This window comes from Macaca fascicularis, chromosome 2, assembly GCF_037993035.2.
Source record: "Macaca fascicularis isolate 582-1 chromosome 2, T2T-MFA8v1.1".
Taxonomy (NCBI): Eukaryota; Metazoa; Chordata; class Mammalia; order Primates; family Cercopithecidae; genus Macaca; species Macaca fascicularis.
Window position 1 is genome coordinate 7,299,628 of NC_088376.1, and position 144,179 is coordinate 7,443,806.

A 144,179-nucleotide genomic window follows, 5' to 3' on the forward strand; every position below is an offset into this window, starting at 1 on the left:
CCGAAAGACTTTGACTTAAAAGGAAAACCAGCAAAATTAAAGCAAGTATTAAAGAGAGTAACTGATGGGACATTTGCCAGATTCGAATTAATTAAATTCAGCCTTAATTTTTAAAAGTGCTGCTTGCAGCAAAATGAAGCCATCCTTTTCTAATACAGTGAGACAGTAATGTGATCCCATTATGATTCATTTCAAATTTGAGGTTTTCGCCAGTTTATTCAGTTGGTTAAGAATAAAGTGATAGTTGGCCGGGCGCGGTGGCTCACGCCTGTAATCCCAGCACTTTGGGAGGCCGAGACGGGCGGATCACGAGGTCAGGAGATCAAGACCATCCTGGCAAACATGGTGGAACCCCGTCTCTACTAAAAATACAAAAAACTAGCCGGGCGTGGTGGCGGCGCCTGTAGTCCCAGCTACTCGGGAGGCTGAGGCAGGAGAATGGCGGGAATCCGGGAGGCGGAGCTTGCAGTGAGCGGAGATCCCGCCACTGCACTCCAGCCTGGGCGACAGAGCGAGACTCCGTCTCAAAAAAAAAAAAAAAAAAAAAGGATAAAGTGATAGTTGCAAATAACATCACTATCAGGAAGACTACCACCTAGCTCAAAAGTAGTCAAATGAAAGACATTGTTCCCATTTTCACCTGCCCTCTATGCTCTCAGCTTTAGTATTAATAAGATTTGAGGTTAATTAATCCTGGAATCAGGAAATTAAACCATAAGTTATGAAAATCCAACAGTTTTTTATTTCAAGAGATTTTGCTTCATCCTTGTGCATCTATTTGAATGTGTGGGCATGCCTAGAAACGCCTGCTTTTAGTGAAATGGGCGGGTATGAGATGTATTGATTGGGTTCTTCCTGCCATTGACTCTCTAACGAACCTGTCACTTCTCCAAGTAGTGAATCATGTGGACAAGGTGCATTGCATTTTATTGGTTTCTTTTCTTTCTTTCTTTTTCCTTTATCCAGAGCATTCGTAACCGAGGCACATTTGCCTTTTGCAACTAAGCTGTACTGAATTCCAAAGCCATAGAAATATCCATTTTAACCTGGAAAGTCCTTTTCTTTGCTAGTCCAGAAGATTTTTTAACATGAACAAGATCCTCTCAAGCACTCTTTGCTTTGGACTCCTAACGTTGTCATCTGTGTTGATCTTTTTACAATCTGTGCGTGGACGGCCATATTTTACCCAAGGTACGTGCACATCAATTTAAAATCCTGCAGGCGGGTAAATAATTCTTCTATTTCTACTTGAACAACTTTGATTTTTCTGCCATTGTTGAAATAATGTTGTAAGAAATAAATATTAGTTAACAGCCAAACCTTCCTTAAGTAGTTGCTGGTCAGAATTAAATGTCATCTTCAATGCTGTTCTTTTCAAGTAGATTAATTTTACCCAAATTAATTTTATCCAATATTGCACTAAATTCACTTCAACTATACTTTAAATATTGGGGTGCTTGTTTCTCATTTGTAGTCCATGACCAAAGATTGGGAATGTATCAATAGTATTATATTCTTCATATTTCAGAACTCTCTCTTGGGGAAAGGAAAAGGAGATTTTCATCTTACAAGACTATTAGTAAGTTCTTTCTGAAAAGAGAGTAAAACAAAGAAACATACATCAAAATAGAAACTTGTATTTGCAGAGATTTGCAGAAAATAAAGCATTGGGGGAAATCATAGCAGTTTCAGGAGGGCAATGCTAACACCTACATTACACATTTTTTATCACATTTCCAACATACTTAGGATACTTATGTGAAATGAAATAATTCCATCTATGACAGCTAGAAAATATACACCGTGATAAAATTAGTGAAAATAAGTTTCTGCTCTTAATATTATAATGTATATAATTTTTATTTAAAATTTTTGGTTCTTCTATAGAAAAGGTAGCTCTTAAACTGAGAATTCATAGAGCGAGATTTAGTAGTGATTTATTAGGCAAACAACCTAGCCTCATTGAAACTTTAATACATTTCTTTATGTTTCCAAAATAGTGACTTAAAGTAATGTTCTCTAATATCTTTTCCAGCCTGAAATTCTTGCTGTTTCTCTCATCTAACTGACTTCCTTGTCAGGAAGAGGGAGATAACCTTTTACTCTCAGCTTACTTAAGGGGAACTAAGACAGAATGTAATAAATTTTGTTTACATGACATTAGATTGAGAAAAGAGATCAAGTTTCCAATTTCTGATTCTAATTCCATTTTACTAGACCTTGTAACCTCAGTCAATAAAAAGTAGAGTAGTTCTGTTGGCAGAGGAAATAAAATTGCATAATCCCTTATTTATTTATGAGGATTTTACCCATTGAAAAACAAGTAGTCTCAGGGACCTAAATACAAGCCTGGGAATCAAAGATTCTGGATTTTATCCATGACACTCACATTCTGTCTTTTGCCAGCCACAATCATTGCATTTGATCGGTCTCCATTGCTCTTTCTAGGAAATAATGAAATTTCCAATGTTTCTAACATAATGTAAACATGAGAGGAAAAATGTGGTTATTTGCTGAAGACTTTGCAAAATTAGGATTAGGTAACTGTAATTTCTAATTTCATGTGTATATGAAATAGAGAAAAATCTGCCTCTAAAAAGCATTTGCTAGATTACAGTTAAATAACACCTGTGACCTCAGAATGCCACACAGTTATATGCATATATCACAGGCAGCAACAGTGCAACTATTTCTCTCAGAGACCTCTTTGATCTCAGTTTTACTATATCTAAATGAGGAAGATTAAATTATTAATAAGGTTATTTTCTATCTAGATAGTCCACGATTAGAGTGAGCTCTTCTCCATGTATACCTTTTTTAAATTCGCTATTTGACTTCTTTTAGTCTTTTAATATAATTTTAAAATAAGCATTTATCTGCTGACACAGACTACAAAGTTGGGCTTATCAGCTTTTTTCTGTGTGTTAGAACTCTCCAAGACAAATGGCACAGTCCTCCCAGCTTACATCTGGTAGGGACCGTCTAAAAGTGTGCCTGAGGGAATGAGCCTGACATGGGGAAAGCTGCCTAACACAGCGGAGGAAGAGAGAGTATCATGACCACGAAGATTATGGGAAATTTCTTTTTGGGAATATAGTCGTTTTGGGAGTTTCCAGATTTCTTTCTGGTAACATTTCTTGTCTCTATGCAGTCAAAACCCTCCCACGTAAATGGAAAGCAAAGAGACAACTAAATTTTTTAAGATTCAGTATCTCGAGTAGTAACGAATCACCATTTTCTGTGTAATATTTGCAAAAACGGTCTCTCATGTTGGAACAGCTTTGCCATCTCTTGTGTCAAATGTGTGTCTACACTCAGATATTTTATATTCAAATATTTCCTTTATTAATGTTAACTCTGTTCAAAGAAACATTAGGAACATCATTTTTTGTTTTAAATCTGTTTTAAAACTAAGTATGAAAACAAAAAACAAAAGACTCATTTTCTGTTGCTTTTTTTTTTTTTAGCCAGTATCTTAACTTCAGAAATCAACTTTTTAAAATTCCTTGAGAAAAGTTTTTCTTCAGAGACTCCCATAAAAGAGGTGTTTTTTCTTAAGAGATAGTGATGAGGAATTTCTGAAGACAAAGAGTTATAGAGGTATAATTATTGGAAGCAAAACTAATAAAGAAAGGCAAATCTATCAGTTTTGTTTTTTGAAAAATGTTTCACTTAACTATGCAGAGGAATGGACTGTGAATTAAGGGGAAAAAAGCTTTAGATCCATACTCTTCTAGTTAGATTACTCTTAGTCACATACATTTTCTAAATTGAAGGTAATGAATCTGTTTCTCTTATCACAGTTGTCTTTCTGAAACAAGTAATTATTATTATCTGGCTCTGAAATATCCCGTCTTTTTTTCAATGAAAACATTTCGAAGATTACAATTTAACATTTTTAATGAATGATTAAAATAAAAATTACATTATTTCATAATAATGTCTTTCTTTTAAACCGAACTATCTCTGAGAGTCTTTGTATAGTTGATGCTGAGCAAAATTTGATATTCTTTTGGTATTTTAAATACTCAAAAGAAAATTTTACCAATAATTTTTATGTTTATGAAGCAAAGAAAATTGAAGAATTGAGCAACAATTAAGTGTCTTTGGTTAATGTAGAAAATTGTGATTCTGTCACCTACCCCAAATTATTCATTTTCTTCTTTTTAATTCGCCATTTAACTGTTTGAATTTATCAACTAACATTTTGTAGAGACAGGAAAGACAGGTGATTTTAAGAAATAGTCTAATCAACTTATAAGTCGTTTCTCTAGCTGAAACCATGTACTCACTCCTAAACTTAAATCTTATTAATATTGATTCTACTCACACTCTAACAGTACAAGAAGGCAGCGAGAAGAAAAAATGATCTTACAGAAATTATGTGATAAAGGTTTGATTTTTCAGGCCATTTCACTAAAGTTCATTGTAATATACTAATTATTATTTCAATTGAATTATTTGTCAATGGATATTTTTTGAATCTTCATGTTTTATAGCTTGTTAGAAGTCTCTTGTCTCAATTTCTACTCCAGAATGAAGATAATGATAGTACTGAGACATTTAGGCAGCTGAGGAATGAATGACTGTGAGGTCAATTGACAAAGATGAAAACATGTCAATTCGGAAGAGGTTGACAACATCCTAGCTCTGCCACGATCTTCCTTGGATGTTTTAAAGGAAATTCATGGAACATGAACTGGCTTATACATAAATGTGTATATCAAATAAAATCACAAAATAAAATGTTATTTTTTTCTTTTGAAAACTACTTTTAGTTTATACTTATGTTAAATAAAATAGTAGAACATTCTAGAAACAGAGATTAAAAAGAAGAAAGTAAAATTCACCTCCAATTCTCCTACCCAGAAGTAATCACAGGAAAAACTGCAACCCTCCAGGTATATGCATATATTCTGTCTTTCTGTGTCTGTCTCTCTTTGTCCGTATGCATTCAACATATATTCAATCCTTTTTTTTTAATGACCTATCCCTTTGGATTATACACTCTCTCTACATTTCTTTTGTTGTTAAATATACAAATTGATAGTTGCCTGCAAGACCAATTTAATTAGAAATATTTTCGGTGACTCAGATTGAAAATGGTGGTTTTTGATCATTACAGGAAACGAAATACTTCCAGACAAAAATTATCCAAATCGTGAGGAACTGTTGCTGGCTCTACTGAATAAAAATTTTGATTTCCAAAGACCTTTCAACACTGGTGAGTTAAGGATAAAGTCAAGCTCTATTTATTAAAAAATAACAGAATCTATTTTGTCTTGAGACTTGCTGTTTCTAAATGTTAATTGATATTAAATGAAATAATTACTCCTTTGTATGTTACACTAAAGATTTAAGTGTTTTTTTTTGTTTTATATTTATGTTAAATCCATGGAGTTATTAACAAATATTAAAAGCCTATTTTGGTCAATTCGAGGGTCCTAATGTGATTGGTAACCATATAGTTAAAAAAAAATGGTTACCTTTATTCATGTTTTCTTCTCATCTGTGCAATTCTCCACTAGTACCCCCAGTATTTTCTTTTATTAAATGTTTCAAAAATGTTATATTCATAGGTTTCTTCTAGAAATTTCACAAATTAACTGCAGCTTTGTTGTAGTTAATTTAGCATTATTTTAATCAAAATCTTTCAATTTTAGGAAATGATTAGAGTATAGATGATGAACGAAAAATTTAGGCTACACCAATTGAGATTATTTTTATTTGAAGAACAGAATAATCTGACTTACAAATATCCATCAGATTGTCTTCCAAGAAATGACTGAGATTTTGTCAGAAATTTAGCAAGTCTAGCCTAAGAGAAAATGTGACCAAATGATACTGTGCTACGTCCCATACAACATCTGAAGTAGTCTAAAAATGTCTGTATTCATACAGCAAAATGCCAGTTAAAAGAATAACTTCATAAATACTTTTAAAATTCAGGGTTTTTAAACTAAAAGTAATATATTCCTATTGAAAAATAAGTGAAATTTATAAAAACAAAAAATTTGTACCCAAATTTTAAGACCTGTAGCAAGTTAGCATTAGTATTTTGGAGAATTTTCTTCTTGATTGAATTATGCATAGGATACATGGCCTGCTTTTCTTCTTCCCATTTAATGTTTTATGAGAATTTCCACATGCCAGCAAAAATGGTTTATTTCTAAATCATAGGTCATGTTAGAACTATGGTCTACTTTAGAAAAACTTTGTACTTATTGTTGAAAGTTAGATATTTCAGATGTCATAACTGATTGCATTTCAATACTATGGGCATTGAAAAAATATACTGGAGATTTTGTATTAGGAATGGGTGGATGATGTCAAATCATACGAAAAAGACCTGTGCTTTCTACATAAGATCCTAAACGTATGTACTGAAGCAAATTAAATATCACTTGCGATATACGTTTTTTCACATGACAAATGTGTCGTGCAGATCTAGCATTGCCTAACAAACTGGAAGAACTTAACCAGGTGAGAATGTGAAATACTTAAATGATCAATTTTAATAACAATTATAAGGAAATTTCTTCTTGGCATAAAGTTTTTTAAAAGAAATTATTAATACTACCATGTAAAACTTCTATTCCTGCTAAACAAAGGGTGAAGCTATTTTACAGGAAAAGAAAAATCAAATTATACTAACACAAAACAGAACAAAACTATGGCTGAAGTGATCTTTCTATATAATGTCTAGAAATCTGGATTCTAATTTTAGCTTTGCAATTACCAAACTATGAAAACTGGGGCAAACAAATTCTCTAGACTGAAATCTCCTCATCTGTAAAATGGGAGGCTATAAATAGATGGATGTTTTTGAAGTTATTGTTTTTAAACAGTGGGAATCTTTTCTCCCCCAAATGTTGTGTTTTTCCAGCAAATGAAACATGTAAAAGCAGAGCTGTTTGGCTTGAAGCAGCTGGTTTGAAGAGCCTGAAGTGCTGCCCTCTTGATGGGGGCCACTAGCAACACCATTTTCTCTGTGCAATTCCATTATTCTGCAAACCGTATGGCCGTTTGGGAGAGAGAATTATTCTCATCATTCTCTTCTGAGTAGCACCAACATGGAGATAAACAGTGGTTCAGGCTGAACCCTACTTTTGTAGTTAGCTCTTCAGGGCTTAAGGCAATTCATAACCTTGTTAAAAATTAAAATAAGTAGAATTCTAGATAGAAATCTTAGGGCCTCAAAATACTTTTTCCTTCCAACTAGAAAAGACAAAAAAATTCAGGAAATCCAAGCATTGACATAATAGTTTGTAGCTCCTTGAAAAGACCTGCTCATTATAGGTGACACAAAATAAAGTCCAAGTACACAGGCTGTATCTACAGGTTCCCCATTAACAGCTAGAGGTGACTTCCTTTTGCCCAAAACCTATTTCTTTCTGATCTTTTGTTGAGTCATGTACCTTTCCTAGTCAGCCCCTAAATGAATGCTTCCTGTTTTTCTTCTCTTTTTTGTTTCTTTCTTCCTTTGTTTCCATTTCCTCCTTTTTCTCTCTTCCTTTCTTTTGTCCATTTTTTCTCCTTTTTTCTTTCTTTCATCTTTCTTCTTCTTTAATAAAGAGCAGCTTTTTTTTTTTTTTTTTTTTTTTTCTGAGACAGAGTCTTGCTCTGTTGCCCAGGTTGGAGTACAGTGGTACGATCTCAGCTCATTGCAACCTCCACCTCCTGGGTTCACACCATTCTCCTGCCTTAGCCTCCCAAGTAGCTGGGACCACAGGCGCCCACTACCACACCCAGCTAATTTTTTGTATTTTTTGTAGAGGCAGAGTTTCACTGTGTTAGCCATGGTGGTCTCGATCTCCTGACCTTGTGACCTGCCTACCTTGGCCTCCCAAAGTGCTGGGATTACAGGCATGAGCCACCACGCCCGGCCAACAGCATGGCTTTATAGAAGACTAATTAATTATCATTTTACAGTTTTATCAGCTGGAAAAGCTAAAAGAACAGCTAGTGGAGAAGGATTCTGACATGTCCTATGCCATAGATGGTCTATTCTCTTCTCATCCTAGCAAACGAGGTAAGCTTTTATTTCAAGGTTTTAATATTGACTTCCAAAAGATGATTTTTGCAGTTATTTCTGAGAGGAAGATGATTCAGTGGGCATTTCTTAATCTTATGTTGGTGATCAATAAAAAGGTTCATATTAAAAAAAAAATTCCGATAAAAATGATACCATATAAACGTATTTGAGCTTTCTGGTATTTGCAACAGGGGGCAAGTTCGCACTTCTCAGGTTTAAATAAAATAGGTCCTTATTGTATAAACTCTGGCTTACCCTTGCTATTTTGGCTTAAACACTGAAGCAGAAAAGACCACAAATAGAAATAATCCATTTTAAGTCAATTTGAAATTTCACAGAATCTATTCTGACATAAGGGGAAACTTCATTGCTATAACACTTGTTCCAAGGTTCGATTCATAGCATTTTATTTTAGAAAGATTACTTTTTTGGATTATGCTTTTGGATAACTTTTCCTAGGAAATTATTGTTTCTTACTGTCTTTGTTTTTATTTTTGAAAATTATCGTATTACTGTTTCTTTATTCATGTAGTGATGAGAGATTTCCTAAGGCATATTTATTTTTACTTGTCCCCTATACCAGATTTGTCTTTAACTTCTGTAAAATCATATTTTCACAATATTACTGAGGGAAGAAGGTCGACCAGTGTCAAGCCCTGAACATATACCAGACATTTTATATTTTAATGTCTCAAAATATAGTTATTAAGCATTCAGACTCTAGAGCTAGACTGCCTGGGTTCAGATTTTAACTTTGACTACCTACGCAACCTTGGAGAGTTATCTAATTTCTTCTGCCTCATTTTCTTTGCCTAAAAATGTGGATAATGATAATAATTTTCATGGGATTGTTGAGAGGAGTACATGAGTTAATTTAATTTAAAATAATCCCTGGTATGTAGTAAGTACTATGCAAGCTTAACTTAAAAAAATTATTTTGATCATTATTACTACAATTATTTTCTACACGAATCCCATACGATGGCTATTAATATGACTTTTTTTATAGATGAGAAAACTGCATCTCAGAAGGGTTAAATTTCATGCTGAAAATAACCCAACTGCTAAGTGACTTAGCTAGTAAGGCTGAAGGATAAAGTGGCAGAAGATGAAGTGGAGGGTAGGAGGGAGGGAATTTAGTGACTTTTTTTTTTTTTTTGAGATGGAGTTTCACTGCCCAGGCTGGAGTGCAATGGCAGAATCTCAGCTCACTGCAAACCTCTGCCTCTGGGGTTCAAGCAATTCTCCTGCCTCAGTTTCCCAAGTAGCTGGGATTACTGGTATACACCATCACGCCCAGCTAATTTTTGTATCTTTAGTAGAGATGGGTTTCACCATATTGGTCAGGCTGATCTGATTCGGGATATATTTTGAATAAAAGTCAACCAATTTTGCTGAAGAATTACACATGAAGTATAAAAAATAGGCAGGTGTCAAAAATTACTCCAAGGTTTTTGTTTTGAGCAACGAGGAACAAAGGACAGTTTCTGTTTATTGAGCCAAGGATAACTTGAGGAGAAGAAAGTACAAGAGAAAGGTTGAAATAGAGATTTGTTGGACCTTTCCTGAATCAGTATAGCTTAGGCTATTATGTGTTAACAGTTTTAATCTAAATCTCAGAGACATAGTGTAATAAATCGAGAATCAAGTCCAATGCTTGTAGCACAGCACCGCTCTATTCTGTAGCCCTGTCATCTAGAATGTTGATACAGCTTAACTGCCTCCAACATTGCAAAACAGAAGAGGATAAAGGATACATCCCAGCTTTCAATTGCCTCAGTTCAGAAGGGGCACACATCATTTCTACTGAAGTCCATTGGCCGGGATTAGTCACAGACTACCACCAACATAAGGCAAGGAAGGTTAGTAAACATAAGGAAGTGTTTATAGTACTTGGTGAGCACTGCCTCTATCATAGTCTATCCTTCGATCTCTTCTTAAAAACATAGACTATTCTCAACTCATTCTCGTCAGAGACAACCCAAAATCTCTACTAGTAACTGCACTCAGCACAAAGAACAGGCTTTGCAGGATACATTTACTAGTCTTCATCAGATATAATGTGGCCACTCTTTTTTTTTTTGAGACGGAGTTTCACTGTGTAGCCCAGGCTGGAGTGCAGTGGCATGATCTTGGCTCACTGCAACCTCTGCCTCCCGGGTTCCAGCTATTCTCCTGCCTCAGACTCCCGAGTAGATGGGACTGCAGGTGCTGCCACCAAACCTGGCTAGTTTTTTTGAATTTTTAGTAGAGATGGGGGTTTCATCATATTGGCCAGTCTGGTCTCAAACTCCCAACCTCAAGTAATCCACCTGCCTTGGCCTCTTAAAGTGCTGGAATTACAGGCCTGAGGCACCATGCCCAGCCAAGCTACTCTTCATTCACAGACCTATTAACTGAAAAGAAGAGTTATTATTCACCCCGTACAAATCCAACAGTTAGCAGAGCAACAGAGAAAGGATAATTGCAATCAGTGGCAACCTGAACATACTACCTGCCAATCTGCTCTTTTCCAGGCTTTCTTCTAGGAGCTCTAGGCACATGGTCGGAATCCCAAGCTGTTGCAGATGCCAGTTTTACCACTTATTTTGTCATTTAATAAAATACCTCTTAATTTTTCAAACCTATGATATCAGTTTCCATATCTGCCATTAATGAGTTGCTGATACTGTGTCAGATTTTAGGTATGTTTTAGAGCAGCACCCTCACTTCACATTATCAAACTGTATATTGGGATATGCTAAGCAAGCTAACAAAATAGCCTTTAAATCTCAAATTTTGATCGAGTTTACATGAAGTCTTACATATGCTGATCATTTTTCCTTCACTTCATGCATACACTATGTGGAACACATGGTCTCCATGTACCTATAGTAGGACAGGAGACAGATGAAGCAGGTAAATGTGCTTTTAACTGCCAGAGCTATGTATATGATCCCAATTTAACTTAATGGGGATGTGGGATCCCTAGGAAATATAGAGAAGTTTTAGGAATAGTTGAAGAGTTGTATTCCTACCACATATTTTGGGTTTGTTATGCCATAGATAATAAAATCTTCCAGTAGTAAATTGAGTAGGAGATTAAATGTATGTATGAATTTGAAGTTAGTGAATATGAATTTATATCTCCAATCAGCCCAGATTAAAGATACACATTTGACAGTTGTCCGCATAGAAATATTGTTTGGCATTGTGAAGAGACCATCTAGGGAGTGACTCCAAATACAAAGAAAAGATATCTAAAGACTGAGGCCCAGATCATTCCAAGGGCAGAAACTGAGCAGATGAGGCAGAATCAACAAAAGAGGCTGAGTAGGAGTAGGTACAAGGAAGGAGGCAAGAAAGCAACACCCAGAAGTCAAGTAAAAAAACTGTTTCTGAGCAAGACTCCATCTCAAAAAAAAAAAAAAAAAAAAAAAAAAACTGTTTCCAGGAAAAAGGCGTTCAAGTCTATCCAAAGCTATTGTTACCAAAACACCAGGTGTTCAGTCTAGGTCCTGCAGCTCACTCACTGCACAGAAAGCTGATCACTGAGACAAGTATTGCCAAGAAAGAAGGCTTTAATTGGGTGCTGCAGCCAAGGAGATGGAAGCTCAGTGTCAATCCATCTCTCTAACTCACTAAAACTAGGGTTTATATAGCAGGGAAGAAATGTAACTATGTGTCAGAAAGGCAAGGAAGCAATCATGATGAATGAGGGGTCCAATATCTCATTGTCTGGATGTGGTGATCTCGTGAATTTCAGTTCTTTGATACTTTTTTTTTTTTTTTTAAATACAGAGTCTTGCTCTGTCACCAGGCTGGAGTGCAGTGGTGCGATCTCTGCTCACTGCAACTTCTGCCTCCTGTGTTCAAGCGATTCTCCTACCTCAGCCACCCAAGTAGCTGGGACTACAGGCATGCAGCCACCACCCCCAGCTAATTTTTGTATTTTTAGTAGAGACGGGATTTCACCATGTTGGTCAGAATGGTCTCGATCTCCTGACCTCGTATCTGCCCACCTCGGCCTCCCAAAGTGCTGGGATTACAGGCGTGAGCTGCTGCACCCTGCCCTTTGACACTTTGTTTGAGAGGCCTAAAGGTCGTTTCCTGAGGAAGAAACTCAGCTAAAACAAATACAAGCTTTAAGCTTTAACAGCAGAAGGGTCAATTTCTGATTATCCAGAAACAACTGTCTATGGGACTATTGGGCTGGTTTCACTATGATAGATCCAGTAAAATGACGACTGAGAACTTCCAGTCGAATTCAGTGGAGGAAAGGTCATTAATGGCCTTGCCAAGGATTGTTTGGTGAACTTTTTGTTAAAGAAAACATGACTACAGAACTGGAACCACTGGTGATAGAAAATTATCTTAAAGAATTTTGTGCTAAGGAATAGAAAAAAATTTGGTACATCAGCTAGAATGATTTGAAAGCATCCAAAAAAAACCCAAAAACACAAAACCCTTTTTGTTTATTTTTAAGCAAGTAGATACTGCAACATGTTTGTAGGCCAGGTACCAGTGGCTCACACTTGCAATCCCACTACTTTGGGAGGCCAAGGCAAGAGAATCACTTGTGCCCAGTTGTTTGAGACCAGCCTGGCCAATATAGGGAGGCTGTGTCTCTACAAAAACATTAAAAAATTAGCCTGGTGTGGTAACCCACGTTAGTAGTCCCAGATACTCATGAGATTGAGACCGGAGGGTCCCTTGAGCCCAGGATTTCAAGGTTGTAGTGAGCTATGGTTGTGCCACTGCACTCCAGCTTGGGTGACAAAGCTGAACATAACCCACAATGCACATGAAGTGTTCTAATGTTGCCATAACTAGAGACTAACCACTGTGAATAACAACATATGAAGATGAAATAGACCCAGAAATCCAGCTTAAGAAAGTAAAAACTTACGCTTACTATGAAATATTGTACCTTTCTTTAATCTTTTAATATATTGTCGATAGAGATCTGCTACAAATATAGCTATTCAACTCCTAGCTTCATGCTAAAAACAGAGAATACAAGAGTTAACAAGACAGCCATTAAGTGACACGAGAAAGTTGTTCGGGGTTTTACTTTATGTAAATGATAACTGGTGCACGCTATAAACATTGGGGAATTGGCTCTACCACCAATATGACTCATGACAGTTCCCTTTGACCACATCCAAAAAGTTCTCCAAACTATATTCCATTGTATATTTAATCGAACTGTTCATGTGGTATAAGTCTTGGCTAAGTGTAAGTTTATGTTCTTCTGCCAGACTCAGATATTCAAAGGCATCTGAAAGGACAGAAAGAACAGTGATGATAACTTTCCAAAGCATACTATAAGAAGAAGATTGGCCAGACATGGTGGCATGCACCTGTAGTCCCAGCTACTCAGGAGGCTGAGGTTAGAGAATCACTTGAGTCTGTAGCACTCTATAATCATGCCTATGAATAGCCACTGTGGTTCAGGCTGGGGAACATAGTGAGAGGCCTCATCTGAAAAAAAAAAAAAAAAAACTGAGAAAAAAGAAGAAGGTTAGATTAGTGGGTGAGGTGCCTCACTTCAATGTCTGAAAATAGACTTCTGCTTTTGCAGGGTTTGAATGTGGCTTCTAAGGGAAACTGTGGCTCTTGAAGAAATGAAAAATAGGCTCTGAGTGATATCATAACACTGTTTATATGTGGTGATAAACACAGGGGCTACAGTGTATTTGGGGAGGAAAACCTGGGCAAGCAGATAGAAATTTATCATTCATTTCAATGAGAGATTATATCTTTTTCAAGTCTTTTTCACTGTAAATACTGCTGATCAACAATGAATCAAAGACCCTTCTCCCAAGGGACTTAGTTTTATAAGGTCGTTAAGTAAAAGGAAATTAGAGAAGCTGATAATTAGCCAGATGCAACTTCTCTGTCAAGTGATCGGTAACAACCTACAGAAGGTTTAAAATGATTCACTTATATATTTGAAGATTGAAATGCCAATATATTTGGTTTGATTTCTCTGAAGAATCATTTTATGATCAGAGTGGGAAGGCTAAATGTGATGATAAATGAAGTTATTAAATATCATTTTATGGTCTGCAAAGTGACCTTCAAACTGTCTTCCTTCCTTTTCACTCAATAAATAGACTGTCATTAGCACTGCTTTTTTACTTATGTGACTTTCTTTTTGGTATTTCAGTTACCTCAAGTGTAAAATAGAGGGATGAATCTCATAGGGCAGTCCATCGAATTCTCTAGACTGTATTATATGTATTATAATGTACAATAGTGCTGTCCAGTAGAATTTTCTGTGATGGGAACATTCTCTAGTTTGTACTGCCCATTATGGTAATCACTGGCTACAAGTGCTATTGAGCACTTGAAACATGACTAGTATGATGGAGATGCTGAATTTTTAATTTATTTAATTGTAATTAACTTAAAGATCCACATAAGGCTAGTAGCTACCACATTGACTGTCCCTTTTAAAAACTTCACTTTCTCATCGAGCCACACATAAGCTATTGATTCAAGAGAAAGTTTTATCAAATATTCTTCTAATAAAAAAGGTATTTTGTTTTCTTCTTTAGCTTGCTTTTGGAAATACTGTGTTTAAAGCTTTTTCTCAGGATGCAAAGAAAGATGAAAATATCAGGAAAAGATATGTATCTACCCACTCTACTGTTTAAAATTGTAGCTGTTTCAATCACAAAGAAACTGGCATTTATTCTGCATATGATGTTTTCACCTTGTTCTTGTTACTAAGTCAATTGTAATAAGCTTAAGGTTTATGTTGTGAATAATCACTAATTAGTTGCACTTTTGAATGGCACGTCATTATCAAAATGGGTTTGTAGAGCTAGAGTTGAAAATGCTGTATCTATTGTATGCTTTCTATAAATTCATTGCTCATGTAAAGTTTTGTCCTGTTGTGACTATGCTGAACTATTAATTAAAACATTTTGAAAAGCATCTTGGAAGGTTAAATTATGTTGTCTCATGTTACATGGCAAATATGCATTATTGTTCTTTCTCATTTTTATGACTGTGTTGGCCACCTCTCTTTTCTATGAATTTGAACAATGGTCATTGAGACTACCCCAACAAATGAATACATTACTAAAGGAGAAACAGATTTATTAAACTCTGGGGGAAAAGTACTAGATGTCTTAAAGATAGAACGTTAAGAAAATTTTCTTAAAATAATGATTTGCCTTTTGTTTTCTTAATTTTCATGTCTGCCTTCTCCACAACATGAGAAATTATTTGAGACTCTCAGCATGCTTGTAAGAGTTTAGACACAATGTGGTTAAAAAAAACCAAAAACCAAAAAACAAACAAAAACAAAAACAAAAAAACAAAAACCACAAAAACTCGTTGGCTTTCTCTTGATTAGTTTTTGTTTCACGTCTATACATCATACTGCCCTTGCTTACATCTAAACAAATTTATTTAGTCAATTAAAAGTTGGATAGTCAACCTCAATTTTGTTTACAATCTGTGCTGGCACAAATATATGGCCAAAGTAACTTTACAATGAAAGAATATTAATGGCTAGCTTACTCTGTGATAGCTGACCAGATCAGTCTACGTACCACCCTTTACAATATGGGGAGGAGAAGATACAGTTTAATCTACGTAACATTGTGTGGTGCTTAAGATATAGCTGTCTTATAAGATAAAATGAATAATATTGCTTAATCTATTAAAAAAAATTAAGGGGCTGGGCATGGTGGCTCACGCCTGTGATCCCAATAATTTGGGAGGCCGAGGCGGGCAGATCACCTGAGGTCAGTAGTTTGAGACCAGCCTGACCAACATGGAGAAACCCTGTCTCTATTCAAAATACAAAATTAGCTGGGTGTGGTGGCACATGTCTGTAATCCCAGCTACTCCGGAGGCTGAGGCAGGAGAATCACTTGAACCCAGGAGGCAGAGGTTGCCATGAGCCGAGATCGCCCCACTGCACTCCAGCCCGGCAACAAGAGTGAAACTCGGTCTAAAAAAAAAAATAATCAAAGGCTAGGCCCAAAGGCTCACACCTGTAATCCCACCACTTTGGAATGCGGAGGTGGCAGTGGAGGGCATCAGGCTTAAGCTCAGGAGTTTTGAGACCAGCCTGAGCAACATGGTGAAACCCCATCTCTACAAAAAATACAAAGATTAGCCAGGAGTCGTCACATGTGTTTGCAGTCCCAGCTACCTGGGAGACTGAGGTGGGAGGACTGCTTGAGCCAGGGAGATGGAGGCTTCCGTGAGCTGCGATCGCACCACTCCATTCCAGTCTGGAGCAAGACCATTTTTCAAACGACAAATGTGTTATAATAAATAAAGATGAAAACTCCTGCTTTCATCATCTCATGTTTATTAACTTTGGAAAAGTTGAACCATATTGAAGCATCTTGAGCCTTTCGGCATAAAGGGTAATATCATTCAGAAAGCTTTTCATACTTTTTCCTTTTAGAAGACTCTATTAAGTTATTTTTTCATAATTTGGTTGAAGAAACTTAATTCCCTAAAGCTATGAACAGATTAAAGGTACAATTTGACAGACATTTTGTAGTGTGTGTAAATTTTAGGACAACATAGCCAGGAACTAACATCCTCTTTTGAAATTTGATTATGTAATTGACACTAGAACCCAGAATTCCGTATACATATATTCATTTGCTGTATAAAGCTTCATGCAGAAACAAAGAGAAAAAAGGTAATACATTATTTTGAAACGAAACAAAAGAGTCCCTTCAAGTTGAAATACAGTTGGATTAGTAATACCTAATGCATTGGATAAATAAGTGAGATGATTTGTCATATTCTTAACAAAAATTATGTCTTAATTTACTGCTAAGTTAAAAGAATAGCCCCATTATTTAGTATATCGCTGACTTATTTTCTATTCTGAATGAAGTAATACTAAAAATTAAAATATGAAATAAAATGAGTTATAAGTGGAGAAAACATTTTCTTCCCTTCATGGAAATTGTGTATATATTATATTAGGAGAAAACATATTACACATGAAACTATAGCATAAATCAATATATTGTGACTTCTTGTTTTAATTAAATTGGATGCCATAATCTAATTTTGAATTAAAAAATAAAGAATGTAGGAAATAGATTTGCATAATCCAACTTCCAATATTTACCATGAGAAAGTTTTAGGCTAAAGTAGGTTTTAATACCTTTTGTCAAAGCACGAAGCAGAATCCAGTTGGATTAGAAGCTACAGATACCCAAATGTGAATACAAGGAAAGAAAGAGCTTGTAAGCAATAGGAGCATTTCTATAGTTCATCACAAGGTTGGGGAAAGGCAGCCAAGGATATCATCACTTCTTAAATAATTCTTTCAAATCATGAGTCCTCCAGGATGCTTCCCTATGTGCTATTGCTAGCTTTCTAACACACATTTATGAAAAACAGAATTGGTTAGTTTTCCCAAAATTCACTTCTCTTTGCTACAGCCCTCTACCATAATTTGAAAAAAAATTTTATTTACTATTTTTCCTAAATTAATTTTGAAGACTTTCAATTTGAAAACTGTCCAGAAAAACTAAGAAGTTACATACAAAACCAATATATATTCTAAGTACACATGTTCATTTCTTTCACCTCTTTTTGCCTCTTTTAAACTTTATCTTTAAAAAGCACATTGGATAACTGAAAAATTCGTTGTTTATAAAGGTCAATTTCTTAGTTTAACTCTTTATCTAATTTTTTTTGTCATGTTTCTTTGAGTTTATTTTATTCTTTGGATCACAGAAGTCCATTGATTTTTAGTTAAGATTAGCAATTGCCCATTTCTCTCTTTTTCCTTTCATATGAAGACACCTTCTCACAGTACTCTCTTTTTATGCTAAAACAAGCCTTTGCTCTACTGGCCAATCCTTTTTTCATCCCACATATCAGACAGTGATTTTCAGGGTTTACAGAGGAAGTGTTTTTCAGATGCTTTATAAACTTCTGCTAAGTAACTTATGATGAATCTCTGTTCCATAGAAAGTTTTTTTTGTGTGAAAAATACTTCACTTGAGTATAGTTTTGTGTGTTTTCAAAGTATATCCAATGCACAATGGGCCTATGTGTCCAAGCTACAATAACATCATAGTTATTACTGAGATTTGAGCTTTCTACAATACCAAAACTTACATTTTAATAAGCCATTCAAAAATAATCTGAATCATTTTAAAGAAATCATTCTCAAAATCATTATGCTCGTCAATTGACTTAAGGATAAAAAGGCAATTGAAGCCAAATAAGCCAATATATGAAACAGAGTAAACAGGTTCTTAGATGAGTCCAAGATATCAAAAAAATCACATTGTACTATGCTGAAATGTACTGAGCTAAAATGATGTGTGCTTAGCTGGCCCTAACCTGTTATGGTGGTTTACTACTTGGTGGTAATTCTTTGACTTCCCTCCTACTTTCATTTTTACTTCTGCGTGTACTTACTCCACTCCTAATGAGACACTGCTTCTCTTAACTATCAGAATTTAGAAAAATGGAAAGTTTTTAGGGGACAAGGGATATCTACGTTTGACAAATGAGTAATGTCCTTCACCTTCTTAATTCTAAGGCAATATGCTCATTAGGGCTGTGTTTTATTTTTCTGAACATGATTGAAAATTGAATATGAAAAGAGAAGCCTAATTTCATAACTGTTACCAATCAGGCTATTGGAAAAATGGAATACAGGGAAGTGAAAGTACTTAACAGAAAATATACAGCACTGCCTTTCCTTATTCCCCAATAACAAACAGATTATATCTGAATTTTACAGAAGCAAATCTGTCTTTTGTTATTATTCTTTGACTACAAACATGTGCATGGCAAATCCATACAGACGGCATTTCACTGTGTTGTGTTTTCAATTATTATTTTTAAAAGTAAGGTTTAAGGGGAAGTTAACCATTCTTGAATAATTAAGATATATAATTTTTAAATGAACGTGTATCAAAATGATTTACACAATTTAATTGAAGCTGTAACAATGCTGTAATGTGATGGACTGAAGTTCAAGCTTTGGAAAGGATTTGCAGAAGGTCAGTTCCTTGAAAATGTAATCATTAAGAAGTGTGAATAACTTCAGTGAAGCATCTTCCACATTTCTGTGACATTTCACCAGGGAAGTTGCATCTGCAAAAATGAAAGTTGAGATTGTTAAAGCTAATGAGAACTCTGTAGATCAGGTGGAAGTCCATCAACTTCACGTGAGAAGAGTGAAATATTTAATTACATGCTGTTCCATTATAGCCTTTATTTACATGGCACATTTTTATTTTGAAGATCATAATGTAAAATAACAATTTCAGTTCAAAATGCATTTAAAAGAATATTTTAAACATATAAGCTAAGTGCTTATGCTCGTTTTAATAAAAATTATAAAAAGTCTTTTTCACAACTCCTTTCTTCAAGTACCAACTATATTCTATTTTGCTTGAGTTTTTAATCTTTGTTCAAAGGATACTGCCATGACAAACAAAAGAAGAACAAAGAAAACCTGAATACTACTTTCTGTTTATTGTAACACATTGAAAATTGTATATTTTGCACATTCTACCAAGAATCCCACAATATACTGCCATTTAAACAAGATTTCTGCTGTGTTTGAGTTATATTAATTTATTTGAACAATGGTATGTCAATATATGTCAACGTAAATCTAAAATAAAAATTGTCAGTATAATTCACAACATGTGTCTCACCTTATTGGAAGAAAAGCCTTAATGGATGTGCCAGCAAGTGGTAGCACAATTAATGGTCACGTTTCTTTTCTTTTTTCTTTTTTTTGAGATGGAGTTTGCCCAGGCTGAAGTGCAATGATGCGCGACCTCGGCTGGTTGCAACTTCTGCCTTCCGGGTTCAAGTGATTCTCCTGTCTCAGCCTCTGGAGTAGCTGGGATTACAGGTACATGCTACCACGCCAGGCTAAATTTTTGTATTTAGTAGAGATGAGGTTTCACCATGTTTGCCAGGCTGGTCTCAAACTCCTGACCTCAGGAGATCCACCCACCTCGGCCTCCCAAAGTGCTGGGATGACAGGTGTGAGCCACCGCGTCCGGCCAATAGTCACATTTCTAATTTTACCAGGTTGACATTCTGATTTCAGTGGCACAGACCTAGAACTTGCTAATTTCACCTAGAGAAGCTAGGAAAATTTAGACAAAATATTTCTTTGAATTTGAGTTGCTTAGAGCTAAAGTCTACTAAAAACTCGAAACTTTGGTACAATGTATTAATGATTTCAGAAAGCCATTGCATAAATACCAAATTATCGTCCTTTTGAAAATACGTATCAGAGAAGAAATTAGCGTTTGGTCTTGGAACCAGCGATGGAAATCAAAATATTTTACCCAAAATATACTTCTTTGACTTATTTTGAAGTGGCTCCACAAAGCTGTTTTCTGTGGGGGAAATTTGCATCTGTGGAGAATTTGCGTTAATGCAGCCAGCCCTCCTCTTGTCTAGATCTAGCGAAGATTAACTGAGAGTCTAATACTTTTAGAGGTCAGAAAAGAACATTTGCCATCTATTCTCTCTGAGGGCTGCTGGGTTTTATCTACATAACAAGACTACCTTTGCTAGCCAAACCTCTTTCCTTTCTCTCTCCCATAACCTCTCTTGCCACTAAAACCTGTTTTTGGCCATGCTCTGAGCCTGCATTCTTTCTGTAACCTCAAGATAATATAATACTTTTTTGTACACCATTGGTAGATTGGCTCTTCATTCTGAAGGCTCCCCTGCATACACATTAAATAAAGTTGTATCCTTTTCTCCTTCTAATCTTAGATCTGCCGCATGTCAGTGATTTTCAGCAAACTTTCCAAGGGACAAAGGTTAAAGTCAGCCCTTGGCACCTTCCGTTTGGTGCAGTGAGCAGGGAGATTAAAACTTCACCCTGCCGGAAGTCACAGTTATGAGAACCCAAGACCTAATCTGCTGGCAAAAAGAGTAAGAATTTCTTACCAGAAAAGCTCTTGGCCTCTGTCTCTCTGTGTAATCTGGTCAGGGAATGGTAAAAATCACTGTTTCCTCTGCACAATTTTGAGTAACGTGAGACAAAGATTTATGTGATTTACCTTGGGGTATAGTATCTCTGGTGTACTTTTTGGTACTTTGTGGTATGAATATTCATATTGTGTGATCTCTTTCCTCCCAGAAATAGTCTTTTCCTTTGTCTCTGTCTTTCTGTGTTGTTCATAAAGAGGGATATCAAATAAAGCTCCCTCTTGTTCAATTTTATGTCCTGGAGAGCCTGACATCTCACTAAGTGGGAGCATTCTTTCCTGGTCTCCACCACCCGAAGGGCATGATTTTTGGGTCACATCAGGTGGTCATCCTAAAAATGCCTGGGAACCCGACTTTTTTTGTGACTAATCTCCCAAGCTCTTGGGGGCGGGGGTTTGTCATAAGAAGTCCCGTCCATAAGGGGCTTTTGTTTTCTCAGCCCTTGTTGCCTGGTTAATGCTGGGAAAGTCCAATCCCAGGAGGGGACACCCGGTGTCACAGATTAACATATCTGTGACTGGCACCCCCCTCACAAATCTGTGGGTTTCTTAATATCTGTGGCAACAAGAGTCTTTTGCTATCTTAGCCCGTTTCTGGGAGTGAGATTTTGCTGGGGGAATCTTTGGCATTGTTTCTTCTATGCCCTAACATTACATTCTGGGCTTTACATGAAGAGGCTTTTGGATTGAGTTGTTACTGGAATAAGTACACCACTGGAAATCTTAATTGTCAGTGGCCAGAAGACGGATCCTTTAAGTTAGACTAAAATTCCTAAATTAAAAAAAAAAAAAAAAAAAAATTTAGAGATGTCTTATACCAAACAACGGACGAGAAGATTAAATTAAAAGAAGGATACATAGGCTGGGCATGGTGGCTCACACCTGTTATCTCAGCACTTTGGGAGGCTGTGGTGGCAGATCATGAGGTCAAGAGATCGAGACCATCCTGGCTTACATGGTGAAACCCCGTCTCTACTAAAAATACAAATGTTATCCGGGCATGGTGGCGTGTGCCTGTAGTCCCAGCTACCCGGGAGGCTGAGACAGGAGAATCACTTGAACCCGGGAGGTGGAGGTTGCAGTGAGCCAAGATTGTGCCACTGCACTCCAGCCTGGTGACAGAGGACACTGTCTCAAGGAAAAAAAAAAAAGAAAGAAAGAAAGAAGGATACATAATAGGGTCATGGCTAGCCTTTAAAATTCTCTTGACTAAATTAAAGAGCAAAAATTCGACCTAAAACTTTTAAAGTCCTTTGTAAGAGATCGCCTGAGGGAATAACAATAAAAGCCATCCTGCCTTGTGGTCTATTAGTTAAAATTCCATGCTTTCAGCATCAAGGCCTGGGTTTGATACCCAGTCAGGGAGCCCTATTGGTTTGACATTTGTGTGACTTTTGACTTTTTGGGAGTGGTCATTCACTTCTTTGGAGACACCTCATACATCCTTGGTTAAGTCAGAACCTTGGTTAAGGCCTATTAATTTTACCAGGGAGTGTACTTTTGGTTAAAAAAAAAAAATCGGAAGTCCAGGCTTGGTGGCTCACGCCTGTAATCCCAGCACTTGAGAGGCTAAGGTGGGTGGATCATGAGGTCATGAGTTCAGGACCAGCCTGGCCAATATGGTGAAACCCTGTCTCTACTAAAAATATAAAAATTAGCCAGGGATGGTGGTGCACACCTGTAATCCTAGCTACTTGGGAGGCTGAGGCAGAAGAATCTCTTGAACCCGGGAGGCGGAGGTTGCAGTGAGCCGAGATTGTGCTCCTGCACTCCAGTCCGGGTGACAAAGCAAGAGTCTGTCTCAAACAAACAAACAAACAAAAAATCAAAGCCAGAAATATTAAGATCAGCTATTTGTCCCAGTTAAAATCTGATAATAAAAACTAAAGGGATTTTTAAAAAGCTCTATGGTTAAAGATCAGCTTAATTAAAAGTTGATATCTGAGCTGTGTATGTGTATGTGTGTGTGTGTTTGTGTGTGTCTTTCTGCTTTTTCTCTTTGGATCCTGTTTTTGGACATTGTTTTTCAGTGGACTAAAACTTTTTTTGTTTTTTTAATGTGCATGTCTCTCTGTTCCCTTCTTTTCTTAAAAATTGTTCTCCTATGCTGGGTGCCGTGGCTCACGCCTGTAAATCCCAGCACTTTGGGAGGCCAAGGCAGATGGAACACCTGAGGTCAGGAGTTCGAGACCAGCCTGACCAACATGGTGAAACCCCATCTCTGCTAAATGCAAAAAAATTAGTGGGGCGTGGTGACGCATGCTTGTAATCCCAGCTACTTGGGAGGCTGAGGCAGGAGAATCGCTTGAACCTGGGAGGTGGAGGTTGCAGTGAGCTGAGATTGTGACATTGCACTCCAGCTTGGGCAACAAGAGTTTTTTGAAACTCCATCTCAAACAAAAAAGATTGTTTTCCCATTTACTTTCACTTCTCCCTACTTCTCCTTCCTCTCTGCCATTTTTGGTACCACAGGAAATGATCTAGAGAAGACTTCTAACAGATCACACTCCTTCAGGAACTCAGCAGAAGTTTACTCTGAGTCCTCTGACTGCTTTCTGGGAGTCTTCTTTCCTTGCAGTTTCAAGCGTCGTAGGCAACCTCCTCTCAGGTCTAAAACTCTGCTCTCTTCTGTGTTGTGTTACCTGATCGCTTTGGCTTTTGACTAGAAATTATTTGATACTGTGAGAGAACTTGACTTTGGTGTATGTAATAGCGAGGCAAGAGAAACAGTGTTAGACATGGCCAACTATAGTTGTTTCCAATAAATGGTTGTTACTAAAGGGGGCTATTCATTTATTTGCACATTAGACAAGCAACGGTGCGGTTTAAACACCTAGAAAAATGTATTTGCAGCAAAGTGCCCAAAGTGTGTGGCCTGGTCTCCATGGTGCTTTCCTCTTTTGGGGGGGACCTGGGATTCAGTGAAAGCCTTGATTTTTTTTTTTTTTTTTATTATACTTCAAGTCCTGGGATGCATGTACAGAACGTGCAGGCTTGTTACATAGCTGTACATGTGCCACGGTGGTTTGCTGCATCCATCAACCCGTCATCTAGGTTTTGAGCCCCGCATACATTTGGTATTTCTCTTAATGCTATCCCTCCCCTTGCCCCCTATCCCCAGACAGGCCCTGGTATGTGATGTTCCCCTCCCTGTGTTCTCATTGTTCAACTCTCAGAAACCCTTGATTTTTAAACATCTAAATGCTTTGCCTTTTAACCGCGTCCACTTTTTTCATATTTAAATTATTAGGCCCTATAAACTAAACATACTTTGTTAGCCTTGTTCCTTAATGAGTTCTGTCCTGACCTCAGTGGTCTACTTGAAAAACACAGACTAAATTAAAAGCTACTTATCTAAATGAGATTGCTCTCTTTATGCAATCTTATGGTTAATTCCTAAGGAATCTTGGCATCCATTTTTAATCTTCCTTTGACACACCCAAGCTTCTTGAAAAATCAAGTTCTCTCTGTACTTTGAGATATAAATTTGCTACCTGTTTTCTCTGAAACTCAGAAAGGATTCTCCATATAAACCTTAAATTTTTCCATTTACAAAGGCATAGTTTGAATCTGTCTTTTTAGACTAGAGAGTTTTACCTGTCTTATGGCTAAAATTCTAAAATCAAAACAATGAAGTCTTTGTGTGCAGAGTGTATGCTATACCTTGTGTGTCTCTGTCCATACATGTATATGTATATATGCATTTCTAACTATACATGTTTAATACTGTCTACACATGGTACCACGATAATTTAAAAACAAATGAGTACTCATAAATTAAGGCCAAACGCTTTTCAAGTTCATGTGAATTTAGCAATCTTGGAGAAATAAAGATAGTTTTAGAATTATTGGTAAAATAAGATTGAAATGTCTTCAGAATTTTAATTTAGACATTTTTGTCTGAGTCTATTGATCAGGCAGGCTTACGGCCAAAAAGCTATTGCTTGAGATTTTTGATACTTCATTACTTTGTTTCTGAGTCTGTGTATCTTGATTTGAATCTTTCGATTCAGAGGTCTAGACAGATGCCCATGATGAGGCTCGGGGATGACACCTGGTCCATCTCTCCTATCCCAGGTATGCCTCCCCTGGTGGGAGATGCTGAGAGAAATTAGATTCTCCAGGCATTGTCTTTTGTCCTGGGCTCTGCATCTGATATGTAATTAAAATTACCTACTTCCTAGGTTTTTTACTAAGATAAAAGTTACTAATTATTAACACTATAATAACCACATGTAGTCAAAACTACTAGGTATAAGAGAAAAAATATGCAAAGTGTGTAAGGAAGTAGAGTATGTTTTTGGTAAGAAGGATTATAAAAAGGCATGTAAATTTGTGTGTCTGTGGTCTTTTTCTTTTCTTTTCTTTTCTTTTTTTTAGAGAGGGTGTTGCTTTGTCACCCAGGCTAGAGTATAGTGGTGTGATCACGGCTCATTGCAACCTTCACCTCTCAGGGTCAAGTGATCCTTCCAACTCAGCCTCCCAAGTAGCTGGGACTACAGGCTTGCCCCACCAAACTTGACTAATTAAAAAAATTTTTTTTGTACAGATGGGGTGCCCCTTTGTTGCCAAGGCTGGTTTCAAATTTCTGGGCTCAAAGTGGTCCCCTTGCCTTGGCCTCCAAAAGTGCTAGGATTACAGGCTTGAGCCACCACACCCAGCCTTGGTTTTTGTTAAAGTTATTTTGTCTAGTTTAGAGGTTTTAAGGATTGTTTTAAATTGAAGAAATTTTAAAAGTTGTAAGAGATTATAAAACTGATTGAAATTGTATGGATTTGTTTATAAACTTGTATTAAAATTAGCTTTAGCATTAATAATACATGAATACAAAGGTAAAATTTGGTTTTCTCCTTTGAATAATCTTTTAATGTAGTATTAATAAGAGGTAGTAAAAATTTTATTTACTTTTTGAGTAAGCTGCAAAAAAAAAAAAAAAAAAAAGAAGGGGAGAGGGGGGAGAGATGGATTCAGTTTGCCTCATGCTGTCCTTATTAGACCTTATGATTGTTTAAGAAACTGAGTCTCCTCTCTATGCTTTTTGAAATCTCTGAATTATTATTTTAGCTAAATGAATGTCTTATTTTACAGAGACCTGTGATCTTATTTTGTGATATCAAGTATTTTAAACTTTTGATGTTTGATAAACTTTCCAAAATCAAAATTCAAATGCTAAATTCAGTCTTTTTTACCTCAAACTACCTTTTGGAATATTAGAGCCCGTGGAAGTCCAATAAAAACATATACAGTTTATTTGGCATGTTCAAATCATACAGGAAGCATTGTCAAGTCTGAAATGTGTTTTACTTTGCAATATATTTATATAAATGTGGTATTAAGATGTGTTCTAAAATTGTATGAGATTCCTAAAATTCTGATATGTTTTAGCATATGTTATCAGTAGTATTTCATTATAATTATTATGTTAAATTGTTGTATGCTATAGAAATAACTGATTTTTCTTGTCAATTTTCTTTAACCATGCCAGTCTAAGACTTTTGTCATATACAGACAATCATTATTTCACTCTGACTCTTCTTAAAATGTGGTTTATAATCAGCTATAATCCAAAATTTGCTTCTTTATGGAAATTCATGGAAAGTACTTTTATAAGTACTCTTAAGTACAGGTTTCTAATAACTTTGGAGATTATACAATTTGATTAGGTAAAAATCCCAAAATTTTTAGGACTCTAATTAAAAAGCTGATGCATTCATGACAACTGGTAACCCAACATCAAGCAGAGCAAGAGTTAATTACATTGGTTAAAAGTAATAGAAAACTGAAATCATTTTAATGACTTTTTTTGTTTGAAACATTGCTGATTATTTTTCTTTTTTTTTTTTTTCAGAGTTAAAACACTTTTTTAGGGCTGTTTATATCTTACAACAGATTGAGTAAAGCATACTTTTGTGAACAAAATTTGAAGCATATTTCTACCTGCCTTCTTCAGAATTTAGAAACTATTTGTGAGCATTTTTAGTTTATAGGAATATAATGTTTTGTATAAGTTCAGGAAGAATATGTTTTCTTTTTTAACAGTACACAATTTCAGACACTGGTTATTTCATCAAGGGTTTGAGCGGAGTGGTATATTTTCAGAAATGTCCAGACTACTTTGAGGAATTGAGTTTGACTTTATAGAGCCAATAAAAAGCCTCTTGGAAAGGCTTGCCTGATACCTTGCCTGTGTGATTTCTTTACAAAGTTCCTGACCTGTGGTAAGTGAAGCAGCATTCCCGTCCTCTGGGTTGCAGACCAGCACGTGTCTGTCGTCTGTTAGGAACTGGGCCACATAGCAGGAGGCGAGCAGTGGGCAAGTGAGCATTACCACGTGAGCTCCACCTTCTGTCAGATCCGCAGTGGCATTAGATTCTCATAAGAACACGAATCCTATTGTGAACTGTTCAGGCAAGGGATCTAGGTTGTGTGTTCCTTATGAGAGGCTGACTAATGCCTGATGATCTGAGGAGGAGCAGCTTCATCCCAAAACCATTTCCCCCCCGTCCCCTGGTCCTTGGAAAAATTGTCTTCCAGGAAACCAGTCCCCGGTGCCGAAAAGGCTGGGGACTGCTTAAGTAAAGAATGTCACTTTCTGACAGGCCCAGGAATCTCAAGTTATTTTGGGACCCTGAGAAGAGAGAAATTCACCCAATTCATACAGGCATGTACAAGCACAAATAAATCTTTGATTTGGTTAACCTCAAGAAGCTTTTGAAAGTCTTATCTGAGATTCCTTATAAGGAAAGTCTCAGTAAAGCCAATTTCAAAAGACATTATATGGCCAATCACATTTTTGCTGTACTTTATGCAAATAATCAGACCAAGTATAATATATAATATGACTGAAACTTATTTTGCAAATAAATAAGGACTATGACTTGTCTTTGGTAGAAATGGGGAAGTGGAGAAAGAAAAATTATCTTTCAAAACAAAACTATACAGACACCTGTTGTTAGATTCTAACCTGATTCATTGTTTTTGAGTTTTTATTATTTGCCTATAGTTTGGACTGAATCTTGAATTCTTTCTTGGCTACAAGTCTCCTAGCTAAGGTTTTTATTTTTTTTCTTTCATTTTTTTCTGACCTGAAATCTCTAGAAATTAAAACTGTGCTTTTCATAAAGCCCTGCAGACTGAAGTTAGACAACTTAAATTTTGAGATAAATAACAGCCACTTACATGTAAACAACCTTCATGCCTGTTGATGTAGACTTCTCAAAGTTCACTTGAACCACAATTCAGAAGAATCTGTCATATTGCCATTGCATTCTGAAGATGCCTCAGAGACGCTAAAAAAATTAGTCTATAGACCGCTCTAGACATTTTTTAACCTTTGTTGTTTTTTTTTTCTATTTCCTTAGAAATACTTGATACCTAGTGTAGGGTATACTAGGTATAATACTTCTTATTAAAGATCTGTTTGTCTGCATCACCTATAGAGGCCTATTCCACCCTCAGTGTCACCTTCTGGAATGGGACACAGCGATTTAACTGAACCGATCTATTCTCAGGACTAAGAGACTGACTAAACAAGACGTGAGATAATATATTTAAATTACTTTTTTCTGTTTATCCCAATTTGTCTTTCCATTTTTTGTCTATTTCTATCTAACAACCTCTATTCCAAATCTCTCCAAAGCTATTAGTTTGGCTTTTAATATGTGAAATGCTTTTTAAGTTTCAAAGTGGGGATTGAAGTAAATAAAAAATATTTTACTCCAAAATATATTTCTTTAACATATTCTGAAGTGATCCCGAAAATGTGTCTTTCGTGGAGGAAATTTGCATCTGTAGATCTGTAGAGAATTTGCATTAATGTAGCCAGCCCTTCCCTTGTCCAGATCTAGGAAAGATTAACTGAGAGTTTGATACCTTTAAAGGACTGAAAATCAACATTCACCATCTAAATTCTCTGAGGGCTGCTGCCGATGAGGTTTCATGAACATAACAAGTCCACCTTTGCTAGCCAAGCCTCTTCCATTCTCTCTCCCATCACCTGCCTTGGAACGATTGATAAAACCTGGTTGTGGCCATGCTCTGAGTCTGCATTCTCTCTGTAACCTTAAGATGTTACATAAGCATCTGTACCTCCAGGGAGACTAGAGGTCTTCATTCTGAAGGTTCCCATGTGTAAATGTTAAATAAATTTGTGTGATTTTTCTCGTATTTATCAATCAGCCTCATGTCAGTGGCTGTTAGCAAAGCTCCAGGGGGCATTTGGCCCCTATACTAGGCAGCTGTGTCTAGACTTGACCTCAAATCAAGCAAAGCTTCCATAATTAGGTAGCAGTTTTACTTTTAACGTGAAGTGTTAACGTGAAACCCAGAAGATGAAAACCCACAAATAAACCTGCTCCAAAAGTAAATCCATCAACTACAAGCCCACTACAAGCATCTAATTTAATCTTCATAATACCTACAAGCATCTAATTTAATCTTCATAATACCTCTACATTATTACTGAAATGTACAAGCTGTAGAAAAATAAACTATCTTAACAGGAACAAGCTAATGAAGGAATGAAATAATCAGGATTTGGCTAAAGCATTTTGATTCCATAGCTAATGCTCTTTCTGCTGTGCATTTTCTCTCCTATGCTCCACGTTATCAGAATTCGAATAACGTACTTATTGCAAACAAAATGATGTGTATCACTTGAATGTGTCTTCGTCATAACACAGGGATTGTTATATATTTATGAAGGAGATTTAATATATTGACTAGGATTTTAACCCTTATCTGCATATTAATATTCAATGGTTAATTACATAGGAGTCTGAAAACAACTAAATCATTAATTTTGGAGAGTAAAGCAGAACTAGCACATTCTTTTGCTTTTTAACTATCATTTAAGTGATTTAACATTAATATACTATACTAATTGAATACATAGATGATTGAAAAAGTGAATTGATAAGCTAGGAAATCAAAAAGGGAACTTATAAGCAAGAATAGATTGATTACTCCATTGTGAAATGTTAATCAAATGCCTGCATATATTGTTACTTATTCAAATTGTACTCACAATTGGAATCAATTAGCCTCTGGAATTTGAAAGCCGGTTTCTACCAATCCGATCCATGGGGATACCAAATCGCCTTTTTGGATGATCTACTACTTTCCTGAAACAAACCAAGGAGGACATTGTTAAGCTAAAGTGCAAGTTATTGATCATTATTTTTGTTCTTTTATTTTATGGAGATCTGGGGGCTTTCTTTGGGACTTGGAATAAACATGATAGTTCTCACTCACCAGTACCCACTATATGCCAGACACTATCTCATATTTTCAACATCTGTGGGAGTAGATATTACTAGATATTATTAGCTCCATTTTACATATGAGGAAACTGAGGCTTAGAGAAGTTAACTTATCCAAATTCAAATAGACCAAACCAAAAGCCAGGTCTTATCAGCATACTAATCTGCCAACTAAGTGCTTTAGTTTGAGAAAATCCTTTCCCCCTTCAAATTGTATTTTCCTGTTATTTGGTGAAGATTAAACTGGAACAGTAGTTTTTCACAAACTTTGCTTCAGAATGGCTCATCTAAAGAAGGATGATGGTGGGAGAGGAAAGAGTATGATACTAAGACTGAATGTAGAGGTAAATGTGCCTCTCATGTCTTCCCTTAGACTTCACCCAGAGAAGCTTTGTATGTGGTAGTCGACATTTGCTTATATTCTCTTTGTTAAATACTGTTTGAAATAAATTAAACATCTTCATTATTAAAGCGAAGTATAAAAAATCCACACAGTACTACCAAAGGTCTAATATAACTTCCAGCTTATATTTTCTATAAATTACCCCTTTAAAAATAAGACGCATTTTAGAAACTTTTCAATTTGATTTGCTAATATTGTCATCACTTAGTTCTATCAAGCCAAAATCCTAACAAGAGAGGATCCAGAACTTTTGTTGTATAACCTTCACTGGCCGTGGGAATTAAGACCAGTGTGAATCTTTATGAAGAAAGAGACAGTGGGGAGAGTCTAAGAAGCCTATGTAAATCAGTGATTTATCTCATAGAAAAGGTAACTGGCTTAAAATAGTGTTAGGCTTACTGTTGACAAAATATACATGCAGAAAAGAGGGCAGAAAGGAGGGCATATTATAAAAGTATTAGACATGTACAGATTTTAAGTGTAGTAAATTCCCAGACCAAGAAACAGAACATTACCAGCAGACAAACACTTTTGTAATGAGAAATACACTTAAAAGGCTCTTCTCCCACCAAATGTAAGGAATTCTGCTGGAGTGCAGTGATGTGATCATGGCTTACTGCAGCCTCAAACTCCAGGGCTCAAGTGATCCTCTCACTTCAACCTCCTGAGTAGCTGGGACTATAAGTGTGTGCCACCATGTCTGATTAATTGTTTTGAATTCTTTGTAGAAATGGGAGTCTTGCCATGTTGCCCAGGCTCATCTCAAACTCCTGGGCACAAGGGATCCTTCATCTTGGCATCCTGAACTGCTGGAATTAAAGGTGTGAGCCACCGTGCCTGACCTGCTTCCATTTTTTGACCAATAGTGATATACTTCATTGCTTGAAAATCTCAGTGATGTAGGACATAGTGTCTCACAAGGAAACTTAATTTTCAGGAGTTTAAACAGTCAAGAAAATATTTGCTTCAGAACATTTTCAATAACTTTTTTAGTTCTTCTGTAATTCCTAGTATCATATTATTAAACTATGCTTATTTACCAATAATTACTTTATACTAGTTTAAACACTAAACATGAATGAAAACCTCAATGCCTTGGAGGCTTTTCTTATTATGATTTAATTGTTTTTTCTATTATAATTTACTGTGTATCTGCTATGTATAAGGTTCTTTTTGCGGCTATTCATGGGTGGAAGAAATGAGTCAGAAATAGCCTTTTCCCTCAAAAACCTATAACTGACTACTCTCAGATTGATGATGATTTAATGTAAATAGTAGAGGAAAATAATTATGCCAATTTTTTTCCTTAACTACATGGTCATATCAGTGCTCCTGATATTACTATGAAGTAAATAACTTAGTAAAGGTCTTGGAGGCCAGGCCGAGTGGCTCATGCCTATAATCCCAGCCTTGTGTGCATAGCACCAAGCACAGAATCTGGCACAGAGAAAGTATTAAGTAAATATTAATTGTCTTTAAGTACATTATTTTAATTAGAATTAATCAATGTTTATAGATATTTTTAACGTACAAGGTACAACAGTAAAAATCTCTCATGTGTTTCATACTTTCCAAGACTTTTTTTTTCCCCCTGAGTCAGAGTCTCATGCTGTCACCCAGGTTTGAGGGCAGTGGCACGATCTTGGCTCACTGCAACCTCAGCCTCTTGGATTCAAGCGATTCTCATGCCTCAGCCTCCCAAGTAGCTGGGATTACAGGAGCGTGCCACCACGCCCTGCTAATTTTTGTATTTTTAGTAGAGACAGGGTTTCATCATGTTGGCCAAGCTGATCTCAAACTCCTGACCTCAGGTGATCCACCCAGCTTGGCCTCCCAAAGTGCTGGGATTACCGGCCTGAGCCACCACACCCAGCCTACTAGTTCTTGAAAGCAAATGGGGATCTTGGTCCTGCCACTGTAAGGAACTGAGTTCTGCCAACAACGTGAAGGAGAGGAAGTGAAAAACCAATCCTCCCAGGTGTTTGAAGGACTTGTGAGAAAGGGAAGGAAACAGCAGCTGGGGAAAGCAGTCACATGATACCTGCACTGATTCCCCAAACTCCTTTTAGAAATAGACGTTGTCAGGAAAAAAATAATACATTTACTTTTTTTTTTTTTTTTTCTCTGAGACAGAGTTTCGCTCTTGTTGCCCAGGCTGGAGTGCAATGGCGCAATCTCGGTTCACTGCAACCTCTGCCTCCCGCGTTCAACCAATTCTCCTGCCTCAGCCTCCCGAGTAGCTAGGATTACAGGCACCTGCCACCACGCCCAGCTAATTTCTTGTATTTTTAGAAGAGATGGGGTTTCACTATGTTAGCCAGGCTGGTCTTGAACTCCTGACCTCAGGTGATCCACCCACCTTGGCCTCCCAAAGTCCTGGGATTACAGGTGTGAGCCACCACGCCTGGCCCCTTTTACTCTTTTAGAGATACATATGATTAAAACAACATCCTTTGGTCTCTCCTACCAAAATTTATTTTCTCAAAAATGAACCTAAATAAGTGAAAACGTGTTTTTCTTTTTTGCTTTACTGCAGTTGATCTTTCCCTGCTCAATCAAATAAGACGCAGCTACGGTATAGTGGAAAGCAAAATAAATTCTGTTTTACTTCCTTTCTTTCCCTTTTCCCCATTCTCTCCTCACCTTCTTTCCCCCAGATTTGATCCAAAATGTATTAGAAACCAGGAGATGGAGGATTTGGGTTCTACTTGATTCTTTTACTTACTGATAGTATGACCCTCTGCAAGTCTGTTATTCTAAGCTACTCTTTCCTTTTTGATAACATTCAGATAATACTTGCTATGCCCGTCTTCTGGAGCTGTTTATTCACTTAACAAACTTATTTGTTAAGTGATATTTGAATGTTTCATGCACTACCATGTGTTACACGGACTTAACCATGTGTTATGTGTTGTTCTCTGCATTGGTGTTACGATGGTGAACAAGACAAAGGTTACCTCTCAGGGTTCACATTTTACATTGAAAAGAGCTAATGAGGTAACACATGTAAAAACATTTCCTGCATTTCAACTGATACTAATTTTTCCTGCCAGGCTAGTCCAGTGGTTTTCAATTTGTAATTATTTCTGTAGATAAAAAGCTTTATAAAAGACAGCAATATCTGAAAAGTAAAGAATTGTCCCGGTAAAAAAGTATCCCTCTTACTCCATATATAGTGGCCACTGACAGACCTTCCAGAAACACTGTAGGTTCCTCAAAGCGAGTTTAAGTGAAAACTACTGGTCAACTGGATAAAATAGTAACTCATGGTTTTACTCTAGCAATAAATTCATAATTACTTCGATTCATCTTATCAAGTTGGAGATTGGTTGTAAATGCTTACAGATATCTGGAAATCAAATAAGAAGAATAAATACAACAAATATACATATATAAATCAATTCACTTTTAAATTTTTAGTACTAATACAAAATAAAAATAATTTTCATAAAGCACATAATCAGAAACTGTAACAGCCTGGTGAAATACTTTCTATACAATCTATTTCCATCAGAAGTGAGACAGCAAGCTAGTAGTAATTTTAACATTTTTGCTGATATGAAATATCTATGTATATATAACGGTACTATATTCTAAAACACATTCACTGGCATGAATATAGTGGATGAAAAATTAACGTTAGCTAGAAAATCTAATCTTAAAACCAAAAGGCAAAGTCGTACTTTTTGACTATCTAGTCCCTCTTGTGACAAAATGATGGTATGACATGGCTTATATGATATATGCATTTAAAACAACCCACGTTTTCCATTCTGAAATATTCTGTAAGTAAAGTAGTTTAAGGATATAGAATATTTATCAAACTAATATGATGAAAATGATTAGATTGTTTATTTTAAATGCAACTTTAATTTTCACATGAAAATCTAAACTTCCTATGTGAAACAAGATTTTCTTTAACATTTATAGTCTTGTTTAACTCCATTTCTAAAGGTATTTTACATTCTAAAAACCAGCAGTTGGAAAAATTGTATTTAAACTTTTTATTGAGAATCACTTCACACATAACAGAGTCTATACATGTATCTGTGTTCAATTTAAAGAGAGTAAAAATAGCCCTACTCCCAGCAGCAGCATAAGAGAGAGAGCATTACCAGTACTTGAGTAATTCCGGTATTCCTCCTCCCAAACTGCAACTGTTGCATGGCTCAGTCCCAGAGTAATCTATAGACTAAATTTTGGTCTAATAATTCCCTTGATTTTCCTCATAATCTCAGAATCTATATGTATTCTTCAAAAATCTGTTGTTTACTTGACAGTTCCAGAATTTCACTTAAAAGGAATTGAGTACTACAAACAACGTACATCATTGTGACTCTAGTTAATAACGTTGATATTAACATGCTAATAATGTAAATATTAATTATTATGTTGTTAATGAGGTTAATAATAATAATAATCACCAAAACAAAAAACGAAAAACGGTCACTGTCAGGTGATAGATATGTGATTGTGGTATCATTTCACAATGTGTACATGTAGCAAAACATCATGCTATACACCCTAAATATATACAGTTTATATGTCAATCATAGCTCCATCAAGCTGGGACAAAAATTATGTATGAATTCTTCTCTACTTCTTTCAGCAAATATTATGTGTTTTGAGATTTTTCCAAGCTGACATGTGGAGCTGTAGTTCCTTTGTTTTACTGCTATGTAATATTTCTTTTCTTTTCTTTTTTTTTTTTTTTTTTGAGACGGAGTCTTGCTCTGTCACCCAGGCTAGAGTTCAGTGGCGCGATCTCGGCTCACTGCCAACTCCACTTCCCAGGTTCACGCCATTCTCCTGCCTCAGCCTCCTGAGTAGCTGGGACTACAGGCGCCTGCCACAGGCCTGGCTAATTTTTTAGTAGAGATGGGGTTTCACCGTGTTAGTCAGGATGGTCTCCATCTCCTGACCTTGTGATCCGCCCATCTTGGCCTCCCAAAGTAATGGGATTACGGGCTTGAGCCACTGCACCCAGCCACTGCTGTATAATATTTCATTGCATGAATACACAACCATTTGTTTATCCATCCTACTGTAGATGGAAATTCGAGGTTTTTCCTCTATTTGTTGTTGTTATGTACTGTTCGGCTGTACATGCCTTTGGTGTTCATGTAAGGATTCCTCTACTGTATATTCCCAGTAGTAGAAATGACAGCTATGCCTATACTTAATTTTATTCCATAGTGTCATATTATTTTTCAAAGTTATTGTATGAATTTACGAACCCAAGAGCAGTGTATGATAGTTCCTATCATTTCAAATTTATGCCAATCCTTGTGTTCTGGGATTTTTAATTTTGCTAGCCTAATGCTTTGGTAATCATATATCATTGTGGTTTTAATTTACTTTCCCTGAATATTAGTGATGTTGCTCAGCTTTTCATTTGTTTATTGGCCACTTGGATTTCTTCTTTTGAAAGTGCCTGTTTGAATCTGCTTCCTGTTTTTCTATTTTTTTTTCTTTTCTTTTAAACATTTATCTGTAGGAGGGCTTTGAATACTCTGAATATTAGACTTTGAGAGTTATAAATTTCAAATATCTTCTCCCATCTGTGATTCATCTTCTTTATTGTGATTTTTAAAAAAATATTTGATGTTGTTTTAAAACATCAATATTTTTGCATCTCATGTAATAAATCACCTCTACCCTAATATTATGAAGATATTCTCCTATGTCATAAAATATTTTTGTAGGTTTGCCTCTCACATTTCAGTTTTTAATACGTTGAAATTAATTTGTGCAAGGCACAGTGGCTCATATCTGTACTATTAGCTACTTGGGAGATTGAGGAGGGAGTATCCCTTGAGTCCAGAAGTTCAGATCAGATTGAGCAATATAGCGAGACCCCATCTCAAAACAAAACAAACAAGAACAAATTTAATTTGTATTTATGGGGTGAGTGAAAATCATGTTTCTTTTTAAAAAAATCTATATTCATGCCTAATGATTCAGAAATTTTAGATTCAGCTTGTCAAGTTCCATAGAATATCCTATCGCTATTCTGACTAGAATTGTATTAAATCCAGGTATAATTCATTTAGGGGGGAATTGAAATCATTATGATATTGATTCTTACTATCCAAGATCATTTATTTAGAGTGTTTTTAACATCTTCAAATAAATTGTTAAAATTTTCTCCAGAGACCTTTTTGTTGTTGTAAGTGGCATCATTTAAGAATATATGTTGTAGGCATTTTTAACAGTGTCCCTTACTTGGTTAAAAAAAGTTTCCCTGTATTATTAATTTACTAGTGATTTCAATCATAGGTGGGGGTTTAGCTTTACTGAATGCTTTTTCTGAATCTATAGAGATGATGTGATTTATATCTTTAATTTGTTAACTCCACTAATTGATTTTCAAAGTAAATTAAGCTTATATTGTATTTTTGTGATAAACAACATGATAATGGCATTTTAAAAAATACATTGCTGGATTTGTTTTGCTATTTTTTTGGTAGGAATTTTCTATCTGTAGTCATTAATGAGGCTGTCCTACAGTTTTCTTTTCTTATTCTCTCCATATGTGGTTTTGGTGTTTAGATAATGTTATTCTCATTAAATGAGTTGAGAATTGCACCTTTTTTTTGGCTATCCTTCTGTCATTTAATTAATCACACTGTAGCTTGAGAACATGTTTTTTATGATAACTATGCCTTTAAATTTTGTAAGGCTTATTTTACAGACTAGCACTTCATTTAAAATTTCCATGTCTAAATGTTGTTTAACTGTTCTTAATAGGTGTTTCAGGTGTCATTAAAACTTTTTTTCCTTCCATTTGTTGGATACAACAACTTTTACTGATCCTGTTCATGGTTTCGAGATCCAAGGAAAGAAACTTCGAATCAGAGTGTGGAAAATGTTCCTTAAACTCGATAGTCTGATTTCACTACTACATCTTAAAGGGGCACTAAAATGCTAGTCCTCCTTTAAGAAAGGCACAGAGCTCCACCAACACTGAGTACTATCCAAAATGGGAGAAAACAGTAATCACTAAAAAAGAATGTTCCTTCAAATAGTTCAGTAATTTAGATTAGTAAAACAGGGAAATTAATGATTATAGTATAAACCTTACATGAGTGTACTAGCCAGGCTCCAAGGTGGACCCCAATAATTCTACCATTATGTAGTCTCCTTCCGCATTGAATAGGCTGACTTCTCCAGCCAATAGACTATTGTGGAAATGACACTGTTGGAAGTAATGAAAGCGATTGCAGCTTCTGCCTCACTTTGTTGGATCACTCCTTCTGGGGGAAGCTGGCTGCCATTTCCTAAGTGCATGCTAACAACCCTGTAGGGAGGTTTACATGGCAAAGAACTAAGCCCTCTTGCCAACAGCCAGTGAGGAACGGAGACTTCCTGCCTTCAGCCAAGTAAGTGGGCCATTCAGGAAGTGAATACTCCAGCCTCTGTATAACTTTCAGATGACTGAAGCCCTAGGCCAACATCTTCACTGGAACCTTGAGAGAGACCCTGAGCTGGAAAAAAATGAGTCAAGCTTTTCCTGGATTTCTGGTGCACAAAAAGTGTATGAGAACAAAAATGTGTATTGTTGTTCATTGTAGGTAATTGTTGCATAGCAATAGATATCTAATATCATGAGATTCACGGTGCTCTGAGATTCCAGGAGAGAAGAGACCACACCCAATTTGGGGGTTCTAGAAAAAACTTAGAAAACGTAGGAAAAACTTAAGGAGCATGTAGAAAAAATAAATGATCCTCCAAGAATCTTGCAATCTTGGTCACTGCAATTTAAATTACAATGCAAAGCTAAGAAATGTTTACATTAGGATAGATATCACTATATACAACCTTGGAAGGACTGACATGTGAGAAGAGCCCAAAATGCAGGTCTTGGCAAGAACCGGTGAAGGATGAGAAGGGAAAGAACCAAAGTGCCCAAAACCAAGTTAAAATTTAAATTCAAATTCCAGAATGATAGGATGAAGGAGCACATTACATCTGAATGGTGATATGGTTTTAAGGAACCAAAACATACTGCTTTTTTTTTTCTCAAGTCCACATTCAGAAACAGGAGAGAAATAAAATATGAGCGGTCAATGTATAGTAAACCAAATGTCATTTTTGTTACTGATCAACCTGAACATACTATGTGTCTTTACATCTGAATTTCATAGGGCTTCCTGTTGTTTTCTCCCTGTATTAGACAGACTTTTATAACTAGTCATTGTTTTCCAATAAAAAGAGGAAGCAAGCGGATAACCTGAACAGGCTCACCTACTCCTCCCAAACTGACCCATCAGAGAAGTGGCCATTCCTTCCCTGGGAAGGAGTGAATAAAGGACACGGCAAAAGCCAATTTTTTCCTAACAGGCCCTTCACATCCAGGACAGAAACAAATGGTAAATTGTTTCTCAACAATTTAGTAAATGGGGTAATTCCAGGAGAGAAGAGACCACACCCAATTTGGGGGTTCTAGAAAAAACTTAGAAAACGTAGGAAAAACTTAAGGAGCATGTAGAAAAAATAAATGATCCTCCAAGAATCTTGCAATCTTGGTCACTGCAATTTAAAATTACAATGCAAAACTAAGAAATGTTTACATTAGGATAGATATCACTATATACAACCTTGGAAGGACTGACATGTGAGAAGAGCCCAAGATGCAGGTCTTGGCAAGAACCAGTGAAGGATGAGAAGGAAAATAATTTATTAAGTGGGGTGTTACCCCACTTAATAAATGGGGTAGTTTTGAATAACAAAAGAAAGTGCTAATTCACTTAGCAGGAAGTTTACTTTTGACTTCTAGGATTCTGTGTCAAAAGTGATCATTCACTTTTCAACAGATTCTGCTCAATTTATGATGATGGAGCTGACTAGGCATAATGTCAGCTTCTGATGTATTATCTCAAGGGATTGGCCACATGGACAGGCATTCAGAAAGAAACCATGAGTACTGGAATCACATAATGAGATTTAAGTGACTGTATTGGCATGCTTAATTTGGAAATGGCTGTAGATGAGGCAGGAAAATAGGGTCTGGAGGCAGGGAACATAAGCCCGATGCACACTTCAGCTATGACAGAAAATATCCTCTCCATAGGGTGTGCCCAGTATGTGACTTTGTAACTTTATTTCATCCCTTCATTTACATAGGGCGTACACCAAGTAACCAATGGAATCCTCTAGAGGGTATGTAAAACTCCTCAAAATTCTATAACGGGGCCCTTGAGCCCCGCTCCCACCCTGTGGAGTGTACTTTCATTTTCAATAAATTTCTGCATTTGTCACTTCATTCTTTCCTTGTGTCATCCTTTCCTTGCTTTGTTTGTGTGTTTTGTTTAATTCTTTGTTCAAGACGCCGAGAACCTGGACACCCTCCACCGGAAATATGGAATTTATCATATAAAGCAGAGAGGGTCTCCATTTGCTTGGCTCATGAACCTTGAGGAGCTAATGAAACTTTTAAAACCTCTAAAACTTCTGTTTGGCGAATGGATTTAATACAAAAAATATCCTGTAGAATGCTCTTTTGGGGGTTAGGGTGTGTAATACATTGCAAAGCCTATATATGGAATAATCGAGTATTATCCCTTTGGGAGAAAGTTTTAAAGCTTCATACATAAGTTGGGTTGGGAGAAAAGGTAACAGGACTGTCTCATCCTGTGTTCTTGAGCTGAGCGGAGAAGAGGCATGCAGTAAGGAACAGTCACTGGCGACAATGGCCCGAGATCATTATGCTCAAAGGCATTTTCCATTGTGTAAGAAGGCAGCGCTTAAATGGGCAGCACACTCTCGTGAAAGAACATGGAATCTTCTCAAATCACTATGCCAAAGGGAAAGTTAAGTTAGGGAACTGAGTCAATACTACTGCCTTCCTTTTGTTTCTAAACTGAGCTATAATTCCACAACCCCATATCACAGCCCAATTTCCTCTATTCCCTCTTTTCACATGTTTACTTTATCATATGTAAACTGTAGATTTACTGAGCATGAGAGAATGCATAATTGACTTTTCCCTCTACTTGCTCTTGTCATATGTAAAATGTAGATTTACTGAGGCTAATCAGAGCCCCACAAGAATGGAAGCATCTGCCTCACTGCCTGCCCTTCCTGCCTTTTTCCCCCTCCTGTATGCTCTTTCCCCTTGAAAACACCCTTTGGAAAAAACACAGGTCACAGGTGCTCCTGTGACTTGGATTTTTTTCCCACGAGTATCTTCAACTTTGGCCAAATACACGTCTATTGATTGAGAAATGCCTTAGTCACATTTCGATTAATACTGAATCCCTTTTCTGTTTCTCACACCTGAAATGGAGCTCGTTTTCAACTACGTCCTCGGGAGATGACCAAATAAGAGCTAAAAAAGAAAAGCATAAACCTTGAGATGCCACGATTGGCCTAGTTCTGTGGCATTTCTTCACAACAAATTAGAAAGAAAAGAAAATGTTAGAATTTTTACCGTAATCTTTGGGATTTTTGTCAAGAAGGGCAATCATATCTGACAAATTGAATCTGGCATTGCTAGTCTCAACTTTAGCCTGAACCTATCGTTACAGTGCATAGAGCTGTACTGGGGCATGAACAGGAACGGAGCAGAAGAGGGCCTCACACCTCACCAGGAAAGCCAGTTAACCATAGGTGATGGTCAGGCATTTGTCACACGGTCTCTCTAAAGCAATAATTGGTCACAGCCAGTACAGAGAAAGGCAGTTTCCGTATAGATCAGAACTATCTGAAACTGGTGATCAGCAGCTTCCTGATAAGATCTCAGGAGTTGGGTGACTGGGCTCAAGCATGTGCTTTAAGAGGTTAAATGGTGGTGTTTAACTGGTACATGACCTAGGGGCATTCCACCGAAAGAGCGACGCCAGATGCCGGAAGTAGGTCAGCATATAAAACCCTAAGGCCAAGGTCAAACTGGAAGATGTCTGCTTGGCCTTCTTCCAAGTGTACCTTACTTTTCATTCCTGCTCTAAATCTTTTTAATAAACTTCCACCCCCACTCTAAAACTTGCCTAGGTCTCTTCTTCTGCTTTATGCCCCTCAGTCAAAGTCTTTCTTCTGAGGAGGCAAGAATTGAGATAGCTGCAGTCCCGGTAGGATAGAAATCCATATATCATGGATACAATAATTCTACAAGTATTCCTTTAATGCATATATTCTAAGTGAATCTTACTGTTCCTGGCCTTTGACAAATACCTTATTCACACAGAACTTTAATTTCTTTGTAGAAAGTCGCTTGAGGCAACACATAATTGACTTTTCCCTCTACTTCCTCATTTCACATGTAAAACCTAGATTTACTTAGGCTAATCAGAGCCTCACAAGAATGTAAGCATCTGCCTCACTGCCTGCCCTCGCTGCCATTTTTCCCTCCTGCTCGCTCTAGTAGCTTTGTAGAAAGCTACTTTCTGCAAAGAAATTAAGTGGAAAGTCATGGCCTTGGAGTTAAACAATCTGGCATGTAATTTATGTCAACATAATCTCAGGGAAATCATTTTGTCTCTCTGAAAACATAATAAAATGTGGATCCTAATGTCAGAGGCATTTGAACCAAAGAGACTCCATCTTGAATAGGGGCTGGGTAAAATGAGGCTAAGACTTGCTGGACAGCATTCCCAGAAGGTTAGGCATTTTAGTCAGAGGATGTTTACAGTTAAGAAAACATGTTAATGATGTTGATGGAAGAAATCCAGGACTTAGTAGGCCCAGGAAATGTCCTGATGTTACGATATCGTAAGAACAAAAGCATTCTTAGTTTAAAAATAAGTTTCACTTTAAATATAATAATATAAATTATTGTGGAAGACAGTAGTTACACAAACATTAACAGTCCTTTGTCACAAGCCCTTGTAGTAGTGCACATCTCCCCAAAGATTTTTTCTTCTTTTTTGCTTTGTTATCTTATATGTAAACAAGCATTATATCTAAAGTGGACACATTCCTTCTCTTGCTTTTGGGCCCTACTCTGTCTATGGAGTAGCCATTTTTTTGTTTCTTTATTTCTGTAATAAAATTGCTTTCACTTTACTCTGTGGACTTGCCTCAAATTCTTTCTTGTGTGAGATCCAAGGGCCCTCTCTTGGGGTCTGGTTTGGGACCCCTTTCTGGTAACAATACCTCCTTCTTAGTGTGTGATAGAGATTTTTAAAAAGCAGTGTGCCAGAATACTAAAATGGGATGCTTTCTCAGTTTTTTGCTGTGGCTTTAAAAGGCTGAATAAAAAAGAGAGAGAAAGGGAGAGAGAAAGTATGTGGGAAGTAGTTCGTTTTGCATTCCAAAGTGAGGTGCTAGACTTATGCAGTATTTCCAGAGGAGGTTGTTACAAACTAATTTTTTCCAACTTCAATCCAATAAAGGGATTCCTACTGAATAGCTCGCGAAAGGAGAATTTCTTGGGAGCAAGTTATTGAAAAACAATGGCATTTCCCCTCTTCCTTCTTATGGGGAAAGGGCTTTGAGAAAAACACTTCAAGTTTAAAATATGCCCATCGAAGCATGGTGAACCTAATCAAATAGTGTCTATGAAATCTAAAGGACAAGAAACTGTGAGAACTGGCTTGATACCAGGCTGAAGAGATGACTGCACCAAGAACAGCTTCACTTTCAGTAACCAGAGTCAAGGATGTGGGTTTTCTGTGGGCAGATGTAGAGCATGTGGAGAGAGTGAGCCTGGGTCAATTATAGAAGGGACCTTGCCCCAAGGGCTTTCTGCCAGGGCTGACAGGTGAAGCAAACCCAGCAGGATGCTGATGGTGGTGTCAAATGCAGGAGACGGGAGAATAGGATGAGGATGAGGGGCATAACAGACTTGGCAGAAGAAGAGTATTCTTGGAGGTAAGAACGTCTATGTTACTGTTCACACTAGGGTTTATGTGACTCCCAGAAACATTCCACAATGAGTCAGCTTTGAGCGTTCAGCAAAGTCGTGAGAGCACAAAGACAGGTCATGATATTAAGTCAAGTAAGACTTTGTTTTACTTCTCTGCATGCATCTCCACCCCCAGTTCTGGAGGAGACAAAAGGCAGCCTACTGTGGTAAGGGAGAGTGTGAATATAAAATGGACACAAGCTCCTTCCCACTGAAGCCTTCCAGGATGAATGGGGTCGGTCCAAGCTAGGGGAAAGAGAAGCTTTATTAATATTCATAGTTTGAGGTCACATATAAGAATGGTTATTTGAATGACTGTTATATGGTTATTTTTCTAGTACAAGTAACCAGAGGGATTCTTGTTATTTCGATGTGACCAGTAGAGCCATTAATACCTGCCTTTTGGTTTATTCAAGGGGTAGTGAACAACAACTCCCCCTGAGTGGGTTGGAATGCAGGGGATGGGAGGAAAAACTGTTTTCTCTGATTATGACCTATGGAGTTTTTCTCTTTCAATTAGGCGATATAATAACAATATTCTGGAGCAAAGTGTTTCTTGACCTAAATCTCCAGAATGTGTAGAATTTTGCTGGCTGTCTTCCCTCTGCTCTCAGATATACGCTGCCTTTTCTCACCCTACTTTTAGTCCTAGAAGGCTGAGCTTTTTGGAACACGTAAATGTTCCTGTGCCCTCTGGCTTTGGTGTGGATCAAGCAATAGATAATTTGGGGAAGAGAGAACAGAGGAAGAGCTGGAGACAGGTCAGGATACTTTTCTCCTGGCCATTCCTTGCATGACCTCTTCCAGGGAGGTATGCTCCTGAAAGTCACTACTTTTCTTTTCTTTTTTTTTTTTTTTCGGGATGACATCTCACTCTGTTGCCCAGGCTGGAGTACAGTGGTGCGATCTTGGCTCACTGCAACCTCTGCCTCCCGGGTTCAAGTGATTCTCCTGCCTCAGCTTCCCAAGGAGCTGGGATTACAGGTGCATGCCACCAACATCCGGCTAACTTCTATATTTTTAGTAGAGATGGGGTTTCACTTTGCTGGTCAGGCTGGTCTTGAACTCCCGACCTTAGGCAATCTGCCTGCCTCAGCCTCCCAAAGTGCTGGGATTACAGGCATGAGCCACCGCACCCGGCCAAGTCACTACTTTTCTCAAGGCATCTGAAACTCTATGACTCTCTGACTTTTGGAAACCTCTTCCTTTCTTGTCTTTTCCGGCCACCATGGGCTGCTGTGCCATCCATTATTATCTGCCTGTACCCAGAGTTTTGTAAATAGTCTTCCTTTGAAAAAACCCTCCTCAAATTTTCCTGTTTCAAAGGTGACACCTATTTCTTGTTGGAACCCTAACACAACGGCATTTCTTGCTTTACTGTCCTAAAATATTAAATGTGAGAATTAAAGCAATAAGAGTTGTAAAAATGTTTAATAGTAATTAAATTCAAATGTACAGCACTATTACTGTGACTATTTGCAAGACATTTTTAGTGTTGTGTGAAGGAGTGAGAGAAACCATTATTTAGAAAAATTCTAGGCCAATCATCAGTATCTTTTTTTTTTTTTTGAGACAGAGTTTTGCTTTTGTTGCCCAGGCTGGAGTGTAATGGCGTGATCTCGGCTAACTGCAACCTCTGCCTCCCGGGCTCAAGTGATTCTCCTGCCTCAGCCTCCCAAGTAGCTGGGATTACAGGCGTGCGCCACCACGCCCGGCAAAGTTCGTATTTTTAGTAGAGATGCGGTTTCATCATGTTGGTCATGCTGGTCTCAAATTCCCAGCCTCAGATGATCTGCCTGCCTCGGCCTCCCAAAGTGCTGAGATTAAAGGCATGAGCCACTGCGTCCAGCCATCAATATCTTCTAATGTTAAAGAGTCATTCAGATAGTAGATACTATTTTTTCCGGAAAAAAGACAGGGCTTGGTAGCTCACGTCTGTAATCCCAGCACTTTGGAAGGCCGAGGCAGGCAGATCACTTGAGATCAGGAGTCCCAGCTACTCGGTAGGCGGAGGCAGGAGAATCGCTAGAACCTGGGACGTGGAGCTTGCAGTGAGCTGAGATTCTGCCACTGCACTCCAGCCTGGGCGACAGAGCAAGACTCCGTCTCAAAAAAAGAAAAAAAGAAAACAGAAATAAAATGATAACTTCAGACTTTAAACAAGTGAATGGAAATAAGGAAAATATTTTGGGCTTCAAAGTATAGTTGAGTTAGTGTTGCCTGGAGAATTGAAGTAACTTGCACATGAATCAGAAAATGAAGCTAGTGTCCTATTCAGGTAAAAATATGTTAAGCAATACAACATAGGAACAACAGGTGGTTCTTTGTCTCAAGTTAATATGATCTGATATAGGGTTTTCCCTGTTTAGCTTTTTATATTTGTTTCTTTTCATCTTTGTTTTCCCTAGCTTTCATGAGTTTTTTTGTTTCCATCTCCTGGTGGACCTTTTTGAAAGTACAGTTAATTTTCTTTTTCTTTTCTGATATTCTGTAGTAATTTAGAATTAAATAATGCATTTTGTACCCTGGTGACTCAGAGTTTTAAAATCTGGCATTATGTAGCAATATAATTCTGGGGCCTATACATGTAGATGGGAAAGGGTTACATCTTTAGTTCCATTAACCCGTAAATGAAAGATAACATTTATGACCAAACACAGTGCTCATGCCAGTAATCCCAGCATTCTGAAAGGCAGAGGTGGGCGGATCACTTGAGGCCAGGAGATCGAGACCAGCCTGGCCAACATGGAGAAACACAGTCCCTACTAAAAATACAAAAATTAGCCAGGCATGGTGGCAGGCACCTATCATCCCATGCCTATAATCCCAGCTACTCGGGAGTCTGAGGCAGGAGAATCACTTGAACCTGGGAGGTGGAGGAGGCAGTGAGCCAAGATCTCACCATTGCACTCCAGTCTGGGCAATAAGAGCAAAACTGCATCTAAAAAAAAAAAAGATAAAAAAAAAAAAGATTAAGCCACTGCCCTCCAGACTAGGCAACAGAGTAAGACTCCATCTCAAAAAAATAAATACATAAAAATAATTTTTTTTTTTTTTTTGAGACGGAGTCTTGCTCTGTCACCCAGGCTGGAGTGCAGTGGCCAGATCTCGGCTCACTGCAAGCTCCGCCTCCCGGGTTCACGCCATTCTCCTGCCTCAGCCTCCCGAGTAGCTGGGACTACAGGCGCCCGCCACCTCGCCCGGCTAGTTTTTTGTATTTTTTAGTAGAGACGAGGTTTCACCGTGTTAGCCAGGATGGTCTCGATCTCCTGACCTCGTGATCTACCCGTCTCGGCCTCCCAAAGTGCTGGGATTACAGGCTTGAGCCACCGCGCCCGGCCCATAAAAATAATTTAAAAAATAGCATTTACTTTATGAATATAGAAAAGAAATAATAGTAATAGTTGTGTCTGAACATTATTACTCATATAAATCACAGATACTTTCAAAGCACATTTTAGTTATCATAGATACTTTGAAATGGTTATGTTCTGCACTAGTTACAACAATTTATTTTTTGAGACAGAGTCTCCCTGTCACCCAGGCTGGAGTGCTGTGGCACAATCTCGGCTCACTGAAACCTCTGCTTCCCACGTGTTCAACCGATTCTCATGCCTCAGCCTCCTGAGTAGCTGGGATTACAGATGAGTGCCACCATGCCTGGTTGAATTTTGTATTTTTAGTAGAGACGGGATTTCACCATGTTGTCCAGGCTGCTCACAAACTCCTAACCTCAGGTGATCTGCCTGCCTCAGCCTCCCAAAGTGCTGAGATTACAGGCGTGAGCCACCGCACCCAGCTACAGCTATTGTTTGCAGTCATATCTTTACATCTTATTTTAGGTATTAATAAATAAAATATTTAAAATTTTTTATATATGTTATATCGCAAATTAATTTAAAAAATTGATTTTGATAATTCTGTTTCTAAACAGTGGGTAACCTTTGAACTCTTATAAATTCTATCACTCTAAAAACAATATTCTGAGAAGGGGTTCATAGGTTTCACCAAACTGCTATAGTGACCTATGACACAAAAAGTTTATGAATCCCTGAATTAAGTGATGTATGTGATCTTTAAGCACAGAGTATGGAAAGTGCATCTCAGATGTATTACCTTCCAGTAAGTATGAAAAGATAGAGAATGCGTGCCTGATAAAGGGAAAAACATGAGGGCATATACATGAAAACCACAGACATTTATAAGAAACTCATGAAGTTTTTGTGCATACCTATGCATATAAGAGTAACAAATAATTCCTGGTCTTGTGAAAAATCTAACAACACATAAGGAAGGAGTAAAATTCTTGTCTCATAGAATTTGAAAAAGTAGCAGTAAATAACCCTCAGTACAGCTCTTCTACGCGAAATTATTATAATTTTTATAAAATTTTATTTTTACATAAAGGTTGCAACATTGCAAGCTATACATTCTTGTTACTAAATACGTGACATTTTAGTCTTGTGGTTTACATATATGTGACATATATATGTAATTTTTTAAATGATGCTGAAGCCTTAGTAACAGATGAGAGAAAATTTTAACACTGTATTATGTTTGAACTATCATTACACCTCAAAACAAGTCTGAAATTGTTTTTAACTAAAACTCAGAAATGTCTATAGAAATATTTTATGCAATAACATTATTTATCTTTCATCATTTTCTGCTTCTGGAATATACAAAACAAATTTCATATTTGCTTTAAAGACAAAAAGAGGAATTCCTGTATGTATATTTAAAAAATGCTGCTGAAACATCTCAGAGGAAGTGTCCTTGGAATTTAATTCGAATGCATAAATTATCAACTATAAAAAATAAAAATATAAAAGACTAGAGAGTATACATTAGGAGGAATTCTCAACTTTCGAAGCCCATGGATGAGCTTCTGTGCAAATGCCTCTCGCTCCTTAACACTGCCAAACTTCTCAAAATAGTAGGAGGTGAAGATAAAGGAGAGAAAAGGAGAAAAGAAACAGTTCATTTTTAATTTCCTAGGGTCATCAATTATTCTACTAAATTCGTTTCTTGCTTTATACAGCATTGGATGAAACCTTTGCAATCTAGCTCCAGGGATATTGACTAAGGTTATGTGGGTTTTGCACCGCACATTCCAGAAGGCAACAATATGAATGGTTGCAGAATGCAGCATTCCTTTGTGACCCCTGACTCTCCTTCCCAATTTCATTTCTTGTCCCATTTCTTATTCTTATCACCTAGTAGTGAGTTCTCGTGCTACTTAGCCCTTTTAAGAATTTTATTTATTTATTTATTTATTTATTTATTTATTTATTTATTTTTTTGAGACGGAGGCTTGCTCTGTTGCCAGACTGGAGCGCAGTGGCCCGATCTCAGCTCACTGCAACCTCCGCTTTCCAGGGTCAAGTGATTCTCCTGCCTCAGCCTCCCGAGTAGCTGGGACTGCAGGCACCCACTACCGCGCTCAGCTAATTTTTTGTATTTTAGTAGAGACGGGGTTGCACCATGTTGGCCAGGATGGTCTCCGTCTCCTGACCTGGTGATCCACCCGCCTCTGCCTCCCATTACAGGCGTGAGCCACCGCGCCCAGCCAAGAATGTGTCCTTAATGTTTACGCCTCTAAGCCATCTCCTACAAGATTTTCTCTTAGCAGAATAATCCACTTAACCTGTCAGAAAGGGCACTAGTTATGTGCGCCAAAATTTGTTTTAATTACTGAATTTGAAAATGTTTTCACTATTTCTTGAAAAGTATTGATAAAATATCCTGTTATTTATTTATTTACTTATTTACTCATTTATTTATTGAGACTGAGTCCTCACTCTGTCGCCTAGGCTGGAGTGCAGTGCTGCGATCTTGGCTCACTGCAACCTCTGCCTCCTGGGCTCGAGTGATTCTTGTGCCTCAGCCTGCCGAGTAGCTGGGATTACAGGCGCCCACAACCATGCCCAGCTAATCTTTTTGTATTTTTAGTAGAGATGGGGTTTCACCATATTAGGCAGGCTGGTCTCGAACTACTGACTTCAAGTGATCCACCTGCCTTGGCCTCTCGAAGTTCTGGGATTACAACTGTGAACCACTGCACTTGGCCCCAAAGTTATTTAAATAGTAATTATTTTTCTCTTATTTGTTCCCATAAAGTTCTTATTAAACTATACATTAATTTGTTTTATTCTATTCTTCATATGTTTTTGACATATTGAGTCATTTTCTTGACCTTATTATGTTATTAATTTATTTACTCTTTTACCAGGTCTAATCTGCTGTTTATCTCATTGCTTAGTTTTTAAAGGAATTTACTATAAAATAGTTCAGACATATGACAAAATAGAATAGTATAACAAACTCCCATGTGCACATCATTCTAAGTCAATAATTATCAGTTTACTGCAAATCTTACTTCATCCATTCCACTCCCACTCCTGCATTACTTTTTTAAAAATCAGATAATACTTTCATATTTAAATATTTAACTGAGGTATCTCTCTCATTTTTAAGGTCTGTATCATTTCATATTTAAAAGTAAATAATAGTTATTTAACATTACCAAATAATTACTGTTCACATTCACAATTGTCTGTTATGTGTATTAATTTTTTAAAGGATCATTGTTTCAGTCAGGACACGTAAAACGTTTTAAGTGGTTAATAAATCCCTCTACTTTAGAATCCCCTTCCCTTTCTATCTCTTTTTTAATCCCTTCAAACGCTGTAATTTATTTATGGAAGAAACTGGATTATTTGTCCTGCAGTTTCCCACAGTCTGGATTTTGCTATTTGCATCCCCGTAGTGTCTCTGAACTCACTTCTGTCTTTCACATTTCCTGAAAATTGGTACGTATAGAACTAGAGACAAGACTGCTTTTGGCAATACTATTTTATAGGTAGTGCTGGGTTCTATTATCGGAAGGCATATAATGACTTGCTGTTTTCTTCTTCTGATGCTAACAGCAGTTAATGATAATTGTCTAGACCCATCATTTCATTAGGATTTGCAAAATAGAAATTTTCTAATTCTGTCATTTTTTAGCCAAAATAATTTTATAAAGAGAAATTTCTACCTCATTTACTAATTCCACAATTTCTTGATTGTTTTAGATGCAAAAATTCTATAAAGAGAAAATTCCAGCTCCTCTACTATTACTGGTGAAGGTCATATAAGAAAGGTAGGTTTAATGTTCTCTTCATTTATATGTTTTCAAAAACAATGAATTGATAACTAGCATTTCCTAAAGATTTTTCAGTCATAGATTTAAACAGATTTAATGCATTCAACTGGGAAGAAAATGTCAGTGAATTTCATTGAAGTAGTAAAAATACAGTTTATCTAGTAGGAATATAAAATTATTTTCTAATAAGATAATACTGCACTCCTACCAAATAAACAGGATTTTAGTAATATCTGAGGGATTTGTGATGGTGAGTTAGACTGTATTTGGCATAGAATTTGGAAATGTAACTTGAATGCAAATATGCTGCAAAATGTTGAATGTATACATAGAAATACTTGTTCTGTCGATGCCAAATGCCCATTGTAAATGAACCTTAAATATTACAATCCTCCTTTGCAAAATATTTCTTTATAAAACTCATAATTTTGTTTCCCCAGGCAGAGTTGGGGAAGAAAATGTACGAAGTGAGCTTGAATATCTTGTCACACCTGATAGCAAGGAAACTTATTATTTCTAATTTCAGTTCAAAAGAACTCAAGAGCCAATTTGAGGACGTTCTGATTAGCTAAACTATGACAATCTGAGCATCAGTAAAATTATTAACTACAAACTATTTTGGGAAATCGTATTGCTGGTGATAATCTTGGTATTGCTATTCTGAGATGGTTGAGTTTGTATTGTGAAATAAAGCAAATATGTATTTATTTGATAATCAAATTCTGTCATTCTTGATGCAAATAAGAAAGGGGATTCACGGCGTGGAAAAAATGAAATAAAGTTATAAGTTGAACATGTTAAATAATATTATAACACCTGATATGGCATGATTTCAAAATGTCCAAAAAACATTCATATTAGTATAAATGTATGTTTCTGATTAATATCAGCGTGCACTCATGACTCAGTCTATGCTCTAAAATTCCTAAAAACAATCACTAATCCAAGAGAAATGGGCAACCCTAATGCCCAGATGGCCATCTGTCAACACCACTTTTCACTTAAAGGATCCAGTAAGCCTCCTCCGAAAAAGAGTTATTCCCCCAGGACAACAAACTGCCCTTAAGAGTCATTTCTTTGTTATCACAGGTGTCAATATTTTTCTGTATTTTGCTTATAATTTTATTTTTTAAATAAAAAGTTTATAAAAAGTGGTTCTAAAATGAACAGCCTTATGCATGCTTTCTTCTGCTAAACACATTTTTACTAGTATATATTTGGGAGAGATATCTAGAAATAGAAGGAAGGCTGGGCCAAAAAGTAAGCACACATCCACTCTGCTGGATATTGCAACATTCCCCTCCACGTTGGTTCCATTTTGCACTCCAATCAGCACCACGTGGGAGTGCCTTTTTCTCATAGCCTCAGTAATTATTTTGGTTTTTCAAAAATCCATTTCTACCAATCTATCAGGTGAGGAATTGTATATCAGTAAAATCGTAGCACACTTTTTTCTTATAACAAGAATGGTGTGCATCTCTTCACATGGCTAAAGGCAATTTACATTTTTTTCATGAATTGACTACTGTTTTTTACCCCAATTTTTCTATAGTTTGTTCTTTTTCTTCTTTATTTTTCAAGGTTCTTTATATATTAAATATAGTAACCCTTTGATTTAAGTTACAAACATTTTTTCCAGTTTATTCTTTGTGTTTTTACTTTGTTTTATGGTATCTTTTGTCATGAAAACTTTAAAAAATGTAATTAATTTTTTCCTTATTTTTTCTATTCAAATTTTACAACTGAATTTAGAATACCTTCTCTATTCCTTCTCTATGTAGAACTTCCAACAATGTCTTCTTCTAGTACCTATATAGGTTCATCTATTTCTTCAATCAAATCTCTGATGCATTTAGAATTTATCATAATGTATAGTTTGAGAATGAATTAATTTTATCTTTTTCCTCATATCCCAACGTCACTTATTCAAACTATATTCTTTTACTTACTAATTTCTGGTAGGGCTCTTTCTTTCTGTCTCTTTTGCAGAGTTTTTCTGGCTATGCTAGCTTTTATTCTTTTAAATGAACTTTATCATCAACACTGATGGCACTTTTTATTAGAATTGTGTTAAGTTTGTAATTTAACTTAAGTGGAGCTGACATGTTTCTGCTTTTGAGTTTTTTGACTTAAGAACACAGTACGTGCCTCAACCATTAAATAAGATGTTGGCTTTTGGGCTAAAATCCAAACACACACATACATATACATCATGTTTAAAAAGTGTTTCTCAGTTCTTATTCCATTGCACTTCCTTAGACATTAATAAATATTAGATTTTGTCAAATACCTCTTCTGTCATCTATTGATATAATCATATGATTTTTATCTATTGTTCTATTAATATGAAAGATTACATTATATAATTACTAATATTAACTCATATTTACTTTCCTGGAATAAGCCCCCCTTGGTCAAAATGTATTATATTTTTAAAAGTGCTGTTGGATTCTATTTGCTAACATTTTATCTATGACTTTTGTGTAGATATTCATATATGAGGTACATCTAATGCTTCCTGTTTTGTAAGTACTGCACACTAATCAGTTGCACTACTGAAGCTCCTAAAATTTTCTTATTTATTTATTTGAAATAAATTTTATCTTTTACAAAGTATTGTTAAACAATATTTTATTTTAGATTCAGGGTATACATGTGTAGGTTTGCCACATGGGTATATTGGATGATCCTGGGGTTTGAGCTTTTAGTGAACCCATCACCCAAATAGTGAACATAATACTCAGTAGGTAGTTTATCAACTCCTCCCTCTTCCCTTCCACCTTTTAGAGCCCCCAGGGTCTACTGTTTTCATCTTTATGCCTATGGATACCCACTGTTTAGCTTCCACTTAGAAGGGAGAACATCTAGTGTCTGATTTCCTGTTTCTGTATTAATTCAGTTAGAATAATGGCATCCAGCTGCATCCATGTAGCTGCAAAGAACATAATTTTATTCTTTTCTTTTTTACGACTGTATAGTATTCCATGGTGTCTACATACCACATTTTCTTTATCCAGTCCACCACTGTTGGACACTTAGGTGATTCCATGACTTTGATATTGTGAATAGTGCTGTGATAAACAATTTCCTTTTTTAATATATAAGGCAAACAGTATTTAGAGAGTTTAGTGAGAAATGTTCAGGGTGAACAAAAGGAATCTTGGGTCAATTTCCCAAGTGTCTGTCTACAGTACTTAGGTGGTCTTTTGTGCCACTTCTAATATGAAATGTACAGTATGAAGAACAGATATTGAAGAAAATGAACTAAGTTTGAAATGATGACTTTAAATTACTGACCTAAAGGGATATTTCACTATTCTAAATCTATTATAATAATTAGCATTCTATGAAGCACTTACATTTGATTATCTTATTTGAATTTTATGGAACCAAGTAATTGTTCTCACTTTGTGAATAAATAAGCTGAGGATCAGAGAGGATAAGTTACTTTACAAGTCACATGGAAAGAAACAGAAATTTGACAGAAACACATGTGTTCTGACTCCAAGTTCTGAGAGCTTCTCACTCAGATTCATTCACACAATTTGGAAAGGTTAGTATTAACGGTAAAAACCAAAGGGTATTCCAATTACCTCTAGTAAATGGAAAACTCAATTCACCAGAACATTTATACCACTGAGCATACATTTTGCGTCACCTCCCAAATGCAGTAATGTCTTATAATAACTGTTTTATATCTGCATAAGACAGAATCTTACTTAGGAAACATGATGACAAAAATACTAATGCACACTGTGGAAGTCATTTTGCTCCCTAAACAGTTATTTCGAAAACTGTATTATTAAACCTATAGATTAGCTAACATGCTGTCAAATCTGTTTCTACACAAAGTTTTCACTGTATTTTTCATGTGGAATTCTCTGTTTTAGAATCCAGAATAAAATAATTAGAAAATAAAAACTTTCCTTTTCTAAGAGTTCACTTACCTCTGTTTACCTTTGTGATCTACAGAGCCAGCTGAGAGTCTGTCAAGGGGAGACCCAAAACCAGAGAAACTCCTTTTCTTCTTTGTCTCAATCACATCATTTTCTAGGGACACCAATTCATCAAGAAGCAAGAGCTTTGCTGTCAGATCAGTGGCTGATTTCTCTTCCCTGACTGTGGGTGTTGACTGCACATCTATGACTCCAGAATCAAAGGCCTATAAGGCAAGGAAAGGTGATTCCATTAATTTAGACAAAGAGACTTCAAGTATGTACATATGCATTTGGCTTTTGCTACCATTAGCTGACATTCTCATCATGTAACATTTTATAATTTTTTTCAGACAAAGTTTTGCGCTTATTGCCAAGATTGGGGTGCAATGGCGTGATCTTGGCTCACTGCAACATCCACCTCCCGGGTTCAAGTGATTCTCCTGCTTCAGCTTCCCAGAGAGCTGGGAGTACAGGTGCCCACCACCATGCCTGGCCAATTTTTTGTATTTTTAGTAGAGATGGGGTTTCACCACGTTGGCCAGGCTGGTTTCAAACTCCTGACCTCAGGTGATCCACCGGCCTCAGCCTCCCAAAGTGCTGGGATTACAGGCATGGGCCACCGTGCCTGGACTTACAATTTCTTATGAAGTTATTTTCCATAGAGAGTGCTAGATCTTTGGGGACTGAAACACATAGAAGAGGGGTATAACCAAGGGAAAAAAACAAGACAAGAAAAGAAAAGAAAAACTCCTGGAATGCCTTTAACATCTAGTATATTTACCGATCATTTTTTCAGATTCTTTTCCAGTAACAACTTCATCCTTCCTTATCATTCTCATAGTGCTTTGCTATATACCTCTTTCATCATTGCACTTATTATTTTTTGCCTTGTGCCAGGTTGGTTACAATACATTTGTATTTGTTATTAGGGTGAATCTTGAATCAATGAGTTTGTCTAATTAGTCTTTCATTTGATTTATTTCATGCTTCATCTCATATTTTGCTCATAGTTAGTATTCAGCAAATTTCTGATGAATATTTATTAAATGAATTCCAAACCAAATCTCATGCTATTTTCTTTTTACCATTCATTCATTATTTACTAACTCAAGCCATTACTAATCCACTATGTACTAGGTTCTGCATTGGACATGAAGGATACAAAAATAAAAATTTAGTCTCTGTGTCTCAGCATCTCACCTTCTCTATCCCTGTGATTTATCAGCAAGTATTTGTGTCTGCAATGTGTCTGAGATATCCGAATAACTTTGTGTGCCATGTAAAATTTCTTGTTTGTTTCTTACACCTATTGCCACTTCGCACTTCATCCAAGTCATAAATCTGTAGCTGTTCAGTTTGTGAGGTCTGTCTTTTCCTCTCTGAGGCCCAATGACAGCATTTCTTAAATGCTCCTACTAACAACTTGAGTCATTCTGTAGTCCCACAAATACTGCCTTTTTTCTGAGATCATGAGAATATTCCCATGTGGGAAAATTTTTAGCTCTGGGGAATCTCTTTCCACTTCTAGTGATTCTTCCATGTGCCAGACTATTGACCTTGGTTTTGATTTTTCTTCACTTTCTGTTTTTCTTCTAAGATTATTCCTTCTATTGTCTTTTGATATGGTTTGACTGTGTTCCCATCCCATTCATCTTGAATTGTAATCCTCATAATCTCCAAATGTGAAAAGAGAGTTCAGGGGGAGGTAATTGAATTATGGAGGCAGCTTCTCTCATGCAGTTCTTGTGATAGTGAGTGAGTTCTCATGAGAGCTGCTGGTTTTATGTGTTTGGCAGTTCCTCCTGCATTCATTCTTTCTGTTGCCTTGTGAAGAAGGTGCCCTGCTTCCCCTTCACTTTCCACCATGATTGTGTTACCTGAGGCTTCCCCGGCCATGCAGAACTGTAAGTCAATTAAACCTCTCTCCTTTATAAATAACATACTCTTGGGCAGTTCTTTACAGCAGTATGAAAATGGACTAACACAGAAAATTATTACCACACAGAGTGGGGTGCTGCTATAAAGATACCCAAAAATGTGGAAGCAACTTTGGAAATGGGAAATAGGCAGAGGTTGGAACAGTTTGGAGGGCTCAGAAGAAGACAGGAAGATGTGGGAAAGTTTGAAACTTCCTAGAGACTTGTTGAATAGTTTTTACCAAAATGCTGATAGTTTTATGGACAATGAAGTCCAGGCTGAGGTGGTCTTAGATGGAGATGAGGAACTTGTTGGGAACTGGAGCAAAGGTGACTCTTGCTATGCTTTATCAAAGCGACTGGTGGCATTTTGCCCTGGCCCTAGAGATCTGTGGAACTTTGAACTTGAGAGAGATGGTTTAGGGTATCTGGCAGAAGAAATTTCTAAGCAGCAAAGCATTCAAAATATGAGCTGGTGCTCTTAAAAGCATTCAGTTTTATCTAATGACAAAGAGATGGTTTGAAATTAGAAGTTATGTTTAAAAGGGAAGCAGAGCAAAAAGTTTGGAAAATTTGCAACCTGATGATGCAATAGAAATGAAAAACCCATTTTCAGAGGAGAAATTTAATCCAGCAGCAGAAATTTGCTTGAGTAACTAGGAGCCAAATGCTAATCGCCAAGACAATGGGGATAATGTCTCCATGGCATGTCAGATGGCTTCACGGCAGCCCCTCCCATCACAGGCCCAGAGGCCTAGGAGGGAAAAATGGTTTAATAGGCCAGGCCCTGGGCCTTGCTTCTTTATGCAACTTGGGACTTGGTGCCTTGCATCCCATCTGTGGCTAAGGGCGGCCAACATACAGGCAGGTCGTTCTTTCAGAGGGTTCAAGCCCCAAGCCTTGGTGGTTTACACATGTTTTGGGGCCTGCTGGTACACTGAAGTAAATAATTGAGTTTGGGGAACCTCTGCCTTGATTTCAGAGGATGTATGGAAATACCTGGATGTCTAGGCAGAAATTTGCTAAAGGGGTGGAGCCCTCATGGAGGACCTCTGCTAGGGCAGTGCAGAAGAGAAATGTGGGGTTGGAGCCTGATACAGAATCCCCACTGTGGTACTGGCTAGTATAGTTGTGAGAAGTGGGCCACAGTACTCCAGACCCCAGATTGGATAGATCCACCAAGAGCTTGCACTGTGCATCTAGAAAAGCCATAGACACTCAATGCCAGCCCATGAAAGCTGCTGAGGGTGGGGCTGTACCCTGCAAAGCCTCAGGGGCAGAGCTGTCCAAGACCATGGGAACCTACCTCTTGCATCAGCATGACCTGGATGTGAGACATGGAGTCAAAGGAAATGGTTTTGGAATGATCTCCAAAGGTTTAATAACTGCCCTATAGGATTTCTAATTTGCATGGGGTCTGTGCCCCCTTTGTTTTGGGAAATTTCTCCCATTTGGAGTGAGTTCATTTGCCCAATGCCTGTACTCCCATTGTATCTAGGAAGTAACAAACTTGCTATTGATTTTACAGGCTCATAGGTGGAAAGGACTTGCCTTGTCTCAGATGAAACTTTGGACTTGACTTTTGGGTTAATGATGGAATAAGTTAAGACTTTGGAGGGCTGTTGGGAAGGCATCATTGTGTTTTGAAATGTGAGGATCTGAGATTTGGGAGGGGCAAGTGGCAAAATGGTATGGTTTGGCTGTGACCTGACCGAAAATCTCACCTTGGATTGTAATCCCCATAATCCCCACATGTCAAAGGAGAGACCAGGTGGAGGTAATTAAATCATGGGGATGATTTCTCCCATGCTGTTCTCACGATAGTGAGTTCTCACAAGATCTGGTGGTTTTATAAATGTTTGGTGATTCAGTCTCCTTCCTGCCACCTTGTGAAGAATATGCTTTGCTTTCCCTTCACCTTCTGCCATGATTGTAAGTTTCCCAAGGCCTCCCAAGCCATGCAGAACTATAAGTCAGTTAAACCTCTTTCCTTTATAAATTACCCGGTCTTGGGCAGTTTGTTGTTGTTGTTGTTTTGAGACAAAGTCTCATTCTGTTGCCCAGACTACAGTACAGTGACTTGATCTTGGCTCACTGCAACCTCTGCCTCCCAGGTTCAAGCGATTCTCCTGCCTCAGCCTCCTGAGTAGCTGGGATTATGGGTGGTCACTACCATGCCCAGCTAATTTTTGCATTTTTGGTAGAGATGGAGTTTCACCATGTTGGACAGGCTTATCTTGAACTCCTGACCTCAAGTGATCCACCCACCTTAGCCTCCCTAAGTGCTAGGATTACAGCCATGAGCCACCACACCTGACTGAGTAGTTCTTTATAGCAGTATGAAAATGGACTAATACATTTTTCTGTTCTCTTCACTTTCTCCAGTAGAACAAAAGAGTAGCATTTTCAAGCCCTTTAATCATTGACTCAAGTCTCTTTTAAAATACCTGTAGCCTGGCGTGTAAACTGAAAGCTATTGAGCCTCCTGTTTCCTTATCCAGTCATATGTGCCGTAAGTCTGGTCAGTTCTTGCAGGACAATCTATCTTCTGGCTGCTATTTTTGATTCCCATCAGTAGTGTTTTTTGTTGTTGTTGTTTTTGTTTTGTTTTTGTTTTTGAGATGGAGTCTTGCTCTGTTAACAGGCTGGCACAATCTTGGCTCACTGCAACCTCTGCCTCCCAGGTTCAAGTGATTCTCCTGCCTCAGCCCCCCAAGTAGCGGGGACTGCAGGTGTCCACCATGACGCCCAGCTAATTTTTGGATTTTTAGTAGAGAGAGGGTTTCACCATGTTGGCCAGGCTTTTCTCCAACTCTTGACCTCAGGTCATCCAAGTGGTGACTTTAAATGAAGGCCTCCTTACTGCTTAGTGTACGCCCTTAATCACCTTACAATTTGCTATCTCTCTCTTCTCTATTTCACCCGTAATACTGTTATAAAGTTAGTTATCCCCAATACTACTTTTGTCATATAAAAAGAAAATTACAAATCTCTCATAGTTCTTTATTACTTACAGCACAAAGCCCACAATATGGTTTCAAACTACTGAGATCTTAGCTTCTATCACTTCCCTGTATAATCCTGACAACATAGAAACTGGAGACGGGAAGGATGCAGAAATAACCCAAAATAAACCCTAAAGAAGAAGATAAACCTTCAAAGGGCAAAGGTTTTTTTATCTTTCAAAGCATCCTCCAAAAACATGCTTTTATTTTTCCAACTAACACACACTCAACAATCGTTTTTCTAAGAAATATCTTTAATCTTAAAAAAAAAACAAAACTTTTACAAAACTTGTCCTCCAATATAATGCATTTGAGACTCTCACTTGATGCTATTTAAGAAACATGTATATATGTTTCTAATAAGATAAAATAAACTAATTTTTCTCCTTGTGATGCCCCCACATTTCTTTTTCTTTGTACTTTAGTCATAGCACTACAAAAACATTTGTACCGTAATTAAAAGTTTGAACAAAACTACTCAAATTTTGGCATGCAAACAACTTCAAATTTTACATAAAAGCCCTTCATTCTGAAATAACTGATTTAATTAAATATGGCTGTAATAATGGATTTTCTTTTAAAGCTTTTTTTGTTCAAGGAATACAAGTCTTTGTTCTTAAGTTTCTTTTCACATTTAGATAACTGGCTTGCTCTGACTCCTCTGTGAGGAGAAGATCATGATTACTGCTCTTTTCATTTCAAGTTCACAACCTTGAATGTCATGTTGGCAATAAAAAGAAGACAATAAGAAATACTGATTTTCTTGATTTTGTGTTATTTCTCTATTTTATTTTGTGTACATTTTCTTGTTGGTAGCTGCACCTCTTTCTTACTCTAGTAGAAATGACATGTTTACAAAAGAATATATATGCAATATATAAAGATATACATTATATTTATAAATATAAATATATGTTATATTTATGTATATGAAATATGGTTTTATATATATTCTTTTATATATAAACATCATTTATAAGATATATCAAACATATATATTTATTTCTCTAAGTTAGTTTCCATTACCTCTGTTGTTGTTACATCTACTGAGAGGACTTTTCCTGAGTTCCACAGTGTCAGTGTCACAGCCAGGATGAAATGTGCACTTGCCAATCTCCAGTCCAGCATCTGAGGGTTATATATGTCATAGTTAGCATTGATTCATTTGGAATGTAAAGATAAAAAACAAAAGCTCCTAAAAGGACTGTTAGAGGCAAATGGTAAGCCAAATTATTCAGCTTCGGTCTATTGGAGCGCATCTCTACAAAACGTAAATAATATGTAATAGAAGCTGTCCATCCCCCAGAACGAATTTTGTCAAGGTTTCTTTTCCATGGAGACCCTGGATTAGGGTTGTACAGCTATAACAATAATTTAATTCAAACTAACCCACAATCTGAGAAATACAGCTAATGTAACTTTATTTTTTTACTCTCAAATCTAGAGATTAAGACATTATATATGTACCTGAGGAGAAATTTGTAACAGTGGCAAGGCATTAGAGAATAAGTCCTGATTGGGTCTATGGTGAACCAGAGACACTATAGTGTCTAAAAAGATTTAAGTTCAAAATTTCAAAACCCCCACCATCAATTAGGAGAATTTCTTTATGTCCTTGTGTTATGTCAGGATTTCATAAGCAAGATTCAAAATTGTTATTAAAAAACTGTGAGATGTTATTATATCAAAATTGAAAAATTACATAAAGATACAATAAAAAATCCAAAGACAAATTACTTAATGGAAGGTATTTTCAATATATACATAAAAGAAAGATTAGCATTTGGAAAATGTAAATAAACCCTTTAAATGTAACTTTAAAGATAGACACACAACTAAATAAAAATGGAGCAAAGTTATGAATACACATTTCATAGAAAAGAGGAGAAGTGAATGAACAAAACCTTCCACAATACATACAATCTCTTTAATTCAAATAAAAATAGAAGCAAAATGCCATTTACACACATTAGATTGGCAAGAAGTTGATCAACCTTGCAATGTTAGAATGGTTTCGGGAAACAATATCACAAAAAATTCTGGTGGAGTTGAAAATGAATCCAATCATTTGGAGAAAATTGGACACTATGAAAAGGTTTAAAATGCTTATCTCTTACCTAGGACACATTTATTTCACTTCTAGGTATGTGTGTATTCCTGAGAAGCTGTCAGTGTTTATATGGAGACACGTATCTGAAAGTTCATAGCCTCACTGTTTATAGTAGTCAAAAACTGGAATCAACCCAGTGCCCCATTCAAGAGAAAATAGATTAATTGAGATTTATTCCAACTACTGACTTGAAGTAAATGACTTAAATACATATTTACTGTTAAAACAAATAACTTAAATGTATGTTTGTCTGTATGCATGGATTTCACAAAACGGTTTTGTGGAGAAACGGAAAGTATTGTAAATGCCCAAAGCAATACCATATATTTTGGAATATATACACATAAAATATAAACCAATGGAACTTGATTCATGATTATGATTACCTCTGCAGAGATGAAAAAGTGAGTACAATGATAGAAAAAGCATAAGGGAATCAGTTTTTAATCTATATTTAATTTAAAGCAAATATGTAAAAATCTTACACGTGTTAATTCTGGGTAGTGAGCACAAAGATGCTTTATTTATATATGTCTGACTTTTTAGATTAAAAAGCCACTATCCAGCCAACTAAAGCTCATCTATGGCCTACATCAGGCTGACCTGCTGCTAGTTTGACTACTGGCAGTTACAAAACTGTAGGTAAAACGGGGCCTTGCCCTACTGAGGGAAGATCGTGGAGTGTGAGCTAGAACAAAGTCGGCCTGAACCCAAGTTTTGCTGCTTAGTACATGGCAGTGGGAAAGCCTTCCAAATGCATCCTTTGTGAACAAGAAGTCTCAAGAAACTCTATTTTCTTTAAAAAAAAAAAAATCATTTGGGAAACCTGCTGGAAGTCAAGAGAAAGTGGGTGCTAGAATGGAATCTGTAAGATTGGATTTGAGTCATGTTTTTGCTTTAGTATCAGTGTAACCTTGAATATGTATCATTTACTCTACTCAAGCTTCATTATACTCCTTTGTGAAATGAGAAGGAATTCCCATCTCCAAAGAGCTTTGAGAGGATTGAATCCATTCATGCATACCCCTTCTGTCTCATTTACTATTTATAATCTGTATGCAAAAGAATAAGAGGCATCAATAAATATTTCCTTAATAATGACATTTGTTTGGGTGTGTACCAAGATTGTTTTTGACATTTTCTTGAAGAATTTGTTACTGTGGCTCTTTCCTTGCCCCCAGTGAGTTTGCATAGAGGCAGAGGCTCGAGTGCATGCCACTGCTAACCCACTGCCATGAGTTGCCTCCAGTGCTGGAGGTGGGGCCTGGAGGGAGATGACTGGATAATGGGGACAGATTCTCCCTTTGGTGCTGTTCTCTCCTGATAGTGAGTTATTGCGAGATCCGGTTGTTTAAAAGTGTATAGCACCTCTCCTCTCTTTTTCCTCCTCTTCTGGCCATGTGAAGACATGCCTGCTTCCCCTTTGCTTTCCGTCACAATTTTAAGTTTCATGAGGCCTCCCCAGCCATGCTTCCTGTACGGCCTGCATAACTGTGAGCCAATTAAACCTCTTTTCTTTATAAATTACCCATTCTCAGGTATTTCTTTATAACAGTGTGAGAATGGACCAATACAGTCAGCCTCTGTAAAACTTACAGAGAGGGAAGCCCTTGACAAGTGGTTGATTGCAGTTGTGTAGCAGTTAAGGTCTATGGCAAAGAATTTTAGGCCTAGGATGTCATCAAAGAGTATTTCAAACGCAAGAAATGGAAAAAATTATAAAACTTTTGCCCACATTCCTAAGAAAACAACAACAAAAACCAACTTGTCACTATTAAACAGCGTAGATTTTAATAATAAATGTTACATGCTGGCATGTGAACAAATGTTTTATGTAAACAGAATAGTATCTGGATTAACTATGTTGGTTAAGAAAAAAATGGAGATACAATATTTTAGCACTGTCTATAACATTTATTTATCAAACATCGTTTTGATTTTCATGTAATATCTGAAATAGTTGTTCATTTTGACACCAATTAGTCTACTTCAGAATCTTGTCTCATAATGCTAGTTACTAGCAACTTCTCTGTATTCCATTTTTTCTAGAAGGGAGCAGTAAATTTTCTCTGTATTCTCTTCACTAACTTGATATCTGAACTGAGATTTTCCGTAAGCATAAAAAACAAAAAAAAACCCCAAAAACAACCCAGTAAACTATGTCTCTAATCTGGGAAAATAACCAATAAGAATGCAATAGTTATCTGATGAAAATATCAACCCAAACCTGCATTAGTGATTACTTTAGGAAGCCAGCTACTTAACTGTATTCTTCTTCTCCTGATTTTGCTGATGTCTGTTTCACTTTACATAAAGGAGGACATACTAAGAACATAACTGTATTTTTTAAATGATTTCATATCTCTGATATATCTTATTTATTTATTTTTTTGTGACGGAGTTTCACTCTATTGCTCAGGCTGGAGAGCAATGGCGCAATCTCAGCTCACTGAAACCTCTGCCTCCCAAGTTCAAGTAATTCTCCTGCCTCAGCCTCCTGAGTAGCTGGGATTACAGGCGCCCACCACCACACCCAGCTAATTTTTTGTATTTTAGTAGAGACAGAGTTTCACCACGATAGCCAGGCTGTTCTTGAACTCCTGACCTCATGTGATCCACTTGCCTCAGCCTCCCAAAGTGCTGGGATTATAGGCGTGAGCCACCATGCCTGGCCTGATATATCTTTTTAAAAGAAATTGTTGTCCCATTTAATCAAAGACAAACTACAGTTGTTTATGTTTTCCTTTCTTGCTTTTTATCATAAAAATAGGTTTCAAATGTGAAAATTGCCCAATTTTATATGTCTTTCCATGTGGATTTCCTTTAACTATTTTTATGTACATTTCACTTACCAGGTTTCTCCTCATCTCTGTAATCTTATAAATGGCACAGGATGATTAGTGTTTATAATATTGATGATTATGTCTGAGGTATATATTTTTGTGCTTGGGTGTACATAGGAAAAAATCATGATGTATCATGTTACAGATAACCACATCCTGATTATTTGGATAAGGAGATGTAAAAATAAATGCTGAGTTTAAATACACACATTTAATGGTTTAAAGCCATACTTGTAGCCAGTTAACCAAAAGGCCAAGTTCCTAAATATGGCATTTGGTACACTAACGAAAACAAACACCTTGGCACCTGCCACACAAAAGACATTTGATTAACTAGTTGAAACTTGATTGCTCCAAAATTAGAAATGGAGGAAATTATAGGGAGGAAAGGAAAAGTCTACGTTCAGCCCCATCTTCCTATTTTGTTGATAGTGGATAAATATAGCCCATGATTTAAAATCTCCTAGGCACCATGTATACTCTAGATCACAGAAGGTTCAGTGAAAGGATGTTCATTGACTGCATGAATACACCAAAGTAAAGGTGTTTGCATTTTTTTAGCACATCATTTTTTAAAAGTAATTTTTGAGTAATATTTCTCTGGATAGTGTGGAGTTTCAAAAGAAACAGCAGCCATAGAATCTGCCTTATAAGAAGATTATCTGTGTACTTCCTTGGTTTTTTAGACAATTGGACTAGTACGTGTTTTGACGTTTCAAGTAATTCTGCTGAATAAACAAACATATTGTATAACATCTTATGCTTTATTTTAAGGACTTTCCAAATGTAAGAATTGATTACGCCCTGAAAGGATCTTTCAAACTGGCTAGAACGATGGTATATGGAATAAGGCGGTGAAGTATAAAGTTTTGTCAGGAGGTATAAAATTTTGTCATTTATATTTGGGATATATCGTACATTTTTAAAGAGGTGTTAAGAGTTCCAATTCACATGAAAGGTTCTGAAATTCCAGCAATAAAGAAAAAGTGGTTTAATTATATTTAAACCAGAGTTTAACGAGAAGCCTGTTAAGATGAAGAAAGATGTTTTTATTAGTAGGAATCAGTGTCACAATGAGCCATTATCATTGTGAAAAAAATCTCTCAAGTGGGCTGGGGCAGACAAAAAGAGATTGAAAATCACTGATCTATGAAAGAAAGAGCAAACTGCTATGAGAGGTGTAAATGTTAGAGATGGTTAGGCTGAAAAAGGGAAGCAATGTGAGCCAGTATGGGGTCTCATGCACCTGTTAATCAATAAGACTTTTAAACTATCAGCATGTGAAGTCTGGTGTTGAAGGAAAAAAATAAGTCAGGTGTAAAGGACATTTCTCTTCAACCTGCAAATTTATGATTAACATCTGACTTATGGATAGTTGATCCAACAATTAGAAATTCACAAAAGTACTAGGTTTATGGGTAAATCTTGATATTGTCCAGAAATTTTTAATTATTTACCCTAATACCTTGATTGGAAATACTCAAAATAGACTCCAGTCTCATTTGAACAAAAATTTAAAATAAAGGACTTAATTAAAGGATTTACAAACGAATTCAGTGGCTACATTTTCTTCACTTTCTCTTCTCACCATGACAGAGCACATACATTTAAGAGATTTAGCAGGATATTTTATAAAGGGGCCTTAGTTCTGACACCATGAAATGACCATGTGTGCCTGCCGACAACACCGTCTAAAATCTTCCCTCATTGAACTACTGGTGTTCTTCCAGGCAAGTCGTGAGTCAGCTTGGCTCATAAGTAAATCTGTAAAACATAGTACGTTCTTACCCTACTCCATTAAGTTATAATCTCTCAGGAATAATAAATGACACAGTGACAATAATTTTTTGTTTTAGGAAAAGGCCTAAAAGGGACAGTGCTTAACACAAAGTCTGCATAGCTCGCTGTAACGGAAAAAAAGACCTGAGGCAAGGGTTCTGAGACTCAGGCTCTTCACTGCCTCTGTTGCTACTTAATGATGTGATGTTGGGCAAACACTTTCCTCTCTAGACCAAGTAAAATGGAGATGGTCTAACTGACCTCTAATGTTGCTTCTGGCTTTTAAAGTTCACTGGTGAAGCTGGCTATTTTCTGGTAAAAGTGCAGACACTCAACATGTAGGTAATGGTAATAGTGCAGATTTAGCTAGGAAAACTGACTTGATAGTTTCTCAAATCAGCCAGTTTATGCAAAAAATTGCATCTAGGCTGTGACACAAATATTTCCCTCTTTCACTTTCCGTATTTTTTAAATCAAGTATTTCTAGCTGAAAAGAAAGAACCTCCAAATCCTTGATTTTTGGATGTCGCTTATGGTCAGACATTCAATTTTTAAGAACATTTAAGAAAAAAAAAAAAACAATGCCACCAAGTAAATTGATATGCTTATCAATGTAAGACTAATTCCAATTTCAGAGATGTTAAATGGAGGCAAAATTGATGACATATGGTAATATATTTTAAAATGTTTACTTAGGTTTTTTTTTTTTTCTTCGAGATGGAGTTTGCTCTTGTTGCCCAGGCTGGAGTGCAGAGGCGCGATCCTGGCTCATTGCAACCTCTGCCTCCTGGGTTCCAGTGATTCTCCTGCCTCAGTCTCCCGAGTAGCTGGGATTACAGGCCCTGCCAGTGTGTCCGGCGAAGTTTTGTATTTTTACTAGAGACAGGGTTTCGCCATGTTGGCCAGGCTGTTCTCGAACTCCTGACTTCAGGTGATTCACCTGCCTCAGCCTCCCAAAGTGCTGGAATTGCAGGCATGAGCCACTGTGCCCAGCCTTACTTAGGATTTTTTTCTTACTTCTCTTTTTTTCCTATCATGCATAAGTCAGTATGCTCGTTTCCCTACCCTTTCAAAACAAAAGTGTTAGAACTGAGGTTCCAGATGCCATAGAACGCAGTTATATCCTCTCTTTTAAGCTGAGAGAAAGAAAAGCTGGTATGATATTTAACTTGGTTATCAGATAGAAATGTTGCAAATAACATAAATAATGTTAATAATTTAAAAATAATTGAGTACTACTCGCCTGCATTTTGAATTAACAGTCTGTCAAGATAAAATAATCATTTGAATATTTTCTCAGTAATCATGATCTTAATTTTAGTAGATATAAAATTGGTGAAGACAAAATAGGAATTTTTGATAATAAGAATTTTCAAACCTCTACAACTTCCACCAATATCACAAATATGTGTGATATTGGTGGAGGTTGTATATACATGTATACATATTTTTTTACACGATGTAACTCCCAAAATCCTCCATCAGTGAAAGAATAAATATTCAAAAAACAAACCTCTTTCAGACAATATATAGATATTCAACATTATGCTGGGGAAAAACTCAGGCTCAGACTTGAAGGACAGGGATCGGAGTTTTATTTGTGCTCCTTAATGGGTTAATGATCTTGAACAAGACTCCAACATTGTCAAAACTGTCTGATGAAACTGATTTTCTTCACAAAATGTAAGTTATTTAATTTTAGTTGATCTTAAATTAATTTACAAAGAGCACAAATTATGGAATTAGCTTAGAGTTCAAATAAAAGAAATAAACCTTTTAAGTTTATATTTAATACTGTTTGCTAAAAATATATGAGGATATAAATTTATCTATGAGAAAACTACACAATTTTAATTTGTATTTTATTATAACTAAAAACTTTGCAATGGAAACTAAAATAGTACGTAGAAACATTTTGTAAACTATAAGATAATTTGAAAATATTATATTTTAAAACATGATTAAAAATAATTGTTTTGAAGTGATTGTTATGTAGCTGAAGGCAGATGTTTGAAGCCAAATTTTTTCTGTAAACACAAAATTTACACTCAACAGTCACTTAGGGAACTTAGAGCCACTCACAGAGACAATCTGCAAAACTTACATTGAAAAAACCAAAAGGATAAATTGTAGTTTGTCGTTATACAGGTAATCTCGATATTTCAATAAGTGACAATACTTGAACAAAGTTTTAAAGAAGGTTTTTCTAGCTTTCTTTGATTAGGGAAGCACCCAGATGATTGAGAGACTTACCTGCTGGAAAGCAAAGATTGGGACCTCCCGCCATTGTGGTCTCTTTTTTTATTGAAACTGCGGTTCCAGTCTCTAATGAACTTTGCCTCACAAGCAAGGCAACTGAGTGTGGCTGTGGCACTTAGAAGCTTAGAAATGGGTAAGAAATTTGGGATCATCATAAACTCAAATTAGAGATTTAAAATCATTGAGGATTTTCACCCAAGAGCAATTGAAGATTGCTAGTGGCTTGTAGCCCCTGTCACTATCATATACATCATCTATATCATCCTCCTAAAAAATACATTTGAGAAATACTCATGGTGCATAGCCATTTATTTAAGAATTTCCTTCTGAAATTTTCTATTTTTAATAAATTATGTAATGGTAATTTATGTTTTGGATTCCTGAAAAAAAAGGAGCAAGTTGAGATTGAGAAATTTAACATTTCTTGTTAAAAAAAAAAATTAAAATACTGGCTGGGCACGGCGGCTGACACCTGTAATCCCAGCACCTTGGGAGGCCGAGGTGGGCAGATCACCTGAGGTCAGGAGTTTGATACCAGCCTGGCTAATATGGTGAAATTCCGTTTCTGCTACAAATACAAAAAATTAGCCAGGCGTGGCAGCACGTGCCTGTAATCCCAGCTACTCGGGAGGCTGAGGCAGGAGAATCGCTTGAACCCAGGAGGCGGAGGTTGCAGTGAGCTGAGATTGCACCATTGCAATGGCTTGGGCCACAAGAGCAAAACTCCATCTCAAAAAAAAAAAAAAATTAAAATATCAGGAATGTGTTCTTCCCATTTGTCGGTGCTCTTCAATTGGCAGTAGCAAATTTTCCAAAGTCACAAAACCAGTTAGAAGAGCCAGAACAACAATTTTCATTTTCAGACTCCCAGTTTCATGCTCTTTCGAGTATAACCTATTTGTGTAAGTGTAAAACCTTTTTCCATCTCCCAAACAAATTTTTTTTATAAAGTAATATTTTTATGGATGCAATGTTATTAATGTGGCAGACACCTACATTTTAAAATGACTTTTCCTGAAGGCAACAAATTAGGAACAATGATAAATTACTAGAACATGTGTTAACTGATTTATTCTATTTGGCACCACTTTCACTTTTTTTAGACACTTAGCCTTTCAAAATCTTAAAATTTTATTTTTAAGTATCTCTGCCTGTTTTTTTTTTTCCCTTCTGTTTGGATTTGTGATTAATACTACTAGTCTCTTTCTTGCAAAAATTAAGAAGCCGGAAACCTACAATGCCACTTTAAAGAAAGATTCCATTATTATTTTAAACACCCAGATCTGGATGTTTCACAAAGTGTTTAGTTGTTACAAACTCATTTAGGGCAGAGACCATGTCATGTTCACCATTGCATCTAAGCACCTAACAGAATGCCTGGCATAGGGTCAAATGCATGCATTGAATGAATGCATGAAGCAGCCTTATGTGGAAGGTAAACAGGAATGCAGGGCAGTTATTAATATCCCAGCTTTCTTGATACGAAAACCAAGGTAGAGGGAAGATAACAGATTAGCCTATGTTTCTACACTTACAGTAAAATGTGATGAAGTTCATGCTGGAATCCTGATATATCCTTTAGTATTTCACATCACAGATTCTCATTCTAATGAAAGTTACATGCATCACTAACCTCCAATGATCATTCCTCTAAACGTTAGGATTTCTCTTTTTCATACATTAATCTGTACCTAAATCCCCAAATAACTAAATATTTCTTGATATAAAACTATGTTACTTAAAAATAGAAAATAACATTAGTGTATAATTGTAGGCAATTCTGTTAAGGAAATTTGTTGTTTAATTCTAATGGCCACTAATGGAAAAATAGCTTTAAAACTGTACATAGGGAAAAGCTAACAGAGTTGCACATATCAGCTGGCCATTCTATACATAGGCAATTTTTTATGCAGCATTAAAAGGCTTTCCGAGGGTAAAATTGGATAAATTAAGTTAAATATAGCATATTTAAATCTGAAGTTAATGTGGAATATCACAACCCCCTTCACCGTTTACCCCACTTCGTACTTATATAAAATATTTGATCAAAATCTTACATCATCATTACATAGGCCGGGCGCGGTGGCTCAAGCCTGTAATCTCAGCACTTTGGGAGGCCGAGACGGGCGGATCACGAGGTCAAGAGATCGAGACCATCCTGGCTAACCCGGTGAAACCCCGTCTCTACTAAAAAAATACAAAAAATTAGCCGGGCGAGGTGGCGGCGCCTGTAGTCCCAGCTACTCGGGAGGCTGAGGCAGGAGAATGGCGTGAACCCGGGAGGCGGAGCTTGCAGTGAGCTGAGATCCGGCCACTGCACTCCAGGCTGGGCGACAGAGCCAGACTCCGTCTCAAAAAAAAAAAAACAAAAAACATCATTACATAATAATGAAAAGTACCTCTAACATGTAAACAAAGGGGCAAAAATATAAATTTTATAATACTCAACAGCAGGATGCATTTATTAGGCATACACTGCATGTCAGACACTGGGGATATAAAAGTAAATAAGACGCATTCTCTGTCTTCCGGTTGCTCACAGCCTGGCTCAGGTGGAAACTCCTCAACCACTTGCCCTGCTTCGGGATTTTGTTCTGCAAGAGCAGACCCTTTCTGGAATGCTTCCACTTTCTTCAAATGGAATTGTCATACATAACCTTTTCAAAAAATCACATTTGCATAGGGCTTTATTATCTTGAAATTAATCTGCTGTCATCCTTACAAGTCATGTTAGAGCTATATAGAAAACATTATAATTCTATTTTTTAAAAATCTGTGAACTGAGACAAGCTGAGTTACTTTAGAAATCTGGTCTCCTAACTTCTAGTATTGTATGTACATTTTCTAATACAACAAAGTGAATTAGTAGAAATAGGCTGGCTCTTAAGTTACATAGACCTGGATCTGAATGCTGATTAGGCATGTCATTTAGCCTTTTTGTTTTAACATCTTCTTCAGAAAAATAGGGGAAAGACCTAATTTGTAGGCTTAGTATGAAGATCAGAAGTAATCTGGGTAAAGCGGCATGCATAAATTAGTTACTCAATAAATAACAGTTATCACCATCGTGATATTGCCTTTGAAATATGGCAACTTTTCAAAATGTTTTTACTTTTTAATTTTTATGAAAAAATATTTTTATCCTTCATTTTAAGGAACAAAATTAGTCCTCAAAATCTAGAATTATGGCAGAGTGATAGAAAATAAAATATAGAAAGAAAAATAATATTGAATGGCGGTAGAAAAGTTCACTATAGAGAGATAGAAATAACTCTAACATTTGGTGCATTATCATTATTTTGAGTAATAATATTTCTATAAAAATTGCTTCCAACTATAGAAAATGTAATCCTGGGAAAGAAACAAAAGAAAGCCCAGCTGTACTGAGGCATCATTATTCTTCTAGCTCTAGTCGTGCCACCTAAAGTGAATTTTTAATACCATTATATATAATATTTTTAAAGTGCAATTTTCACATATTTATAGCCTTAGGTATCATAGGAATATAGAATTTTAGAAACAGAGGAAGCAATCATTAAAAATTGTCAAATTTAATACCCTCAATTAATAGATGGAAAAAGTGAGACTCAGAGAGAATGAACCTGCTCAAGGGAGAGGAAAGAAGATAATAATATAGAAATGGTTGAAGAGGAAGAGGGAGCAGAAGGTGGTGGCAGAAGCATTGTTACTGGAGGGAGGAGATGGTTTGTATTAAGGCCTGAGCTGAAGTAGTGGCAATAAGGAAGAAGGGGTCACTGCTCCAGGGATGAACCATGACACTTATTTGAAGAAAGAAGAGAAAGGGCTAGCTAAAAAAATGCCTTTAATCTGAGAGATCTTAAGCCATTTGGAGAGCTGGTTCATTTAAGAGAGATACCCAGAGTTAGCACCTTGTTGTAGCTTACCTATTGTATCCTCACAAACTCCTGAGGGGAGGAGAATAAAGCTTCAGGGAAGCTGAATGATTTGTCCATACAGCTGTTGAAGTCAGACCTAGAATTCGAAGTCTAGTTTTCTGCCTCCAAAGGTTGTATTTCTCTGACTGAACTATTGAATCTAAGCAAAAGTTGCTTGTAGGTAACAGTCATAGTAAATGAAATAGTGGCAAAACAGTTAAATTAGCTCTAAAGATTGATCCTAAGATTCTGTGATACCGAGATTTTATTCTCTAATATAGGGAAAACTGATTGACATGGGAGTTTCCTCAAATATTTTTATACTCAGTATCCCTAGCACTTCTATTTTTTTTTTTGTCCTTTTCACAAGGACAAAATACAATGTTATCAAGCCTTAATTTGTGCTTCAGTCTTGCCTGAAGTTGTATAGGTGGATTATAGCAGAGCTAGAATGATAAATTAGGATTTTTTACTTCGAGTTATTTTTTGAGACAAGTCCAATTAATCTAATTTTATTAATCAAATGTTCAAATCATTGAGAGTATTTGAAGTTAAAATGAAAGCTCTGAGGTTCCCGTGCCCAATCAACTGAAGATATCTTCTTGTCTACTGCTCATTATTCATTATATAATAATCAGTTAAAAATTCTGGGAAATAAGAGGGAGAACGCAAATGTCAACCTTCAAGACTCTAAATAATTTTTGAATGAAGCCATAGTAAAATTCACTTACATGAAGGAGACCTGAACTGTTATCTACAGAAAGTGCTCCTTAGAAAAAAGTTCTGTAAGAGTGCTGAAGAGTAGTACCAAAGTAACAGAAGACACAGAATGTCCCTGATGTTTTTGGTATAACATTATCAATTCTATAACTTATATAGGCATTAAAATCACCCTAATTCATTCTCAAAAATGTTAAATTTTTAGAAGGAAAACTCATAAACAAATAATAATCACATTCCTAAACCTATAGAGTCTGTTACTCAAAGAAACAACATTTGAACTGTTAGAACTGAATTCATTGAGTGCACACTAAACCTGAAATAAAATTTTAAATTTCTTCTCAAACAGAACTCAGATGTATGGTTCAGATTAACTCTCAATTCAATCATTGACTAGCAAGAGCACTACAAATACTGAAGAATAGACATACTCTAGGTCTACTCCAACTATGTTATTAAGATTACATTTGCATATTTAACGTACAAGGAGAAAAAGAGAAGATGCATTAGGTTTTAAGAACATAAGATATAGAATTTCCTTAGTTTAGGGATGTTTCCTAAGTTCCAATCTTGATAGAAATAATGAGAAAAAACCTTTCTTTTTTATCTAGGTTGTTTAGACCACTCTTCTATGTTAAACATTTTTCTAATATTAAACAATTTTGAGGAAAGCAAAATAATACTATTAACACATATATAGAATTATTATTTTGCATTCACTTTCTCTTTGTTTTGAAATGGAAGAAAAGCAAAAAGCAATGTAATACATATGAAATATCTGAGTAAGCAATTAGTTCTACCTTAAGTTTGCATTACAAAAATATCTTTTTCTACTCATTTTAGAGAGGGAAATATTACCAAAAAATTTTCTAATTTTAAGAAAATCAAGTGTAATCAAAACATTTAAAGAGTCTGTGAAAGTAAAAATAATAGTTAAAAGAAAAAAAGCACTAAATCTTTATCAATTTTTACATATAACTTACCTTGTGAAAAATCAGGAGATTCTAACTTTAGAGTACTGTCTGTGCAGTTTCTCCAAAACTCAGCCCTGATGGTGAGTTTTCTCTCTGAGTTTTTATAGTCTCAGTTATACACCCCTTACTCCAATCCCTGCCTTTGCTTTCTCTTACATCATTTCTACAGATTTTCCACTGAGCATTTTCCCAAGCCTCTCTTCAATCTCTTTCTCTCCCTCCCTCCCCCTCCCTTCTTCAGTTTCTCCCTCCCTCCTTTCCCTCCATATTTAGTCTATCTATTGCTTTGATCATGGCATTTAAATAGCAATAGAAATATAGGCTCTGGAAAATTTAAGTATAGATTTAGTATTGTGTTCAGTTTCACACCCATCACCTCTTCCTGAGGTTTTAGTCCAGCTCTGGTTATTACAAATCATATTTGGGAAATAAAATGCACTAAGATTTGTTAAAAATCACCAGATCACCAGGGAATCTCAAAGTATGATTTAGGGAGATTATAATCAGACACAAACTGATATATTGGTATAATTTTTGGACCTTTAAATGATCAGCTATGGAAATAATGAGTAGTTTCAGCCTCAGTCAGGTGCACAGTGCTGTGTCAGTGAAACACAATGACAGCTACTTCGTAATTAACATTGCTATACTGGGAAGGCTGTCACTAACAAACCTATAAATACTGAGCTGTGACATGTGAGCTATAAATGAAGACGTTGTAATCATTTTTATCTTGCTCTTGTTCTTCGGTACTTTAATTTCCTTTTAACCAAAATATTCCTGCCTTTGGCAGAAGGTTTCCTCCATTCCTATCTCTTACTAATCACATTTGCATCCTTACATGCACAAATTATTTTTTAAAATGAATTACTAACTTATAAAGGTAACATGCTATCTTATTAGATTATTAATGGCTCATTTGATTCACCAGAGGGTCCCCATCTGACAGGTAAAGAGGCCGAGGCTCAGATAAATTAAGTGACTTTATGAGATCACACAGCTAAGAAGCAGTCGCAGAGCTGGATTTCAAATGCAGATCCTCCTAATTCCATATCCAGTTCTTTCCCCACAACTGCATTCTGTCTCACTACTTTAAAAGCTAGAAAAGAGAATCCAAACCAGATTATATTTTTGCACAAAAACAAATAAATTTCTTCTTTTTGGTTTCCCTAAAAAGGGCATTTAAAATACTACTCACTAGTATAAGAACAATTACATGGTTAATTTGGATCTAGATGAGGCAACTGACCAGAGCACACAGACTTGGTGGGACAGTAAAATGCTTCATTTTTATGAAGGGTTTCCAGGGATAACATATGTGTCAACTAGCTTGAAATTTGAGTAGTTGGCAGACACAGTTCACAAATCAAGATAAAAATACAGCCTAATTGTGGACCTTTGTTTAGACATTACTGCCATAAAACAATTATATTAGCTTGAATCCACATGATGGAAAACTCTCAATATAGAATTAATGGATGCATCGTAATGTTACCAGAAGCCAATATTATTGACATACCTTCTATCCTTATTTGAAATGCCTCTCTTAGCATGCCGACAAGTGATATCTGTGGCTGATTTATTCCAGATCTGTCCCTGCTTAGACAGTCCAAAGATTCCACCCTATTTGTGGATTTTGTTGACCTAATTCAAAAGTTTGACTTAACTGTCCTGCAGCAGTAGAAATAGCAACAGTTTATTCCAGGAACATCCATGGTACATTTAAGCCATTTATACAGCCTTCTGTATATTATACACCTCTATGTGATTTACTTATGCATTTATACAGGATAGAAAAATTCCATTACCTTCAAAGAGAGAGGAAAAACGGGAACATGCAAATAAATGAGAAGATACTGAGAATAAATATTCAGTGTTGGATGGGGAGAGACTAAGATGAGAAAGGGAGAAAATATTAATGACAACTTTTTCAGCTAGGATGTCATGATTTAATTCCCATAACAACCTTGCCAAGGAAGTATACTTTTTCAAATATAATGGATGAGAAAACTAAAGCTCAAATCGTAAAATGGATAGCCCAAGTCTTCTTAGCTTAGAAGTGACGAGACAAAGGGTTGAACTTTCCTATCTGTATTGGTCAGAATCTGACAGGAAAGAGGTGATGCATTCAGATTGAGTAATTTGAAGAGAATGTGATGTGAACATCGTATAGAAGAACTAGAAGAGATCATGTGGTATCGAGAACCCCAGTCCTGAAGAGTCAAGGATAGTTACAGGGACACAGAGACAAAGGATCCTGAGTAGAGAAAGTTGTCCGGCAGAAGTGTGACATTTCACAAAGGGACATGGCAAGTCAAGAGCAAACCAGAGGGCATGGGACCTATGAAATAAGCGCAAGACTTCACTCTACTTTTTTTCTTCAATCTCGCGTGGTGTTTCCTTTTGGTGAAACCAAACTGGAAAAGAGATTGAAAGAGGGTAGATAAAAGGGACCCGATACATCATTTAACCTCAAAACTGTGCTCTGAGAAACACAAATTGGGTCCTTTGTAAAGACGAATATGACTGCAAATGCCACCGTTATTCATACTGTTATCCAGTATTTCCTGCTTGTTTTTCAAGTCAGGTTTGGTGAGGTATAAGTGCAAATGCCACTGTTACTCACATTGTTGTCCAATATTTCCTGTTTGTTTTTCAAGTCAGGTTTGTTGAGGTATAAGTGCAAGTGCCACTGTTATTCACATTGTTATCCAATATTTCCTGCTTGTTTTTCAAGTCAGGTTTGTTGAGGTATGATTTATGTGCACAACATTTACTCTTTTACACTGTACAGTTTGATGAGTCTCGACAAATGCAGATGCTGCGTATCTTCCACTACAATCAAGACACAAAACATTTCTATTATTCCCCAAACTTCCTAAATGCCTCTTTGCAGTCAATCCCTTACCCCACCCCTAGGTCCTGGCAATCACTGATTTGATTTCTGTCCCTTTTTGTGTCTTTCCTAGAAGCTGTAGGAATAAAACTTAAAGTATGTAGTATTTGGGATATATTTCCCTTAGAATAATGTTTTTGAGTCTTATCTATGTTGTTAAATGTATGAGCATTGTTTTTTTGTTGTTGTTTGTTTGTTTGTTTTTGAAACAGAGTCTTCCTCTGTCACCAGGCTGAAATGCAGTGGCGTGACCTCAGCTCACCACCCCGGTTCAAGAGATTCTCCTGCCTTAGCCTCCTGAGTAGCTGGGACTGTAGGCGTGCACCACCACAACCCTGCTATTTTTTTTTTTTTTTTTTTGTATTTTTGGTAGAGACGAGATTTCACCCTGTTGGCCAGACTGATCTCGAACCCCTGACCTCAAGTGATCCATCTGCCTCGGCCTCCCAAAGTGCTGGGATTAAAAGTGTGAGCCACTATGCCTGGCCATGTATGAGCATATTTAAAAGGATGACTGTTCTATTGGATGACTGTACTCTAATTTGCTTATTCATTCACTAATTGGTGAAAATGTGGGTTGTTTCCAGTTTTGAACAAATATGAATAAAGCAACCACAAACATTAATGTGGAGTTCTTTGAGTGAATACATGTTTTCACTTCACCTGAGCATAAACATAGACAGGGGATTCCTATATCATGTGGTAAGTGTATGTTTAACTTAAGAAATAGCTAAGCTGATTTCCAAATGGATCTACCATTTTGCCTTCCCACCAGCAGTGTAGAAGAGTTCTATTTGCTCAGCATGAGGGCGAGCATTTGATATTGCCATTAAAAAAATTAAATCATTCTGAATATTGTATAGGGGTAAAACATGTCATTGTATTTTAATTTATATTTCCCTAATAAGTAATGATGTTGAGAATCTTGTCATGTACTTACATATCTTCTTCGGTAGCCTGTCTGTTCAAATATTTTTTAATATTGAGTTGGGAGAGTTCTTTATATATTCTGGATACAAGATTTTTGTAAGGTTTGTGTTTTGTGATTTGTTTTTTACTCTAGTTTTTTTTTTTTCATTTTTATAAGTTTATTTCACCAAGCAGGCATTTTTAACTTTAACAAAATTCTATTTATTAGCCCCTTTTTAATGGGTCAAGTTTTTGTGCCCTAAGAAATAATTCCCTCACTCAAGTTTGCAAAAATTTTCTCTTACATTTTCTTCTAGAATATTTTCAAAATTCATTTGACTATTTTAAGCCCTTTCATTTCTGTATGAAGTTTATGATCAGCCTATCGATTTTTAAAAAAAGAATCTGCTAGGGTTTTGATTGGGATCTCATTGAACTTACAGATAAACTTGGGGAGAATTATTGACATCTTATCAGTATTGAGTCATCTTATTCATAAACATAATATATTGCTTTTTTTTTTTTTTTTTTGGAGATGGAGTCTCACTCTGTCCACCAGGCTGGAGTGGTTGAGATCTCAGCTCACTTCAGCCTCTGCCTCCCAGGTTCAAGAAATTCTCCTGCCTCAGCCTCCCAAGTAGCTGGGACGACAGGCCCATGCCACCACGCTCAGCTAATTTTTATACTTTAAGTGGAGATGGGGTTTTGCCATGTTGGCCAGGCAGATCTTGAACTCCTGACTGAAAGTGATCTGCCTGCCTCAGCCTCCCAAAGTGCTGGGATTACAGGCGTGAGCCGCCACACCTGACCGATATATTGCTCTTTTATTTAAATATTTAATTTCTCTTAACAATGTTTTTCATTTTAGCATAAAAATTGTACATATTTTGTTAAACTTTTCCCTAGTTATTAATTATTTCATGCTTTGATGCTCTTGTAAATTATAATTTTTAAAATTTCAATTTTGGAGTGCGCACTCCTACTATATAAAATATGAATGATTATTATATATTGATCTTTTATTCAGTGATCTTGGTAAACTTATTTTTTATTCCAGTGAGTTTCTTTAGATTACACATGTGTAAAAAAATCATCTTGTTTGGAAACAGAAAGTGTTATATCTCCCTTTTGAATCTGTATGTATCTTACCATTTTTTATTATCTATTGCCTCAGCCAGTTCCTCCAGCGCAATATCAAATAGATGTGGAATGAATGAACATCCCTTATCAATTGGTGGTGTTGAGGGGAGAAATTAATTCTTTCATCATTAATAATAATAACAGTAGTTTTTTTGTAGATGTCTTTTTTCAGGTTGATGATGATTCCTCCTATTACTAATTTCCTGAAAGTTGTTGGTGTTTTTTTTTATTTGAAGGAGGGTCATAAATGAAGATTCAATTTTGTCAATTAAAAAAGTTTCAATTGTTGAGATTGTTTTGCTTTTTGTATATTAATTTAATGAATTACAACTTTGCTGAGATAAACTCCACTTGATTATGATATGTTTTCTGTTTTCTTTATTGCTGAATTTAAGTGCTAATATATTTTTTTTAACAATCTTTATTCATAAGGGATATAGGCCTTTTGTTTTTAAAAAGTTCATCTCTCATGTTTAGTATCAGGGTTATGCTTATCTTGCAAAATGAGTGAAGAGAATTACGCCCTCATCTATTTTTTGGAAGGGTTTTTGTGGAGTTTGCATTATTTCTTTCTTAAATATTTGGAGAATTCACTGGTGAAGCCATCCATGCCATTAGTTGTCATTGTAGGAAGGTTTCTAGCTAAAACTTTAAATGATTTAATAGATATAGGACTAATCACTTTAGCTATTTTTTTTTCTGAATGCACTCTTATAGGTTGTGTCTTTTAAATATGTCCATTTCACTAATTATTAGAGTGTATTCATATTGTTTTTATTTTGTCCTTCTGATAGCTATGGGATCTGTAGTGATGTCCCTATTTCATTCTCCATTCAGTATTTTTTTATGAGTACATGATAGTTGTACATACAGTATTCTTCTTTAAGCTTTTTTCTTGATTATTCATTCTAATATTTTATAAATTTAATTTATTCAAGAAATCAGTATTTGCTTTAATTAATTTTCTATATTATTTTTATCACTTTATTTTGTTGATTTTACTTTGCATTATTTCTTTCCTTTTGTTTCATTTGGGTTTAGTTTTCCTATAGGTTTTTATTTTGAATCTTAAGATAGTTTCTTAAATTGCTGATTATAGACATTTCTTGTATTGTAATATAGGGATTTAGTGCTATGATATGGTTAAGTTTTGTGTCCCCACCCAAATCTCATGTTGAATTGTAATCCCCAGTGTCGGAGGAGGGGCCTCGTAGGAGGTGATTGGATCATGGGGATGGGATTCCCCCTTGCTGTTATCACGATAGTGAAAGAGTTCTCAGGAGATCTGGTTGTTTAAAAGTGTGTGGCACCTCTCCTCTCTCCTTTTCCCCCTGCTGTGGCCATATGGAAATGTGCCTGCTTCCCCTTTGGCTTCTGCCATGATTATAAATTTCCTGAGGTCTCCACAGCCATGCTTCCTGTACAGCTGCTGGAACCATGAGCAAATTAAACCTCTTTTCTTTATAAATTATGCAGTCACATGTAGTTCTTTATAGCAATGCAAAACCAGATTAATACATACTATATTTTTTTTTTTCTAAGCACCACTCTGGCTACATCCTATATATTTTTATATTTTCTGTTTCCTTTTTTTTTAATTTGAAATATTTTCTTTTTTTGTTTTGTTCTGTTTTGAAACAGAGTCTTGCTTTGTTGCCAAGGCTGGAGTGCAGTGGCATTATCTCAGCTCACCGCAACCTCTGCCTCCTGGGTTCAAGTGATTCTCCTGCCTCAGCCCCCTAAGTAGCTGGGATTACAGGTGGCTGCCACCACGCCCAGCTAATTTTTGTATTTTTAGTAGTGACAAGGTTTTGCCATGTTGACCAGGCTGGTCTCGAACTCCTGACCTCAAGTGATCCACTGACCTTGGCCTCCCAAAGTGCTGGGATTACAGGTGTGAGCCACCGCGCCTGGCCAAATTTGAAATACTTTCTAATTTAAAAATTTATTGTTGGTCATTTAAACATATGTAATGTATTTTCAAAATGGCTGATTATTTTCCATATTTTTTCTGTCATTGACTTTTAGTTTAATTGTTTTATTATCAGTAAATATACTTTGTATTTTGTCAATTCTTCTAAATTCGTCAACATTTGTTTTATGGTCAAAAATATACCATCTATTGGTGACGTTTTATGTGTACTTTAAAAATAATTTTCATTATTGAGTGGATTGTTCTACAAATCTTAACAGTTCCATTGGTTCAAATGTTCAAATCCATATTTTAATGAGTTTTGTCTACTTGCTCTCTCAATTACTGATGAAGGAGTGCTTATGTCTCTAAGTACAATTGTAAATTTCTCTATTTGTTTTTAATTGTATCAGCTTTAGCTGTATGAATTTTAAACTCTTTATTAGGTGTATACCCCTTTGTCATTATGTAATTTATCATTTTATCCCTACTAAAATTATTATGTTGATATTAATTTGCTCACTACAAAGCTTTCTTTTTATGATTGTTGACATGATATTCCTTCTCTCCTATCTTTTTACTTTTAGTTAATCTATGCATTTTTTCAAAACTGAGTTCCCATAAAGAGCACAGAACTGGATTATGCTTTCATTTCCCCAAACTGACAATCTTCAAATTTTAATAGTATATTTTGATTATTTGCATTTAATGCAATTATTGGTATACTTAAACTTAAAACTATTATTTTGTACGTTTTTCTTCCCCATCTGTTCTTTGTTCTCTGTTTCCTCTCGTGCTTATTTTGGATTGTTAATTTTATCTCTGTTTTATTTTCAAATTGCTGCTATAGGTTTACAATATGCATCATTATATTGCTACAATCTTCCTTCAAATAATAATTTTCCACTTAATGTAACAATCTTTCAATAGCAAATATCTATTTTCTCTTTATCCTTTGCAGTATTATTGTCATATATTTTAAGTTTACCTGTCATAATCCCACATTTTTTCATTTTTGCTTTCTATAGTTAACTATTTTAGCAATGTAAACAATTTTTATAATTTTTCATATTTACCTACATTTATCATGGCCGGTGCTGCTTTTTGTGAGTGTTCAGATTCACATTTCCAAGTAGTACCTTATCATTTTGTCTGAATAATTTCCTTTAATTTTTTGTAGTGTTTTCTCTAATAAGTGTTTACTTCATCTGTATTTTTGAATGTAAATTTTGTTCATTATAGAATTCTGAGGTGACAAGTTTTCTTCTTCTATTTTTTTTTTTTTTGAGGCATAGTGTCGCTCTGCTGCCCAGGCTGGAGAGTGCCAGTGCGTGGCGCAATCTCGGCTCGCTGCAAGCTCCGCCTCCCGGGTTTACGCCAGTCTCCTGCCTCAGCCTCCCGAGTAGCTAGGACTACAGGAGCCGCCACCACGCCCGGCTAATTTTTTTTAGTAGAGACGGGATTTCACCGTGTTAGCCAGGATGGTCTCGATCTCCTGATCTTGTGATCCGCCCGCCTTGGCCTCCCAAAGTGCTGGGATTACAGGCCTGAGCCACCGTGCCCGGCCAACTTTTCTTCTTTTAATATTATAAAATTAATTATATATTTGCTTTTGGATTGCCTAGTGTCTGATGGGAAGTCGGCTATCATCTATCTATGTCGTGCTTAGCTAGATTTACTTTGTATTTATCTTGTTTCGGGTTCTCTAAGATTCTTCGTTATTTTCTTTCATGAGTTTTGGGAGGAACCCTTTCCAATTTTTTTTTTTTTTTGGTCCCATTCTCTCTCTTTCCCCTTTCCGTTACTCCAATTACTCGTATGTTAGATCAGTTGCTATTTCCCACACCTCTTGGGAGGTCTAATTTTCTCTGCATTCCTTTTTCCTCTTATATTTCAGTTTAAATTATTTATATTGATTTAGTTTCAAGTGAATTTACTGTTTCCTATTCTGAATCTAGCCTCTGATACTGTGCAGGTGGATATCTTTATTTTTAGCCTATTAGAGCTCTGACATATAAATGTGCATTTTACTTTTGTCTGGGGCTCGCAGGAATTCTAAACTCCCGTGCTGACTACACACTTACTTTAAAAATTTGTTAAAGTTTCAACTTAAAAAACGTTAACCACTTTAATTTAGCAAGAACATCACCATAAATCACTTCCTTAAATGCTCTGCCAAAGTTGAAACAATTTGTATGCTTGCTTCCCTCATGGTGGATTGTAACGATTTTAACTTTAGTACCCCTGGTTGTTTAGTGACCTTTCTGATGGGTTCAAAGAAAAGTTGGTTTTGCATAATTTTGTGAAATTGATATTGTCGCACAGCTGTCTACGCACTAAATGGAAACACAATTCTCCTTCCTAAGATTTTTATGATTGTTTTGCAGCATAAAAATCTTTTGATAATTCCTTTCTAGTTTTTTCTAACAATATTGTTTTTGTTAACATCTTAATTTTGTAAATATAAAAATAGATTTGAAAGCTCTCACATTATAGAAATAAAATGTAAAGTATGTCATTCAGCTAAGTCCAGTCTTTCCCACTGCATTTTCATCTGTATAAATCATCCCTCCAATGATGGATTCAGAAGTTTGAGAACTGCATTCACAAGTCTTCTCATGTTTTCCCCTGTATTTATCCTGAAGTGAACACTAGAAAGCCACATTTCTATTTCATCTTGATCTGCCAGGTAAAGAGACTGATTTCAGAAACCTCCAGATGACTTTAGGATTGCTCATGTTACTCTGACTTTGTACTGATTTTTATGTATTCCACATATGGGCTGATTGTGCCTATGTAGTTGCCATGTTGTGGGCTGTTTCAATAGACTAGAGTTTTACATATTACCTTTGAGCCACTAGCAGTTTACAGATTAGCTTTGAGCCAAAGCACAGTAGCTTTGACCTTTATTTTTATAGGGGTGGAGCTGCAATTATTCTTGTTGGCCTTATTTCAAGAACTGCTTTCACAGCCACACTTTTTGCTGATCCCAATGAAATGCCCTTGCTCTTTGATCTTCCACCCTTTACACACTTTTCCCATTAAGATAATCCTTACTAGTTACATCAACTACATAATTCTACTAGATAAATTCTAGTAGGTCATAACTGACTTTAAGTTTAAGGGCATGATAATTCTCAGGACACAAGAAGCCACACTAGAAGACCAACGGTCATATATCCCCAATTTTATCACATACACAAAACACACATATTCTGTGCCTAAACATAGAGTGATGTAATAAATGTAGACATTGGGTCCTCCCAAAGAAAACCATTTTCCTACAATGAGGCACTAATATAATAATAATAACCTATTACCATACAACAATCAAAATTTGTAAATCTTTTTATAATTTATATCACTGCCATAGTACCTGTTCGCTTGAGATACAATTCTCTTATTTATTATTTAATGGAGCAGCTATTATTAAGATTATTATACAGATGAAGAAAGTAAAGTTTAAAATATATTTATCTTTCCTATTTGATGTGCAAGTAATTTTGCTGGCTATGTAGAAATAGAGACCCTGCTCTCTAGATGCCTATATTCTAATGGAGAAGAAAAAATTGAAATGCAAATAATGCCAGAAAGGTCACTATATTATTCTGTGAGAAATTCAGCCGTCCTCTTTGAGCTTTTATGGGAATTATTTTTACAAGGGTTTCTCTCAGGTTGAGTCAGGAATTTTTGTCTTAAGTTAAAAGTTATAAGAAATTGTAGGGGTGGGCACTAGGAAATAATAATAACCATTTATCAACTACCTGTTTGAGACAGTATTGTACTATTTTTTACAGTTATTATTATAATCAACATAATTTATTGAGAGCTTATCACACACCAACTTTATGTTGTTAAGTCTTCATTTCTATACAGTAAATGATAAATTATGATCCTCATTCACAGAAGAAAAAAATTGAGGATTTACTCTAGTTAATACACTAGTTAGTGACAAAGCCAAGATTTAAATAAAAAATTTTCGACTTGAAAGTCTACATTTTTATCAACTACACTATATTGTCTCTCCCGCTAATACTAGAAACCATCTTACAATATAGGTATTATCCAAAATGAAATCCTGGGGAAACTAGGTTTGGAACATGTTCAAAGTAATGCAGTTATAAATGTCAGATATGAGATTTGTGTTCATGAAAGACTACTACAAAACCTTTTCTCTGAAACCTACTCAACACCCCTACCCATCCTACCACATCAATGGCACTGAGAAGTCAATGCAACAGCTCTGGATATCCTTGACATTCCTGGTGTGCAGCTAGTTAGGCTATCAAGTTTCATCATTGTGAAGGAATACTGTCTCTGTAATTTATATATTCTTTAAACTCATATTTCTGAATTCACTCTGGGAAGGATCTTCAGTTATCACAAAATAAATACATTTTGTTCAATATATCATGCTTACTAAGATAGGTTAACTGGATACACTAAAGTAACTACAAAATACTACTAACAAAATCATTAAATTCCCTAAATATCTGGTAAAGTTTATATGCCCAGTGCAAATCAACACTACTATATGGATGCCTAAAAATGTTAATATAACTGTTAAACAAAGACTGTAGGTCTGTGTAATGTCCAAAGACTGGAGGAAATAGTCCTAGTCTACTCTGTGCTGGTCAGATTATATCCTTGTATTAGTCCGTTCTCACGCTGCTAATACAGACATACATGAGACTGGGTAATTTATAGGGGAAAAAGGTTTAATTGACTCACAGTTTAGCATGACTGGGAGGCCTCAGGAAACTTACAGTCATGGTGGGAGGAGAAGCAAACATGTCCTTCTTCACATAGCAGCAGGAGACAGAAAAATGAGAACCTAGTGAAGGGGGAAACCCATTATAAAACCATCAGATCTCATGAGAATTTACCCACTATCACAAGAATAGCATGGAAGAAACCATCCCCATGATTCACTTACCTCCCACCAGGTCCCTCCCATGACATATGTGGATTATGGAAACTAAAATTCAAGATGAGATTTGGGTGGGGACACAGCCAAACCATATTATTCTGCTCCTGACCCCTTCCAAATCTCATGTCCTCACATTTCATAACACAATCATGCCTTTCCAACAGTCCCCCAGATCTCAACTCCTTCCAGTATTAACCCAAAAATCCAAGTCCGAGGTTTCATCTGAGACAAGGCAAGTCCTTTCTACCTATGAACCTGAAAAATCAAAAGCAGGTTACTTCCTAGATACAGTGGGGGTACAGGCATTGGGAAAATAAACCCACTCCAAATCGGAGAAATTGGCCAAAACAGAGGGACCACAAGCTCCATCCAAGTCTGAAATTCAATGGGGCAGTCATTAAACCTTAAAGTTCTAAAAGAATCTCCATTGACTCCATGTCTCACATCCAAGTCACGCTGATGCAAGAGGTGGGTTCCCATGGCCTTGGACAAGTCCACTCCTGTGGCTTTGCAAGGTACAGTTCCCCCTCCTGGCTGCCTGCATGGGCTGGCATAGAGTGCCTGTGACTTTTCCAGGCACATGGTGCAAGCTGTTGGTGGCTTTATCATTTTGGAGTCTGTAGGATGGTGGCCCTCTTCTCACAGATCCAGTAGGCAGTGCCTCAGTGGGGGCTTTGTGTGGGGGCTCCAACCCCAAATTTCCCTTCCACACTGCCCTAGCAGAGGTTCTCCATGAGGGCCCCACCCTGGAAGCGAACTTTTTTCTGGACATCCAGGCGTTTCCATACATCATCTGAAATCTAGGGACAGGTTCCCAAACCTCAATTCTTGTCTTCTGCACACCTGCAGGTCCAACACCATGTGGAATTTACCAAGGCCTGGGGCTTTCACCCTCTGAAGCAATGGCTAGAGCTGTATCTTGGTCTCTTTTAGCCAAGGCTGGAGTTGAAGCAGCTGGGACATAGGGCACCACGTCTCAAGGCTGCACAGAGCGGGGGCGGGGGGCCCTGGACCCGGTCCACAAAGCATTTTTCCCTCCTATGCCTGCGAGCCTGTGATGGGAGGGGCTGCCATGAAAATCTGTGACATGCTCTGGAGACATTTTCCCCATTGTCTTGGTGATTTTCTCCCCAGGAAATAGGATTTTCTTTTCTAGCTCATCGTCAGGCTGCACGTTTTTCAAACTTTTATGTTCTGCTTCCTCTTGAATACTTTGCCCCTTAGAATTTTTTCCAGAAGATACCCTAAATCATCTCTCTCAAGTTGAAAGTTTCACAGATCTCTATAGCAGGGGAAAAATACTGCCAGTCTCTTTGCATAGCAAGAGTGGCCTTCACTCCTCATTTATCTCTGAGACACCTCAGCCTGGACTTCATCATACGTATCACTATCAGCATTTTGGTTAAAGCCATTCAACAGGTCTCTAAGAAGTTCCAAACTTTCCCACATCTTACTGCCTTCTCCTGAGCCCTCCAAACTGTTCCAGTCTTTGCCTGCTACCCAGTTCCAAAGTCACTTTCATATATTTGGGTGTCCTTACAGCAACATCCCACTCTCTGTGGTAACAATTTACTATATTAGTTTGTTCTCATGCTACTATGAAGGACATACTTGAGACTGACTAATTTATAAAGGAAAGAGGTTTAGTAGACTTACTGTTCAGCATGACTGGGGAGGCCTCAGGAAACTTACAGTCATGGTGGAAGGGGAAGCAAACACGTCCTTCTTCACATGGCAGCAGCAAAAAGATGTGCGGAGCACAGAGGGAAAAGCCCCTTACAAAACCAACAGATCTCATGAAAATGCACTCACTGTCATGAAAACAGCATGGGAGTAATTGCCCCCATGATTCAATTACGTCCCACTCTGTCCCTCCCACCACATGTGGGAATTATGGGAACTACAATTTAAGATTAGATTTGGATGGGGACATAGCCAAATCATATCAATCCTACTATGAGAAAGAGATACAGACAACCAAGTGTGTCCCCAAATGGGGACACAGCATAAGGTGGGAACCAGAAGCAAGTTAACCTAAGGACCATTTAGAAGTATGGGTGTATTTAGTTTGAAGAAAAATAATTATCTTAGGATATAAATTATAGGAATACAAATTTGAGTTCATCAGAAACAAGATTATCAATTATAATTTTATTTAATAATTTTTGATAATGAAACTCTTTTTCTTAAAGAAGAATGAGCCCCTACATCTAAAAGCATTTATGCAAAAATAGAAATGTCAGGAATGCGGAAGCAAGCATTGTCATGTCAAGTGGGAAGGGAGATTAAGAAACTAATAAGGTCCTTCCATGCTTTGTTACCTATAAACAAAAATAAAAATTAGATACCTACTTGCATTTAAATTGATAAAGAGTAGCTTAGTTAGATAATCTGCCATGCATTGATCAAAGTTATTAGCACATGGAAGTTTTAACTATAAATCATATACCCTAGTGTGGTCACCAGACATGTTGGGCCCATCAAAATAAATTTGTATTCAATGCCTATCTTTGGCATAGAGTCAATTTATATCTTGTTACATAAACAAATACACTGCTTAAATAAAACTTATATGTAATATGTGATTTGATCACTTATCTTTCTTGCTTCAGAATTAGCTCAATTATTATATGATATCTGCTCACAAAATTATAAATATTTTCATTTTAAATAGGGATAGAATGGAGTAGGTATGAATGTAACTCCTAGCCAGGCATATTCCTTGTCAGATTTCACTCATCTCTCTGATTATGATCTCTCTATATGAAATTATAGTAATTTACTCACACCACATGCAAATGGTTCTAGAATTATCAGCTTTTACTGTTTAATTTATTATTTCATCAAACAAAACATTTAAAGCTTAGTTGTCTCTGTTTGTTTTAATAATAAAATGATGAAGGAAGGAGGAAATGATCCTCAAGTGATTTTGTAGTTTCTTTAAACTTTGAATTTTCTTTTCTGCCAAGTGTCAGGTTAGAAGGCATAGTGAAGCATTCATAACTCAATGTTTGGGAGTTTGGGCTAAAACATATATATGTATATATAAAAACGTATATAAATAGTATATATGAATATGTAAAATTTATTGAGCACATAGTATGAACTACAAGCTGCTCTAGGGCATTTTACATGTGCCAGTTTATTTAATCATGAAAATAATTCTATAAGGTGAGTTCTTTTGTTATACTCATTTTGAAAGAGGTACATGGGTGTACAGAGGTTAGTCATCAGATTCTATTTGGTAGCAAGGCCAGGTGCCTGGCCATTACCCTTTATGGATAAAGTGCATTGTGTAAAGTCAGGGCAAGTATCAATCTTAGCTGGAATAGCAATAGGTTTTATTCATAAAAATAGTCAAGAATTATTCAAGGCAGGACAAGTGTGAATCTTAACTGGACTAACAGTCCTTGACTATTCATAAAAAATAGTCAAGAATTAGTGAAGATAAGTTTCCTTTTAAAGTCCCTATTGATATCTAAATGTTCTTATACTTATTTTTAGATTTTCATATAATTATTAATATCATTTCCTTGAGACTATTTTCTTATCCAAATCTCTTTGTTTCCCTTTCTCTTACACACATACACACACACACACTAACTCTTTTTGGTTTTGTGCACATTTTATGATTTTGTGCACTAAAGGTGAATATATATTTAGTAGAGGCACCAAGTCGCCGTTTTCTTCATGCAGAATTTTTACCTTTCATAGCCTTCTGCAGAACTGGACCTTTGGCTGCCAGCCATGAATTAAATTAAGAGCAACCCACAGGTCTTCCCTTTGCAGATTACAAGTGAGATGTTCACTAGAACAATGACTCTCTGGCGCCCTTTGAGTCTCCATGGACAAAGGCTGCTGTAATCTGGATCAGGAAGTAAGAATGGAACTCTGTTGTCCTGTGCTGGTCTTGGAAAAGTCTTATATTTTCTAGGCTTCCCTAGGTTCCTCCTCTGTGAAATAAAAAACTTATTCAGATGATCCCTAAACCTTTTTCCAGTTTTGAAGTCTCTGATTTCCTGTCAGACTACTGCCATTTGAGAATATATCCGTATTGACTACATTATTCTGTGTTTCACTTCCACAAATATTTCCCCAGAGTCTTTCGTGTACCTGGTTTTGAGAACGTCATTGTGTACAAGAAAGAGTTTGTAAGGAATTTTTAGCAGTATCTTTAAGTAACTCAAGGTTCCACCGAAAAGAGTGTTAATTTTGAAAATAATGGCACTTTGATGTGATTGGTGTTATACAAATGGTATGAATTTTTTTATGGAAGCGTATTTTAAACTTGATTTGAAAGATTTACCTTCTGTCATATTATTTTAGTTGCCAGGGTGCCTGAAGAGTGGCTGACAGATCTCACGCTAACATTAAGTATGTGCACACATGCGTTTTGTATAAGGATGCATCTTACCATTTACAAGCCAAAACTAGAAGAAGGCTTTAAGGCCCATAACATTAAAATTATAAATGTACAAAAGTAACATTTTTTTTTGCATCCAAGACTCACATTCTCTTTCTGCTTCCATGAATGTTAAAAAAATAATTGAAGCTATAAATCAAAGTCCAGGCTTAAAATGATCTTGCCTACAATTATCACCATGAACTATTTCCTTGAATAGAAATCACACATGCTTAGCCAGTTTCTCTATATTTCTTAGAATATAAAAGACTTCTGTTTCCTAGTCTTCACATTGAGCCTTTGTTTCAGCATTTTTACTGATCTTGCTCATTACCTGAAATAAACTCTCACTCATACATCTGCCAAGTTACTAGAATTCATTGACCTGCCAAACTGAAGAATAACAATATACCTCTAATTAAAATGTAACTTTTAGCCTTAAACCTAATTATAAATGTGGATATGGTAGCATAAAATTAAAAGTAAAGCTAGAGCTTAACCTTGTACATATTTGCCAAATGCAAAGGTATATGTGTGTAAGAAAAGCCATCCTCTTCTCGTTTCCTCCCACAATACTTTCTAATTTTATCCATCCTTTCTGAGCAGCACTGGAGTGCTATCAAAACTTATTCGAGTTTTGCTTATATTTCTTACACATACCCAAAATCAAACATGAAATAACAACAAAAATATATTAAATTACTGGAATAAAAATTAATTTCATTATAGATATAAAACAAACAGAATAAGTAAAAAAAAAGCACTCAGAACAATACACATTGAAGTGTAAATATTTGTATAAAATTACTTAATTGCTTAATTACAAACTAAAAAGGATAGATCCAGCTGGTTCTTCATTTATTAAAAGTTTTCAAATGCTTTCAAAGATTCTGAGTTCATTAAATAAGCCAATTCCCGAGAAAATGCTTCCATGAATAGTTGTATGCATGTATCCTTTGGCACACTATTAAATAATTATGGTTTATTGAACCTTGTCTCATTAAAAAAGTATCTTTTTTTATTTGGTTATGAAGATCTGATCTAAACAACTTCATGAGCCTTCATTCCTGTGAACTGGAGAGCAATATTTGGGTTAAGGTGAAAGAAACTGAAATACAGAATGATACGTTTACTTCAATATTACCAAAACACAAAGTCGAGTAACAATAATGGTAGTTACGAACGTTTATTCAGTGCTTACTCAGAGCCAACACTCAGCTTTCACTGTTCATTATCTTCTTTAACCCTCGCAGTAATTCTATGAGCTGAGTATTACTATTAACTATAAGTTTAAAGCAAGGTAACCATGGCATAAAGTACTTCAGTGATTTAATAGAGGTCACCCAGCTGGAAAGTGGCTGAGGTGGATTCAAGCTTGATGTCTTAAAAGCCCACATTTCTGACCATTTCTAACCATTTTTAATTAGATATCACATGCCTTCTTAATATAATTAATTTCTATTCACCCTTTTTTAATTAGAAGAAGTTACCTAGAACTTCACACCTATGCTTTCTTTTCATTCTTCATTTTTTTTCAAGAAACTTTCTGCTGGAATGAAAAAATATTTGGAAAAATTCAGAGAAAATATGCAGAAGAGAATATCCTGGCACATATACGTGTAAAAATCTCTCTTTGGAAGCAAGGCTGGCCAGATTAAGGAGGAAGAGTAAAGCCATAGAATCTGGCCCAGTATCTAGTGCTTTAATACAAAGAATTCAAAATCCCAGGGAGATAGCTCTCTACACAATTGGGGGTTTAAAGTGCAGCAGTTACTAACTCATTGGACTATCCTGAAATAACTGTCTGTTGGAAATGCCTTTCTATATCAAATGTCTTAACAATTAAAGCTTTATCTATTTATAAAAGCAAGCCAAAATTGATTTCTTTAATTCAGTATTTTTATACTACTTAAAACATTGATTCTGGTATAAAACATAAAATTACATGCTTAAGTTAAAGAACATTAAAAGTAGTTTTAAACAGGAAAAGCCATACAATTCTTTTGTTAGCACATTGATTAGGTCGCTTTCAAAAATTATCTTACACTTTCTCAAAAGCATTCTCTTCTATATTAGAGAGAAAATGTTAATTTATCAAATATTTCTCTTCAGATAGGTTTGTATCTACTACAAGAAGAGATTTGCTTCCGTTTTGAAGACAGAATAGGTAGAGTTAAACTAATACACGGACATTGAAATTCAAAAATGTGTGGCTTCATTTCTGGCATATATTGCTTGTATTTTCTGGTAAAAAGGGCTGAGTGCTCTTTCTGTTTTGCTCAGGGTCTGTCAAGTGTACCTGACCTACATAATCCATATATGGCTTGGGTTTCACTTCTGGAGACATCCTTATGCCGCTTCAGGAAATTCCAGGTCACTTTCTTTTTGTTCACTACATTATTTTACTCTTAATTTTTCTGCTTTCTTAAATAACTAGTTGGTTTTGTTGCTGACTCCCACTGACACTTTACTACTTGATTTGACTTTTTAAATATGTAATTGCCATTGGATTTTAATTTTTTAATTCTGGCATTTGTTTTCTATTATCAAGTTATCGAGATAAAAGGTTCCTACTATGAGCTCAATTTTAGCCCTATGAAACATGTCCTAACTGGCATTGCCTCTCATGCATATTCTACCTTACAAAGAAAAAAAAATTATTATTCCCCTTTACCCAGATGGAGTAGGATGAGTGGAAGATGTAGGGAATGGTGGTTCATTCATAAATACTTCAGAGAGAGAAGTATTTATGGAATCCATGTGAGAACTTGGATTCATCTATGACATTATTTGATACTTCACAGCAACATCAGCATCAAACCATCTTTACTTTCATTTCAGCAGTGAAGCTGGATACCTGACTTGTATTAAGATAATGGTAAGTTTTCCCTCCATTGAACAAATGATTTGTTTAAGCTTCACCAGGATTACACGGCCTGTTTTGAGGTTCCATCTCATGAGTCCTTTTTAGTTATTTGCTAAAATTAGCTTTGTAATTATTTTGTTAAATATAGAAGCTCCTGTAAAAGTTGATTGCTGGTTTATTCCTCTAACAACTTAGTATTACGCTTGATTAAAATCTAAATAATGGGGCCGGGCATGGTGGCTCACACCTGTAATCCCAGCACTTTGGGAGGCTAAGGCGGGCAAATCACGAGGTCAGGAGATCAAGACCATCCTGGCTAACACGGTGAAACCCCGTCTCTACTAAAAATACAAAAAATTAGCCGGGTGTGGTGGCGGGCGCCTGTAGTCCCAGCTACTCAGGAGGCTGAGGCAGGAGAATGGCATGAACCCAGGAGGAAGAGCTTGCATTGCAGTGAGCTGAGATCGAGCCATGGCACTCCAGCCTGGGTGACAGAGCAAGACTCCATCTCAAAAAAAATAAAAATAAATAAAAAAATAAATCCAAATAACGGAGTGGTCCTATTTCCCTATCACATTCCACATTCCAGTTGTTCCCTCATCACATTTCAACTAATTGGCCAGATTACTGTACTAATGGTTTCCCTAATCCTCTGTGCCAATACACACACACAACCATGACTTTGGGTAAATTTTCTGTACAAGGTAGATACCAATACATAGTCTGTAAGGCTACAGGGATGATTAATACTAATATTGTATGTAATGCAAAAGTAAATGCATAAGGTGGTGACTATCATCACAGTTCCACATCCAGTTGGACTCTATAGATAGCTATGTTTTTAGGTGGTCATTATCATTATCATACTTTTCTATTTGAGGGCTTGAGACAAAGTGAAGTGACCGGGTTCATATCACATATCCAATAAAGTACAGAGATTGTCTTGAAGTTTGAATAAATTATTCTCTTATTCTCAGAAAATGTGTGCATTGGAAAGTATCAGACACACGAACACAAAGAGAAACAAATGCTTAGTTTCTCCAGATTTGAAAGTTAAAATAGGACTGGGTTGTGACGTAAATGAAGATACTCTGGTAGATGTTCTGGCAGCTGAGACAGTTCTCAGGAGTTTTTAAAAATACAACAGAGAGCAACTCTTCCACATTATATACTATGAATATCTTCCGTCTCATCCAGGAGATGAGCAATGTAGGCTGATACAAATCTTTGAACTAAACTATTGCAACTAAAAATGTGAAAGTTTATTTTTTAATAGTGAAAGTTCTCTCTGTCTGATGCATAATAAAATGCATATGTGGTCCTGGAGTGAGGGATTATAGGAGGTAAAATGTAGAAGGCAGGTTGCCTCATTTAACAAATCACTATTTTTCTCAGCTATGTGTGCTAAACATTAGAGCCCTAAAAAGTGCAAGACATGTTACTCTTGCTCCTAAGAAATGCATTCTGAGACAAGAGGTAGAAAAATAAGCATGTTATATCAAGCACAAAGGCTGCTGTCAATTCCGTAAGCACACGAAGAAAGCAGTCTAACTGCCTCTATCTGGGAGAGTGGGGACAGGTTTCATAAAGGAGGAGTATTTGAATTAAGACTTGAAGAGTGTGTAAAAACATTAAGGGATGAGTAAACACTACGTGCAAAGGCATTCCTGGATAAAATTGCATGTTCTGGAAGTAAGTGTTATACTTAAGCAGAATATGAGATAATTGGGGACATAATCTTTCAATCTTGAAGTTAGAAAAATTTTAAAAATACTACCTCAATAAGTAACAAGATGGATGTAGTGTATTTAAGATTAAAATAATGCAGTTCCCCTATCATGTTCAGATTTAACTCACACTCACTTCATGTCTATTATTAGAAAATTTTATAATAGACCCAGGCCTTTACACCAACACGTTAACCAGGTAGAGTTAATAATCACAGCTTGGTTATTCTCTTTGAGCTATCAAATATACTCCATTCTGAAGTACAGATATTAGAGAAGTGTGAGCTATATATAGTCCAAAAGACTAAAACCTCAGTAACTAGAACAGACATTTGCTTATTGGCATAGGTACACTGAAGGATGTCTTCTCCTCACATTACTAACATGTCAGGATTTTTAACAGATGTTATTAAGACACCACAGTAATGCAGAGATGTATGTAAGCTGAGAGTATAATCACTATGAGGACTGAAGGCTGATGATTTAACTGTGTTGAAATTACTCTGGTGTCCCTCTAATTTGTCACATGACTTAATGTTTAACTTCGTTATATGGTTTTAAAATCCGAGTCCTTGATGATTTCTTTTTCTTTTTCTTTTCACAAAGTAGAGGATGATTTGTAAACTGACTCTTCATGTTCCCAAACCACTGAGCATTTTAAAAATTAGTTTCCATGGAATAGAAGTGGTTTCAAAGGAAGTTTTGGCTCAAGCAGCTTCTGTTTGGGGACTTTGACTGACAGGATATCCATTCAAAGAAAGATGGTGATTTCTAAATTATTCTATTTTTAGTTTGATATCCTCCCTGTAACTCTACAATTTTCTCCATGCTGCTTCCCAGGATCTCCCTCCTGTTTGTCCTCAAGATATGTTGCCATTAGCAACGGCTATTACTGGCCCTATGTGCTCCATCAGCTACCAAATCTTAGTGTAGAAGTGGAAAACCTTGCAAATATGATAGTTTAAGGAAATATTTCCACACGTACTACAGGGAGTGATCTTTAGGATTCTCTTTTTACTTGTTAATACATGAAAGGCAGAGTAGAATCAGGAAAATTATCTTGGTTATTTTGAATAAACTAGAGCACAATGATTAGCCTTAATAATATGAACACAGCATTAGATTTTCCTTTACATCTTTTGACTTGTTACTCCATTTTTATGCAAATTTGAACAACAAACGGTAACTAAATGCTTATTTGTACTAGGCACTGTGTTAAGGGCTTAGAAAGTGATTAGAAAACTCAGAATGAAAATTCTACTCTTCCGAAATCTACCAGTGAGAGAAAGAGACACATAAATAATGATTTTTGTAAGGCGACTAAAATAATTAACATGATGCAATGTTAAATTTCCTTTTTTTTTTTTTTTTGGTGGAAACACAAACTTGATTTTTATATATTAGGGGCTCACAGATTTTGGCATTAATTCTCCCTAGAGGATTTAGATGTTTGGACATGCCTGGAGGCTCCACATTGGAGAATTATCTGGAATTTCTATGTACAAGACAACAAAGAGCTTTCTGGGAAATAATTCCAAGTAGTAGAGTAGGTTGAGATGTATAAAAAATGAGTCCATATCTCATTGGAAGAGAGAATTTTATTTGGCTCTCCTTTTGCAGACATGTACTTAGGTCCTAAGGAGAGGAAAAAAAGAAGAAAGAAAGATCTGAGTCTTAAGTCTCTGTTAAAGACATATGGTGTACAGTGTATATGCAGTTCATGATTGTGGTAAACACAGTAGCCCAAGTGGGCAACAATGTCCAGCAAATGGGTCAATATAAAAGAAGAGAAATATGTCATGCTTTAGCATTTATGGACAACTCTGTCAACACATGGGCATCATGCCATCTTCTGCATGGGCACCAGCAATTTTGGCCTGGGCACTGGGAGCAGTGAAATTACACAAAAAGTCTAATGAACCTTCAGGTTAATCTAAAATAATGTTTTTATTTAGGGAAGGTGCAGAGCTTGGAAGTTAGAGTCTTAGTTTTGGAATCACACTTTATTTAAATACTAACTCTCATTTCCTCTCTGTGTGCCTATGAGTAGTTTAATTTATTTAATTTTCTTTTCTTTTCTTGCAAAATGAAGATATTATCAGGTTAGTACAAAAGTAATTGCGGTTTTTGCCATTTAAAAGTAATGGTTTTGCCATTTAACACTAATGGCAAAAATTGCAATTACTTTTGCACCAACTTATTTTGCCTTAATAGCATATGACTATGGTTAGTATTCACAAAAATTTAGTGAATGCCCGGTTTGTGGAGTATATTATTTTAGGGAGTAGAAACAACAAAAACTTAAGAGTTAGATATGAATCTTGCCTTTAAGGAAAAGAATGCTGATTTGGGGAAATGGAACAGATACATATGAATAGTTGACGTAAAGGAACAACTCAGTTATGTAGGTGTGTTATCAAGCTTACTATTTTAACACTAGTTCAGTATTATATCCTTGAAATTTTTGTTCAATGTTAATTTAGAGGAGACTCTGAATGCTCTGTTGAGGAGGCATCCGAGCCAAAGAAGGACAGCTGGTGCTACATCCAGTCTAACTACCCAAAATAGACTATTTTAAAAAAAGAAGAGAATGAAATACCTTTATTTGTGAAGGTCAAGTGCTGTCTGTTATCAGTCGTCAGAGGGACTTCATAGTACATTGCATTCAACTACAGAAATAAGGTTAGACTTTTTCATACTTCAATATCTGACTAGATACAAGTTAAGTATCCCTTATCTGAAATGTTTGTGGCCAGAAGTGCTTCAGATTAGTTTTTGGATTTTGGAATATCTGTGTATCTTGGGGATGGGATCAAAATCTAGCCATAAAATTCACGTATGTTTTATGTACACCTTATACACATAGCCTGAAGGTAATTTGTTTTCCTTGGAGACACAGAATGAACGGTGTCTTGTGAATTTGCATTTTGACTGTGACTGGTCACATGAGGCCCAGGCCAAGTGTGGAGTTACCCGCTGTAGCTTCATCTTGGTGCTCAAAAAGTGTAGAATTTGGGAGTATTTAGAATTTTGGATTTTTTGGATTAGAGATTCTTAATCTGTATACATTTTTCATACTCTAATTTCTGACTCCCCCCGCCACACACACACATATGAGCCTTGACTTGTAATAGTTCAACTTATTGATTTTTCAACTGTACAATGGTGTGAAAGCAATACATATTCAGTGAAACCATACTTTGAATAATAAAGTAGGCTTTGTGTTAGATGATTTTGCCCAACTGTAGGCTAATGTAAGAGCACATTTAAGGTAGGCTAGGCCAAGATATGATTATTGGTAGTTTAAGTGTATTAAATGCATTTTTGACTTAGAATATTTTCAACTTATCACTTTACTGGGATGAAACTCCATCATATGTTGAGGATCATCCATACACACAATGTATACCTATACATCTGTATATGTATGTGTATATGTATACATATATAATTATACATCCACATATATAATCTAATTTATAGCCCACATATGGGAAAGACATAGAGAAATCATATTTGCAGAGGTCAACTCTCGCAAAGAACACCTATGTAATCATCATTCAGTTTCAGAGACAGAATGCTGCCAACATCTGTTTCACGCCCCCTCACTGTCCCTTCCCTTTCAACAAACATAACAATATATTAATCTGTAATATTACCGTTTACTTTTGCCTTCATTACCGTTTATTTTTAAAACTTTCTTAAACACGGAAACATACAGTATGTATCTGACTGAGTTCTTGTGATTAGTGTTAGGTGAGTGATATTCTAATATGTTGGTATGTTTAGCTGTGATTTATTTTCATTATCATGTAGTATTCCATTGTATAAATATGCTGACAGTGAAATATTCACTCTTTGGTTGATGAACAGTTGGGATTTTCCCAGTTCTTGGCCATTGTGAATACTGCTGCTATGAACAATTTTGCATATCTTTTGGTGCACATATGTATATATATATTTTGGTATATACTGAGTGGAATTGCTCTATTATAAGGTATTTATTTCTTCACCTTTAGTAGAACGTGTCAAGACATGTACACTAAATTATTTTGGTTAGTCATTTTCTATGAATATTCCATGTGTTTCTTGAAAGAATGTGCGTTACGCAGGTGTAGGGCACAGCGTTCCACATATTTCAATTGGGTCAAGTTTGTTAGTCATAGTACAAATTTTCTCTATTCTTACTGTTTTTTAATCCACTTGTTTTATTAGTACATGATTAAGCTGTATTGAGATATCCCTCTATATGGATTCATCTGTTTTTTTCTCATACATTTTGAGACAATGGCATTAGGTATATACAAATGTGTCTTTTATATCTTTATACTCTACAAGCCTGATGCATTAATGTTCTACCATTTGATGTGTCTGTCTTTATTTCTGATAATAATGTTTTATATTAAAGTTTACTTCAACACTGGTAGACTTAACAGCTTTTTTTCAGTTATTGTTCATACTCTACCACTTTTTCCAGTCTTTAACCTCAACTTTATTGTATTCTTACAGTTTAGACATCTTTGTAAGTCACGTACCATTTTTAAAAGTCAGTTACATATTTCTTTTAATTAGTTTAGTTGTAAGTAATATAATTATTGATATATTTATGTTTAAATGTATTATGTTTCTATTTTGATTTCTATTTATCCATCCTCTCTCTTTTCTTATTCCTCATATTCATAATCTTTTGTGTAGATACATGTTTATTTGGTTCTATTTTCTCCCCTCGTAAGTGAAAGTTTTTTTTTTATTAATCTCTTTGTATTACTTTGGGAATACAATATTCTTGACTAATGCAATATTAGTTGGTGTTTTTACATTATGCTTGTAAAATACAAGGAATTTATAACACTTCAAATCTTTTTAGCCCTACATTTCTAGCTATTGTTTTTATTGTTGTAATATATTTTAATTCTTTCTTTCTACATATATTACATATGTACTTTGTATTGTATGTTATATATTATTCCTAAAACAGTGTAATTATTTTGTATAGTCAATGTTTATTTATATTCATCCTGGTGTTGATTGCTTTTATTGCTCTTCATTTCTCATACATTTCTGATTTTTCATCTGAGATTCTTTTCCTTCTTGAAAAATACTCCTTGTAATTCTTTTTGTCTGTTGGGAAAAATTCTCAATTTTTATTAATATGAAGATAAATTTATTTCACATATGTTACTTAAGATCCTTATTTTATTATTTTTCTTAGTATGGAATTCTTGATTCATATTTATTTTATTTCAGCATTATAAAGATAACACTTAAAAAGTATTATTTCTTTTGAGCATTTAGCTTTCTGTCAAATCGTTGCACTTTTGATTTTTTTGTGTGTTTTTATCTTCTTTTACATATTGTTATTGTCTCATATTTACAGGATTATTAGTAAAGATACAAAATACAAAAGAGTTTGCTTTTATCTCAAAGGATTTCTTGAATGTTTTTGTCTTTCATCATTGGATAATTTTCATCCTGTATCTCTTTACATATTGGTGCTCCTTCTTTCTCTCTTTTTTCTTTTACTGAGATTCCAATTATACTTACGTCAGACTGTCTCGCTATATCTTAAATGTTTTACTCAATTATTTTGTCTTTTCCATTCTTTTTCCTCCATGACTAATTAGTATGTTTTCTTCTGACTCATCTTCAAGATCATTGATTATTTCTTCAGCTATGTCTAAACTTACAGACATTATGTCTAAACTTACAGACATAAGCTTATGTTAAATCTTATCATTCAATGATCAATTTCAGTTTTTATATCTTTCAGTTGCAGATTTGTTTCTCTGTTACACAGAGTGGGTCTGGCAACTCTAATACTTATAGCTCCTGTGAATAAGCTTCTATTTTATTTTGTTTCTGCTACATTTCCTTCATGTAGTCTTGTCTTTATGTGTTGCTGACTGTTTTGGCTTATGTTTATTGAAAACTTTTTGAGATGATTTGAAGATTATTTGAAGTTGATATGCAGTCCCTGAAAGTACCAGTCTGTATTCATACAGTTCACACTTTCTCCTGGGATATATTGTTTCCAAATTTGAACCAAAAATATGCAGAGCTTTACCAGCAACCTGACATGTTAGCAGGTCCTCAATTCTAATTTTTATCCATTCAGCCTTATAAGGTTGTCATAAGTGTGACTCAGATTATCTTTCTCTTAGTAGCTTTTGGCAGATAGCCCCATAGGCAAAGTGTTTCAAATGTTGGGATCACTGTCCACAGCCTCATTTTTATTTTTCTTACATCAAACAGGCAATTTTTCATTATTTTATTAGCTTGCCAAAAACTCTCCAATGGATCTATCTGTCTGTCTATCTATCTACAGATCTACCTCTCTACCTCTTCTAGCTTCTCTAGTTATTTTTAATAGAAATGTTTATCTAAATTAACTAGTATGCCTTAATCAGAAATGGGATATTAATTAGCAAGATGGTGTTCTCTCTCATACTACTTTGAGGGGTCAATGAACAGGATGTTGTATCATGCTATAGTACAATTTTGCTGAAAAATTACTTTTAATTTTTTGGTGGTTCATGCTTGTAATCCCAGCATTTTGAGAGGCCAAGGTAGGCAGATCCCTTGAGGTCAGTTCGAGACCAGCCTGGCCAACATGGTGAAACCCCATCTCTCCTAAAAACACAAAAATTAGCCGGGTGTGGTGACGCATGCCTGTAATCCCAGCTACTCAGGAGACTGAGGCAGGAGAATTACTTGAATCTGGGAGGCAGAGGTTTCAGTGAGCTGAGACCACACACCACTGCACTCCAGCCTGGGTGACAGAGTGCAACTCTGCCTAAAAAAACAAAAACAAAAAACAAAAAAAAGCATGACGCTTGCTTCATTTTTTAATTTTAAGAACTACCATATAATTACAAGTATAGTTCACATCGTTAAATTGGAAATGAAATAAATTCGAATGAATTTTAGATATTTTTAAAAGATAAATTATTAGTTAAACTTGATTTTTATTATTTATTAGTGTATGTTTCCCCCTTAAAAGGATTAGTTTTAAGTACTTTGGATAATGAGGATCTCCTATAATTTGAAGTCAACAGTATATGTTAGCATAAAATTTACATATACTGTAAATATATGTATTTATTTATAGCATATAAAAATAAATATATTTATATATACTTATTTGTTCAAATGTTACTTGTTTAAATGTTACTTTAAATATTCAACTAAAAAATCTCTAAGTTAAAAATTCTTTGATCATTAAAATATTAATAAATTAATATTACTAGACTATCTAAGAACCACCTCAGGTAGTATTAGGTAGAATAATGACCACTGAAAGATGTTGATACCATAATCTTATGAAACTTGTAAATATTTATTTTACATGTCAAAAACTATTTTGCAAACTTGATTAGGGGCACAGACTATAATTAGAGATTGTCCTGGATTCTCTGGGAGGGTCTAAATTAATTGTGAGCTGTTAAAAACAGAGAATTTTTCCCAGATGTGCCTAGTCAGAGAGATACAAAGTAAGAATGAATTAACTTGGTGTTGCTGGCTTTGAGGGTAGAAGAAGGGCCTGCGAGCCAAAGACTGTACAAGGCCTGTGGAAATTGGAAATGGCAAGGCAACACCCAAGAGCTTCGAGAAATAAACACAGCGGTGCCAAATACCTTAATTTTAGCTCAGTGTGATTGATGTCTGACTCCTGACCTATCGAACTAAAGAATGATGAATTTGTATTGTTTTAAGCCTTTAAGTTTCACAGGGCATAGTAGAAAACTGATACATTCTCAAAATGAGTTCACTGTTTCTACTTTCCTTCACAGCAGTATTTTTGCGTATTATTCCAGTGTGATCTTTTAATTATGGTTATTGAAGAAGATGTAAAATTATAAGTCTCTACAATGTAAAAATACCATTCAGTCAACCTTGTGCAGTAGATAATATATTGATGTACAAACAGAAGTCTATCTGAGGACACACTGTTATAAGCAATTATTATAAATTGGCTTAATTTTCCTGCAGAAAAATGAAAAGTTTAAAAAGTTATATTATCAAATTAGGATGGACATATTATTGCATTGCACTTATCAATGATTCAGAAAGGTTGACGTAGTCTCCTATATCAACTTAGGCAACTACTTTAGATGAGACTCATACATTCACTCAACAAATTTATTAACATTTATTAACATGTGCCATATGCTGGGCCATGTTGATTCTGTCTTTATGAGACTATTTAGCAAGTCATTTGTACAAATTAAACTAATAGTGGTAGAAAATTGTAAAACATTTTTATAACAGGAAAGTTCTTTTCTTTTTTTGTAGGAAAGTTTGATGATAGAGGACATAAAGATAAATGATAAGTGATGTATGTAACCAACATTTAGAGACTCACGGGAGGCAGTTATTGCCAGAGGATAGCTTGAGGGGAGAGAAGTGGTTTCAGGATGTTAAAGAAGAGGCATGCAGAGAAAAGATTTTTAGAGCGTTACTGGTCATAATAAGGAACTGATGTTTTATGATAACAGCAATAGGAGTTTTAAACAGAGAGAGATAGTTCAATAAGTGATTTATAAAGATTATACACCTGGGCAGAAAATGAATTACAAGAGAAACATACTGGATACAGTGACACCCTTTATAAAGTTGACATTATGGGAAAGATGTTAATGACTTGAACTAGGATAGTAGAAGTAGAGATACAAAGTAGTGGATTGACTTGAGGACAATTTAAGAAATGAAACGATAGGATAAGATGATTTATTGGTGCAGCGGATGCCGTATCAATCGAATTCACACTTCAGGGAATGTTACTGCTAACAAGCCTCACCTTTAGCTGGAAATATCTCTTTCCTGAGATTGCACACCATCCTGGAGTGGCACATATTGAATGACTAATCATCATGAAGTTATAACTGTCTTTTCAGGAATAACCGTGGGATTAGCTGAGGCTTCCATTGAGACTGCATCTCAACTCAACTTCTCCCTTTACCCAATACTGCTTATTTTCCCCCTTCCACAGCTGTTGATCCCAAGGGTACTTCCTAGTAAACTTCTGTATACTACTTTGTGCTTCAGAGTTTGCTTCTTAGGGAGCCCAATCTATGGCAATTGCAAATGGGGTGGGATGTGTAATGAATAGTGGTAATTCAATAAACTCCCAGATTTCCGCTTTGGAAACTGGATGATAGATATGCCATTTAATAAAGCAGAAAATCTCAGAGGAAAGGAATATTTAAAGAAGAAATAAAAAAATTTATGTACCAATGTGACATCTAAGTGGAGCTCTTCAGGTATCTCTTAACTCTTCTGAGAATAAGAAGGTGGGTATGGGAGTAGAGAACTGAACGTTTGAAATCATGATTGTGTAAGTGGGAAAATAAATAGACTAGATTATAAAAACATATTATAAACCTCAAACTTTACTGTGAAGAACCATTATCTGGCATGTTTTATGTGCATTTTATGAAAATAAGAGGTTATGAAAATATATCATGGCATTCTACCTTCTTTTAACCTGAGACCTAAAGTTCAATTCATTGATGAGAATATCATCTACATTATACTGTCTTAAGAGCAGTTGGTAATAGTGCTACAGAGCTCAAATTCAACTAGCTAAGAGAGACTAAGAAAGCATTTCAATTTGCTTGACAGATTTGTAACAGAAATAATGCACACCAAAATAATGTCTTTGGATGAAAAAAAAAGCATTATCGTACAGTGGAGTTTGATCCTGTCTTTTAAGGTCAAGAGCATATTTTGGCTTTGGTGTGATCCTCAATTCAAAACATCTGTCCTTATTAATGATGTGGTAAAAAGGGTCATGTAATATTTGGCACCAAAGGACTGGCTTCTCTAGAAGCCAAGAGAGAAGACACTCTTCAGGTATTTCTTTGGCTCTGCTTTGCAGAGAAATAAATTCATCTTTGCTACACTGAGAATTGCATGGTCAGAAAATTGCTGCAGAATAGAAAACTCATTTATTCATGACTTATTTTTTATTGACCAGAAACTAGATTGTAAACCCAATTTTCTAACTCAGGGAAAACGAAATAAGATCTGTGACTGAGAATCCTTTATCTGAGAGTGGAGAATGTCATTTTTCAGTTTTATTTGAAAAGATATTAGATATAAAGAAGGCAGAGGCTGTAATTAGGGATCAAATAGAAGCTCAGAATCAACACATTCCATTTATTAATACAATGCATTTTTTATCTGAATACCATGGAAAAAATTGACATAAACCTTATCCTCTCAGTTAAAAGAAGTAAAGTCTTTGTGCTGAAATCTTCTGTTTGTCCTTCCAGAATCTCTACCCACCTTTTTCTACTTTGCTCAGGGAGGCTCACCTTGTAAGCTGAATCAATTGGCTCCTTTGTCTTCTAGCATTCGGTTGTTTAACCAATGCAAGAGTTTGGTGAGTGTGAGGGGAGTGAAGTCAGAGTTTTGTTCTCCTATTCAGTCTTTCTCAAGGATTGTTACATGCTGGCTTTCTGGATGGAAGGTCACAGCTTCTGTCAGGTAGACTTCTCTCTCTCTCTTTGGAAAACTATTTCTTCACTTCACTCTCAGGAGACTCAGGATGGTAGCAGTGTTTCATTGTTAGTAGTCCTAGGATAGTGAGCAATTTGTTACAGTTTTCCTACACAGAAACATAGTATTGCCAAAAGAAAGGCTTTATAAAACCCTCCTCTAATTTCCCGTTTGGGTGTGCCATTTTGTGTGTGTCTGCATGTGGTTTTTTTTTTTCCTGAGGCTCTAAACTGAATTCCTCAGGTAAAGCAGGTAAAGCTTAATGCATTATTCTTAACTGTTCTTCAAACCTCCTCAAAATCATGTTGTTATAATAGGTAGAATCAATCAACTTTGAATGGTATTTAAAAATTTTTTCACTTTCCTTTACCTAAGCTTCTAAATATATATGAGGTGTCTTCAAATAAACTTGTACTAACGTGTTTTAATATGCCTGGACAGGATTTCATTCGAGGCACTAAGGATAAGACATCAACTTAAAAACAGCCCCTAACAGAGAGCCACACACATTCTGCTAAAACTGAAGCAAGAATGAACATCAAAGGTATGGAGAAGTTTGAGTAGAGGAATGGTGAAATCATTAGTTCTCTACAAAAGGTTTATGGGGACAATGTCCCAAAGAAATCAGCAGTTAACACTCAGATAATTCATTTTAAGAAGGGATGAGATGATGTTGAAGATGAAGCTCACAACAGCAGATCATCCACATCGATTTGCAAGAAAAAATTAATCCTCTTCATGTTCTGATTGAAGAGGATTGATGATTAACAGCACAAACAATAGCCAACACCATAGACATCTCCATTGGTTCAGCTTACACAATTCTCACTGGCCTGATTCAGCTCCTTCTGACTTCTTTTTGTTTCCTAATCTTAAAAATCTTTAAAAAAGTCTTTAGAGGGCACCTATTTATAATTATGTAAATTATGTTAATAATGTAAAATAGACTGTATTGATATGGTTACATTCCCAGGACCCTCAGTTCTTTAGGGGTGAACTAAATGGCTGGGATGATCACTTACAAAAGTGTGTTGACTTAGATGAAGTTTATGTTGAGAAGTAAAGTTTAATTTTTAAAATTTTTGTCTATTAATTACATTTCCATGATCTTTTTGTAAGTTCTCTAATATATTCATTATAAATTGAGCATTTTTAAATTTCGTAACACCTACTGTATGCATGGAACTGGACACAAAGGTGAATCAAATATTAAACCAGCTCTTGGGAGTAGGAAACAATAGTATTTCACAGACAGAAAATGCGAGCTAGAAAGTATATTAAAGTACCAATGATGGGCTTTGGAAATTCAGCACATTTTCTATATTTATAACTAATAATTTTATATTTGACTTTGTTTTCAGGGCTTCTTTTGATCTCCTTTATAGATTATGTTTGTTTTCTTTAGCATGCTTTGGTTTTCATGTTTCTTTCTTTTTTTTTTTTAATAATTTAGATAGCTGTATTCTGATTGCATTTCTAAAACTATTTCCTAATTTATAAGCTTTGAAATTTGTTATCTCTCCATTTGAAAGAATGAGGATTTGTAAACATATGCCTTCCTACATTCTATGCTTGCCTTCATCATCTTAATTCTTAATGAGTGGTAGTTATTTATCATAAAGATATATCACTTTATATCTTCTTCACTAACAATAATTATTTGAATGACAAAAGCAAAGTGGCAGAATAAAAATTTTCTACTGCAATCTCCAACAGAAGCATAAATTTTGACAACCACCTACAGATGAGAATACCTTTGAAAGAGTCCAGGAATCCAGCAGAAAAGTTCAGCACATAGTTGGAACAAAAAGTCCAAGAAGAGACATATTGAAAAAGAGTAAGAAAAACAGTTTCACTTCATTTGCATCAACCCCTCCCCAAAGCAGCACAATGCAATACAAATAAAAGACTTTTCAGCCCATGATTTCACCCATATGGGAAAGTGACAGAATAGTGCAAAAGCACTTAGCTTCCACAGATATGTAGAGTGATGCACAAAAGGCCCATTTTTTCTCACCCTCTGCAGAACACTGAGATGACTGGCACAGTGGAGTGGTGAGGAGAGACTGGGTTCAGGGAAGAGAGATAGGCAATTACAAAAATGAGAGCTCAGAACCCAAAAATGGATATTGGATTCTACCAACTACTTCAGACACCAAAAAGCCTTTTGGGATGATACACCTGGAATTCTTCACCTGTAGAATGACTCAAATGGCCCATGAACACCCTAATGCTTCATGTGTCATACCCATCCTACACTGTGGCAAGCTTCCTATGTAAGCTCCCCTAAAATGTTAGTGTAAGCCTCTGCAGATGGCTCATAGACATGGGCAGACACCTGGCTCAACTCTGCAGAACTGTTAGAAGACACACAAACTTGGACATCTTAGGAGGCCACTCTAGGAAAAACAAATAGATGGCTGTCAGCACCCAGAATGACTTTTCAGGATCAAGAGAAGTCATATAATCATAAGAATTGCCCCCACCTCCAACTCCAAGAGGGAAGAAGAGTTGTGTAGGGAATATATTTATAGGAAAGGTCTTAGGGAACCCCTGAATTCTTAGGAAGGTTGACTGTGGAGGTGTTTTTCTCCCAAAACCAGTGATTAAAAACTAGAGGAGATGACTTCTTCAAACTCAAAAATATCCAAAATCTACAAGGAACATAAAACATCAAGGAAACATGACACTACTAGACAAATGCAATAATTTTTCAGTAACTGAGCTTGAAGTAATGATGATCTATGAAGTACCTGACAATTCAAAATAATTGCTTTAAAGAAGGTCAGTGAGCTACAAGAAAACACAGGTAGACAATTCAATAACATCAGGAAAACAATACATGTACAAATGAGAAGTTCATCATTTAAAGAACCCAGAAATTTTGGACCTGAAGAACACAATGAATAGAATAAAAATGCAATAGAGATGATCAAAAGCAGACGTTATTAAGAGGAAGAAAGAATCTGGAGAAAAGAGAAAGAAAGGGAAAAAAATCGTATTTTTAAAAAATGGCTGAAAACTTTCTAAATAAGAGAAAAACTACAGACATTCAAGGACATGAAGTTCCAAAGTTTCCACACAAGATCAATCCAAAGATTAATTTATCAAAAAATATCATAAGAAAACTGTCAAAAATCAAAGACAAAGAAATTTAGAACAGTAAGAGAAAAAAAACTCATCACACACAAGGGAAACATAATGAGACTATCTGAAGATTTCTCAGGAAGAACTTAACAGGCCAGGAGAGAGTGATGCTATATTCAAAGTGCTGAAAGAACATACAAACAACCAAAAATATTTTATGCAGCAAATCTGTTTTTCAGAAATGAAGAAGATATAGTTTTCTAGACCCCCCAAAAAAACAAAACAAAAAAGCTGAGAGAGTTTATCACCACTAGGCCTGCCATGCGAAAAATGCTCAAAGGAGTTCTTCATGCCAAAAAGAGGAATGTGTATCATTACAGCATATCAAAGTATAAAACTCATTGGTAAAAGTAAATCTAAATATTTCCAAATTCAGAATACTCTAATATTTCCAGATTCAGAATACTCTAATACTGTAATGGTGGTATGTAAATCCCTTTTAACTCTGCTATAAAAGTTAAAATACAAAGTATTTTATAATAGCTTGTTAATAGATACACAGTATAAAAGATATAAATTGTGACATCAGAAACAAAATGTGGAGATGGGTGTAAAAGTGTAGAATTTTGTATGCAATCAAAATTAAGTTGTTAAAAGCTTCAAATAGACTGTTACAGCTATAAGATGTTTTATGTTAGCCTTGTGATAAAATCTACTATAAATCTATAGTTTATTTTGTCTCATATAATATAGCCACCCCTTCTCTATTTCCATTTACATGGAATCTCTTTTTGCTTCATTTCACTTTCATACTATGTGTGTCCTTAAAACTGAAGTGAGTTTCCTGTACTCGGCATATAGTTGGGCCTTGTTTCTTTTTATTCATTCAGTTACTCCATGTCACTTTCTGAGAGAATTTAATTAAAGTAATCACAAATAAGCCAGAACTGACTACCGTCATTTCGTTAATTTTGTTCTGGTTGTTTTTTAGTTCCTACTATAAATCTATAGTAGATTTTACCATGGAAAAATCTATAGTAGATACAAATGCAAAAATCTATAGTAGATACAAAAATCTATAGTAGATTCAAAAAGGCAAAAATCTATAGTAGATACAAAAACATAAACAGAAAGGCAACAAAGCATACCATTAGAGACAATCACTAAATAAAAAAAGATGTCAGCAAGAGAGGGAGAAAGAAACAAAGGAACTAAAAAACAGCCAGAACAAAATTAACAAAATAACGGTAGTAAGTTCTTGCCTATTTATGATTACTTTAATTAAATTCTCTAAGAAAGTGACGTGGAGTAACTGAATGAATAAAAGAAAACAAGGCCCAACTATATGCCGACTACAGGAAACTCACTTCAGCTTTAAGGACACACACAGTATGAAAGTGAAGTGAAGAAAAAAGAGATTCCATGTAAATGTAAATAGAGAAGGGGTGGATATATTATACGAGACAAAATAAACTTTAAATAAAAAACTATAATGAGAGACAAAGGGGGTCATTACATAATAATAAAGTAGGCATTTCCTCAGTAGGATATGGAATTATAAATACATGTATGAACTCAACATCAGAATACCCAACTATAAAAATCAAATACTAACATTACTGAAGGGAAAAATAAACAGCAATACAGCAATGTAGGGAAAGTAAATATCCTATTTTTAACAAAGGACAGATTATCTGGATGGAAAATAAAAAAAGAAACAATGGACTTGAACTATACTTTAAACCAAATGACCCTGTCAGACGTATACAGAACATTCTATACAGCAGCAGAACAATACACATCTTCTCTAGTGTGCACAGAATATTCTCCAGGATAGTTCATATGTTAAACCACAAAACAAGTCTTAGCAAATTTAAGAAGACTGAAATCATATCAAGCTTATATTTTTCAACCACAATGGTAGGAAGCTAGAAATCAATAATAGGAGGAAAACTTAAAAATTCACAAATATGTGGAAAGTAAACAACATACTCCTGAACTAATGGATCAAAGAAGAAATCAAAAGGGAAATTTAAAAATACCTTGAGAAAAATGAAAATAGAATCACAATATACCAAACTTAGGGCCTGCAGCAAAACAGTTCGACAAGGAATTTTATACTGGTGGATACTTACCATATATTAAGAAAAAACTCTAATGGCCGAGTGTAGTGGCTCACGCTTGTATTCCCAGAACTCTAGGAGGCTGAGAAGAGTGGATCATCTGAGGTCAGGAGTTTGAGAACAGCCTGGCCAACATGGGGAAACCTTGTCTATACTAAAAATACAAAAATTAGCCAGGTATGGTGGCCCATGTCTGTAAACCCAGGTACTTGGGAGGCTGAGGCAGGAGAATTGCTTGAACCTAGGAGATGGAGGTTGCAGTGAGCCGAGATTGCACTATTGCACTCCAGTCTGGGCAACAAGAGCAAGACTCCTTCTCAAAATAAATAAATAAATAAATAAATAATAAACAAACTAACTCATAACTTTTAAGGAACCATGTCCAAGGTTAGTAGAGGAAAAAAAGAAACAAATATTATGGCTGAAATAAACATAATAAAGACCAGAGACCAATAAAAACAATAAACCAAATTAAGAGTTTATCTTTGGAAAGGTAAACAAAATTTACTAACTTTTAGCTAGATTAAGAAAAAGGGCTCCTCAGGAGGCTGAGGCAGGAGAGTTGCTTGAACCTGGGAGGTGGTGGTTGCAGTGAGCCCTGATCACACTACTGCACTCCAGACTGGCCCACAGATCAAGATTCCTTCTCCAAAAATAAAAGAAAATAAAGAAAAGTGAAAAGAAAAAGAGAGAGAGAGAAGATGTTACAAATGATAATACTGGAAAAAAATAGTAAAGAATACTATTAACAATTAAATGCCAACAAATTGCATAACATAGAAAATAAAGACACATTCCTAGAAAAATACAACCTACTAAAACTGAATCATAAAGAAATAAAAAATCTGAACAGACCAATAATAAGGAAGAAGATTTAATCAAGAATCTCTCAATAAATAAAAGTCCAGGACCAGATTACTTCACTGGTAAAGTCTACCAAACAGTTTAAGAAGACATAGTACCAGTTCTTCTCAAGCTCTTCCAAAATATTAAAGCATAGAAAATATTTCTAAACTTATTTTACAAGGCCATCATTATCCTGATACCAAAACTAGACAAGGGCAGTACAAGAAAGGAAAATTATAGGCTAATATCTTTGATAAACATAGATGCAAAAATCCTCAACAGAATACTATCAAATGAAATTAAACATCACACTAAAAGGTTCACGTGCCATAATCAAGAAGTGTTTATCCCTGAGATACAAGGATGGTTCAACAAACACAAATTAATCAATGTGATATAGCACATTAACAAAATGAAGTATAACAAGCATATTATTATCTCAATAGATTAAAAAAAAACATTTGATGGAATTTAACATCCTTTGAGACACAGCCTCTCAACACAGGTCTCTGATAGGTGTTCATAATAACTAATACTTATGGAGAACCTACCCTATGCCGACTATTGTTCTGAGTGCTGTACTCAACTGGTTCTTACAACAAACAAATAAAGAAGAAACTGTTTTTAATTCTTATTTTAGAGAACAGAAAACTGAGGCACAGAATGGTGAGCACTAGGCCAAGGTCACATAAATAAGTACTAGAACCACGTTTTGGGATATAAGCAGTCTATCTCTGTTATCTATGCTCTTAACCCCAGCTTTCTACTCCACTTCATTTCCTATGTGCATAAATGTTTGTCTAAGTTCTCACTCAGGTTTTATTGGTCTAGTTATTGAACTAGTCTCACAGTATTTTTAAAACTCCTGTGCTTTTTGATATATCCCACTATTGGGAAGGATGAATATTTGTTCTTTCTACAAATTAACCATTGTGTATTTTTATACTTCAAGGTAAAATTTTAAATAATTTTACTGGGTTCCAGAAAAAAAACCTCGTGGATTTTGACTCAAATTTGATTTGAATTTATAGATTAATTTGGGGGAGCATTGGCATGTTCATAATGTTAATCCATCCATAAACATGAAATGAATTTCTTTATTAGTTCATGTTTTATATTCTTCATAATCTTTAATATTATTATTTTTTCTTTATAAATTACTAGTGCAAGGTAAATTTTTGTCAAGTAAATTCCCATTCTTTTTCTGTCACAAATGGTATCTAAGATATATACTCTAGCAGGATATTACTAATGTAAATTTTTTTTTAAATCTAAAAATGTTTTGCATTTTGTAAATTCATCTTGAATTTAGAATCCCAGATAAATTCCATAATTCTATTTTTTTGGTCTATTGCAATTTCTGTGTAGTCAGTTCTATTGTCTGCAGATAATGCCCATTGTGTCTCTTCCCTTGGTATCTTTATACCACCTATTAATTTCTTCCCCTGTTATACTCCTATGTTAACTGGGCCTTTTTATCTTATTCCTGACCTTAAAGAAAATATACGCTGGGCACGGTGGCTGTCACCTGTAATCTCAGCATTTTGGGCAGCTACGGTGGGCAGATCACCTGAGGTCAGGAGTTCAAGGCCAGTCTGGCAAACATGGTGAAACCCTGTCCCTACTAAAATATGAAAATTAGCCAGGCGTGGTGGCACGTGCCTGTAATTCCAGCTACTAGGGAGGCTGAGGCAGGAGGATCTCTTGAACCCAGGAGGCAGAGGCTGCAGTGAGCAGTGAGCCAGGATCATGCCACTGCACTCCAGCCTCAGCAACGCAGTGAGACATGGACTCAAAATAAAATAAAATAAAATAAAATAAAGAAGAAAATATATCCAAGTAAATATTTTTAAATAAATCCTGAGGTTTCCTAAAAAGTTTTTGGCTAAATTAAGAAAGTTCTAGTGTATTTCTAGCTTTACATGCTTTTTTTCTAAACATAGTACTTAATATTTATTCTAATGAGCACAAATGGAATAAGAATACATGACTGAGTCACCAATGCAGGGCCCTCTGTCTTGATTCCCTCCTTTGTGAAATAACAGAACTGAACCTGATAGTCCTCCAGGCTCATTTTTAGTTTATTGCTCTACAAATAGATTATTATGCTTTGGAAAAATTTGTATCTAGAACTCCGAAATATCAAAAATTAAAATATAATTATACTAATTTCATAAACCATAACAATAAATGCCAATTACAAGACTCCTTTGTGATTAACAAGTCTTACCACCCAGGTCCTCTACTTAACTAATTGTGTGACATTGAGTGGGCAGCTTCAGCTTTGTATGTCTCAATTTTCTCACTTGTAAAATAATTTTTTGTGTGTCTATTGAATGATCCCCCTTATTCTGCTTTGGGCTTCGGATCATATGGTTTAATAAAATGAATTACATAGCTATTTCTCTTTTTATTTTTTTTTATAACAGAGTGTTTAAGGAAAGTTTAGTATAATTGATCATAAAATTATTTGGGTTTGGATTTTTTTTTTCAGAATCTGATGATTATATGCCTTGGGGGTAATCTTGTGAAGTACCTCACTGGGGTTCTCTGTATTTCCTGAATTTGAATGTTGGGCTCTCTATCTAGGTTGGGGAAGTTCTTTAAATGTAAATGGGATAAAAGCCCCAATTAAAATACACAGGTTGGATAAAGACCCAAGATCCATTGGTATGTTACCTTCAAGAAACCCATTTCACATGCAGTGACACACACAGGCTCAAAATAAAAGGATGGAGACAATTCTACCAAATAAATGGAAAACAAAAAACGTAGGGGTTGCAACCCTAGTTGCAGACAAAATAGACTTCAAACCAACAAAGATTAAAAAATGCAAAGAAGGGCATTACATAATGGTAAAGGGTTCAATTCAATGAGATAAGCTAACTATCCTAAATATATTTGCACCCAATACAGGAGCATCCAGATTCATAAAGCAAGTTCTCGGAGATCTTCAAAGAGATTTAGACTTCTACACAATAATAGTGGGAGACTTCAAAACCCCACTGGCAATATTAGACAGATCAGTGAGACAGAAAATTAGCAAAGATATTCAGACCTCAACTCAGCACTGGATCAAATAGACCTGATAGCTGTCTACAGAACTCTCCACCCAAAAACAACAAAGTGTACATTCTTCTCATTACCTCATGAGAAATACTCTAAAATGGATCACATAACCAAAAGTAAAATACTCCTCAGCAAATGCAAAATAACTAAAATTATAACCATCAATCTCTTGGACCCCAATGGCATCAAATTAAAAATCAAGACTAAGAAATTCACTCAAAACCATACAATTAAATGGAAATTGAATAACCTGCTCCCGAATGACATTTGGGTAAATAATGAAATTAAGATAGAAATCAAGAAGTTCTTTGAAACTAATGAGAACAAAGATACAACATGCCAGAATCCCTGGGACATAGCCAAGGCAGTGTTAAAAGGGAAATTTATAGCACTAAATGCCTACATCAAAAAGCTAGAAAGATCTGAAGTTAACCTAACATCACAACTAAAAGAACTAGGGAACCAAGAGAAAACAAACCATAAAGCTGGAAGACAGAAATAACCAAGATCAAAGCTGAACTGAAGGATAGTAAGACATGAAAAACCACTCAAAACATCAACAAATTCAGGAGCTGAATTTTTCAAAAAATTAAAATAGACCGCCAGCTAAACTGATAAAGAAGAAAAGAGAGAAGATTCAAATAAACACAATCAGAAACGAGGAACATTACCACTGACCCCATAGAAATACAAACAACCATCAGACAATACAATGAATACCTCTATGCACATATTCAAGAAACTCTCAAAGAAATAGATGAATTCCTGGACACATACTCCCTCCCAAGAGTGAACCAGGAAGAAATTGAATCCCCGAACAGACCTGAGGCAGTAATAGATAGTGTATTAAACAAAAAAAGCCCAGGACCAGATGGATTCGCAGCGAAATTGTACCATATGTAGACAGAAGAGCTGGTACCATTCATACTGAAACTATTCCAAAAAACTGAGGAGGAGAGAATTCTTCCTAACTCATTCTATGAGGCCAGCATCAGCCTGGTGGAGATACAACAACAACAAAAACAAACCAAGAAACACTTCAGGCCAGTATCCTTAGTGAACATTGACGCAGAGCTCTCAATCACATACTAGCAAACTGAATCCAGCAGCGCATCAAAAATCTTCTTCACCATGAACAAGTAGATTTTATCCCTGGGATGCAATTGGTTCAACGTACACATATCAATAAACGTGATTCATCACATAAACAGAACTAAAAGCAAAAATCACATGATTTTGTCAATAGATGCAGAAATGGCTTTTGATAAAATTCAACATCCATTCATCAAGAAAACTCTCAGTAAACTAGGTACTGAAGAAACACATCTTAAAATAATAAGAGCTATGTATGACAAACCCACAGTCAGCATCATATTGCATGCACAAAAGCGGAAAGCATTCCCCTTGAATACCAGCACAAGACAAAGATGCCCTTTCTTGCCACTCATATTCCATATAGTTTTGGAAGTCCTGGCCAGGACAATCAGGCAAGAGAAAGAGATCAAGGGCATCCAAATAGGAAGAGAGAAAGTGCAACTATCTCTGTTTGCGGATGAAATGATTCTGTTTTTAAAAAACCCTAATAAGGCGGAGGTTGCAGTGAGCCGCGATTGTGCCACTGCACTCCAGCCTGGGCGACAGTGTGAGACCCTGTCTCAAAAACAAAACAAAACAAATAAAACAAAACAGAAAAAGCCAATAGTCCCAGCCTCAAAATCTTAAGCTGATACACAAGTTCAGCAAAGTCTCAGATTACAAAACCAATGTGCAAAAATCACTAGCATTCCTTTTTTTTTTTTGAGATGGAGTCTCACTCTGTTGCCCACTAGCATTCTTATACACCACCAACAATGAAGCTGACAGCCAAATCAGGAATGAATTCCTACTAACAATTGCCAAAAAAGAATAAAATACCTAGACATACAACTAACTAGGGAGGTGAAAAATCTCTTTATGAAGGTTTACAAAACATTGCTTAAAGAAATCAAAGATGATACAAACAAATGGAAAAGCATTCTATACTCATGCATGGAAAGAATCAATATTGTGAAAATGGCCGTACGACCCAAAGCAATTTATAGTATTCTGGTTTTTTTTTTAATTTGAGATTGAGTTTCGTCGCTCCTGTCACCCAGGCTGGAGTGCAACGGCCCGGTCTTGGTTCACTGCAACCTGGGTTCAAGCGATTCTCCTGCCTCAGCCATCCAAGTAGCTGGTACAATAGGTGCCTGCCCCCACACCCAGCTAATTTTTGTATTTTTAGTAGAGATGGGGTTTCACCATGTTGGCCAGGCTGGTCTCGAACTTCTGACTTCAGGTGATCCACCCGCCTCAGCCTCCCAAAGAGCTGGGATGACAGGTGTGAGCCACTGCTCCAGGTCCCAATATTATTCTTATTAAACATTTCACAAAACTAGAAAAAATGATTTTAAAAATCATATGGGACCAAAAAAGAGTCTTAATAGCCATGACAATCCTCTGCAAAAAAACAAAACAAAACAAACAAAGCTGGAGGCATCATGCTACCCTTCTTCAAACTATACTACAGGGCTAATGTAACCAAAAAGCATGGTCCGGGTACAAAAACAGACACATAGATCAATGGAAAAGAACAGAGAACCCAGAAATTAGACTGCACACTTATAGCTTTCTGATCTTTAACAAACCTGGCAAAAGCAATCAATGGGGAAAGGATTCCCTATTCAACAAATGTTGCTGTCAGAATTTAGCCATAGGCAGAGGATTAAAACTGGCCCCTTCCTTACACCATATACAAAAATTAACTCAACATGGATTAAAGACTTAAACGTAAAAACAAAAACTGTAAAAACCCTGGAAGACAACCTAGGCAATACCATTCAGGAAATAGGCATGGGCAAAGATTTCATGAAGAAGACATCAAAAGCAATTGCAATGAAAGTGAAAATTGACAAATGGGATCTAATTAAAAAACTCAGCTTCAGAGATCATTAGAGAAATGCAAATCAAAACCACAATGAAATACCATCTCACACCAGTCAGAGTGGCTGTTATTAAAAGTCAAAAAATAACAGATGCTGGTGAGGTTGTGGAGAAAAGGGAATGCTCCACACTGTTGGATGGCAGTGTACATTTATTCAACCATTGTGAAAGACAGTGCGGCAATTCCTCAAAGACCTAGAGACAAAAACACCATTTGACCCAGCAATCCTATTACTGGGTATACACCCAGAGGAATATAAATCATTCTGTTATAAAGACACATGCACGTGTATGTTCATTGCATCACTATTCACAATAGCAAAGACAAGGAATTAACCTAAATGCCCATCAATGATAGACTGGATAAAGAAAATATGGTACATATACACCATGGAATACTATGCAGCCATAGAAAAGAATGGGATCATGTCCTCTGCAGGGACATGAGGGAGCTAGATGCCATGATCCTTAGCAAACTAAAGCAGAAACAGGAAGCCAAATACCACATGTTCTTACTTATAAGTGAGAACTAAATGATGAGAACACATGGACACAAAAAGGGGATAACACACACTGGGGTCTATGGGAGCATAGTTGGTAGAAGGAAGAAGAGGGTTAGGAAAAGTAACTGATAAGTACTATGCATAATACCTGGGTGAGGAAATAATCTGTACCACAAACCCCGATGACACAAGTTTACCTGTGTAACACACCTGCACAAGTACCCCTGAACTTAAAATAAAAGTTAAAAAAATTATAAACTATAATGCAAGATAATATGAGCTAACACACTGAAAAACTCAATAAGGAGGCCATTTTCTTTGAAGTTTTTTTGCTATCACTTCTTGTTTTATCTTGACAGATGTTAAAATGTTAAACGTTAAAGTATTAACATAGTTACCATTTTAAAAATGGTGCCTGGTTAGATTTGATTAAATATCCTTAGAGAATGACTCAGTTCCTTTCCTTTCAGGTTATTTTCCTTTTTACTTGAAGTCCATCATTTAAAAATTCCAATTTTATTAGGACTTCAGTGATAAATTGCTTTTTACCTTAACCAGTAAGAGATTATTAATTATTCAATACATATTTTGGGAATTGTTTTCCATCAAAACTTTCTTTGTTTTACCTTTATGTGAGTGAAAAAGTAATTTGTCTCACTTTGGTATTTGATATGCCAGAACTAGAGGTTGAAACTTCACATCCTGTAACACAAACACTTTTATGTATAGTTAGACTTGGTGTGAGCTGAGGTGCAATTAAAAGCACACTGGGTAAAGGAAGTCGTGTTTTGTTCTTAGGTCTGCAGTAAATGACTGTGTAATCATATTAACCACCTTCCCCTTCCTAGCCTCAGTTTTCTTATATGAAAAATATAGAGTGAGTCAGATTGTGTTTGATCCTATTTTGCTTTTAATTCTTTGGATCTATGAGCTTAGGTTATAAATACACTGACTTCAATAAGAAAACAAAAACTGTCATATTTTTCCTTGAAAATTTAGTGGCCATCACTTTTATATTGAGTGTACACGATTTCAAGTTAGCAGGCAATTGCCTGGAACATTTAACACACTGTTTTAGCTATCAAACTTACATGATGAGATTTTCCTGGAATAAAGTCTACCTAAATAAATTTCCAAAGCACTCTATGGGATTCTAATCTGATGTCTGTAAATTATTATACAGACCTAAGTGTTTAAGAGTCCAAGTTATTTTTACAAGTTGAGTTGACATTCAAAAGTATGCCATGCTGTCAAGTCAGTCAGCTCAATGAACAGTGGCATGCGCCGGATTCTTATTAACCCCTTTTATTCACTGTTCAGGCCACCAAAGCACTGGTACTCTTGTACACTTGACATTGGAAGTCAATTTAGAAATCTTTTATTAGTATAAATAATGGCTACCTGAGTGAAAACAGAAAAATTAAATTGGGCTTCCTGATAAAATCACTTTCTGGGGTTGACATGTTCTCCTGGCATCCAGAGACCTATCATATAAACTGAAGAGCAAAACAAACTAGGCATGAGGGACTGTTGCAAGTAGATCTCCAGCCCAGCAACATTATAGCTAATTGAAGAACAAGGACAGGGTAACTTCTCAGCTGTTTCTAAAATTACATCTTTATTGTTTGAAAACATATGCATGATCTGTAACCTGTGTCTGGTGCAATCATTTTGAAGTCACTTGGTGGGAACAGGACAGAGTGAATACTACACAAGTACTTTTCTGGCTTCTCAGATACGGGATAAAATGACGGTGAGGTAAAACAAACCTAACGTAGCCTAATTACTGGCTTCTTTCCAAAGGAATTTCCAGATCATGTTGCCCGACATGATAAACAAAGACACCATAGACTGAAAAAAAGTTTTGACAGGAATTTAAGCTTTTAGAGGCTCTAGACGGTTAAAGAATCTTTGAGATTATCAGTTTAAATGATGAGCTATGTAAGGATAAAGTGATGTACTTAAGGTCAAACACTAAGTTTAATCATCAGAGTTGTAACTACAATTTTATCTTGCCTTGGTCAAACATTCTCGGACACTTATACTGAAATTATTGCCCAAGACTTGCACAGGCCTGAGCAACTGCGTGCTGTCCTCAGCCAGTGGCCCTGCAGGCATCAAGACAATGGGTTGTTACTCCTTCCAGTCCATTGTCTTGGTGCTTACAGGTCACTGGCTGATCTCTCAATCACTCCTTAAATGGGACCCAGGTATCCAAATTTGAGATCCAGTACTCTTTCTCTAAATCCTTCCTTAAATCTCCTCCAGGTTCACCCCTTCTCATTTAGTTTATTACAGAAAAAAGAGAGGGATTTTAGCCTATTTTCTGCCATCAAGAGAGGGTTCAACTGTTAACATTTCCTAAAAACGATTTGCCTTTATTCTGAATTAATAAGGCCTTGGTCCTTAGAAACACAACAGCTTGTATTTTTTCTGTGGAGAAAAGGAAAGTATTTTGTTTCTTGAGCTCCTCCTTTTTAATGTAAGATGGAGCTGAGATATATTGTTGAGAACAAATTAGCAGCAATAAAGAATAGGAAAGGGATTTCCAGGCACAGGACATAATACATGTAAAGACTGTAAGATAGAAAAAGAGTTGAGTAGATGAGGAGGTGAAGGGGTGGCCTGCCCCTCCACACCTGTGGGTGTTTCTTGTTAGGTGGAACGAGAGACTTGAGAAAAGAAATGAGACACAGAGACAAAGTCTATAGAGAAAGAAAAAGTGGGCCCAGGGGACCTGCGCTCAGCTTACAGAGGACCCACGCCGGCACCGATCTCGGTCTCTGAGTTCCCTTAGTATTTATTGATAATTATCTTTACCATCTTAAAGATAAGGGAGTGGCAGGACAATAGAATCATCGAAGGGAGAAAATTAGCAGTAAGACATATGGACAAAGATCTCTGTGACATGAATAAGTTCAAAGGAAAATGCTGTGCCTTGATATGCATATGTAAACATCTCCACAAACCTCTTAGCAGCATTGCGCCAGCAAGTCCCACCAGCAAGTCCCATCTTACGCCATAAGGTGGTTTTCTCCTATCTCAGTAAACAGAGCATACAATGGGGTCTCACACCGAGATGTTCCATTGCCCAGGGACGGGCAGGATTTTTAACCAGCAAGCTGCCTTCAGGCACTTGTTTAACAAAGACACATCCTGCACAGCCCAAAATCCATTAAACCTTGAGTCACCACAGCACATGTCTCTTGCAAGGACAAGGTTGGGGGTAGGGTCACAGATTAACAGCATCTCAAATACAGAACCAAATGGAGTCTCTTATGTCTACTTCTTTCTATATAGACACAGTAAGATGCTGATCTCTCTTTCTTTTCCCCACAGGAGGAGAAAGAAATCTGTAATGTCTGGAACGTAAAAAGTGAGAAGAAAGTTGGAAGGAAATAGGATTGGAAGAACAGTATAAGGATTGGCATTCATGGTGCTGTAGAATAGGGTCATGATTTAATTTTTTTTTAGCCTAAATGAAATGAAAAGAATATTGATGGCTTCATGGATACAGATAGATCACTTATAACTTTAATAAATATCCCTAATGTAATGGAAAATTGATGAGGAGGATGAAACAGTAGAAGAGGAAGAAGATCTAAAGAGATTATTGTAGGAATCCTAGTGAAAAAGAATAGTGGCTCAGATTAGCGCGACAGCAGAAGAGATAAAGAATAGTGTGTATTTTACATATTTAAAACCAGTGGAGGAAAAATCAACAGGATCTGTTGGTGAAAGGATGTATTTTAGAAAACTTGATTGATGGTGCTGGGGATTATATTTGAAGAGGACATTTAAATCTGAGATGCTCGTGAGATATTTGATTAGAGATGTTTAGACAATTACATATTTTATTCTTTTCTAAGTGTTGCAGAATTGCCATAATGCAAACTTCTCAAAGAAAATCATTTTATCATTTTTTATATTTTCAGAACTGAGCATGGTACATAGCTCATATTAGGTAATCAGTATATGATACTGTTTGTCCTATGAACTGTTGAATCATAGGATCCAGATCTGATTTCTTATTTAGAGAATGCTAGTGACTATAACTAATGGTAATGGTATCTAAGAAAATTATAAATTTAGAGAATGCAAAGAAGAGAGATGAGAAATGAATTTAGTGAAGTAGTAATCTTTGATCTTGAAGGCCTCATATGTGACTTCTCCTCAATGTTGGTGGTACTATTCCCTTAAATTCTTACACTCTTGACTATTGCTGACCTTGGTGTTAACTTAAATCTGCTAATTTATATGAGGATTACATATTGAAGCCAATCATCCTTAGGGGAAGTCAGGAAATCAAAGAGTCACTTAGGAGCTATTTATAAGTGTTTGAGCCGAATGATATCCTGAATATATTGCAATATGACTTCCAGGATGTGAGTAAGAAGGCTGACTCATTTAGTCATATTTGGGTGTCACTTAGGTGTTCTTATTTCATGCCATGTCCTGTGAGGCACTTAAAGTTTTCAAGAGGAAAAAAATAACTAATTTCCCTTATTTCAGAATCCTTCACAAATTACCACCTTGAAAGGAATTTATCACCATTATAGAGAAGAGATTGATCAGATGGTGGGTAGAATCTTGGCCTGGGAAACTAAAACAAATGGCAGTGATGCTAACATTGGTTTTACAGCTGGGTTTCTGACTTTAGTTATATGCAGGGTGATTGTAGGCAAATTATTTTGCTTTTTTGAGTTTTAGTGTTTATAGGTTTATGTGATACATGATATATACATATATGTGTATGTAAGAATATATATGTAATGTATATATATTATTTTCTTAGTTTCTTAATAATGAATATCTATGTATGTGTGTATATATATTCATTACTAAGACACTTTAGATTGCCAGATTATTTTGTTTTCTATGTCACTACTTGATTCCAAGCGACTAGACATTATTTTGAAATCTTATGTCCAAGGGATAGTAAAATTTATCTTGTTATTCTTCCCTGGTTGAATAGGTGATAAGAGACAAATAGAAAGTTCAGGGTTTTTAATACCACATGTCATAGTCTAAATGTGTGTATCTTCTTCAAACTCATATGATAAAACCCAATTCTCAATGAGATAATATTAGAAGATAGGGCTTTGGCAGGCAACTAGATCACGAGGGCAGAACCGTCATGAATGGGATTTGTGCTATTAAAAAAGAGACTCCAGAGAGCAAGCTAGTCCCTTTCCCCACGTAAAGATGCAGCAAGAGGACATCCTTTAGGAGGAATGGGCCCTCACCAGACACCAATATGCTGGTTTCTGGATCTTGGACATCCCAGCCTCCAGAACTGTGAGAAATATGTCTTAATTGTTGATAAGTCACACAATTTATGGCAGTCATAAATTTTGTTAAAGCAGGCAAAATGAACTATAACACTATAATAACACAAATAGTTTATAGAGCAATAGTAGAGAACCTGTCAAGCCAAAGTGCTCATCTCAGATCTTGGTACCAGTTTAAAAGACATGGGAAGTAGTGCTGTTTCTTCCCATATTTCTGGGCCTATGAAAAAAGTACCAATGTAGAGAACAGATTGTGGCACTCGAGAACTATTGCTCACATTTTAGGATTTTTAATGGGTAGTGCCCCTAATGTACAACACAGGATTACATTGTTCACACACTGGATGTTTATAAACAGGTAGTTAAGATAGAGATTGTGTTATAGATAAAGTTTTAGGAATTTAAAGAAATCATAAACCTTGAGTAAGCTATGTGACTTTTCCAAGTCTTTGAATCTTTGACACATATTTTGCCCATTTATAAAATGAGGAGATTAGATGATCATTAGATAATCTACAAAAAAGAATAACATATTTTGCCTGTTAATAAAATGAGGGGATTAGTTGATCATTAGATCACAGACAGAAAGCAGTGTAGTATGCATGCAAAGTGTTGTACGACAACTGAATTTGAGCTGGATCATCAATGACGAGGAGTAATGAAACTGATGGAAAAAAAAAGAGTAGTTTCACTACGGGACATAAACGAAGGAGAATGTCAAAGTGGATATGAGCATGGTGTTTGTAGAACAGTGAAAAGACTTCAACACGATGAATCATCAGGCTCCATGAGTTTGGCCAACAGTTGACACAGTTTCCTCTGAAATCTACACATATTTCACCCAAATCCCTTGACAATTTAATCCTTTACTGGTCTTGGATTAAATCCTCATTCCCAGTGAAGACAAATTTCATTCAGATCTTTGCTGATCCTTGAAACACATCATTTTGGTGCTTTGCAACGACGAAGACATCGAACAGCGGTTTTGTTTTGGTTTTGTAATATGACATTTGGTAACTTCACGACTTCTCACATCTGGTTCCAGTTTGAGATGAAACCACTTAAACCTCCATGCACCCACTGAAAACTGTGGTTTTGTCACAACATTTTGTCACAAAAATTGGATAAACATATAAACAGGGGAATAGCATGCTGGCTTTGTTTTAAAGTTTTGGCTTATTCCTCAGAATTCAAATGAAATATATTCAGTAAGAACTGAATGTTAACAAAATTATGCTAATTAGACCAGCCAGCAATGTTCCACGCTGCCCTTAAAAATCCGTTTATATGTAATAGCATTCAATATGATTGTTTACCTCATAGATGTTAACATACTAGTGTTTTCGCCACTTTCTCTTTTGAAAAACGAGATTTTACCTTTTATTCCTAAGTTGGAAAAAAGAGGAATAGCCACTTTTAGTTTTGGATATGTGTGTATTCACAGCAAAATATTAGTTATAGCTTTTTGTTTTCCTTCTTTACACAGTCCTCACAGTTTTAGACATGAAATGAACTGTAGACTTATCAAGTTTGCCAATTCCAATGTTGTACAGATGTGGAAGTGGGTTTAAAGAGAAACTGTCCCCAAATAATATTGTCTCTCTGGTCTTGCTTCTAGCACATAGAAGCAAATGAAGATGTTGATCATCTTCATTTGTTAAAGTGTAATTGTGATGAGGTCAATGTTTCCAGTTGGATTACTATAAAGAATGGCTAGTTTTACTCTGTTCAGTGGCAGACTATTAGAGCTCCAAACCAGCTTTATGCTGTCACTAACTTCGTGGGAGATAAAAATGTGACCAAATAAGCACAAATTTATTCACACAAAAAAATCATGTACTGTTTTAAACAGATATTTGTACACATGCTCACTACACTGAAACACACACACATAAATACACAGAAAACCTCTCAAACTACACAATTAGCACAGTGAATTCTCATCTACAGAAAAATACTCTAAATTCCAAAACTTGGTATGTAGAGCCCTTTTTTAACTGGTTTCAACTTATAAGTATAACCTTATATCTGAACATATTCCCCTTATCACCCATGCTTAGTCTAATCCAAAACATCACTATATATTTGACATGCCATGTTATTTATGACTCTTTGACTTTAAGCTTATGCTTCTTTCTACATAGCATTCCCAACTGTACCTGCTCAATATGGAAAATTAATATTCATCTTTCAGCTAAAATATATATGTTATCAATTAAGTTATTTCATCCCTCATCTTTGCTTGTAGCAGAATCATCAGAATTATTTAATTCTCTCTGTGTGTCTTTGTAAAATTTTGTGAACACCTGTGGGATAGCTGTATCAGTTCATTCTCACGCTACTGTAAAGAAATACCTGAAACTGGGTAATTTATAAGAGAAGAAGTTTGATTTGCTCACAGTTCGACAGGCTGTATGGAAAGCATCACTGGGGAGGCCTCAGGAAACTTTCAGTCATGGTGGAAGGCAAAGGGGATGCAAGCACTTCTTACATGGCTAGAGAAGGAGGAAGAGAGCAAAGGGGGAGGTGTTACACACTTTTAAACAACCAGATTTCGTGAGAACTCACTCACTACCACGAGAACAGCAAGGTGGAAATCTGTCGCCATGATCAAATCACCATCTGCCAGGTGCCTCCTCAACACTGGGGATTATAATTTGACATGAGATTTGAGTGGGTACACAACTCCAAACCATATCAATAGCATTTCTCATATTTGATCAAAATTGTTTATTTTTATGCCTGTCTCCGCTGTTGAAAGCCAAATTCTTGGAGGGATGCATCCCATTTATATATTTCTTTACACTCAAAACAGAGCACAACCCAACCTCTATGCTCCTCCTCCGTTTTTGCCTGCTTTGCTTTTGCTCTGAGTTATGGCAGCAAACTGATAATATTTTTCTCCCACCTTCAATCTCCACTTACTCTATTTATCCTCTATGCTCCTTTCTATTAATCTTTTTTATAGTGATCATGTCACTTTCCTCCTGAAAAGTTCTTGAGCATCTTGGCTATACTAAGATTAAGTCTGTGGTCTTTATTTCTTATGCTGGCATGTAATTATTTTATCCTAATTTCTTTATTTCTTCATCTAAATGATATTGCTTTCCATCCTACTTTGATGACTGACTTTGATGATAGTTAGACTTTATTAATATCAATAACTTTAACAGCTTCACAGCCTCCCGCTCACTAAATTTATGTCCCATCTTGTCCCTCCCAAGCTTAGAGTCCATCCATGCATCATACTGGCCTTCTCATACTACTAATCTTACAAAACTGAAGTTGATTAAAGTCAGGGCTCCTCCTATATTGACCTAAAGTCATGTTGGAGAAAAACATACACACATTACTTAACGATACCCCTTAAAATGCATGCCTACTAATCTCAAGTAGATATTTTGTTCTGAACCAAGGTCCATTTAGGGAAAAGTGCTTCATTCTCTACCTTTCTCCTTTAGAGGACTGTTCAAACTTCCCTCTCCTCAAACTACCACAATCACTTCCTTCCCAGTCTAACTCTCAGCTAATAAAATTGCTTTCTCTTTCACTGAGAAGAAAAAAGGAAATGGAAAAGAATTTCCGTAAGTTTCCATTACCATATCTAGTTACCTGTAAATGTTAATACAAATACATTCTGCTTTCCATCTTATGAGTATGAATAAACCATTAATGCCTCAGATACCAACTTTTATACATAACCTTTGTACTCAAAACATCACTTCGGCAATTCTCCTTGTCTCATTTCATCAATTTCTCTCAACTGAGACATTGCCAACAGCCTACAATTAGGTTAACCTATCTCCTGTCTCAGACAAACCTTTTATTGTCCATTTCTTCTTTTCCAGCTACTCTCCCATTTCTTGCCACCTGTTACAACCCCAAAGGAGTTAATCTTCACTAATTCTTCTCCAACTTTTCTTTCTTGACCCTACTTTCCTGAACTTTTAATTTTTACCAGTCTATTCAGACTCCTCTGGTCAAGGTCAATAGTTACTTCTCCACTGCTAAATTTAATGATCACTTTTCAGTTCTCAAATTACTTAAGAGTATTTGTTATAGATGATCACTTTCTCTTTGCTTCACTTAGTGTTTGGGATTGTAATTCTTTTGACTCTCCTATTACTTCACTCTTTACTGATATTCCTTTTCTGCTTTTCTGATTCTTCCTTTCTCTCTGACCTCTAAATTGTGCAGTGACACAGGGCTCAATTTTAGGCTGCCTTCCCTTCTCTACATAGAGTTTCCCCATTGTTCATATCATCCAGTGACAAGGCATTAAATAGGATGTATCTCCTGATGATTTTCCATTTTTTATTTTTAGGCCAGCCATTTTTCTTGAGCTCTCTAGCCTCACATATCACTCATATAATCCAGCTGCCTATTCAAAATCTCCACTTAGTTATAAATAGGCATCTCAAACTTACTATGTCTTTTATGAACTGAATGTTGATGTCCCTTCAAAATTTGTGTGTTGAAATTCTCATCGCCAATTTCATGGTGTTTGGAGACTGGGCCTTTTGTAGGTAATTAGGGTTAGATTACTTCATGAGAATGGGTCTGTCATGATAGGATGAAAATATCACACAAAGTTACCTTTTTCTCTGCTTTCAGCCACGTGAGAACACAATGAAAATATTGCCATCTACAAACCAGGAAGAGTGGTCTAACCAGAAACCAAAGCCAAAAGTTCCTTCATCTTGGACTTCTCAGCTTTTAGGACTGTGAAATACAAATGTTTGTTGTTTAAGCCATCCGTGGTAACATATTTTAGGTGCCCGAACTGACTAAGACAATGCCTAAAACTGACGTCTAGTTTGCCTAACAAATACTTGTTCTCCCTCATCCCAAAGAATAGCAACTCTATTCTTCCAGTTACTTTGGCTAAAATACTTGGTGTCAATCTGATTCCTCCCTTGTGATTATTTGATACATTATGAGATCCAGTCTGTTTAAAGTACATCCAGGATTTTAACCATTCTCATCACTTCCTCCTTAAACTCCCAGCTCCCAGTCACCATTACCTCATACCTGGAAAACTTCAGTAGCCCACTATTTGGTCTTTCTGCTTTTGTCCTGGCTGCAATTTCTTGGACTCTTCTCAACACCATAATATTTTAGTCATAAAGTCTCTTTACACGTTTTTTTGTGTGTGTGTGTGTTTTTTTTTTTTTTTGAGATGGAGTCTCGCTCTGTTGCCAGGCTGTAGTGTTGTGGCACGATCTCAGGTCACTGCAACCTCTGCCTCCCTAGTAGCTGTGACTACAGATGCGCACCACCATGCCCGGCTAGTTTTTTGTATTTTTAATAGAGATAGAGTTTCACCATGTTAGCCAGGATGGCCTCGATTTCCTCACCTGGTGATCCGCCCACTTCAGCCTCCCAAAGTGCTGGGATTACAGGCGTGAGCCACCGCACCCGGCCATAACATTCTCTTTACACTTTTTCTTGAACATTTCAGGTGTTTTCCCACTTTAGGGCATGCCCACCTACTGTTTCCTCTGCTGTGATGACCTTTCCCCAGATGTTCGTTCACATGAGTCCCTCTATTATGTCCTTCAGGTCTCTGCTGTAATGTCACTTATTAGAGAGACCTTTATTGACTACCCTTTGTAAAAGTTTAACCACCTACAATATCGCCCCCTTGTATTCTATGCTCATTTGTTTATTACCTGTCTCCCCCTACTGGACTGCTCCATTAAGAAGATGATTTTAATCTCATTCAATACAGTTCACGAGCAGCTAGGATTGCTCTTCCCATAGTACTTGCTCAGTAAATATCCACTGAATGAATGAATACATTTTCCGTCACTACCTCACCTATATGGACTGTATTATCAACACACGGATAAATGAAACTTCCTGTATTCCATAAAAGGCCCTACATTTTTCCTTCTGTCTTTACTTTTAGCACCCTAAACTTTCCATTTCAACACGCTCAAATAATACTTATATTTCAAAGCTAAAATTACATGATGTATCATATACAAAGATTTTACACAATGGAAGTTATATCAGTTCTTAGAATATCCGTAATACTGAATAAATGTAGTGTATTTAGGGAATTTAGCACTTTCTTTTCTCTCACTCTGAAAATTCTTGGAGGACAAACACCAAGTCTCTTCCTCTCTACTTTCTCCCTCAACTTTAGACTCTGGCACATAGGAGTTCCTTAATTGTTGCTTCTTCAATAAATATAAAAATAAAGTTTGGTTTCACCAACGTATGATGAGGGTATACAGAAATCCTTATCATGGCTTCAAATCAGTCTTTCTAGAATCCAAACTATTTATGTACACTACGCAAACTTAAATTATCTTCCTTGCGTGATCTTACCAATTCTTACAATTTTATCTTGCAACATCCCAATTTTAGTCACCATGCCTCTGTTATACAGGCCTTCTTGGTTTTTCTAGAATCCTCCAAGCTGGTTTCCACCTTGAGGTCTTTGTCTTTGCTACTTTACTGCTTGAATTTTTATATGTCTTGCTGTTTGTAAGTTGATAATTTAGGAATCAGGCCAAATGTCACTTCCTTATTTTACCTCTTCCGTGCTCATTATCTTGGTCAACTCAGTCTGCTATAATGAAGTACCATGGACTAGGTAGCTTATAATCAATAGAAACTTATTAGTCATAGTTCTGGAGGCTGATAAGTTTCAGGTCAAGGTGCCCACCTTTTTCCTGGTTCATACCTTTCTAGCCGTGTCTTCATGTGGTAGAAGGGTGAACAAGCTCTCTTGGGCCTATTTCATATGGGCACTAATCCCATTCATGAGGGCAGAGCCCAAATCACTTCCCAAAAGCCCTCACCTCCTAATACCATTGTGTTGGGGGTTAGAATTTCAACCTAAAAATTTACTGGGGGCAGAGGAGCAAACTTCTAGACCACAGCTTCCACCTAATATAAGATCCCTACCAATTTCATCTTTATCAGCTCACCCTAAGCTATTGTCTTCATAGCACTTATCACTATTTGAAATTGTTTTAAAATTTGTTTCCTTGTTAATGACATGTATTTTATTTCCTCTTTTCTCCTACCTTTTGCCTTCTGTCTCCCTATAAGCCATATCGCATACATCCAGAACATGAGATATGTAGAAAACGTGGACCTTGTTTGCCACTTTCATTTCTTTGTCTACTATGCCTAAAACTGTGGCACCTTGTAGAAACTAAATTAACATTTGTTAAACTATATTAAAAATCCATCGTTTTGTTTGGCTTTTCAAATAACTACTATTTTGTTTCACGTATCCTTCATTAATAGCAACACTCCGGAGTTAATATTGAAAAGGATGTGTTCATTGCTTCTCCCTTCCTCACAGGAATCGATGTATTCATTTAAAAAGGAAAGCACACTTTCTGGAGCATGTCTTTCCAGAGATACACTAAGGGCAAGAGCAGCCCTGAAATGAACAGGCATTAATTCGTAAGGTTTCCGTTAGCACTTTAAGTTTGTGAAAGACGGAACAGAGGTCCTGAAATAAGCACTTCTCTTACTACTCATGAAACTATTTACTGTTGATTAAGTCATACAGCATCTAAGGAGAAAATAGTCTGAAAATAATTTCCCAAATCCCAAAAAAAAAAAAAAAAAAAAAAAAAGAGCTAGTCCGTGCTAGGAATATACACAGCAATTACAAATCACTAATATTTAAGAACTTTGGTATTTTGTGGCAAATGTGGTTTTCAGTGCTTTTGTGTGTGTAGATTTATTGAAATCTTCCAAAGATCAAGGAAAAAAATATATAAACATATAGAACTGACACCATGGAAACAGATCCATGTTGAAGAGTTTGGTACCTAATTGTCTTAATGAGTTCCCATTGTGGTTGATGCTTGCTGAAGACAAATGGAAACATCTTGTTTTAACATGCAGTTTTCTGGATCTTCCCAAGCAGGAGAAATCTCTACCTTTTAACTCCAAAGCCAAATCTTTTTTTATTATTTTATTTTATTTTTATTTTTTATTTACAATGTCACTTTCTACCTTGTATTATAGTTATGCTTCATTACTCTTAAAGAATGAAAATTCTTACTAACCTTTATAACCGTCCTCTGTATTTTTCCATCACTTTCAAATGTCTCCTGTACTTCGAAGTACATGGAAGTTATTCAATAAATGTTCATGGGATATTTAATAGCAATATTTGTGTATACTGTTTTTTTTTTTTTTCTTACACTTTGAGAGTAAATATTGCTAGAGGAGGCTGGGCACAGTGGCTCATGTCTGTAATCCCAGCACTTTGAGAGGCTGAGGTGGGAGGATCGCTTGAGCTCAGGAGTTCAAGACCAGCCAAAGCACCATAGCAAAACCTCGTCTCTACAAAAAATAAGAAAAATCAGCTGGGTGCGGTTGCATGCACCTGCGAAAATCAGCTGGGAGCGGTTGCACGCACCTGTCAAAATCAGCTGGATGTTGTTGCATGGACCTGTGAAAATCAGCTGGGTGCAGTTATATGCACCTGTGATCCCAGCTACTTGGGAGGCTGAGGTGGGAGGGCTGCTTGAGCTTGGGAGGTCAAAGCTACAGTGATCTGTGGTCAAACTATTGCACTCCAGCCTGGGGCACAGTATGAGATTGTCTCAAAAAAGAAAAAGAAAGCTAGGAAGAAATAAAATGACAATAATTTTTCTTTTCATTAAACTTATTTTCAGAAAAAAAAACTTAAATAGAATTATGCAGATATTTCTAGATTCCTAGGAAGCTGAAATGATGGCCTACCTCTCTATTTGTAAGCTCTTAACAAATACCTTGAGGTATTAGGTATAAATCTATAAATAAATAAATACTACCAAGTCCATCAAAGTGTGTACATCTTTTTCCTATATCTAGTACAATGCTAAGCAAGATGGTTATAGTACATTTATATGTTGAAGAATGAAATTTGTATAGAGTTGCATTATAGTAAGGAAAAATGGTACAAAAACAGGTCTAAAGATTGGAAACTTTAGGGTTTGTTTTGGAGTGGCGAGTGTTTTGTTTTATATAGAGATGACACTACATTTAAAAACAATTCAGAGAAAGAAGCTGCAGACTGAGATGGGTCCTGGACTATCTCAGTGAGGTTTTGAACCTTTTTTGGAAGTCAGTAGGAACTCTTGACAGTTTCTGTGTAGGGCAGTAGCATGGTCAAAGGTGTGCTTTAGAAAGAATAATTAGGAAGTATATGCTTAATAGTTTGGCTAAAGAGAACTGAGGAGGAATCAACCTTTTTATTGGAGACTTCTTCTAGGTAAGTTTTCTCTATGGAAAAATACATAAACTAAAATTGTATTGCTTCTTGACAGCTTAGGGGAAAATAGATCAGAGAATAAATGGAACGTATATAAGCAATTTTCTCTGTGTATTAATGTACATATATATGTACATTATATGTATATTTTTCAGACATGTCATTGACTATTTAGATTCATAAACTAAAGCACTTGACAGTATATCAGTCTGGTCTTTTAGACGCCAGATAGAAACACAGGAATGTTTTGTTTTATTATATCATATGCTTCAGAGCTCTGGTCACAAAATCAATTTTAAATTTCATCTGATTTTCTTAAGGGAAGTTCCATTACAGAGGTACTAATAGCAATTGATTTAGAATAATTTAGCTTAGCATTATGTGGCCATGTCCAATGTGACGTCCACCCTCAGAATAAAGGATTTTCACACGACTTGGGGGAAAACTCGAAAGAAAACAGGTGGCAGGAAAGAAGATTGAGCTCATCTTGAATTGTCAACTCTCTCATACAGGATGGTAATATTTAAACGTTCTCTCATGTAGGTTTTGTACACATTAAATATGGTAGATTTTAGTTATTTTGCATCCCCCACAGCACAGGACAGAGATCCTGGCACATTAAACACTCATTGAATCACTAGTATATGCTAATCTTTTGTTGGGCATAAAGTACAATAGAAATCTTACTAATGTAAAAGGGACTAGGGGATAAGTGATAGCTTTCTTGTTAGGCTTACTACCTTAAATTACTGTTTTTTGCCTCATTGATATATATATCAATCATTGTGAGGGCATGCAGGCCATGTAAATTGTTCTTAGTCCTCTAATCCTGACTTTAAATTTTTTAAATATTTTTATTTATAGAAAATATATATAATATAAAATTTACCATTTAAGGCTGGGTGTGGTGGCTCATGCCTGTCATCCCAGCACTTTGGGAGGCCAATGCAGGTGGATCATGAGGTCAGGAGATCGAGATCATCCTGGCCAACATGGTGAAACCCCGTCTCTACTAAAAATACAAAAATTAGCCAGACGTGGTGGCGTAGTCCCAGTTACTCAGGAGGCTGAGGCAGGAGAATCACTTGAACCCGGGAGGCAGAGGTTGCAGTGAGCCGAGATCGTGCCACTGCACTCCAGCCTCAGCCACAGAGCGAGACTCCAACTCAAAAAAAAAAAAAAAAAAAATATATATATATATATATATATATATATACCATTTAATCATTTTTAAGTGTACAATTCAGTAGCATTAAGGATATTCACATTGTTGTGTAACCAACCATCAGCAATGCTCATCTCCAGAACTTTTTCTTCTTCTCTAACTGAACTTTGTATCCATTTAAATACTAACTCTTATTTCCCACCTCCTCTCAGCTCCTGGTAACCACCATTCTACTTTAACTACTCTAGGTGCTGCATGTAAGTGGAATTGTACGGTATTTGTCCTCCTCTTGTGACTGACTTATTTCACTTGACATAATGCATTTAAGGTTTAGCCATGTTGTGGCATATGTCAGAATTTCCTTTTTTCTTAAGGCCGAATACTGTTCTGTGGTCTGTATATACTACTTTGTTAATACATTCATCCACTAATGGACACTTGGGTTCCTTTCACCTTTTGGCTATCGTGAATAATGCTGCTGTGAACATGAGTTCAAAAACATTTGTCAAATCTCTGCTTTTAATTTTTTTGGTATATACCCAGAAATGGAATTGCAAAAATATATGGAAATTTAATGTTTAAATTTTTAAGGAAGCACCACACATTTTCCACAGCAGTTACACTGTTTTATATTCCCATCAGCAATGTAAAGGGTTCTAATTTCTCCCACATCCTCCCCAACACTTGATATATATATGTATATGTATATATACACACACACATACATACATATATGTACACATACATATATATATTATATATATATTTATTTTTGACAGCCATTCTGGTATCTCATTATGGCTTTGATTTTTCTGCCCCCAGTAGTCATGAAAGTGGCATCTGTTGGCAATACTTTTACTTGCAATATTCTCATTGGCTTTCATTGGTTTAAGAGCTGTGTTCTTCAGCAAAAAAATTTCCCAAGTAGGAGCACGGCAGCTTTTATTACCAGTTTTGATGACAGCTCCAGGCAATTCCCAAATGATGCTTTGTCTGTCCCATGTTTTTATATAACCGGTATTCCTTTGGATTGTCTTCCACCTAGCTCCTCAATAGCTGGCTAGCTGAGCCTTATTTGTTTAATACTTCTTCTAGACCCATGTCTTTGGGTTTTCACCGAGCTCACTAACCCCCTTAATAGTTTATTACTGAACTATCATAAGTCACAAATAGCCTCCAGATTTTGAGGTCAAATACCTCTTTTACTCTAATCCTTGATTGTTCCTACTGATTTAGCTATTAACCACAGTCAGTTATACTCTTATAGTGAATTCTGAGCTAAGTATGAGGGTAGAACATCATCTGATCTGATATTACTAACAAAACAGAAATTTAAACTTCTATACCATGTAGATCTTAGAGTTATTTTTAGATTATTTTCCAATGAATTTCACATTGTAAATGAATAATAAGTGTTTTTGAAAATGGCAAAATAGACTGCTGCTTTACAAAATTACTAGGACCTCAGGGCAGGGTGGGAAACCTGTTGTTTAAGAGCTAATAAAAGATATAAAAGCCTTATTATTAAATAAAATTTCAGTAAGAAAAACTTTCATTTTGCACAAACCAGTTTTAAACCTAATAAAAAATTTACTAGAAGACAAAGTACCAATGAAAAAAATAGAAAACCATGATTTGAAAAACATGCAGTCACTCTTCAGCTAACATAAACCCCTTTTTCTATCTCTCTCTTTCTTTCTCTTGCTCTTGCTCTTACTCTTTCCATTCCCCTCCCTACCTCTCTTCCAACAGCTTTTACATAAAAGTATTAGATTAGGACCTGGACTCAGGGTTGGTGCAAAGGTTGGAAGGATGAGGGACAGAAGCCTAGGTGGAGGCATCTGTGAAATAATTAGACTAGGTCATGTGATCATGGAAATCAAGAAACCAAACAAACAAAATCCTCCTACTCTGGCTGATTCTACAAAAAAGGGTCTAAAGTGCAGATGGAAGATGAATACTGCCAACAGAGACACTTCTATTTCTTATCAGATAGCAGATTAGGAACCTGACTGTCATGACTGAAACAACTAAAATGCTGGATAAAATATATATTTGAAACACACAAATTTTAAAAACTCACTTCAAGGGTGCATAAAAATGGTGGTATGACAAAAAATATACAAACGAATCAACCAGGAACCATGGAAGGTATACAATGGACCAGCTGGCTTTCATCTAAGGATGAAGGTCATTTGAATGCCAAACTTTGGAGAGCGCATGTAGATGAATGCAGTTGATATGGGGGTAAAAAATCAAACTCAGGAACAACCATGGTGATCTCCCAGATAAAACAGGGTCCCAAAGAGTCAATAAAAGTTTAATAGCTTAACACAAATAGGAAAATTAAAGAAACTTGCCTGCCTAAGTCTGGCACTAGATGGAAGAGAAGAAAAAACTTTGATCTCTTCTAGAAATTCTTTACAAAACTTGTTGCTTTTTTAATTTGAGGCTAACCTGTGTCCAGTAAAGTACACAAATCTTACGAGCCCAGACACATAGATCTTGCATATTTTTACACCCATCTATCCAGCACAGAGACAGACACATTACTCAAGATCACCTCGTGTTCAATCCCAGTCAATAGAGTTCTCACTCTTGAGGTGACCACTGGCCTCTAGTATCATTGATTAGCTTTAGCTGTTCTTTTTCTTATTTTTTACTGTTACTTTTTATGATTTTTTAACTTTTTATATTATCCTTTTAGTAGTTACTCTTGAAATTATAGAATATATTTCTAATTTATCAGTATACTTTAAAATATTTTTTTTTTAAATCAGAAGGCAAGAGGCATAAAATTCTCCATAGAGTTTGAGACGAATTAGTTATAAGTTTTGGCATTAGTAACTTTCAAGTTGATTGTTCAGTCAAGCAATATTATAAAAGTTAAATTTATTAAAAAAAAAAGAAGAAAGTATGTATTCATACCGTCTTTATCCAGTACCCGGCACAGTACCATCATGCTGAGTATAAAAGAGATGTCCATAATTGTTTGCAGAGTTATAATTAAATTGAAATAAAACATGTCAAAGAAATAGTACTACAGTTCCCAAAAACAAAAACAAACAACAGTTCCCAATAAATTTGGATAGTATGAAATCACAGAACTTAAAAGATGATCAAATTGGTTGCTGAAAGTACATGTGTAGCAATGAGAGGCAGAATGCATTTATGACCCTTAAATAATGTTCTTACACCCAATATAGCTCCTCTCAAATCGCTTCTTCCTAAAGTTACTAGAATAAGCCAACGTGCAATTTCGATCATTTCAGTCCCTCACTCATTATTCACAATAATGAAATGCAAGGTTTTAAGCTTATTGTTTAGGCTTCTGTACGCCAACTCAATTTCATCTTTCATTACTTTTTGGCTCACACTTTACACCTTAGCAATATTAAATGTTGGGATTCTCATACATACTTGTATATTTTATTTATGATGTTCACTTTTCTCAAGATACTTTTCTTGCCCCCATTTCTTCATTGCCAGTAAGCAATTGCTATTCACTTCTTGGTTAGGCCTTGGTCTGAATCTTTTCCTTCCTTTTGACCACCATATTGGATTAGGTATATTTATTAATCCTAGATGGTCCTTAGAAGTGTTTTACCAAAGAAAATATCCCAATAAAACTTTCTGCATACAAATCTGTTTCAGTGTCTATATTTAGGAAACCTAGAATAGGGCAATTGTCCTATAAAAAAAAACCTGAATGAGATTTTGGAGCCGTGTCCCCTACTGGCATGGTGTCATTTAGGACCACATCACTGTTGGTAACTAAAGTGTGAATAGCCCCCAAATATTGTAATGACGCATTTGTTAAAACTTTCCTGGCGGTGAACTCGGATGGAATATTGGTGGAAGAGAGTGCAATAGTTAGTGTAAATCTCAGACTTTCAGAATTACATTGGAATAAGTAACTATTGACTGAAATTGAATGACTGTTGCTAGGCGCTATCAATGCATTGAATAAAAACTGAGGGTAATTCATTATCAATTTAAGGTTATGTGTAAAAATCAAAGTACCTCCACGGAGGTTATTAAAGAGACTTAGCCATTGTAGAAACAGAGAAGACTTACCAACATCTGATTCCCAATCCCAATTGAGAAAGAATGAGACCCTGATAAGTTAGATGGTGACATCTGGATTGATGCATTAAAAATTTTTGAAATGCAGTATCTGTAGATTTTTGGGACACATAAAATTTACCTTCTTAGTCATCCTAAAGTCTCACTACTTATTTGAAGTTGATACAGAGGCTACTGATTGATAAGGTACCATGTACCACTGCCCTAAGGCTTTAGTCACACCGCTCCTCTTGGTCACCGGATAACTAAGGTAGAGTAACAAAATAACCCAGCTAAGTAAGTTTTAGGCTGCTAAGGGAGTAACAGGACTGTGTATTGAAGGAGCCACTGGCAACCTGAACTGGCAAGAAAAATAATAATGTGTATGGAATTAGATCCAGAGGGTGCTGGGTAAATGGGGGCTACGGAAACATACATTTAGATAAAGAAAACATATAAATATGGGACTATTTTGCCGAAATAGAGAATTAAACACTTTGACCATAAATTCAGGAGATTATGCTATGTACCACTTGGATGATACTGGCAAGCTTGCAAAAAGTGGTAGCTCACACTAAATTAAATGAAAATGCCAGAACTACTATGGCAGATGGGAGAGGAAGTTATTAAAAGGCTTAGAGAGGTTTACATATTAGAGTATATTAATGTATGTATGAGGTCTATAAATATTTTTCATATATATATATCTATTTGGCTATATATATATTCCATCCATATCCCATATACATAGCCAACTATGTTTCATAGGATAATAGAAAATCTGGAGGACATGCTATCCATTCTGGTAAGGGGCTATTAGCAAAAATACACTATTTAGTGGTGGCTGTCCTTTGTAGGCAAGGGTTGACAGTAGAGAATATTCTTATAGACCTGGGAAATGTAAATTACAAGATCCAAAAACCATACAGGCCGATTGGTCTTAACCATCAGGAGCATGGTGGAATAACTGTCAGAATGAACAGCATGATCAAAGGGATCTGGAGGAGGGTTGTTCCACAGAGAGCTATTAGAGGTATTCTTAGGGGAAATGTATGCTGGCAATCAATAAGAATATTCCTTAATGAGTTCAATACAAAGAAATCCAGTTTAGATAATTGAGAGGCTGAGGGCAGTTCCCCAATGAAGAGTTACAATCCCTTGCTCAGATCACACACCTAGACCAATTCCCAAACCTGAAACACATTCATTACAGAAGAAGTTGCATCCTCATGATGAAGGCCCTCCAGTACCATTATAAATGTGTATGGGGTAGAGATTTACCTAATATTTTAGGAAATAATTTACTTGGTAACCATACCCTAGGGAGAGAGAAGCACCAAGACGTTTCAGGGATTGCTGATACTGACAACTAGGGATTGATATCAATGTTTACATTGATATTCAAATATCTGAAATGTCATCATGGCCTCCTGTTAGATTGTACATAGGATAAGGTAATAATGGAATCCCAGCCTAGCCTAGTTCCAGCTCACAGCAGCACCACTGTGCTTCAGACTTAACCTGTAGTCACGTTCTTGATTCTCATATGTATATTTAGAATGGATCTATTCTCATATTGGTTCATTGGCTTGTCAGGTAAAATCAATCATAGAGGGAAGGCCAAGTGGAAATCTTAGAGATTTCCCTCAGCCAAGATAGTCAAGATAGTCAATCAAGAACAATAACACATGCTGGGGAAATTGCCAACGAGACTGACAAATTTGAAGAAGGGGCAGGGTAGTTGGTCCCCATCATATCTGCATTTACTTTACCCATTTGGAAAATCCAGATGGATTCTAGCAATGCCAGTGGACCTGTGCAAACTTGACAAAGAAACACCAATTGTAGCTATTGTACTGAATATGGCATCTTTACTAGAGCAGATGAACCCAGCCTCAGGTAGATGACATGCAGTCATTGATTTGGTGAATGCATTATCTTCCCTTCTGAACAAGAAGAAGGATCAGCAGTAGCTTGCAATCACATGGGACTGAGAACAACATATATTTGTGGTCTTGTCACACTTCTCATTTTCTATTATAATAGTAAGCAGTCTGGAAAGACTGGGCCAATGACAATTCTATGCTCTGTAAAATATCCAGATGGCCCATTCTTCATAATATTATGTTAATCAGACCATTTAAGTAAGAATTGCCTAGTATATTGGAGACCTTGACCACTAATAGATACTACACAGGGTATTAGATAGGGTATTAGATACAACATAAAAAGACTCAGGAGCATGGCTGAAGATTTTAGGGATCATTTGGTCTTGCTTATACTGATGTGTCTTCTCCAAAGTAAAGGAAAAAGTTCTTGAATCTCACCCCTCCAATCACCAAGAAGGGAACACAAAACTTGGTAGGCCTTTTCAGGTTTTAGAGGGAGCATAGTGCAGTTTGGAATACTGTTCTTTGGAATACTGTTCACTTCCTGGATGAAACAGGAAGATTGTCAAGTATGAGCATTACCTAAAGAAGGAAATGACCTTTTAGTTCAGGCCTGATAAAGGTGGTCTTGCTACTTGGTTCATATAATCTGGAAGACCCCATGGCACCATAGGTATCTGTGAGTGGAAAAGGTGCCATGCACGGTAGCATCAGTAAGTGGTACAATTAGCTGGCCAGTCCACCATGGCATCAACCATCATGGAACCAGCATTCTCCTTCAACTCATGCCTAGAAACACATTGAAAGGAAGGTCCCTTATGATAAAAATTTTGGTTCCTGATAGGAACTTTAAGTACATGAGTGCAAGCCAAATACGACAGCTGCTGAACTGTAATCCCACTCAGGGGTAGCTTGGAAAACCAACAGCAGGGAAAATCCTTTTGATAGGCAGCATTTTCAGGAGGACACCTGCTAATCTACCTGGTGTGAAAAAGAAAAGCTTGCCTTATGTAGAAATAAACCTGGAGCTATGGGAAGTTGCAAGTTGCTTGGCTGATTGTTAGGAATCTACAAGGAAAAAAGATGTGGCAGAGGTGAAAGCTACTCATGACCCCAAAAGTTTGGGCTCTCACTCATCAAGTCTGATCCTGCTGTTGCTGAATGCCCAACCTGCCAACAACAGAGACCAACTCCAAGCCTCACCACCTGCTATTTCTTCAATGTACCAATTAGCTATTGGTGGCACATTGATTATATTGACCTCTTCCACCCTGCAGCAGGTGTTGATTCATGATGAGTGGGATCAACACATATTATATGGATTATTTACCTTTCTAACCCACAGGGCCTCAACCAACACTATTTGAGGATTTATGGTGTCTGATCTATGACATAAAATTATACATAAAGACATCATACCAAGGGCCCCACTTTACAGCAAAGGAGGTATGAAAATAGTGACATGACCATGGGAGCCACTGGTCCTGACATACTGCATCATCTGGAAGCTGCTGACATAGTAGAGTAATGGAACGGCCTTTTGAAGAGGCAGTTGAATTGTTAGCTTGGAGATACTTTGGGAGGATAAGCCTACATTCTTTAGGATGTGGTATACACTACAAAAATCATCATTATACGGGATTATCGTCCGAGTAGGTAGAATTCATGGGTATGGGAACCCAAGGGATAAAAGTTGTAGTGAGTTCATCACCATCCCTCTCATTGAACCACTTAGGAAATTTTGCAACTTTAAACTTAGTGGGTCTAGAGATCTGGCGTCCACATGCTTCTACAAGAAGACACAGAAAGGGTCACATTCTAATTTAAGCTATTTATTCTTGGTCAGTTTGGTTCTTTATACCATAAAGATAACAGGCAAGGAGAAGAGTCAACCTCCTGGCAGAGTAACTGATACTAATCATCAAGAGAAGAGTCTACTGTTATATAATGAGGACTGGGAAGTCCATGTTCAGCATTTAGGTGATCCACTGAGCTTCTGATACTCCTCTGCCCAATTTTTATGATTTATGACAAAATGCAACAGCCACAACCTGAGAAAAACATAGTGACAAGAGGCTTAGATCCCTTAAAGATGAGGAGATACGTTATTCCACTAGAGGTGCTTGCTAGGTGAGCAGAACCTAAAAGAAGTAGTGGAGGAGGAGATAAATTTTAGTTGTAGCCTCAAGAATAGCTGCACCAGTGAGTACTGGAATTTTTCCCCCATTTGTTTTCTTAAAAGTTTCCCCAGATAACGACACCAATCACATCATGGAGAAGCTGTTGCAGCTGCGGTATATACTTGCCTGGGGTTATGACCTCTTCCTGAGGGAAACTTGCAGCCCACGACTGGCAGTCGGAGAGTCACAAAGGCCTGGCCTCCTTGTTTCAATTTGAGACAATCTAAAGTGTTATTTTAGCTGCAGAATCCCATGTAGCATTTGTTACACCTTTTCCTAAAACTTCATCACAATTTTGCCATCCGAGCCTGCTTCCTCACTTTCTTAACGGCAGTGTTTCCTGAATTCCTTCTTAACACATCTTTTTCCCTTCCCTTCCTTTCTTTTCCCTTCCCTTCTCTTCTCTTCCCTTTTCCCTTCCTTTCCCTTCCTTTCCCTTCCCTTCCCTTCCCTTCCCTTCCCTTCCCTTTCCTATGATGGAGTCTCGCTCTGTCTCCCAGGCTGGAGTGCAGTGGCGGGATCTCGGCTCACTGCAAGCTCCGCCCCCCGGGTTCCCGCCATTCTCCTGCCTCAGCCTCCGAGCAGCTGGGACTACAGGCGCCGCCATCATGCCCAGACAATTTTTTGTATTTTTAGTAGAGACGAAGTTTCACCGTGTTCGCCAGGATGGTCTCCATCTCCTGACCTCGTGATCCGCCCGCCTCGGCCTCCCAAAGTGCTGAGATTACAGGGGTGAGTCACCCGCGACCGGCCAATACATTTCTTGCTTACAAATATTTGCCTCAGAATCTGTTTCGAGGAATTCTAACAAAAGACAAAACTCGAAAGGCAAATATCAAAATAATCATGTCCATACGGACCGTCTGTAGTCCCTTCTCCTGCTTAGTGGCGGGATGAATGAAAGACTGAGTAGAGAAATAGTAATATAAGATCGCATAGCAGACATGCTCCCTAAACTTAGCAAAGAAAATTTTAGTTTCCTCGTACAAATCTGTCAGACTTTTCTCACATAATCCTCTGTGACGTTTGAATAATATGAGCCATGTTAAAGCCAATTATGGTACATTTTTTTTTTCAGGATTTTTGTAGACTTTAAGCGTGATAGCAGAGTCTTTAGTGACAGTGGGGACAATAGGTGCAGAAATAAAATCAGATTTATAACTGTACAAAGACGTTCCTATTAGGTTGCTCATCAAATGGAGAGGAGACGGATTTGTTAACATTCAGCTTCTGATAGTGTGCCCTGCCCTTTAAACTTCCCTCCGTTCGTATCTCAAAACATGCCTTCATTAGCTTCCCCGTGAGAACCTACTGGGCCATATCATGGTTCTCAGAAAACTGCCCCCAACACAGTTTGTTCTCTGAGCACTTCACCTACAAGTGTGCTTGTGTGTTTGCTCCGAGCTTCTACTCACTGCAAAGGCACCTATGGCAGGCTGCCAGGTCTCTTGCTTATTATTCAGGTTGCTTGCTTTATTGATTAGTTACTTCCACAGAACACTTGTCTAGCATACCTGGCAGATTTGTCTGAGTAAATGGTAGCCAGAGCAAGAATGGAGTTAAGCTTTGGACCCTTTCCATATTGCTAGGGGATAGGCAAAACAATAATTAATGCTTGTGGCTGTCATTTTCAGTTTTATAGAGATTGCTTGGTGCGGTGTAGAGAAAACAAGATGTCCATTCATGTCTCAACTTGGAATGTCTTATTCTTTGTGTGACCTAGGTAGTAAAAATACCTACTGTGCCTGATTTACTTTAAAAAAATTAAACAAGGCAAGTGGAAGTGTTTTGTAGATGATAAAGTTCTGTTAAAAATAAAATACGATTATCAGTATTGTTATTTCTAGTTTGAAAAAAGGATTAATTTTTCTTGTCAAGGACAAGAGCATTTTCTGTTCAAGATATGCTTTGTAATGTTCCAAATGTTCATTATAACCATTTAGGAGTTTTAAGTATTATCAAATCAATTTAAAAACAATGAAAACAACAAGTGGCTTTGGGTAAACTCCAGAAATTTTACACACAGACAGTTGCCAAATTTCAGTAAAGCAAAATACTACATTGTGGTGTACATACACAATTTTAAAGTAAATAAGCTGCAGTTTTTTTCTGTTGTTTTTTAATCCAAGAAATAGCATCTAATTAATGAGAACAGGTAATTTTGTCCAAGGTAAAAGGTTATTTTGAAAAGGTTATTTCTTTTGAATATTGTGCAGTCTTGAAAATGTCATGGATTATTTTGTGGATATTCATATATAACTTGTGGAAATTGAAAATGGATTTAATCCAAAGAAAATGAAATGTATTGAATTCTGTTGGACAATCCAGACTTGATAAACTACATTTATGGTCAAAAAGGCTTGCTGCTTATAAGAGAGTTTTTGAGTTCTCT

The 144,179-nt window shown here is 36.2% G+C and overlaps 2 protein-coding genes across 2 annotated transcripts; one reads left to right on the plus strand and one right to left on the minus strand.

The window, feature by feature from the left end:
* The first annotated feature begins 970 nt into the window (after positions 1–970).
* Positions 971–8,323, plus strand: UTS2B (urotensin 2B). The gene is made up of 4 exons (XM_065539711.2): positions 971–1,191; positions 5,126–5,224; positions 6,446–6,483; positions 7,933–8,323. Exons 1-4 carry the CDS (start codon positions 1,089–1,091, stop codon positions 8,203–8,205), a joined length of 513 nt encoding a protein of 170 aa, XP_065395783.1. The 5' UTR covers positions 971–1,088; the 3' UTR covers positions 8,206–8,323.
* Positions 8,324–16,335: 8,012 nt separating this feature from the next.
* Positions 16,336–74,167, minus strand: OSTN (osteocrin). The gene is made up of 5 exons (XM_005545403.5): positions 74,101–74,167; positions 60,537–60,638; positions 54,599–54,813; positions 30,023–30,119; positions 16,336–19,126 (listed from the first exon to the last, which is right to left on the minus strand). Exons 2-4 carry the CDS (start codon positions 60,636–60,638, stop codon positions 30,035–30,037), a joined length of 402 nt encoding a protein of 133 aa, XP_005545460.1. The 5' UTR covers positions 74,101–74,167; the 3' UTR covers positions 16,336–19,126; positions 30,023–30,034.
* Positions 74,168–144,179: the final 70,012 nt, after the last annotated feature.

Coding starts and splice junctions, on each gene's coding strand:
- OSTN (XM_005545403.5), bottom strand. CDS start 60,638: ATGCTGGACTGGAGATTGGCAAGTGCACATTTCATCCTGGCTGTGACA. Junction 54,814..60,536: donor TAGATGTAACAACAACAGAG/GTAATGGAAACT, acceptor CTTGCCTTATAG/GCCTTTGATTCTGGAGTCAT. Junction 30,120..54,598: donor GATCACAAAGGTAAACAGAG/GTAAGTGAACTC, acceptor GGTTTGTTTCAG/GAAAGTAGTAGATCATCCAA.
- UTS2B (XM_065539711.2), top strand. CDS start 1,089: ATGAACAAGATCCTCTCAAGCACTCTTTGCTTTGGACTCCTAACGTTG. Junction 5,225..6,445: donor CCAAAGACCTTTCAACACTG/GTGAGTTAAGGA, acceptor TGTGTCGTGCAG/ATCTAGCATTGCCTAACAAA. Junction 6,484..7,932: donor AACTGGAAGAACTTAACCAG/GTGAGAATGTGA, acceptor ATCATTTTACAG/TTTTATCAGCTGGAAAAGCT.